This window comes from Lygodium microphyllum, chromosome 15 (genome assembly GCF_053477565.2).
Source record: "Lygodium microphyllum isolate KBCC chromosome 15, Lygodium_microphyllum_v1.1.10, whole genome shotgun sequence".
NCBI classification, from domain to species: Eukaryota; Viridiplantae; Streptophyta; class Polypodiopsida; order Schizaeales; family Lygodiaceae; genus Lygodium; species Lygodium microphyllum.
Window position 1 is genome coordinate 54,885,567 of NC_141149.1, and position 144,179 is coordinate 55,029,745.

Below are 144,179 nucleotides of genomic sequence, written 5' to 3' on the forward strand. Positions count from 1 at the left end.
TGACTAATGCACCTGCTACATTTAGTAGAATGATGAACCATATATTTTTTAAATATCAGTATTGTGTTATTGTCTTCTTTGATGATATTTTGGTGTTTAGTCAAAATGAGAAAGAACATTATGAGCATTTGTCGTTGGTTTTCCAATTATTAAAAGATAATCAACTGTATGCAAATCCGAAAAAGAGTGAATTGTTTAAAACATAAATTGAGTATTTAGGTCATATTGTATCATCTAATGGAATTAAAGTTGATCCTAAGAAAATAGAAGCAATATTAAATTGGCCTGTACCTAAAAATGTGCATGAGTTACGATCTTTCCTAGGTCTTGCTAGTTTCTATAGGAAGTTTGTGCGTAATTTTTCATTACTTGCTTTACCATTGACTAAACTTCTGAAGAAAGGTATTGTTTATCATTGGTCCGATAATCAACAAAAATTCTTTGACTTATTGAAACATGCATTAACTCATGCTCCTATACTACAGTTGCCTAATTTTAATAGACCATTCTTTTTAGTAGTGACTGATGCTAGTGGATCTGGAATAGGAGCTATACTTATGTAGGACAATCATCCTATAGCCTATTCTAGTTGTAAGCTGAAACCTTCCAAACTGAAATATTCCACATATGATAAAGAATTATTAGCTGAGGTACAAGCCTTAAGACATCTCGAGGTGGATATATAAACTTCCTAGCCTTGGGTCCGCCAAAGCATGGTTTACAAGGGATATTTCCACTCCTTCTTGATTTTTTCTCGTCCTTTTTTATTTCAACTTGGCCCCCATGTAACCCAACTTCAGAGAGGACTTGTTTTACCTTCTTGCATGTAACATCAGCTTCTCATACAGGCTCCATCTTGTATGCAAAGAAAATATATTAATATACTAGCTTCTCAATTATTCTAACCAAACAATGCGATGTGCAAAAGTGAACCCTTGTTAGTGGTATTTCCAAAATAGGGCACTGATTTGGATCCACTAGAAGTAGCATTCCTTTTCTCATGACTTTTTGATCATGTGTTGGAGCACTTTGTTGTGTTGCCTTACCAAGCCATTCTTTCTTTCCATCTTTCCCTTTCTTCCTAGTTTGCATGTAGTATATGCATGGAAATTTTGCATTCGCTGCATTTAATAATCCAAACATACACTTGAATGTTTTTAAATCACATGTAAGACGCCATTCAACTCGATAGTCTCCAAACCCCTTGATATGTAAAATTGCTCCATTATTTTGCTATTGAATAACACTGGGTATATTAGTGAGGTTTTAAAAAAACTTTAAGCACTTCATGGTCCTCCTTTGGTACTTCAAATGCTACAAGCCACCATATTTCATCCTCTGATTGTACACTAAAGTATAAAGGATGGTTTTCATCGATGTTGGGATCTAATGCTGTATTCACAAGTGTTATACTCACACATTCCAGTTTTTGCCCCTTAATAATCTCACTCTCATCAAGTTTGAGGACCTCTACATTCTTCCATAAACATATTGTAAAACTTTACCATAGTAATTTGAACCCTACATATATCCAATACAAAGTTGTTGGATGCATTCAATACAAATGCAACTTCTTTGGAACCATACTTCAATATGTGTGTATTTCCCAGATGTGCTAGCTCACCAATTAGTTCTAAAACTTTCTCATTTAGTTCTTTTCAAGCCTTCTTCACATGAAATGGTTTTGGTAGCAGCATTACTCGCTTAGTTTTGAAGCTTTCTTAAAACCTATATCCAATTGTTGATAGAGCATACTATATGACTTAGAATTCATTCCCACCTTGTCACATAATCCCTGAGCATCTGTAGCAGTAAACAGGTTGCTCACATTCCTAAGATGTTCACTTGTGACAACATCTACAATGTCCCTGAATTTACAATTTTCCAATGCATTTTTTACTATATTATTGCTTAGGAATTTGGCAATAGTATCATTCTCTACATGAGGGAACACATTTCTCATTGTAGCAGATTGAGCATATATCACTCTATGATATTTTCCACTTCTTTTGGTTAATTGGTGAATTGATTTAACTAATCGGATGCGCCGACGTGCTTCTTTGGTTTTTAAAGTGGGCCCAATATCCAAAGTTTTTGTGAGCTTCCTCTTTATGTTTCCATTCTCCTTCTCCAAGTCCATAACTTTAGACTATATCTCCATATTCTGCACGTGTGTAGCATGCATAGCATCTTTAATGATAGACATTACTTGTTGTAGGATTTGGTTCTCCCTATCCTTCTCAGCCAATAATCTATCCTCTTCCATCAAAGATTGCATATTCCCTTGCAATCGTTTTGCATATTTGTCAAGGCTTGATGAGCCCCTGCTAATCCTTGTGTGACAAGTCTGCATGTGTATCTATATAATCCTTCATTACCTTCACAAACAAACTTTACAAATGATGTAAGCCCTTGAAATTGTGGTGGCCTTTGAGTGACTGGATCGGGTGGATAAATGCATCCATGAACCCAAAGGTCCACATTTCTTTTCCCTACATTTCTTTCTTGTTACATCCTGTATTTTATTGCATCATCCCTTTCCACAGTTCTTTTGAATATTGGTGCATATTCATCCTCCAATTGAAAGCGAATATCTATCTTTCTCTTGGTACCTTGTCAAAGAGTTTACTGTTCATGATATAAATCATGGGATTCTTATGAACACAGAAGAGTTTCACTGGAAGTTATATGAGATATTTGCATACAAAATTCAGGCATTGTTATCCAATAACCACCTTAGTTATACAAGTTCTTTTGTATTTAGCATATAATTTTTAGTTATACCATGTACATTTATGAAAAATAAGTCTATGGGAACCTACAACTTGGACATCTGGAAGTAATTGACAATCTGCAGGATAAATCACATTAATTCAGGTACAAAAATATGGTCAGAACCCAAGAATGATGCCAAAAATTATCAAAAGTCCACTAGGTCCACATGGGACCAGAAGTAATTGACTTAAATGACCAGCAAGTGACCTAGGCTAGTCAAAAAGTGACCAAGGATTGAGCAGGGAGTAGCCCGTGTTTTTGGGCGCAAAATGCGGCCTGCACTATCTGAGGTAAACTGGAGAGAGATGGAGCTATGGTGCATGAAATGGAGCATGCAAACTGAAGATTAATAGGCCCAACTACTGAAGATGTAAACATGGTGAGAGCTCCACTTCTCTGCCTCTTTGGTCTAACGAAAATGCATGCTAAAACACTCTATAAAAGAGGGAAATCTGAGAAAAGAGTATTCAGCCTGCTCTTATTCACGACTTCTCTCATCTTGTTTACATTATTCTTGGTCCAATGAAGCCCGACTTGTACCCAAGTACTTGAGTGACTTTGGGGAAAGCAAAGGGTGAGGATATTGAAGACTTATGGACAGTTATGGGCTGTAATAACCAGTCATAAATAGGGCAACCCACTGTTATGATCCATTTTTATGAGCAAACATGGGTTTTTTATGGTTGTAATGAAGGGAAATGACCTCTTTCAGGACATTGTTCATAGATGATCAAAAGTGCTTCTTCTTGAGTTTATGCACTCATTTTGAACTTGATTATGGGCTGGAATTTTCTGTTTTAAAATAGGGCTGAAGCTAAAATTATACTTTTTCAATTCATTTCATGTATCTTTGGCCCAAATCTTGGATGCATTTGAATCTATCAATAATATACGTGTTCCAAAGGATTGGAATCCATCTATGTACATGAAGTAAATGCCATTAGAGCTTGCATTTGACATTCATAAATGAATTGGGAATGTGAAAATATCCTTTATGAAATGATGTATGTATCCTGAAGCATTTGATGTAATCAAGTTAGTCTTATTCCTTATGTTCATGTATGCTAAGTACATAGTGAGAAGGCTTGAACTCTTCTTCCGTACCTAAATCATTTCTAAATCCCATATCTTATTAAAACCCAATCCATTTTTCCTTTTTGAATCTTGAATCCTAAATTCTTCTTCTGCAATAAAAGCCCCGGTGGTAGACCTTCAACTCTTAACGTGACGACAGTGGTGAACCCGACGTGAAGGTTCGCTGCGGAGGAAGAAGTCCAATGGGAGAATCATCAATCTCGGGAGGAGATGCTTTGCAACAATTGGTTCATCTAATGCAAGAGAGCCAACAACAACAGTTGCAATTTCAGCAGCTGCTGCAATTGCAACAACAATGGAGACAAGAAGAAGAGCGGATTGATGCTGCTGCCATTAAGGCCTTAGAAGCAGTTGGGCATGAGCTCAAGCAATTTAATGGGAAAAATGTGTCCTGTTTTATCCACCTCTACACTGACAAGATGGTCTTCTTTGGAGTTCCTCAACATGCCTGGAGCCTTACTTTACCCGCCTGGCTGTGCATGGTCTCCAGGACCGAATTCATGGTCTTTCCCAAAAAGATGTTGGATGGACTGTGTTCAAAAAGGCTCTTCGAGAAGAAATTTTCCCTGAAGATTCTGGCCTTATGACAAAGAAAATCTTTACCAAATGGGTCAAAAGGCCCAATAAGGGTCTAACTCTACTGCTCTTCATCGAGAGTTTGAAAGCAAATTTTCCCAACTAGATCCCGATGACCAACAAGGTATGGAAAGTCAAAAGATTGAGTTATTTTTAAAAGTTGCAAATTCTTCTCTTCAGGAGAAATTGACTGACCGACTTGAAGACCCTGAATCTGAGTCGGGATTAAAGACTGCTTGGAGTGATGTCACTGAAGCAGTTAATATGATTTCTCGAAGAGAGCGATTGCGCCTAAGATGGAGATCAACCCCTGTAACAACTGATTCTATGAAGGAGCATGTTTGAGCTTCTCGACCTCCTGTCTCTATGGCCGAGCAATCAAGAAATTCTATTGTTCCTTCTCCAAAGAGGCATGTCATGGACGAGTTAATTAAAAGCATGCGAGATCTCCATCTTAATTTAACATAAATTAATTCTAAAATAGGAAGGCTTGATGTTAAAGTAGAAGAAAGGGGTCGGTCAACCGCCCAAAGACCTGCACGAGAGGGCTTCAAAAGATGCTGCATTTGGTGTGATAGCCTTCAGCATGACAAGAGGGAGTGCGGTGCATTCCATGAAGCTGAAGCACAAAAATTAGTCTTTTGGAAGGATGGTAAAATTCATGCAACCGAAATCGGGCTTCCTCTTGAGCCAAACTTTGGCAATGGTGGCATGAAGAAAATATTGGAGGATTTGGCAACAAGAATGGCCTATGCAGCTATTGATGCTGCAACTTATGGGTTACAAATTGAGCCAACTAATGAAATTGTTAAAACATGTAAAACTAATGCAAAATCTAAAGTGTGGACGCAGGCCTTGGAACGCATGGAGCAAGGCAAGGCAACTAAGGATGATTTAACCACTACCAACCAATGTATTCGAGGAAGAACCGGATGGTCCGAGCCTGTGGATTCATTTTCAGCTTTTGCCCGGTTAGCTGAAATTAATAATCAAGAAGCCATGATAGAAGAAAAGAGAAGAAGATGTTGCCAGTCCTCCTCTTCAGGACTGACTAAACGCATAACAAGAAGCAAACCAGACCAACAGAAGGCTGCTGAAAATCCACCACCACCAGAATTTGACATGGGAGAAGCCCCTCAAGCAAAGAAAACGGAAGGAAAAAGAAAAAGCAAACATCCCAGTTACAAGTTGCAGTCTAACATAGAGACCACAACGGATCTTAAACGGATCCTAGAAGAAAGGATTCTTGGAAGCAGAATTGAATTTACATTAGGTGAAATTCTCGGTATTGCAAAACGAGGATTTCATGATGTAATAATTGATGTAATTAAACGAAAAAGACAATATGTTGGTGAGGAAACTGAAGAATCTGTACATGTTTTTTTGCAAGTACTTCATGTGTATTTGCAGGATGAAGAAAAGCCAAAAACCCAAGGGATTCAACTGGAGGCAATCAAAGCATTGATTACAGCCATAGAAGCCAAAGAAGAAGACATTTATGAAGCAGAAGTTGAAGAAGCCATAATGGTGGAAACTTCTCAATATAAAGTGCAGCCCATGCATAAGAAAGAGACTCTTCTTCACAACATGCAAGAAGAAAGTGAAACTCACTTTATTCCAAGTAATCACTATTCCCGTACCTATTGGGCAAGGGCGACTATTGAAACTGTTGTTAAAATCGGTGAGAAAGAAACTCCATGCATTGCCCTTATAGACCATGGTTCAGAAATTAATGTTATGTCAAGAAGTCTCTATGAGAATGGTGGATGGCCCATTGATGTGGACCCAGGGTAGCGCATGAAGGTAGCCAATAACTCTTCTGGCGATCTTTATGCAGCATGTCCTTATGTACAAGTTACTATTGGTAATGTAAAAGATGAATTTCATTTCTTTGTTCAAGATTCGTGCAGTTATCCAATCATTGTTGGACAACCATTTATTTCCGAGTCTCGTTTAGAGACAAAGGCACTTGATGATGGTTCATCATATGCTCGGATAAGAAGCAAGGATAATGATAAAGCTATTTAATTCCTAACTGTTTGTGTTAATCACCATCGGAATAGGGATCCATTAAGAGATCATCCTGTTCCTCCTAATACCCGAGAATTTAAGGGTTTTCGGGTAGCGCTGCTATAAGTGGAGGCTATGGCAGTGCATCATGTCACAAAAAATTGCCTCCACATATGAAGGAGGCAAGGCCAAAAGCTGATTTGCAGGTTTTTTCAGCCAACGGTATGGGCTGTTATAAACAATCTTCAGTCATGAACAGGGCTGAAAGAAAGTATTTGAGTCATATGGAGCAAGAGCTGAAGCAAATTGATATTTTACCCAAAGATGAAGAAATTTCAGGACTATTTTATGGGCTGAATTATAATGATACAAAGGCTGAAATTTATACAGCCATTCATGCAGAAAATCAAGCTGAAAATCAGAAAATCAAGCTGAAAATCAAGCAGAAAGTCTACAAAAGCTGAAAATTGGTGACAACCAGTTGCTAACATGCTTTCACATGCCAGATATATGGATGAAGAAGAATCAGAGTTTATAAATGAAGTTGTTAATGCATGTACAACAAAAATTACAGCAAGAACAACAGGTTCAGCTGTTAAAACAACTTTTACATCAACAAGGAAGGATGAATCAACCAAAGAAGGACAATGGATAGCTAGTAAACAGCATATTCCATGTTTTGTTATGGTTTGTTCACACTTTAAAGAAGAATATTATGCAGATGATTGGCTAAAAATTGGCCAATTTTTGAGTACTATGACAAAGAAGGAAGAATGGACTAATGAAGAGCTCACGAGAATTAAGAGAAAAGCCTATGGTTTTTTTCTTAAAGATGGCTACCTTTGGAGACATGCAAAAAAGAAAGGAAGGGCGCCTGTTCGTGTCTTAGGTGACAAAAAGACACAAAGACAGGTCATGCAAGAATTCCATGAAAGCCTATTGGCTGGTCATAGAGGTATATGGGGTACTTTTGCCAAAATAAAAGAGAAATTTTGGTGGCAAAACATGTATAAAGACATTGAGCATTTTCTTGAGTCTTGTCATGTTTGTCAAATGTATTCTATGGTAAAGCATAGAGATGGGCTTCAGCCTACCTATCCTTTATCCATTCACTATAGATGGGTTATTGATTTAGTAACCATGCCTACAGGAATTTGGAACATGAGATATCTAGTACTTGCTAGAGACGATCTCACAAATCAAGTGGAAGGAAAGGCCTTGACAACAAAGTCCACTCATGCTGTTTGTAGATTTTTACTTGAAGAAGTATTTTGCAGGTATGGATGTGTTGCCAAAGTAACTGCTGATAGAGGAGAATTGGATGCTGATGAAGCTCGCCATTTCTTTACTCAATTGGGAATTAAGGTATCTCTTACTTCAGCCTACAATCCTAAAGGCAATGGTAAGAGTGAAAGAGGCCATCAACCAATTCTTAAAGCTTTAGCAAAATCATGCAAAGGAAAGTTGAGAGAATGGCCTAAATTGCCACCATTCGCATTATGGGCTGATAGAACAACCCATAGTGCAGTGACAGGATATATGCCAGCTGAACTCATGTATGGACAGTCACCTGTTATGCCTATTGAGGAATCCATTGTCACATGGAGTATCTTGCCTTGGGATGAAGGCATGAATAGGGAAGAATTGCTGTCTTTATGCATAAGGCAACTTGAAAGAAGGCCAGAAGATGTTAAAATAGCCATTGAAAGGCTAAAAACAGCAAGATTAAAGAATAAGGAGAGGTTTGACAAGCACCATCGACTCTGTCCAAGAGCTATTCAAGAGAATGACTGGGTTTTTGTTTATGATAGCAGCATGGACAATCAACATAGTGCTCATAGGAAGTTAGCCAAGCGATGGTTTGGACCATATGTTGTAAAAGTAGTACATCATAATGCTACTTACTCTTTGGTTGAAATGGATGGGACCATGATAAAGACTCCAATAGCTGGGAAACGAATCAAACTCTTCAAACGAAGAGAATATTCAACTTATGAACTTGATGACTTAGATATAAGCCCTCTACTTGAAGACATGCAGGAAGAAAAACACTTAGGGAATGAAGATGAAGAAGAAGACCCTCCTTGACCTGTAATCTTATGAAATGGCACATGCCGGAGGATGTGCAGGTTAGGAGGGGGTGAATGTCAAAGAGTTTACTGTTCATGATATAAATCATGGGATTCTTATGAACACAAAAGAGTTTCACTGGAAGTTATATGAGATATTTGCATACAAAATTCAGGCATTGTTAGCCAATAACCACCTTAGTTATACAAGTTCTTTTGTATTTAGCATATAATTTTCAGTTATACCATGTATATTTATGAAAAATAAGTCTATGGGAATCTACAACTTGGACATCTGGAAGTAATTGACAATCTGCAGGATAAATCACATTAACTCAGGTACAAAAATATGGTCAGAACCCAAGCATGATGCCAAAAACTGTCAAAAGTCCACTAGGTCCACATGAGACCAGAAGTAACTGACTTAAGTGACCAGCAAGTGACCTAGGCTGGTCAAAAAGTGACCAGGGACTGAGCAGGGCGCAACCCGCATTTCTCGACGCAAAATGCGGGCTGCACTGTCTGAGGCAAACTGGAGAGAGCTGGAGCGATGGTGCATGAAATGGAGCATGCAAACTGAAGATTAACAGGCCCAACTACTGAAGATGTAAACATGGTGAGAGCTCCACTTCTCTGCCTCTTTGGTCTGACGAAAATGCATGCTAAAACACTCTATAAAAGAGGGAAATCTGAGAGAAGAGTATTCAGTCTGTTCTTATTCACGACTTCTCTCATCTTGTTTACATTATTCTTGGTCCAATGAAGCCCGACTTGTACCCAAGCACTTGAGTGATTTTGGGGCAAGCAAAGGGTGAGGATATTGAAGACTTATGGACTGTTATGGGCTGTAATAACCAGTCATAAACAGGGCAACCCACTATTATGATCCATTTTTATGAGCAAACATGGGTTTTTTATGGTTGTAATGAAGGGAAATGACCTCTTTTCTTCAGGACATTGTTCATAGATGATCAAAAGTGCTTCTTCTTGAGTTTGTGCACTCATTTTGAACTTGATTATGGGCTGGAATTTTCTGTTTTAAAACAGGGCTGAAGCTAAAATTATACTTTTTCAATTCATTTCATGTATCTTTGGCCCAAATCTTGGATGCATTTGAATCTATCAACAATATACTTGTTCCAAAGGATTGAAATCCATCTATGTACATGAAATAAATGCCATTAGAGCTTGCATTTGACATTCATAAATGAATTGGGAATGTGAAAATATCCTTTATGAAATGATGTATGTATCCTGAAGCATTTGATGTAATCAAGTTAGTCTTATTCCTTATGTTCATGTATGCTAAGTACATAGTGAGAAGGCTTGAACTCTTCTTCCGTACCTAAATCATTTCTAGATCTCGGATCTTATTAAAACCCAATCCATTTTTCCTTTCTGAATCTTGAATCCTAAACTCTTCTTCTGCACTAAAAGCCCCGGTGGTAGACCTTCAACTCTTAACGCAACGACAATGTCTTGCACCTACATCTTGTAAAGAAAAATGTATGCCCATTTTAAATTGGATTAACATTCAAATCACACAATTACACCTCTTTGATTCACTATATCTATGTTATTTTTTATGTAGTTGGATCTTATCTCTTTCTCTTGATTTAAATGCTGTTAGACCCTAATCAGCCCCTAATCTACCTGCAATCTTATCTTTTAATCTACCTCTAATTAGCATCCAATCTTATCTTATTTTCTATTCAAAATATTCTCTCTCTCTCTCTCTCTCTCTCTCTCACACACACACACACACACACACAATTGATCAAAGATATTTAAAGACATTTATACAGAAGCTTGGCTAGTGAAAAACAATAATAGCATCTTATCTTCTATCCTAATTTACTCTCTGTTACTCTATCACTTATTTTCTTAGTTCATCTCACATAGTCCTCTCTCTTTTCCCCCATTCTCCTTCCCTCTCGCTCTCTCTCCCTCTCTCTCTCTATCTCTCTCTATGAATTGACACATAAGGATTAAACAACAACTATGAAGAATATTATCATCATAGAGATTTAAAAAGTAAAGATACTCCATTATCACTTGATTGCTTGTAGCATGGTAGAGAGTGTTGTAGATAGAGATTATTTGATTTCAATAAATGCTATCAAAACCACCCATGAGATTGCTTGTAGCAAGGTAGTTGTAGATAGTACTGATTGTTGCTTCAGAAGAATTTGTATGCAAGAAACCATATTCTGGAGGAAGGGAGAAAAGTACACAAAATTTCGAACAAAATTAAAGCTTTGAGAGGGAATGAAAAAATGCCCAAAAATAGACATATGCTTGTCCAAAATAGAAAAAAATTTTTAAGGAAGCTCTCGAGTCAAAAAGGTGTCTCTAGGTACAAAACAATCTTAAAATATGATGTGTGTGTCATTTTATATCGTTTTTTAACTTTCTCCCTTTTAAGAAGCAAGAATGAGAATGATCCTATCAAATTTTTATGTTGAAAAGTCATGAGGGCATTAAAGAGTCGTATATTAATAATTGGCTCTCTTTTTAGAGAAAATAAAATTGTATTTTTTTAGTTATGAGGATTTTTTAAAAAAGTAACATTATCCCACCATTTGGGAATAAAATAATAGGTGAATTCTATTGAAAATACAAAGATAAGATTTGCTTGATTGTAAAAGATATCTTATTATAATATTATCTTGTAATCTCTTTTTAGAGAGAGAAAGGTGAGAGAAGCCCCTTAAGGGGCAAAAAAGAGAGTCCATATTTCTCCTAATGCCTATTCTAAAATGGGGCTAAAATCAGATTGGGCTAATGTAGCTGAGGTAGTGCATATGTTGGTAAAGAGAGAGCGGATGAAATTAAGATGGGGTATAGGTACCACACTTACTAGTGCTCAGAAGGGGGATTGAAATGTAACCAAGGCACCTGTAGCTATGGGAGAATAACCAAATATACATGTTGGTCCACCTCTTAAAGGTGATACTGTGGATGAATTAATCAAAGGCATAAGTGATTTGAGATTGAATTTGACATAAATCTATACAAAGGTCGAAAAGTTGGATATTAAGGCAGAAGAGAAGGATTGAGCAACAACCCAAAGACTATACAAAGAATGATATAAGAGGAGATGCATTTGGTGTGACAATTTATAGCATGAAAAGCAAGACTATATAGCCTACTGTGAAGCAGAGGCAAAAAGGTTAGTCTTTTGGAAAGATGGCAAAATACATATAACATAAACTGATCTTCCAATAGAGCCAAAATTTTGAAATTGTGGCATGCAGAAGATGTTGGAAGAGATAGCAACAAGGACACCATTTGTTGCCATAGATGCAGCCATATATGGATTGAGAATTGAAAGAATCAAAGAAGCTAAAAAATGAGGCATGGCTGAAGTGAAATCTTGTGTTTAGATGCTGACATTAGATTCCATGGAAAAAGGGAAAACTACAAAGTTTGAATTGGCTAATGTAAGTCAGAGTATATGAGGGAGAATAGGATGGAGTGCACCAGTGGATTCATTTTCAGCCTATGCTTATTTGGCTGAGATTCATAATGTGGGAGAAAAAAGAAGAAGAGATGAGGACAGTGCTGGTCCTTCCTCTTTAGGCAAATCTAAACGCATAACACAAAGTAAAATAGAGTAGCAGAAAGAGGCTTAAAAAGCCATACTTGAGCATGTTATGGAGGATGGATCCCAAGAGAAGAAATAAGAAGAGAAGAAAAGGGGCAAGCAACCCGATTATAGGTTACAATCAGATCTTAAGACTACCACAAACCTTAAAAAGGTCTTGGAAGATTGCATACTTGGCAATAGAGTGGAATTCACACTTGGCAAAGTTCTTGGAATCGTGAAGCGTGAATTTCATAATGCAATCATTGATATGCTAAAACAAAAAAGACAATTTGATGGTGAAGTTTTATAAGCTTTGATATAGGTTGAAAAAGACATAGAGAAACAACTTTAAAGGGAATATGATGATGCATGCAATGCTGATTTGGAGTAGCCTGATGTTGAAAATGGATTGAATGGAAGTGTAGACAATGAGCTTGTGGTTGTTGAATTGGTCTTATGGACAACAGTAAGCATAGAGAGAAGGCTATGTATAATGGGGATGTCCATATACAACTACATAAAGAAAAAGATGCTCATTTCATTCCAAGCAATCATTATTCATGAATGCATTGGGCTCGTACTACAATACAAAAAATTGTTAAAGTGGGGAGATGTTAGGGATGAACATCATTCTTTTGTGTAGGATTCATGTAGTTATCCGATGATTTTAGAGTAGCCCTATATATCATAATCAAGGCTGGAAACAAAATCCTGGGATGATGGTTCTTTATATTCTTAGGTTCGAAGTAAAGACAATACAAAGGTGGTACAGTTTCTCACTATTTGTGTGAATCGTCCCCGCAATTGAGATAGGCTACGGGATAATCACATGCCACCTAATGCACAAGAGTTTAAGGGTTTTTAGAAAACACTACTGTAACTGGAGGCTATGCAGTGCCTCCAGGAAGATAATTATGCCTCCAAGAAAGGGGGAAATTGTGCTCGTGTCTAGATTGTAGGAATGGACAGCATGTAGTCTTGGCAGTTTTAAGAATCTTTCATTCGTGTGTGTAGGACTGAAAAGAAATATGTAGGATGGATTGAAAAAGAGTTGAAGACATGGTTTTATGTGGCTGCAAATGAAGGTATTTCAGGGTTGTTTTTAGGGTTGGTTGATGTTAATACAGTGGTTGAAATTTTTGCAGCAATTAATGCTAAAAACATGGTAGAAAAAGGGGTTATTTAAGTTGACACTTTAGAGATGTATGAAGTCATTCGAGAGTTTGTTGAGCATGAATGTTATGGGCTACAAAACAGGGCTGAAGCAAGGGTGGATACAAAGTACAAAACAATTGCAAAGAAGGTTAAGCATGTGGCTTTTCCTTTACTATGTGAAAGTAATGGGGTGGTGGAAAAAGTGTCTCAATAGTCTAGTTTGCGGGATCCACATGGAGTAGGACATAATTTTACAGCTGAAAATTAGTGATACAAGATTTCATTTGCCTGCAGAAAGAGATTATTTCTTACATATGTTGGTAAGGCATAGGAAAGCCTTTGTGTTTCAGCTAGATCAAATTGGATGTGTTGATCCAACCATAGTTGCACCTATGGTGATCTTTACAGTACCTCATGTGCCATGGAATTTAAAGTCTATTCCCATACCTCAGGCTTATTTGCCTAAGCTGCTAAAGCTTTTGAATGAGAAGATTAGGATGTGGATTTTGGAGCCCGCTTGAGCTCCATATTCAAATGGTTGGTTTAGTGTTCCAAAGTAGAATGGTTCTTTGAGGTTTATACAAGATTTACAACTAGTTAATAAGTTCACCATAAGGAATGTTGTATCAGGCCCGATAGTGGATGAATTTGCAAAAGCATTTGCAGGCAAGGAAATTTACTCTATGGGAGATTTATATTTAGGATATGATCAGTTCTAGCTTGCATTAGAAAGTCAAGATATCACTACCATGAAAACACCACTTGTATTGGTTAGGATGTGTATGCTTCCACAGGGAACAACCAATTCAATGGCGCATCTAATGAATGCTATGCATAAAATCTTGAGGGAGTATATCCCTCAGTTGACCTTATCCTTTCTTGATGATGTGCCAATAAAAGGGTGTGATATCCATGAGAAGAATGAAGAGAGGAATGAGCACGAATGTAGAAGGTTTGTGGCTGATCAAATTGTTGATTGTGACAGGATTTTGAGCCATCTTGAAGAAGTGCATTTGACTCTATCAAGAGAAAAGTCAGTTTTTGGAGTGGAGGAAGTATTAGTTGTTGGCCATATGTGTGGATCATATGGAAGAAAGCCCTCAACAATAAATATTGATGCCATAAGAAGGATGCACGAGACATATTTGTATATACACAAGGTAATAAGATTTTTGGGTGCATGTGTCTTTTACTTGATATGGATTCCACATTTTGCTCAAGTGGCTGAAATTTTATATTATCTCTTGAGAAAAGGGTAAAAGTTTTGGTGGAAAAATAGCATATGAGGCAATTCAAAAGTTAAAGAGCTTATTGATTTTAGCCCCAACAATAAAGAAGCAAATTATAAGAATGGGAAGCCTATTATTCTCACCATGGATACAAGCCCAATTGGCACTTGTTGGGCAGTGGGTCATGATGATGCTGATGGGAATAAGTATGCCATTTGGTTTGGAGCAACGGTCCTCATTGAATGGCAATGGGCGTATTCTTAAGTCAAAAGAGAGCTTTGGGGTGCAGTAGTGAGAGCCGTAAGTGTGATAGGGAGCATTTTATGGGAGCTTATGTAGTGGTAGAGACTAATTGTCTACCTCTATTGGGCATGCTAGTAAATTGCTCAACTCCCGATATTTCCATGTTATGATGGATTGCATATATAAAGTCACAAAACCTTGATTTTTAGCATATTGTAGGTAGAGAAAACCCCATCACTGACATCCTTTCATGAGCAAAATTTGAAGATGAAGAGGAGCTTATGGAAGATGAAGAGGATGATATGATAAGTGCTGAAAATGACTTTATGATAGTAGGAATGAGTATGCAACTATTCTTACTACAACAAGTACAAATGTTGTAACAGGGATTTCAACAGTAAGAAAAGAACTTACATCCATAGAGAAGAAGAGATGGGAAGCAGCAATAAAGCATAATCAGTGTTATGCGCTTCAGTGAGAACACAATTTTTGAAAGAGTTGTATGAGGATGATTGGTTGAAAATAGGCCAATATCTTGGCCTCATGACAAAGAAGGCTGAGTGGTCTGAAGTTGAATTCAAAAGGGTTAAAAGAAAAGCTTATGAATTTTCTTGAAAGACTGATATTTATGGAAGCATGCAAAGAAAAAGAGAGGAGCTCCAGTATGTGTATTGGGAGATAGGGCTTTTCAATAACACGTGATTGAGGACTTTCATAAAAGTTTATGGACTAGACATAGAGGAGTTTGGGGCACATTTGCCAAGATCAAAGAGAAATATTGGTGGTAAAACATGTATAAAGATGTGGAGCATTATGTGGAATCATGCAGTGACTATGAGATGTATTGCATGGTAAAGCATAGAGATGGATTGCAACCGACCTATCCATTGTCTATGCATTACAAATGGGTAGTTGATTTGGTTACCATGCCTACAGGTTTATGGAATATGAGATACCTTGTCCTTGCATGAGAAGACTTGACAAATCAAGTGGAAGTTCGAGCTCTTAATACAAATCAAGTGGAAGGTCAAGCACTTTGCAGGTTCTTTATTAGAAGAACTATTTTGGAGGTATGGTTGTGTTGGTAAAGTGGTTGCATATAAAGGAGAATTAGATGCAGATGAGGTTCATGACTTCTTTTCAGGATTGGGTATCAAGCTAGCTTTAACTTCAGTCTACAATCTTGAAGAAAATGGAAAAAGTGAAAGAGGTCATTAGCTGATCATTAAGGCATTAGCAAAGTCATGCGAGGGGAGGATGAAAGAGTGGCCAAGAATGTTACCCTTTGCTTTATGGGTTGATAGGACCACTCATAATGTAGTTACATGGTATATGCTTGTTTGACTTTATATATGGACAACAACCAATCATGCCTATTGAGGAGACTATTGCTACTTGGAGTGCTCTACCATGGGAAGAGGGTTTGAATAGAGAAGAGTTTTCGGTCCTACACATTAGATAGTTAGAAAGAAGGCCTAAAGACATTGAGACAGCCATGAAAAAGTTGACGACCAAGGAACAATAACAAGAAGAGGTTTCACAAGCGATACAAACTTTGACCACAAGCTATACAAGAAGGGGACTGGGTGCTGCTTTATGATAGTAGATTGGAATATCAGCATAGTGCCAATCGGAAGATGGCAAAGCAATGGTTTGTGGTCCATATGTGGTAAGGCTTTTTTTATGACAATGCTACCTATGCCATAAATGAGATAGATAGGACAGCTCTAAGGATTCTAGTGGTTGGAAAACCTATCAAGCTCTTTAAATGTAGGGAGTCTTAAGCATATGAGTTGAAGGAGTTGGATACAAAGAATGAAAATGAGAATATGGAAGAAGTGTCAAGATTGTCGGAGAGAAGGAAGGAGTCTCACTTGTAGCTTTCTTGCTTGCACAATGGGGGAATACACACGAGGGTGGAGGCTGAAAACTGTTTTCCTCTTCTTAGTTGTGTAAGCCAAAAAGAACTCTAGTACAAGGAAATAGAAGAACCCTATATATGGGTCTCAAACCAAACTCAACTAACTAAGGTGGCATACTAACTGAGCCACGAACTAGAGTAGACAAGGATAGCTATCATGTAGCTATTATTCATGGGCGGTGTACCAACCGCATCTACAACTGACAAGTTAGTGACATAAATGCACAACGGTCACCCTGGCATATCACAAGTGGAGTTCGATATCTCAACACTCCCCCTCGAGCTCAATCCCAATTCCTGCACACCAAGCAGGTCTTTGAACTTGGGCAGCTTCTCTCTGCCCAATGCCTTCGTGAATATGTCAGCTACCCGATCCTCTGTGATGACATAAACTAGATTAATAAGACCTACTAAAACCCTCTCCCGCACATAGTGATAATGCACCTCAATGTGCTTTGTTCTAGCATGATAGACTGGGTTATTTGCCAAGTGTATACTACTCATGTTGTCACAATAAATGACAACTGGTCCATCTGTAGACTGATGCATATCATAAAGTAGCTTATGCAACCAAGCTACCTCACATGCAGCCATTGCTGCACCCCTGTACTCAGCCTCTGTGCTTGACAAGGCAACTATAGGCTGTTTCTTGCTGCTCCAAGTGACTGTAGCACTCCCAAAAGAGAACACATATCCACTGGTAGATCGTCTATCCGAAATGCTACCAGCCCAATCAGCATCAGTGTATCCATGCAACTGTATCTGAACCCCAGTCTCATAAAATAGTCCATACTGCAATGTGGACTTCACATACCTGAGTATACGTCTAGCCGCATCCAAATGCGGTTTCCTTGGAGCGTGCATAAACTGACTTACCAATCCAACAGCATAGCTCAAATCTGGCCTGGTAATAGTCATATAAATCAAGCTTCCTACTATGCGTCTGTACATAGTAGGGTCTTCCAGAAGCTCACTTGCATCTGCGCTCAACTTCACATTCTGCTCCAAAGGAACTGAAATAGGCTTACAGCATGTCATCCCATATTTGGACAGCATGTCCAATCCATACTGCCTCTGCAAGAGCTGTATCCCACTTGGTGATCTAATCACCTCAATGCCCAAGAAATAACGCAGCTCTTCCAAATCCTTCATCTCAAACTTTTGCTTCAATAGCATTTTCACATGAAGGATATCTTCATCAATGTCACCTGTCATAATCAAATCATCAACATAAATGACAAGTAGCATGATACCTTTCTCTGTTTTTCTCACATAAAGTGAGAAATCTGCCTTGGAAATCTGAAAGCCAATAGTGACAAGATACTATCCTATCTTGTCAGACCATGCTCTAGGTGCTTGCTTCAAGCCATACAATGCTTTCTTCAACCTGCAAACAAACTCAGGATGAACAGCATGCACATAACCTGGTAGCTGCTCCATATAGACCTCTTCTTGCAAATCACCATGCAAGAAGGCATTCTTTACATCCATCACATGTAAAGACCATCCCTTTGATGCAGCCATAGCAATGACTGCTCTTACGGTTGCCATCCTTGCAACCGGACTGAATGTTTCTTCATAGTCAATGCCATATGTTTGTGCATACCGCTTGACTACTAATCTTGCCTTGTATCTGTTCACAGAACCATCTACATTGTGCTTCACCTTATAAACCCACTTACAGCCAATTGCATTCTTACCTTTAGGCAAAGGTACCAATTCCCATGTAGCATTTGCTTCCAAGGCATCCATTTCTTCATCCATGGCTTTCTCCCATTTTTCTTTTCCCATGGCTTGCTCAAAAGAAGTCGGTTCTGGTTCCTATATCACTTTGACCATATATGCATAGTGAATGGCTGTAAATCCATCATACTTCAGCCTATCCACAGGATACCTAGCTCTCGTAGACCTGCGCAAAATAGGTTCACTCCCAGGTGCTCTCAAAACATCCCTAGTCTTCCTTACTCCAGGTGTAACAATAGAAGGAATACCCAACTCATCATCAATGCTCTGTTCTGAGCCACTGGATTCACCATCCACATAAGAGTGACCTGCATTCACATCAAACATGGGCTGATCAACCTTCTCTTTTCCTTTTCGTGATACCTGCATACCACTATCTGCATTGCTTTGAGAAGATTCTCTTGATCTCAATCTGCTTGTCCATGGCGAAGAATGTGAACCACTGCTAGAGGATGCTCCAGGTCCACTAATATTTTGTGACTGCTGCTATGAATTCTGTGCAGCATTACCATTTTGTGCATCTACATCATCAATCACATTTACTTGTTTATACCAGCTACTCATCTCATAAAAAACAACATCTCTGCTCACTGTAAACTTACGAGTAGAAGGGTTATAGCATCTATACCCTTTTTGAGAAGATTCTCTTGATCTCAATCTGCTTGTCCATGGCGAAGAATGTGAACCACTGCTAGAGGATGCTCCAGGTCCACTAATATTTTGTGACTGCTGCTATGAATTATGTGCAGCATTACCATTTTGTGCATCTACATCATCAATCACATTTACTTGTTTATACCAGCTACTCATCTCATAAAAAACAACATCTCTGCTCACTGTAAACTTACGAGTAGAAGGGTTATAGCATCTATACCCTTTTTGCTGCAGAGAGTAACCAATAAAGATGCACTTCTCAGCTTTTGGATCCAACTTGGATCTCAACTCATCTGGCACATGTACATAGGCAATGCAACAAAAAATTTTCAAATGAGAAATATCTGGTTTCCTACCAGTATACCTCTCCTCTGGAGTCATTCTATGTATTGCTACAGTGGGAGTCCTGTTCATTATGTAGACTGCTGTAGCAATTGCTTCAGCCCAATAAAAATCTGGCAAGTCTTTTTCATTGAGCATGGCATGAGATACCTCTCCAATATGCCTGTTTTTCCTTTCTGCAATTCCATTTTGTTGTGGGGTATGACTGCATGAATATTGCTGCTTTATGCCATGCTCCTGCAGGAACCTTGCAAACTCATTTGAGAGGTACTCTCCCCCTCCATCTGACCTTAGGCATTTTATTTGCAGGCCTGTTTCTTTTTCAACCATAACTTTAAGAGTTTTAAAATGCCCAAAAACTTCACTTTTCTTTTTCATAAAATACACCCAAACTTTTCTGCTATAGTCATCAATAAAAGTGACAAAATAATGACAGCCTCCAAGAGATGCAGCTTTAGTAGTCCACACATCAGAGTGGATTAATTCCAATGGCTTCTCACTCTCTTGAACATGTCTAGGAAATGGTTTCCTTGCCTGTTTTCCAAACTGACAGGCTTCACATACCTTATGCATTTCTGCAACCTTGAATTTGGGCAATCCTGCAACAATATTTTGGGCCTGCATTGATTTAAGTCGTTGTACATTAACATGACCAATGCGTTTATGCCAGATATCAATATCTGCAACTATACCGGTCCCATGTGCAAACATTGCTGCACTCAATTCAGACATGTCTGCATCCAATGTAAACATTCTGCCCTTCTTCTTTTCTTTTGCTATCAAGCGACCTTTATTTTTCATATCCTCAACAAAGCATCCATGAGGATTAAATCTGACGTGCAAGCCCTGCTCAACCATTTGACCAACAGAAACCAGATTCTTGGTGATATTCGGGACATGAAATACATCGGACATGTATTTCTTTTTCCCATCCTGCATAGACAAAGGAATTTTTCCAATCTGCACAATAGGATGTGCAGTATCATCACCAGTCTCCACAAATCCTGGTTTTTTCATTTTCCTTGCATCCTCCATCCATTCTGCATGACCTGTCATGTGGTTTGATGCACCTGAGTCAACATACCATACATCATTGCTTTCTTCTGCACTTGTCACAGAATTGTTCATGTGCTGCACCATGAACAAATGCTCATTTCTGTCATCACCCTGTCTACTAGAAGATGCATAATTTCCTTGTTGCAGTTTTCCATTCATGATGTCATTCTGCTTTTTATAGCAGTCTTTAGCCATATGACCCATTTTACCACAGTAGTAGCATTCAACATTACTGTTTGCATTTTGGCCTCTTTGCCATCCACCACGACCTCTTTGGCTCCCCCTGCCTCTAGAGTTACCACGTCCTCCTCCATAGGACTGGTTTTCTTGAGTTTGCTGCATATTCTGATTTCTACCACGGTCTCCAGATCGGCCTCCTCTACCTCTGCCTCTACCTCATCCAGCATTTGAGTAGAAGATAGCTTCTTTTGAAGTTCCTCCTGAAGAAGATGCACCGCCATTTCTCTGCTCCTCAGAAATTAGAAGAGCAATCAACTCCTCAAAATCAGGAAATCTTTCACGGACGGAAATGGATGTTCGGAACTGTGCATAATCCTTTCCTAGACCATTCAAGGTCACGGAAACTAAATCATCATCTTCCACTAGCGACCCAATGGAAGCAAGTGCATCTGCAATCTTCTTCACCTTCATGTGGTAGTCATTGATGCTCATATTTTCTCTTTGCACATTGTGCAACTCTTGCTTGAGCTGCATTTTCCTGGCTTGCGTATTTGTGCTATACATTTTTGACAAAGTATCCCATGCCTCCTTTGGCGTACTTGCATCTTGAATATGCACAATCATAGAGTCTAAAATGCTGATAGACAGCTAGTACATAACTTTCCTGGCTCTCTCATGCCATGCTTTAAATGCCTGCATTTGTTGTTGATTGGGAACATCAGGAAGAACTGGTTCTTCTTCATTTCCTGCAACAAATTCCCAATATCCTTTTCCCATAAGGAAATTCGTCATTCTAAACTTCCATGCTTGGAAGTTGTTCTTGTCAAGCTTTCCAGTTACAATCTGTGAAAGAGAATCAGACGCCATTACAGAACACTGCAAAAAATTCTGTCACTGCAAAAAACACAGCTTCACCCTCACAAGGGCAAATCTGCAAAACTGGCGAAAGTGGTATTTGACCACACAGTCACTTCCTAGTGACGATTTTGCATAAACAGGAACCAATAATGATTCTGTAACTCCCAATGTCTCTGCACATAAGCATACGATGCAATTTCTATGGTAACTTTTCACTGACCCGTAGCACAGTGGTCGCACAGCATAAAACTGGGCCTTTTTCTGAGTGCGTGCAGAAAACTTCCGCCTCCAAAACAGGCCCCGAAATGCTTCACCGCGAAGGGCGTCTCAACCTGAGACAATGCACTCCTGCAATTTCCGGTTGTGCTACCTGCAGAGATCTGCTCCCAAAACAGAAAATGAAAGCAACACTGCTCCTCTTACCAAAACACCGCGAGCTTGGCTTGCTTTCTTGAGCTCCTTACCACGAACAAGGCTCTGATACCATGTCAAGATTATGGGAGAGAAGGAAGGAGTCTCACTTATAGCTTTCTTGCTTGCACAATAGGGGAATACACACAAGGGTGGAGGCTGAAAACTGTTTTCCTCTTCTTAGTTGTGTAAGCCAAAAAGAACTCTAGTACAAGGAAATAGAAGAACCCTATATATGGGTCTCAAACCAAACTCAACTAACTAAGGTGGCATACTAACTGAGCCACGAACTAGAGTAGATAAGGATAGCTATCATGTAGCTATTATTCATGGGCGGTGTACCAACCGCATCTACAACTGACAAGTCGGTGACATAAATGCACAACGATCACCCTGGCATATCACGAGTGGAGCTCGATATCTCAACAAGAAGAAGAGGTAGAAGATGAAGACATTGACATGGCAGAGGATACTTCTTTTGACACTAGAGCTCCATAAGACTTTGGCACATGCCGTCGGAGGATGTGCAGATTAAGAGGGAGTGGATGTCATGCCGCTACGTGGACAGTGTTAAAAGCTCTAGATTGCATTGTCATTCGATTGATCTAGAGAGTCAATGCCATATTAGTCATTAATGTTAATGTATGTAGTGTGGATAGTTTAAAAATACTAGATTTAGATTTTTGGATAAGTTTAGCTTATTTTTTATATTATTTATTGTAAATATAAAAAACCTATAGAATAGACAACTTCTAGAATAGGATGACATGTAAAAAAAGCAAGTGGCTTTCAATCATTTTTGGGGGATTCTATGAAAAAAGAAGGATTGGCAAAATTGCACAACGTGCAATCGCTGTTTACAGGTAGTAAACAACACTCCGAACTGGGAGAAGGAGTGATCTGGGAGTATTCTTATCAGGTGTCCTGGTATTTTACTCTCCTTTTTGGAGCCAACGGAAGCATCAAATTGGTGGTTTGAGTAGCAAAGACGAAGATATTGATTTATACATATTTTTGGTCTACAAGAGATTTATCTTCTCAGGATGCAAAAATAAATTGTCATGCTTCACCTCTATGAGTATTCTTCTACATCTTCTTTTTCTTCCAACCCCTTCTCTTTCATCTACTCCTCTCCCTGAATCTCCCTTCACCTTATTATCTCTTATCCCTGTGGTAGACTTTTGATCGCAAACGCTCCGACAACGGATGGATAGGTACATTATGGAAATATTATAATTAGTACTTTTATATTTTTAGTCATATACCATGCCAGAAAAACAAGGATAGTCCATTGAAGCTAGGTAGTTATTATAGCCATTGCCTATCCCTAGAGATAAATGTGTTCATATTACCATGGATTTTATCACTAGATTACTTGTCACTAAGAAAGGGTGGAATAGTGTTTATATGGTGCTGGTTAGACTCACCAAGGCAATCCATTTTATCCCCTACAAAAGTTCAATACATAGTTTCTCAAGTAGCTAATCAATTCATGGAGCATGTCTTCAAGTTACATGGATTACTACAAGTCATAATGCATGACAAGGATACCACATTGATGAGCAAATTTTGGCTAGTAGTATTTAGCTCCATGGCACAAAATTGACGCCTTCTATAGCTTACCATGCTTAAACAGATGGACAAACAGAGGATTAATAAATGATTGGATATTTACTTGACATACTTTTTCCATGATGTACAAAATGCATGGGATTCATGGTTGTGTTTGGTACAGTTTTGTCTATAACAACTCCACTCATTCTAGTATAGGACTTTCATCTTTTGGGACTTTAAATGGCTACAAGGCATCCCTTCCCATTGTAATTTTTTATGATAAGATAAATCCTGAGAGTAAGAAAGATTTGGATCACATGCAAACTCTCCTTCAATAATGTAAAGTAAATTATTAAAGAAGGCCCAAGATCAAATGAAGCTTTATGTTGATGAGAGATAATGGAATCTAGAGTTCCAAGAAGGCAATTTAGTACTCTTGAAAGTGTCAAAGTATTGTTATAATAGTCTCAAAGATGGTTCTAGCACTAAACTAGCTCATAGATTTTATGGTCCTCATCCACTAGGATTCATAATATCTTTCATGTGATTCAAATAAAGCCTTTCATTGGAGGTACTGGATTATATTGAGGAACATCCACCCATGGATGAGGAGAGCATCATTCAATATGTGCTTGAGGAGGTTATTAGCTCGTAGGACGAGAAGCTTAGATCGAGAATGATCAAATAATTTTTAATCAAATGGAGAGAATTACCTTTGGAAGAAGCTTCTTGGAGACCAACATCAACTATGGAGGAGTTCCCTTATCTCAAGGAAGCAATATTGGCTAAAGACTAATCATTTATGGTCCTATTCTAGTATAGTTCAGGTATCTATTTAAACTAGATTTTACTTTGTTTTATGAATAGTAAAACATAACTTATATGGGCTAAAAGCATTTATAGCAGGGTACTAGTAGATAGAATGTTTTTCCATGTCTATAGCCTTCATTTGGCCACATATTTATGATCAAGTGATGGATTTTCTCATTTTCCATTGATGTATATCCAATAAACCTAATCATACCTCATTTATTATTTCCATATTCTTGGCATATTCAATGATTCATCCATTGTAATGACTGAAAGAGAGTAGTACTATGTTTTTCTCTATCCCAAACTCTGATAAGTTCCACTTTATTTTTGGAGAATGCAAGAATTTGGGAATAATGATGTGGGAAAATACTAGGTACACTAGTTTTGGTATAAAAGGTGTAAGAGACTTTTTATATTTTAGCATTCATAATAATACAAAGACTCTTCATTTGCATCTTCTTTCTCTCAACTTCCATGGCTTCCATATCTCTCTCTACTTTCAGTATATTCTCTCTCCTATGCACTCCTCTTCTTTGTCTTCTACAATCATCTCTCTCTTCTTTTTCTCTTTTGGCTCACCTCTTTACATTATTAAGGCATTATTGTGGTTATATAATCATATCATTATGCAGCCTTTATACTACAAAAAAAAGAGGCTAAAACTCCTTGAAGAGCATCCAAATATTTAAAAAAATTAGCTCCAAAACATTTTGTATTATTTTATATTGTACATAAGATCAATGAGAATGCATTCAGATTAGGCATTCCTTCTTATTGGCAAATTCATTATTTATTTCAAATCAATGTATTGAAACCTTTCAAGGCAATACTTCTTATGACTCCATTTGTAGATGATCCTCTACTAGTAGAGAGAGATATTAAAATCTTAATACCCAAATTAATGCTTGACTATGAACAAATATTAATACCCAAATTTATCCTTGACTATGACCAAAATGATCATAGACTAAAATAGGTACTCAATATCATAGGTGCTTAGTTAAACATAAAAAGCATTCCATTAAAGAATCCTAATGGGTTCAAAAGTCATCGCTAACTTTGACTTATGACTCTAAAGTATCTACATAACACTTGCAGTCACATTATGTTTGATAGACGTAAAATTTTCACATCAAGCAATGTTTAAGAGATTCCATGATTGCCTTATTTTTATAGTATATTATAGATTTTCCACTTGACATTAGGCATGAAGTAGAGTTGAATCAAATAGGATTTGGCTACTCATATGAGTTTGGGATAGTACCGGTCTTGAACTTCCATAAGATTTAGTTTATTTTCATCAAGTTTGCCTTCCTTGGAGGTAGTGAATAAATTTGTAGGGCTTACAATGGTGCACACACATTGCTGCTTTCTCCTCTACTATTGCCAACTAGTAGTTGGCATTACTTCTGGCTTTTTCAACCATAAAAGGTGAATCTACTTGCACTATGCTCTTACTTAGAGCACTTGTTACTATGATACAATGTAAACAAACATAACATAGTGGAAGGAAATGGAAAACACAAGTATAAGAGAGATGAAATAAATTTTCTTATTTACCAAATTGATACAACTCATGGCTCAAGGCTTTATCCACCCATGCCTTCCTAGGAGCTTTTGGTGGTAATGTAGACATATGCTTGATGGAGAATAGTGAGTGTAGAAAGTATATTGGCAATGTCCTGAAAAGCTATGCTATATTCATATATACAAGAGCATCATAAACAGATCAATATGATAGGTGATAAAAGGGTGGATCCATAAAGTTAAGCATAAAAAAGGAAGGTGGATAGATAAGGTTGTTAGGGAGTACTATTGACTATACATATAGAATAGTAAATATCTTGCAACATGGTTCCCCTTGACTCACTACTTATGTTGTTCACTCCATGCTTATCACTCACATGGTCCATCCAATCAAGCACAACTTGAAAATTTTCTAGGGGATATTCACACTAGAACCCATTACTCATCACTTGATGTACATCAACTTTGTCAACTCTTTCCCACTTGACCCAACTCAAGTCTACATAAGTCATGACATAGGTCTTTTGTCTTCAAGGTTAGACCCCTATGTCTAAATTGGAAGCCATACCAATGCCCCAAGCCCATTGTGGCTTCTCCTCATTTGGGGGCCTTACAACATTTGACACTTGGAGCATATACATGTGGCTAAGAGATGGACATTTCAATGACTTCCAACAAAATAAGAATGATATAGCAATTTTTATTTAGGTCATGAATGGTAGCCCAATTGTTAGGAGTATTTTGTGTACCATGTGAAGTTGTAGGTTCAAGCTTCAATTGGAGGGTTATTGGGCCATGCTCACTTAAGGGTGAGGTTTACCTTCAAAAGATGTTGGCCTTTGGGCCTTTGGACTACAGCCCAATTCATTGTAGAAATATAACAAGGACTTCAAACAATTTAATTTTACTTTGTCTACCACACTCAGGGAAGTTACTATATGTATATTCTGTACATCACGTGCGTTCAAGGCTTTTTTATAAATATCCTTATTTGTGATTTTTTTCTAAATTAAACATAACCCTTTTCTATTCAATCTATAAATAATCCCTTTATATTACACCCTTTTCTATGTAAAAAATGTATAAAAATGGTATTTTAAATATACTTTATTTTGAATCCATGTGATGCACACATATTTGTAAGTAACTTACCCAAGCTACCACACAAGTGCACTCTAAACCATAAGCCTTAAACCTTAAACCCCACTCCCCCAGCTACCACATAACCACACCTACATTGAATGGGGTTTCCTTATCTCTTAGAATCCCCCTTAAAATTTGAGAAAAAATTGGGGTTTATCCCTCCCAAACCTTTGAAAAAGAGTTGGGTTTTATGAGTGTGCTAGTAGGGGGTAAGCTTTACTACTTATCCACGGCTTTCTTCCAAAAGTCATTTCCTAATCACATAGGAAAAACTCTAACACAACACACACCTTACTTGCTTTGTCATTTCTTCGTAGCTCTACCTTGTAACCATGTTGGTATACCAAATCTCATATTCTCCATTAACCCCATTTCACACTAGGTGCAACCCGTCTCTAAAGCGACATAGGTGAGTGCACAAAAAGAAAGTTTATGTACCCCGCAAAATCGAACATTTGATGCAGGTGAGATGGGTCCATTGGATCCAATCAACGATAAATTAAAGCGATGCGTGTACTAAGTCTACTCTTATGAATGACCACTTGTCACTTGTGAAGAAGGACCAACAAAGCCAGGGAAGAAGAGAAGGGACGGTTTTCATTTTTTGCAAGGTTTGTGTACAAGATTATTAGAGCGAGAACGGCGGAGAAAGAGAGCGGTTCTCATGCTAGTTTCGGTGGGTATCCATCGTCTGCAGGTTTCGAAGAAGGATAGGGGTGAGAAGGTTACGTACAATAATATTGGGCTGTGAGTGGAATTTACAATCCTGTGAGTAGTACACAGAGAGAGAGAGAGAGAGAGAGAGAGATTATATGATACATTTTGCGGGAAAGCTGAGCTGAGAGAGAAGCCCATGTTCTGAGTATCAATGAAGAGATGAGGGAGAGGGGGAAAGAGAGGGAGAGGCCGAGAGAGAAGAAGAGGGAGAGGGAGAAGCCGAGGGGCTAAAGGCGGCTTTAGATGGAGAGAGAGAGAGAGAGAGAGAGAGAGAGAGAGAGAGATTATGATACATTCTGTTGGAAAGTCGAGGTGAGATAGCAGCCCATGTTCTGATCAATTAATTGAGGGAGCGAGAGGCAGAGGGCGAGAGAGGAGGAGGAGCCGAGGGGCCAGAGACGGCTTTAGATGAAGTTCCCAATTGAGCCAGTTTGGAGAGCAAATTGGCTGCGATGGCAGCCTTCACATCACCTCTCTTGGGAGGTGGGCGAGGAGCTTGGTTGAAGCCCATAATCACGTCCATCCTCCTCTCTCTTCTTCTTGTCCCAGATCACAGCAAGCCTGCCTCTTGCTCCTCTCGCTCTCACTATCACAAAAAAGAACCCTACTGCCACCTCTCTCTCACCCCACACTCTCTCTTGCCTTTGCTTACGTTTGTTGTCTCCACGCTTTCATATAATCTTCATGGTTATCCATATCAGCACAATAATGCTAATACAATATGCCGTTGCTCGTGCAACCGCAACACGAACATGAGCCCACCTTCTATCATTTGTTCTTTGGTCTATATGCCCAATTTATCCTCCTTAAATAATTCCACACATTGGCCCCCTTTACACGCATTTGTGGTATATCAATTCGTAAGTGCTATTATCATGACATATGCCCTCTCCAAAAAGTTGATGCATGCTCTTAAAAAATGCATCACAAAAGGGTTTCTTCCATTCACAGTATGTCATTAAAGATAAATCTCAATATTCCCAGTAGAAGTTTATGTTTGTTGAAGGATTCAATCTAAATACATTGTTTTTTGCACTTTTTTTCATTTCATTAACGAACTCTAAGATGTGCATAGCAACATACACATGACTATAACAAATAATTAAACTTCAACACATGTGTAAAAATAATTGTAGGCTTGTCAGACGTTGTGATTGATCATTTTCTTAAAGTATTGCTTTTTGTAGAATAGATTTGACTATTTTGGGATGTGTATCCACGAGCAAATAATTTTATCATGTGATTTTGAAAGAGATATGCTATTCTATGCACTTAGATAATGAAATGACTATGTATTTTTCATATTACCACATGGCATAGTGGTAAACAATCGGTATACTAACAGCATGTTCTCCTCTCAAGCAATACCCATGAAAGGTGCATGAAAGAAATGCGTTATATATATAAATACACAAGAGGTGTGCACACTAGGGATGATTTGAGCAACCAATTTTCTCCCATATATATATATATCATGTAAATTGAAAGGCTTTTGTCTTTTGCAAATGTTAGATTAAGATCATGTTGTGTAATACCTCTTTCTTCTTAGAGATAGCCCATCTCACTTTGTGAATGTCATAATGTGCTTCATTGGAGGGTTTCTTGAATTTGCTTGACCTTTTATTCTTCAAGAGTTTATCATGATAGAGGATCTCCTTTATTAAAATTCTTCTCACGATGCTAGGATTTAGACACAATCTTGATAGTCTCAACTCCATGGGATGGTTTTTTCAACGGAATTCCAACACCCCCATCAAGTATCACTTTGGTTGAGTTCCCAGCACCCAAGTTTACAAAGCTAGTGTTTTACACCATGAAGAACATATGAATCACTAGAAGATAATAGGCAACACAATTAGAGAGAGAGAGTGTGTGTACATGTGCATGCATGATTGTGAAGAGAAATAACAATTTTTAGTTATACCAAATGAAGATAGAATTGATAGTTAATGACTTTACACACCTTTGCATTCCTACAATGGTTAGTGGTGTACCCTAGCCTGCATTGCCCAATCTAAAGATCATGCTAAGTTAAATTTTATCTTTGAAATTGATTGATCTATCATCATGTAATAATGCACAATATTAAGTTTCTCATGCTTATGTAGATGAGAATATGCCACAAATGTGACATCATAATGTGACATAGTTGATAGAAAAAGAGTAAAACTTTCCATGTATGGTGCAACATTGTGAAAACAAGATACATAATACACATCTTTGCCTTAAACCTTTCTCTCTCCATATTAAAATAACCTACATGGTGAAAAGAAGGTACATAATACACATGTTTAGCTTTAACATTTCTCTCTCTCCATATTAAAATAACCTATATGGTGTGTTATCTATTCTTTATATTATTTAGAGCATTGTCTTGAAGATCGCAAACCAATAAGAAGGCTCCCAAGCCTATGTGTCACAAGGAGGGGAAGTTTGGTACTCCAGATATGAATAGGTATTTTTCTTGATGGGTGAGTGGAGGCTATATTTATTCTCTATAATCATACACACACACACACACACACTCTCTCTCTCTCTCTCTCTCTCTCTCTCTCAATTAAATATACGTACACATACATACACACTGTCTTTTAATTGATCACTCATATACACTCTATCATTCTCTTTTTAGTTGAAAGTAGGTTATGATCAAGAAAAGGGGAAAGATGAGTCATTTGAAAAAGTGTGTGTCTCTTTCTTTCTCTCTCTCCTTTTCTTCCTAGAGAGAGAGAGAGAGAGAGAAGAGATTATCTCTTTTAATTAGACATATGAAATGGTTTCTTTTTTTATTAGATATTTGAAATGCTATGATATTTTAATGGTTTAACATGTGCATGTAATGTATACATACTCTAAAAACATCTACAAATATACTTACACTATAAAAAATGAGTTGAATCGATTTTTTATTGAACATATGGGATAAAACAATAATTTTAATTATTGAACATTTTCATGCAATGTATACATATGCTAAAACTACACATGCATATAAATGATAAAAACACATGAATAATACATGCACACATACACATGTATGCATGCACACATATGTGCACTCACATACATACATATTTGTATATATACACACATGTATACATAGATGCAAATATGCTCATGTGCACTTAAACATATATCAGTGAGAGAAATAATGGAGAGCAAAGGAGAGAGAATGGATGCTCATTCATAAATTTATACTTACAAAAATGAATACACCCACATATGCAAATAAAACCACGCATAAATATATACATGCATTGTATACATATATATATATGTGTGTGTGTGTGTGTGTGTACACAATATGCAAACATATAACACCATATTAGAGAATTTGGAAAATTTTTAAGTCCCAATTTCAAATAAGGAATAAGTTATAAATGTTTGATCACTTGACTAAATCTTGATTCATATTTGAAAGTGATTTTGGGAAGAAAGCTTATATAGTATTTAGGGTAGAATCCACCTTTAAGTAAGAGAATAAGATTTAACCATGTGGTCAAATAATAGAAGTATTGGGGGCTCCCAGAGTACATGGAAATTCCCAAGTTTCCTAATATAGTGTTATATGAGATAAAGAGAGATAAACATATATAAGACGAAGAAAGATCCACAACATGCACACATATAAGATGAAGAAAGATGAGAGATAGGAGAAATAAAAAGAAAGGATAAAAAATAAAAATGATAAGAGCAAGAGAGAGGACACACATTTCTGAGACCACACAAACAGATGGTTGTCATGAAGTGAACTAGGAGAGAGAAGGATATGAAAGAAAAAGATTAAACAAAGAGAGAGAAAATAGAGAGAAGTGTAAGAAACACTAGAAGACGAGAGAGAAACATAGAAAAGGAAAGAAGATATTAGCTAAGAATGCTATTAGGAGAGAGATGAAGTAAGAAAGAACTTGTACTTATATCAAAACTAGATATAAAATAGTTAGTACCTTCACCTTGTATAGCTTTCCATATATATCCTATTTCTCATCTCTTGCATTCCATCCCCACTCAAAAGATTTTTTTGTCCTTAGAAACATTATGGACTATTTGCAATGGTTGAATGTGGAAATTAGAGTACTACTATGTTATAAGTGGCTACAACAAATAGAAAAATCACTAGTATGCACTAAGTAATGGATGGAGTCGGAAGTGAAAAATCAAATAGACCATATGGACATCCACTCAAAATTATAAAACTAAGAACTAGACCACCATAACTCCAATAAGATATACTTGCAAACAATAGGTAGCTTGCAGTGTAGTAGACCTTGCGGTAGTAAAAATAAAATATCTTTGGATGAGCATATTCAAACAAGTGTGTTATGAGTTAAAAGAAATCTCATTAGACATACTTTAATCCTATATAGGTGTTTCTCCCTTGTAATCAAATTAGAATTGTAACTGTGCCAAAATAGTAAGTTGTTCACAAACTCTATAAAGTAGAATCAAGAGATTAAATGCCTAGTTTTCAGCCAAATAAATCTCTAAAAGATAAAGATTTTGACCGAATATGAATGCTAGCCTAATGAAGGTGTAAAATCTATCTCATAACTTCCTAGATGGAAAGGTACACCATCATAACAATGATTAAGAGTAAGAAAACTATCATCAAACTCATAATGTTGACCAACCGGGTCAAATAAGAAGGAAGAAAGATCCCCATAATCATATCCACCATCCATTAGATAATAACAATCATGAAACTCAGGTGCATCCTCATTATCAACATAATAGTCATCAAAATCATTACCTAGTTCTTCATGACCATAATCATATATATATTGCTTATCTTCTAGCTAGTATAGACCCTATTGAGTGTGAGTTGATGCATATGCTCAACTAATCCATCATAAATATGATAAAAAACTTCAAAATTTTCATTTTCAACATGCTCATATCCTTCCACAAATGGTCCATAAAGTTGCTCACTTAGTAAGTGATCTTCATATACATTTCCCTCTTCTAGATGATCCTCATATACATTGTCTTCTTCTAGATGATCCTCTTTCTCATCATCTTGATCTTCTTCATATGGTTAGTCTTCATGATCTTCATCTTGATCATTAGCATTTTCTTATTCTTCCTCTTGCTCATCATAAAATCCATTGTCCAGTTCAACATCATCATTACCTTTAAGAAACAAAGAAATCAGCATTGCATTTGGTTGATTACCATTGATTTGTTATCCAAGATCAATGGAATAGTTTGTACAAAATATATGTGTTATCTACATTTTATTCTGTAGATTTAGACATATGATGAGTATCAAAATGCTCCAAAGCAATGATCACATCTTGTAGAGTAGGTTGATAATTACCCTTGAGATGATTGCACCAAGAAGTTTGACCAATGAATTCATAATAACATCTAAAAGTTTCCATGATAGCTATCCTTCTAATGAAGCCCATGATTGTCTCCTAACCAATGGAGATGTACAAATCATAGTAGCCCACTAATTAGCATTAATCTCAACAAAGAGAGTGAAAAGAAATGCCAATATATATTCTAACAATTGTGGAGACGAGTGATTAAGCAATGATACAAACCAATGTATATATGTACGAAAGCCATTTCTAGATTTTAATGAGTTGGTCTCTCTCATGATTACTTAAGTGATAAACATGCAAGGTGAGTCATCTAAAAGAACCAGTGAACGGTCCAAGCATTTTACTCAAGTTCATGAAGGAGGACATGACAGATCCTCTTCAAGAGAACACTATATGGGTTGTGTTGCTAGTAGTAACGGGTAGAACATGTTAAATCAACAGTTTCGTGACATTTAGATTTTGGGATTGAGGCCATGGTATGGGTTGTGCTGCTAGTAACTAGCAAAACATATTAAATCAACAGTTTCATGACATTCAGATTTTGGGAGGCCATGGTAGTTCTACAGAAAAGAGGAATCTATAGAGGAAGAGATGGATAGTAGAATAGAGGTTCAAGAAATTCTCATATTATCCGCCACTATTGTGGAAGGATAGGTCATATTATAGTCCACTATTTTGATAAGTATGATAACATTCACAATGGAGATTTGTAACAAGAAAAATTTTTCTCTTGAAAAATTTTAGTATAACTTATGATGAAAATGTGTGAAGTGTTTGAGCACCTCAAAACTTTCAAGGCTATTATTACAACAAAAATGTACTTGAAAGTTAAGTGCTTGAGGTTAGATGGAGGGGAAGAATGCCTCTCAAATGAGTTTAATGATTTTTTGAGGTCTCATGGAATAAAGTGACAATTTACATAGGTATACCCCATAAGAAAATAAAGTTTTAGACTCATATAAGTTACTATATGTATATCCTCTACATCATGTGTATTCAAGGCCTATTTATAAATATCCCTATCTATGAAATTTTCTTGAATAAAATATAATCATTTTCTATTCATCAATCTGTAAATAAACCCTTTATATTATACCCTTCTGTATATAAAAAATATATAAAAATGGTATTTTAAAAATACCTTATTTTAAGCCCACATGATGCACACATATATTCATGAGTAACTTACCCGAGGTTTTAAAGAGAAAAAATAGAAATATTGTTGAAGTTACATCGTCATTGTGAGTGAAAAGAATATGCCCAAGTATTTTTTGTCTAAGGCTATTCATATTCTTATCCACATTATGAATAGATCCTCCATAACTGCAATTCATTGTATAACTTCTGAAGAATGTTTTATAGGCAAGAAACTTGATATATCATACTTGAAAGTACTTTTTTGTATTGCATATATTTATGTACTTGATAAGTTAAGAAAGAAATTTGATTGAGAGGTTGAAAAATGTATTTTCATTAGATACTCTACTCAGTAAAAATGGTATTGTTGTTATTTAAACCTTGTTAATTGTGAGTATCAAGTAAGCATGGATATGTTTTTTAATGAGATGAGAAGTTGCTATGCATCTAGTGGAGATGCATTGGGTGATATTGATGATCATGATAGTCATGTGTAAACAAAAAAGTAGAAATCATACTCCTAGTGGATGAGACACATCATCTGGTAGCAGATTTACAGTCAATCCTGGGAGACTAGCAAGAAGCCCCACATCTTTAGGTTTATCTACTAGCGTAGACTCTAGTAGCTCAGAGAGCTTCGATGATGAGCTTAGTACGGCTTCAATCATAACATTAGGTGTACAAAGAGTATATGGTAATGCAAAGGATCTATTGAGTGATCCATTAGTACACAAGTCCAGCAAGGTGAGATACCCTATTAGAAGATTTAGTTTTGAGGATTATGTAGCTCATCATTATGGTTACATGGTAAAGGTAGTTGAGGATGTTTAGCCCACTTGTTTTGAGAAAGTTGTTAGTCATGATCATTAGGATAAAGCAATGGATGAGATGATTGTATTAGAGGCCAACATGACTTAGGATCTAGTACCATTGCCCAAGTACAATATTGCTATTGGTTGTAAATGAATCTATAAAATAAAGTGTTATGAAGATGAATCTAGTAGCAAGTATAAGCCCAAGCTAGTTACAAAAGGCTATGCACAAACATATGGCATAGATTATGAACAGATATTCAATCCAATTGCTACAATGGCAACTATCATATTTGTGAGTTCTTTGGTAGTAACCAAAGGGTGGAGTGTACAATAAATGGATGTGAACATGCCTTCTTGCATGGTGATTTTCAAAAAGAGATGTATATAGAGAAGCTAGTAGGTTATGAGGATTTAGAGCATCCCACATATATCAATAGTTTAAAGAAGATGCTCTATGGGCTAAAACAAGCACCTGAAGCATGGTTTGACAAGATTAGAGAGAGTATCTTATCAATATTATTATTTATGTTTCAAATACAAATCACTCAATTTATGTAAGAAAGAGTGATGTAGGTTTGGTTGTCATATAATCATCTATGTAAAAGACTTGACTATTATAGTGATAATGATAGTGGAATTGCTAACATCAAGATCCTTTTGAAACAAAATTTGAGATGAAGAATCTAGGTGAGCTAGGAAACTTTCTTGGTATTGAGTTGATCTAATGTATTGATGGTATATGGCTGTTCCAAAGATAGTATGGGTTAAATATGTTATCCAAGTATGTTATGATGGCATGTAAGCCTCTTTCAGTGCCATTGCAGAAAAATTTACAGTTAAATACTGACGTTGGGGATGAGATAGAATACCCTACTATGTGTAAAAAGATAGTAGGAAGTTTAATCAACATGAATATCATAAGGTCAGACTTGAGCTATGCAGTTCGACTTGTAAGTTAGTTTATATAGATACCTAGGAAGTCTCATTTGGATGTGGTCAAATGCACATTGAGATATAAAAGGTCCATCTTGCATTATGAAATTTTTTATGAGATAAGTAAAAATGTATATGTATTTGGGTACATAGATACAGTTTGGACTGGTAGCAAGTTTCATAGAAGACCTACTTATGGATTCATATTCTCATTGGTAATGTAGCAGTTACTTGGAGTAGCAAAAACTAATCAATCATTCCTTTATCGAAGTATAGATGTTGAGTAAAAAGGTGTTACTATGGCAATATGTGAGGTGGTATGGCTACAAAAATTATTAGGTGATATAGATGTGTAGAGATATGGTCCACTTGTTATTCACTTTGATAACATGACTAATATGTAGTTGGCTAGGAATTGAGTGTTTTATGCCATGACACCTACGTATAGTTGGCATAGTTATAGTGTCAATTGATTAGTGTAATCAGCTATGCTTTGTTTGACTTAGTATGCCACTTTCTTTTATATTATATTTTATCTATAGTTTATGTATATTGCATTATTGAGAGGAAGAAGAAAGAAAAACGAGCAAGAAAATGTTTTGCCTCCATCTCTCTTTTTGTGTTCTTTGAGTGAGCTTTCTCTTGTGTATAGTATGTGTGTTCAACACGTTAGCTTAAACAGTTCCCCCCACTATGCAATTCGTGATGACATGCTCACGTGTCCATATTATCACATGTGTTTTATTAATAGTATATCTTTCTAAATAAGTGCACGACTCTTCCCCAATAAGGTGATAATACCATATATAGTTATACATATGAATGAATATGCTTCCACTACAAGGATTTGGGCTAGTAGCGACGCCGATTAGAAATGGCGGATAGCGGCGTTGCTATTTACGTCGCTAATAGCGTCGCTATTTGCGTCGCAAATAGCGACGGGACGCAGGGAAAAAACGTGGCTGAAACCGAGCGCGGTTTTCATTTCTCGTTTGCTCCATTGAGAGTTTTGAGAGCGAGAGCGAGGGAGAGAGCGACCGTCGTGAGAGAAGGAGAGGAAGAAGACTTGCCGCCGCCGCCGCCGTTGTTCGCGAAGGAGAGGAGGAGCCTTCATCGCAAAGAGGAGCCGCCCCACGCTCACCATATCTCATCGGTGAGTCTCCCTCTCTCTTTCTTTTGCTTGTTCAATGTTTAAATCACTCTCTTTTGCTTGTTTAGGAGAGGAAATTAAAGAGAAAGAGAGGGAGAGGGAGAGGGAGAGAAAGAGAAAGAGAAAGAGAGGGAGAGTGCATTCTCTCTCTCCCTCTCCCTTTTGCTTGTTTAATGTTTAAATCACTTTCTTTTTTTCTTGTTTAGGAGAGGAAACGAGAGAGTAAGAGAGAAAGAGAGGGAGAGAGAGAGGGAGAGGAAGAGAGAGAAAGAGAAAAGAGAAAGAGAAAGAGAGGGAGAGGGAGAGGGAGGGGGAGGAAATGAGAGAGGGAGAGAAAGAGAAAGAGAGGGAGAGGGAGGGAGAGTGCATTCTCTCTCTCCCTCTCCCTTTTGCTTGTTTAATGTTTAAATCACTTTATTTTTTGCTTGTTTAGGAGAGGAAATGAGAGATAAAGAGAGGGAGAGAAAGAGAGGGAGAGGGAGAGGGAGGGGAAGGAAATGAGAGAGGGAGAGAAAGAGAAAGAGAGGGAGAGTGCATTGTCTCTCTCCCTCTCCCTTTTGCTTGTTTAAAGTTTAAATCACTTTATTTTTTGCTTGTTTAGGAAATGAGAGAGAAAGAGAGATAGAGAGGGAGAGAAAGAGAGGGAGAGGGAGAGGGAGAGGGAGGGGAAGGAAATGAGAGAGGGAGAGAAAGAGAAAGAGAGGGAGAGGGAGAGGGTGAGAGAGAGAGAGTGCATTCTCTCTCTCAGTCTCCCTCTTGCTTGTTTAATGTTTGAATCACTTTCTTTTTTGCTTGTTTAGGAGAGGAAATGAGAGAGAAAGAGAGAAAGAAAGGGAGAGGGAGAGAGAGGGAGAGAAAGAGGGAGAGGGAGGGGAAGGAAATTTAAGATAATAGACTTATCGATAATGGTATGCAATGTGCTTTGCCATGGGCCACGTACATTGGTGACTCTTTAAGATGGCTTAAAATTGGTCATGTCCTTTATAATGTCCAAGTAGGGGATCTAATTGTGATATGCATAACTCATTGTTTTTGTATTAACTTTATAGGCATAACAAATTAGAAATCATGCCAACTAGTCAACGGAAGGACTAAAAGAAAATGATACCCTAGCTAATGGTCATTACGGTACTTCATCAAAATGAGCCCAAAAGTATTGTTATAGAAGAAGAATCCCTTAAATTGAGTATAGGATATTTTCTCTCAGGTCTTATGACTATGAGTAGAATTGATTGAAATAAATTTTATTACTATAGTTGATAAATTTCATAGATGGCATTAATTTTAATACGCGATCCTAGGATAAAAAAACCACATTTCTAAGATGTTTTTTGTTGAGACTGATTTATTATTAGACTAAGAGATCCTCAATGATGCTTAAAATGGATTACTTATACTCAAAGCCCTCTAGTGTAGTTTTTTACAATAACGAATAATTATCTACCGGGACAAACAAATCCTTGAGCATGATACAAGGCCGAGATATAACATCGGAAAATCTCTCAACTACTATGTACAATGCAAGATTTATAGTCAACTTGCAACTTGACGTACATCTCCATAAAGCTATCCATTTAAGCCTCGTTTGCTGTAATGTAGATAAGATGGAAAACGAAGAAGGTCTTATTGTTCAAGACCGCGAGACGTATCTTAATCAGCGTGTCCCATGTCCTTGCTCTCAATGCAAGTTGGCAATTAGACGAAAACGCCGATTGTCTATAGAACACGTACGACGATTTGGTGAGTTTCAATCTGAGATCATTGATCAGGCGATTGCGGATTATCAGCAAACGGTAATTTGAAGTTAATATTAATCATGCATTGTACTCGCAAGCTAATTGAAAACCATACACAATAAGATTGGGTCTTGTTGGCAAATTTTCTATCCAAGGGGGTGATGTCTCGATCCAAGGGGGAGTGCACCCTTTGCGGCCAATTAGAAGAGTTCGTGGACGTGCGATGGATGGATTATAGGAGCCAATCCACCACTCGCAAGGGCCATCTATACCGTCAATGCCAGAGGAGACAGACAACCTTCCCGACCTACCTACAATCTTGGAGCCTGAGATGGAGGCAATGATCGATGCATTGATTCCCATGGATGTTGAGACATCTGACCCGCTTAGAGAGGAAGCATCCATACCATTATATGATGGGTGCCGACATCTCGGTTGAAGACATTGCTTGCACTCTTAAGTGTGCAAGCAAAATACGGTTGGAGCGATACGAGTGTGACTGAGTTATTCAGGTACCTTGCACATAGGCTTTATTGATTTTTTTTTTTACAGTATTATTGCAAACATTTGTGCTTTTTCAGGGTGTTTTATGATTTTTTTCAGGTTATTGAAATATCATATATTACCACCTGCAAATACCATGCCTGAGTCTCGTGATGATGCACGACATGTTTTACGGAAGCTTGGCATGGACTACAATAACATCCATGCACGTATCAACGACTGCATATTGTTTCGAGATGAATACGAGACTATGGAGACATGTCCAAAGTGTTGTACTCATAGGTATCGACAGGACTTGCAAGGGCAAACCATCCCTCAAAAAGTTCTCAGACACTTTCTGCTCATCCCTCGCATAAACCACATGTTTTGCACGTCTGGCATGGCAAGCTTGACAACATGGCATGTGCAGAATAGGTCCACGGATGGAGTTCAATGAATATCAGCGGATTCGCGCGCATGGAGCCACATTGACTCTACCTTCCTAGGCTTTGCGCGAGAGCCAAGGAATCTTCGGCTCGGTCTCGCCATGGATGGTGTGAACCCATTTGGTCTGCGCTCGACTTCTTACAGTGTGTGGCCTATAGTGCTTGTCAACTACAACATCACTCCATGGCTTTCTACGAAGAAAGGACATCTCATCCTTAGCTTGCTCGTCCCGGGCCGCTACAAAGTAAAAAATATGGACGTGTATCTTCGTCCATTAGTCGATGAGCTTAAGGTTTTGTGGGAGGAGGGTGTCACTGTGCAAGATATGAGTAGGCACGATGGTCGGCGGTCAGTCAACATTCGAGCCATTCTCATGTGGACGATGCATGACTTTCTGGGATTGGGAGAGTGCTCAGGTGAGTAGACCTCCATTCTCGCTGGTAATATCTATATTTTATTTCATTCAATCAAGTATTCACTAGGTCGTGGCTCGCCTTACAGGTCTGGTTACCTCAGGTTATCATGCATGTCCATTGTGTGGGCCACAATTAGACTCCCAAAGGTCACGAACCATGAAGAAGATGGTATATCAAGGACACGCCACTTTCTTGCCAGAGGATCATGAACTCAGGGAAGGTTTTCTTGAACGACCTCCAGCACATATGAACGCTGCAAGCTGGTATGAGCTGAAAATGGTAAACCCGGAATCACATCCAAATGGAATGCAACGATTCTCAGTTTTCTACGAGTTGCCATATTGGACCCACTTACAGGTCAACCACTTGTTGGATCCCATGCATATTTTCAAGAATGTGGGCAGCTTGCTATGGGACCACATCACAGGAAAGAGAGACACTATAGGGTCACGAATGGATTTGAAGGAGGTAGGTAAGATGGAGGCGCTTTGGCCGCAGTCGAGTGCTGAAGGGGGAGTGTAGCTTCCTCGCGCTCCCTGGGTTTTGTCTACCAAAGAAGAGCACATTGTGAAGCAAGTAATCAAGTCTATCCGCCCTCCGATGGGTATGATGCGTTCTCTCAGGTCCGCATTTTCTAAAGATGACCAATTGTCAGGGCTAAAATCCCATGATTGGCATAAGATATGTCAGGTTTGTGAATAGAATGGATTGTAATTAGCGTGGGCATTTTGCAATTTAAAAAGTGGCCATTATTCATAATGCTTTCTCATTTGTGGCAGTTTGTCCTACTGATCGTGATTGCAGGATACCTTACTCTAGAAATTCGCGGGGCCATTTACAAGTTGTCGACTTTGGTGCAATGGATCTCATAGAAAGAGATTAAGACGTCCTCTATTGAATCTGCAAGGCAGGGAGCAGTTGAGACGGTCTGTCTCTTTGAGAAATACCTACCCACTAGCATGCTCACGATACAAGTTCACCTTCTTGTGCATCTTGTGGACGAAGTGGAGATTGCTGGACCTGTCCATACGCGATGGATGTTCTTCCTGGAGCGCTTCATGGAAACCCTGAAAGGCTTTTTGCGACAATGAGCTCGTCCAGAAGGTAGCATGGGGGAAGGTTGGTTGGTGTCAGAGGCGTTAGTGCATATCTCACAATGGCTACCAACGGTGGAACCAGACAATGAAATGCTATGGATGCTGAAGGACGATGATAGACTGACTGGAGATGTGGTGGTTTTAAATGGGGTAGAAAAAAGAATGGATGCCTCAATGGAAGAGAAGGTGAATCGCTTTTGTATATTGCACCATGCCTCCATGGAGACGTGGCTCACCAAGTACCAGATTGCAAGGCAAGATCGAGAAGAAGCGCGAGCTAAATTCCGACGCAGTACGTGTCACCGACCGATTCGATATCCCGAAGGCATGGAGGAGATGCCGCGGTTTATGTCAACACGATGGTTGCATGGAGCCTTGACCGCAGCATCCAGCGAAGGGACAGAGGTCTCAATGGAGGAGTGGGAGTTCTCGAGGGGATGTAGTCCAAAGGTAATGAGGGGTTTAGAATGTGTCGTATCTAAATTTGCTTATTACATCTTATTTGAGTGTTTCAATGTACAGTACAAAATATATAGTGCAGCGTGGTTGCGCGGACGGCATTTTCGCGTGGAGCGTATTGACAAAATGCACTCAACAATGGACTGTGGTGTCATGGAAAGGTTTGAGCAAGAGAGCCGACGACGAGCAACGAATCCGAACACGGTTGTGGATGAGATGGAGTATTTTGGAAACTTGCAAAGTATTATTACGGTGGATTACCGTAGCTTCTCCATGATACTATTCGATGTGCAATGGTTCAAAGTGGTACTTGAGGAGCTGAAGCAATAGTTCGACGAGGTCCATCTAGATTTCTCGAAATAGATTCCGAAAAAAAATGGACGGATTTGTGTGACACCTTTGTGTTGCCGGCCCATTGTGAACAGGTGCAAAGAGTCATTTGCTTGCTAATTGTAATACGACATGGTTTATGTCACAATGGTTTGAACTCGCTTTGTACGTGTTTGTGAATAGGTAATCTTCTATCCAAACCCCCAACAACCTCGATGGTGGTATGTTATACCTTCAACTCCTCGAAGTGCAAGAGTATATGATCAAAGCGATGTTCCAGGCATAGATGAAGAAAATATGCAAAAAGAAGGGTCGATATTACAAGGGGTGGAGGCCACCGCAAGTTTGGAGCCCGCATCGGCTAACAATGATGGAAATACAGAAGTCCAAGAATTTTTTGAGAACGGGGCAGACTCGTTCTTTTGTGGTGACATGTCTATCGACCTTCTAGTGTATGCAGAGTTGTGTCAGGAGATTAACATGGGACCATAGAATACTTCATTCTTGGAGAATTGTATTACTCAATTAGTTGTTTAGATCTTCCATAAAGGTACATAAGATATGCATTTTAAGAGGGATTTTTTAAAAATGATTTATATTACTGTGCTTTGTATAGTTTAAATTGATTATTCTAATATCATTTTTTATTTGTGTAGGTGACATTTTCAGGATGAGTCAAGGGATGAGCGATGAGGAGTTTCAGGACATGATGGCACGCATGTCTCCAGATCAGCTCGCGAGATTCAGAGAGATGGCAGACCATGAGCTGTCTCGTTCTTCGTCAGGGCGCTCTGCTAGATTTGCTTCAGCGCGATCATATGCTTCAGCTTCGACCAGACGATCTCGATGCTCACGACTTGGGCTAGAGGGAGAGACTGCATCGGGATCAGGGGGTGCTGCTGTGGAGACACGAACGTGGTGTCTCCGTCTCGTCGTTCAGCTGGAGCTGCCTCACCTCCAGGATTTGTCACACCTGTGGGGACGTCTACTCCAGTTACTCCGGCTTTTGCGCAACCGTCAGTAGGTGGCACACCTTTTGATGGCACTCCTTTTGGTGGCACCCCCTTTGGTGGCACCCCTTTGAGTGGCACTCCAAGAGAGGGTACCCCCGTCGGTACACCGGATGTACAGGGGTCTCCTGGATATGCCCAGGAGCATGGATGGAGATGGGAGAGGACCCATCTTAGGCAGACTCCTAGGGGTTATGGATACCTAGTTGATAGTAGGTCAGGAGCCATCATCATGAATGATGAGGGGAGGAGGGTGATGGCTCCCATGAGGGAGTTGTGCCAACAAGTGTTTTGGCACAACGTCCTGGATCATTGCAAGAACATATCAGAGGGGAGCAAGGACTACATAGTAGCATCCTTGCATGAGGAGTTTCCGATGCCAGCCGCAGTAGATAGATTCTCTACGGGCTAGATGATGGATTGCATGCATGCATACATGTCACATACACGATCTGACGCACGCAAGGCAATCAAGAGTGGGGCTGCAAAGCCCGAGTGGTTAGATGCAGACGACTGGCGCCGACTGAGGGAGGAGGCTACAGATTCTCCAGTACGTTGGAGTCAGCAGTGGGAGGCGGCGAGGGCACGACTCGAGGCCGGAGTGGTGCATCATCTTGGGAGTGGCGGCCACAGGACATATTTGGAGGGCTTTGTAAGTTTCTCTTTTGTTTTGCTTTTTTTTTTTGGAAATATTCTTTGTACTGACAATCATGTTTCTAACAATTAGCATTTTGTTTTCATTGCAGCACTCCATTACAAATCGCGATCCGCAAGGCCTTGAGACTCGATATGCAGAGAGGCACGGTCTCAATGCATTGATCGACCGATTGTATAGACGCGGCGGCCCTGTAAGTCACTCATCTTTCTTGTCCGTAGTTACCATGAGATATTTGAATGCATTATTGTATGGTGGATTGATATGTTGTTTCTTTTTCTGCAGAATCCATTCGATGCTCCTTTAGCTGGGACGAGGATTTCTAGCTCGCCCTTGGATCCTTGGAGCTCACATACCTTTAGTTTTTAGTCACCTGATCTATGTAGATAGTTTCTATGTATTAGTGATATCCTTTCATGATTGTACCAATCGCATTTTATGCGATCATGTATTTATTTCATGTATCAATTTTATGATTTCAGTATACATTCTTTTTGTTTGCAAACGCTTTGTATACAGTAGTGCAGAAAACTATTTTGTATGGCCTGCCCTGCCACAAATTTTTTTTTCCTTGTTACCGTCGTTATTTGCATTGCAAATTTACTGCTCGCATCGCTATTGGCCTCGCTATGAGTGTCGCAAATTTACTGGTTGCAACGGATTAATTAAAGAAGCTGATTGTTATATGTCCAAGTAACGTGTTAGATAATTACCTAACTAAAACAAACCGAGGAAAGTGCGGAGGATGGGCCATGGGTCCGTCCTACGGTTGGGTGGTCCCGGTTGGCCGGGAACTTTTCTCAAATCTCGAAGAATAGCGGGATGATCGTCAAAGGACACGAACAACGAAAGTGATGACCTAGAGTTATGTCTTACCCGATTTACACTATTTTAGGGGAACGAAATGGGACTATGCCTTATGGCAGAGAGGTTGAGCTTTGCATCCCTCTCGTTTTCCATTCTCCTTGAACCAAGTGTAGCATGAATCCACTTCGGGCCTGGCGTTTCTGCGTAAAGTAGTTCACTTGGGTCCGACACTAGTTGCTGTTAGGTAATGACCAATCAGGAAAACCCTAATTTCGGTCGATTCTAAGTGGGAACGGCCACGATACTTCCGCTACGTGGCAAACGCGGGAAGACCTAGATTGCAAGTCCCGTATCATTCCATGGGAGTGCCGGGCGGAGCTTTCTAGACATCCTTTCGGATGGACTGCTAAGACGTGTCTTGGATGATACTAGTGGACACGTTACAGGCTCCAAATCCATTTCATGTCTTTTCTTTTCACATTACACATTTTCCTTCACCTTCCTCCATTGATCTTTACTCTTCACCCCGGTCCGTGAAATATTTCCATCTAGTGATCTCTTGGATTTTCCAAGAGGTTGCTCCCACCCTCTTCTTTATTTCAAACCTCCAAATGTTCAAAAAATCAACAAAGCGTCAGACAAATTTTTTTTTTTAATTTTCTCGGATCATATAGCCCTCCCTAACCTGGCTAGAGGTATTGATGTCTCTAGACACTCTTTGGTATCTTTTGCTGACCCCACCCTAATGTGATAGGGATCTAATCGCCATCCATTTACCCTAGTCTTTTGCTTTTTTGCCTCAATGTCTTGAAGTTTGTAGGAGCCATTGTTGAATTTTTTTGTGTGTACCCAAAATGGTCCCTCCCATCGGTAGAGAAACTTGCCATCCTTTCTTTTATCAAAGCGATTGTCATATAGAAGCACTAAAGATCCCTCCTTGATGTTTTTATCTGTTAGCTTCTTGTTGAATTTTTCCCTACGCTTCTTAGCTTCCTGGGAGTAGTGGTTGATGGCTTATTCATGATCCAATTGTAGCCTCTCTAGGTCCAGTAATCTTTCATGTAACTTCTCATTTTGAGAGTATACTGTGCCACCTAATACCTGAACGCTAGCTAATTTCACCTTAATTAAGGTGTGAACCCTAACATGGTTTTGAAGGAGGTTCTGTAAGCCCATAGAGCTCCACTAAGGTGCTTGTCCCAATCCCTGCGCCTTGAATGTACCTATTTGCTCATGATTTTACAAATCATTCCATTTACCTTTTCCAACAATCCATTGCATAGAGGGTAGTAAGGGGTAGAGTGTCATCATTGAATATTTAGCTTTTGCATGAGTTCACCCACCACATTAGCTCTAAACCCTGGTCCTCTATTTGATAGTATTTCAAGAGGCGTACCAAACCTACAACAAATGTGGTCAAAGATGAATTTACTCACTTCCTTAGTAGTGATTCTTTTAGTTGGCATAGCCTCGGCCCATCTAGTATGTAATCTACCCCCATGATAATATACTCTTTTCCTGATGGAGTGCGTGGTAGAGGCCCTATGGCATCAATTCCCGACTTCTCAAAGGGTCCATAGACCTTGATTGAAGTTTGGGGTTCTGCTATAAGCCGTTGTGGTCCTGATTTCTAGCATTCTTCACATGCTTGACACCAATATTTGACATCTCGATGTAGACTAGGCCAAGTAAAGCCCGCTTGTAGAACCTTTCTACTTGTTATGTCGTGCGCAAAGTGGCCTCCACACACATCATCATGGCAAGCTTTTAAGATTTCTTCAATTTCCCATTTTGAGGGCACTTTCCTAAGCACACCATCCTTACCAAGACAATATAAACTATCATTTACCATGCGATATCTTGTAGCCTTCCGAGCTAGCCACTGTCTTTCTCCCTTAATCAGATGTTTGGGAGCTTCTCCTTGCTCTAAGAGGTGTAGAATATCTTCTAAGTCTTCCTTGCCTTGCTGAAGTGGGGGTTTGATAGCCACTGCTTCCACCATTGACTTATTCAGCTTTGATGATACTAGATGGTTGGCATCCTTGTTCTGGTCTCTTGGCACATGATGTACTTCTGCCTCCCTTAATCTTCTAATAAGAGATTTGGCCTCTCTCATTTTAGTAGAGAGGTTTGTATTTTTGCATGCCCATGTACCTTGCATCTGCCTTAGCAATAGCATGGAGTCTCCAAAAGCATTGAACCTCTCGATTGAATTACTAAGACACCAACAAAGACCATGAATTAAAGCTTGATATTCTACCTCATTGTTAGAATGGACACCTTTCAAGATGATTCCTTCACCATAGATTTTCTCTCATAAAGGAGAGAAAACAACAATGCCTACAACTCCCTTATTCTTAGTTCTCTTGTATGCACCATCAAAGTAGAGACTATAAGCATCTACAAGAGTCTTTATGGATGGGGGTGGTGGAAGGTCCTTTCTTTTCACCCTGAGATTTTTCTCATAGCACCTGTTTGTCAAAATATTAGCCGGGCATGCTCGAGTTGTTTTTTCAATCTACACTGTATAATCAAACTCTTGAAGTCAGACCACCCACTTTGCTATTTTGTCAGAGATTTCCATATGTTGTAGTGCATAGGGAAATATATCCTCCACAGTGATGATCACAAACCTCTTTGGAAGCAAATATGGTCGAAATTTGGTTACTGCAAATATGAGAGTCAACATTAGTTGTTCCATGGAGGTGTAAGCCTTCTCTGAGGCTTTCATGAGGCAGCTGGAAAAATACACAAGCCTCATGAAGGATGTTTTTGGATCTTTTTGTAGGAGAGCAGCACCAATGACCTCTTCTTCCACACTAGGGTTTACAAAGAATGTTTCTTCTCAACAAGGCTGGAGGATTATAGGAAGTGACCCCAACATTTTCTTTATCTCCTTAAAAGATCCTTCACTTTGTTCACTCCATACAAGTGTTTCTTGGCGTGTCAGTTGTAGGGGATATATGGCCTGAGAGAGTAGGTGTATAAATCTATCCAAATATCTTAGCTTTTGTAAAAAGGAGACTAATTGTTTGATGGAGGTTGGGGAAGGTAGAGCTAGCAATGTTTCTACATTTTTTGGATCTACCTCAATTCCTTCAATTAACACTGCATGCCCTAGTAATGTAAGCTTGCTTTCCCCAATGTGACATTTATCCTTATTTAGTTGTCCACCCAACCTGGCTAAGTGAGTAAATCCTTCATCAACCTTGCGTAGATGTATGTTCCTTGAGCTGTAAATACAAAAGTCATCTATGAAAACCCTTATGGACTTACCAAAGTAAGGTTGGAAGACCATATTCATGAATCATTGAAAGGTTGCTGGGGCATTTGTGAGACCAAAGGGCATGACCTGAAAGGCAAAACAGCCCCATGGTGTGATAAAAGTGGTCTTCTTTTGATCCTCCTCTAAAATGTGAATTTGGAAGTAGCCAAAGTAGCCATCACACATTGTATACTGCTCATGTCCCGCTACTTCATTCAAGATTTCATCCTAAAATGGGAGAGAGAAGTGGTCCCTCTTTGTTGCAGCATTTAGTGGCTTGTAATCTATGCATACTCGCCACTTACCATTTTTCTTTGGCCTCACTACTACTAGGGAGACCCATTCTAAATCTCCCACTAGGTATATGAATCCTGCATTCAAGAGTCTCTTCACCTCCGTCAACAGTGCATCTTGTTGCACAACTCCCAGTCTTTTCAATCTTTGTACTACAGGTTTGCTTCCTTCTTTGAGTTGGATGTGATGCTTCACTGTATGACACCTGTAATGTGAGTATAATCAGAAATAAACAATGATGCATGCTTCTTGAGAACATTCACATAACCCTCCCTTTCTTCATCCTTTATATCCTTGGATATCATCTTCTCTAGGCTAGCATTCCACACATCTTTCCCCTCGGGGGGAGGGGGGGGTCACTCATGAATATTTGTATATATAATGTGAGTTCAAAATAAGGGGTTTTTAAAATACCATTTCTATAAATTTTTTACATACAGAAGTGTGTCATATAAAGGGGTTACTTACAGATTGAATAGAAAGGGTTGTTTTTAATTCAAGAAAAATTCACAGATTAGGATATTTATAAATATGCCATGAACGCACATTATATAGAGAATATATATATAGTGAACCCCCCGAGTCTTCCCCTTGGATTATTGGGTTGTCTTCTGATGAGGTAGGTTCCTTTAAGGTGACTCCCATAACTTCGAGAGTGCTATCACTCTCTCCACTTGAACTCTCTTTCTCTTCTACCAATGAGGAACATCCACTTGAGCTCCACTCATCGGCGGGCAGACATTTCTATTTCAAGATTGTCTTGATGCCCACTCTTGAAGTTGTAAATCACCTTTTGATCGTGGCCACCCACCTTACGTGGCCTCAACTCTAGATCCCCTATTGCCTAATCTTGCCTAGCTTTGATGCCCATAAGCCAAGGTCTCCCTAGGATGAGGGGATATCCTTCTCCCTTTACTGGTATCACATAAACATCCACTGCTGCAATGATTCCAAAAACAGAAACTCTCAAAGCTTTCAATACACCCACACATGTGACCACATCATTGTTGGCCATTTTTGCCCTAAAGGTTGAGGATTCCATTACTTCTAAGCCTAATTGATGCATAAGCTTTTTTGTCATGACACAAATCTCTACTACACTATCGATGTATATTTTTTGAATCCATTGACCTTTGATTTGAGCCTCCACTAAAGGCACTATATCTTTGAGGCCATATGCCTTGATTGCACTAACCATTTTACCTTGCATTTCCCTTGTGGTTACTGTTTTTTACCATTTTCATCGTAGCTTTGAAGAGGCATGAAGTAGTTGTGGCCAAGTAATTTTTAGTCCTTGAGAGCTCACATTTGCTATCAGATCATAAGGTTGTGTCTGAGAATCCAAAGGGAAGTCAGAGATATCAATTTTAGACCTAGTTCAAGTCTTTCTCTTCTTCGCTTCATCTCTAGGTGCCCATAATTGTAATATTCCGATTCACTAATAGAAGCACGTGCGTGAACTGCCTCAAATGAATAGGAAAATTGGATAAATGAAAATTTTTTTTATTCCCCCCTTATCCCTCCAGTCGACTGACGAGCTAGAGGGGGAGGGGAATAGAAGGATTGAGTAAGCTCCTTGGTGGAGCCTGGAGCGAGGGTGGGGGAACATGCGTGATGACACGCAGGGGAGGGAAGATCCCCCTCCCCTCCACTATTTAAATGAGGAGGGCCAAAATGACGCCGGGACGAGGGAAAGGAGAGAGTCATGTATTGCTGTGAGAAAGGAAAGAGTGGTGTATGGCTGTGAGGAGGGAGGAGGTGTTGTATAAAGCTGCTGTTTCCAGGCAGAGTGCCGCCTCTCTCTCCCTTTGATCATTGACTACGCCAGGCCATGGAGGTGAGGATCCGAAGGGCTTTGATCTACTACGCAAGCTACCAACATTTGAAGCCGTCGTGACTCTGTTGAAGAGTGTCGTGAAGGGAGAGGGATAAAAATTACCCGCCATCAAGCATCGTCAAATCGTCTTCTTCCTCCACGTGGTGGATTCCGTGGGCCAGAGAAGCTTCCAAGAAGCTTCTTAGGAAGCTTCAAAGGGCCTTAGGAAGGCCCCCTTCCTGTGGGCTTCCATAAGCCCTTCCAAGTGGGTTTTAATCCCCCCCAAGCCCCTTTTTCCCCCCCCGGGTTTTAATCCCTCTAAACCCCCTTTTCCCCCCGGGTTTTAATCCCTCTAAACCCCCTTTTTCCCCCGGGTTTTAATCCCTCTAAACCCCCTTTTTTCCCCCGGTTTTAATCCCCCCTAAGCCCCCTTTTTCCCCCCGGTTTTAATCCCCCCTAAGCCCCCTTTTTCCAACCCCCTTTTTTCCCCTTGGGTTTTAAAAACCTTTAAGCCCATCACACCCTCGTACTAAAAACCCCTTACCTTCACTTTGAAGTCACTCCCTCTAAAAGCACGAAGACCTTAAGGGTCTTATTACTTTTTCCTCCGTGTCTTATCACCCCTCTTATCCCTTAAGCCTACAACACCTCCGTGTTAGATCCTTCCCTAGCCCTTCTCTTATGGCGTATTGAAACCCCTTCCCTCCAAGTTAACCCAAGGTCTTTCGACCTCACTTGTAATCCTTGCGGTTACTAGATTTCCTTGGAGTTTGCTTCCACACCTTGTCTCTTATCCACACATTTTTATTCCCGTTCGTGCAAGCTTATAAAGGCCATTAAGTCTTCCCCATGGCTTCAATGGGTCTTAGTTATAAAAGATTCTAAAACACCCTTTCGAATTCTCGAATTCAAGGGGGGAGCCTTCCAAAAACTACTTTGACGAACGGTGCAAGGGAGCGACGGTGGAATTCTAAGGAGAAGTTGTAAAGCTTCTTCTACGTCTGAAGGACTACAATTGCGATGCCTCCTAAGAAAGTCCAAGGCGTAGCCGCGGGAGGGTCATCTCCCGGTATCCATGTGGATATCTCACCCCAAAACTAGGTTTTTCTTCTTGTCTTTAATTCGGTTTTTAAGTCGATCTTGCAAAGAGAAATTGTTAGGGATAGGATATATTGTCTAAGTTATTTGTAATGAAGGAGTTTAGCTTATTTGAATGAATGATAATGAATAGAACTTAGTTTCCTTCGAGTTGCATCAAGCATTATAAACTACGAGCAAGATTATATTTTAGTTAAATCCTAAGGTGTAGAAATTATATCTTGCACCATTAGTCTTATTCCTTTCGCAATAAATCATTGTAAATGGTTAAATTCATGAAAGATTTCTTTCGATGCTCAAATTACTAGGAAGCTATCTTTGCTAATTGCACATCTTAGCAAGGCAAATGTTGTTATTTGGCCTGAGTTTATCTTTAAGGAAAACGGAAGTTAAATTAAATTGTATTGACTGGAAAGTAAATTGTCACAAGGATAGTAAAACCGTGACAAGACGATCAATATTACCTTCCAAAAGATAATTGAACCAATCTAAACATAGAAACATTCATACCCTAAACACTTGACCACTTTCCTTACTGTAGGGACAATAAATTCGTAAAGATAAGGAACTAGGGTTGTCCCTAAGGTTCTTAAAAGAAGAAACCCTAGGCCTGACATACGTCAGCTTAAAGGATCTAAACAGATTATTCCATCGCAGAACTTGCACAACAAGTACGAAATCATTTAGTCTTGTGATTGATTCACAAGGAGAAAGGCTAAAAACCCTCATCAAGGATGGCAGATCCCTATGCAAGTTATCTTGTAAAAAGACGTATTTTTGGATATCCTTCTAAATAAGGAAAGTTGTAAACCAGAAACTAGCATATCTAAGGAACTTTACGGTTAACCAAGTTGGGTTAATAAGGTACGCTCTACACCGGAATGTAAAGGATCTTGCCAATTTACAAGACACCTTGGGAACGAATGCTGATACACTCAAAAGGAAAGAACACTTCCTTAGCAGTTTGCCAAACAACTGGGTTGTTTAATGGAAATGTTTGAGCTTGCTAGAGATTTTAGGGCTCTGTTTGAATTATGAATTACAAATTAAATGAGTACCTATACTTCAGGTTAAAGGCCTGAAGGGAGAGGCAGCTTCAGTTACGCCCGACTGCCTGCCTGACCCTACCCAAGGGGGTTGTTAACCGCGCCGGGAACGTGGACCGAACCCGCCGCGAGAGGTCTCTCCGTTGAGCTGTACTTGGAGTAGGAGGACGCTTGGGTGCCAGGGGGGCTCTGGCCGTAAATCCCTCACCTTCCGGGTCCTGCACAAGAGGCTAACGTGACTCGGGATTGGATCTCGAGGCCCGCATACTAGTTTACGGGCGGAAGCTTGGTATAGTGATCCCTAGGAATCACTGGATAGCCTTCGGGCAGATTATGGACAAGCCTACGGGCGAAACTCCTTGTATTTCAAAGATAAAATGATGAAATGTTAAAAGAACTTGCTTGATATTGTTTTTCTATGTCACGTGATAAGATTACGTGAAGGAACCAGTGCTTAACAGGGTTAATTAATGAAGCTAATTATTATATGTCAAATTAATATGTTAGATAATTACATAACTAAAACAAACCGAGGAAAGTGCGGAGGATGGGCCATGGGTCCGTCCTACGGTTGGGTGGTCCCAGTTAGCCGGGAACTTTTCTCAAAAATCTCGAAGAACAGCAGAATGATCATCATCATCAAAACGAATAATGAGAATGATGACCTAGAGTTACGTCTTACCCGATTTACGCTGTTTTAGGGGAACGGAATGGGACTATGCCTTATGGCAGAGAGGTTGAGCTTTGCATCCCTCTCGTTTCCCATTCTCCTTGAACCAAGTGCAGCGTGAATCCGCTTCGGACCTGGAGTTTCTGCCTAAAGTAGTTCGCTCGAGTCTGACGCTAGTTGCTATTAGCTAATGACCAAACAGGAAAACCCTAATTTCGGTCGATCCTAAGTGGGAAATGGCTAGGATACTTCCGCTACGTGGCAGACGCGGGAAGACCTAGATCGCAAAACCCATAACATTCCATGGGAGTGCCGGGCGGAGTTTTCTAGACATCCTTTCTGACAGACTGCTAAGACGTGTCCTGGATGATACTAGGGGACACGTTACAATAATGTACTTGCCTCATTGATTTCTTCCTTGCTTGCCTCAGTTTGAACACGTACCCGCTTGATAGGCATGGTCTCTACTACATCTACATTAATCTTATCTCTCGCTATTTCTTCTTGGAGCCTTCTATCCATGACCACCTCCTCTATTTTTATGACATTAACATTTGGTTGAACAGCAGGGGTTTCAACTTGAATATAAGGTGGTTGTAAAATTTCAGGTCGTGACTGCTCTTACTCTTGAGTCCTAGCATGAGGAGGGCTTACTTCTCGTCGAGGACCTCTGGCATGGTGATCATATCTTCTAGGGTGAGGACAATTGTACATTGCATGTCCCTTTTCTCCACAGTTATAACACAACATCTCCCTTGCTTGTCATTGCATTTGTGGTTGATTCCCACCATTCCCCTCGATAGGTCTTCTTGCACCTTGCACAAGATTCACTCTTAAACCCTCTAGTTGATTAGTAAGATTGTTTATTTGTTGGATCATGTCTTCTTGACCTATAACAAGGCCTGGTGCATTAGAGACATTTGGGGGAACTTGAGAGGCCTCCATAGTTGTGATGTTGTTTCAAAACTGCTTGGCTAGGTTGGGCTTGGTAGAGAATCTTTCGATTCTTTTCCCTAGTGATTCTCAAAGTATCTTCAAAAGTGTTTGGAATTTTCACCTTTACCTTCTCCCTGAGAAAGGGGTACAAAGCTAAAATAAATCGATCCTTTTGAAGTCAGTTTGGGGCTCTCTCACCAGGATTTAGTGAGTCTGACCACTGCCCCCAAAGCTTCAAAAACGCTTTCTCATAAGTTGCATAACTATAAGGATCACTTTGATGGAGGGCCAAAAGCCATTGCCATAACTCTTCAGCTCAATTAGTTTGTTGAAATATCTGCAAGAAAACTACCTTCAATCCCTCCCATTCAGCTCTTTGGGCCGAATTTAGAGTTTGAAACCAGATTCTAGCTTCTTCCTTGAGCACCAAAGGAAAAGCCCTCAACTTTAATGCTTCATTATCCCTCCCAGAGACAAGGAAGGCCATCTCAAGGTTGTCCAAAAAATCCCCTGCATTTTTCCCATTGCACCCAAAGAAGCTTGGAAATGTCATGTTTCCTTAATAGAGTACAAAGATAAACACATCTAGACTTAAGTTGTATTTTATGAGGGGAAGGATGAATGGGTTCAAAGATGCGTCGATTTTAACAAGACATCTAGGCCCCAGTATGCTTCTAATAATGCCTTGGAATCTAAGCTTTGTGCTGGCTACAATATGCACAGTTTGTTTAACAAGAGGTTTGATTGGTCCATACAACTCGTGGTGATTCATGAGAAACTATTATAATAAAATAAAGACATGTACATTGAAGGATGCATTGTAGTCTAGCATTGGGAAGATTATAGGTTCTGGTGATACAAGAACCTCCCTTAATCTTTTAGACCCCAAAGTATATGGCAAGATGTTGCTGGAAGAAAATCTTCCTACTGATACATACATTAACTCGGATGTTTTGTACAGAGTGGAAAGTGTAGAAATTTGGATCATTATTATTATTCATAAGTGGAGACTACTTAAGGGAGTAGAGGGAATGCACTTTCTTGAATTATAAAGGATATTTCCCAGAGTGTTTCTTTCTGGAACCCACTGACTTCGCTATACAAAGAATTTGCTCACTAATGGTTGTTCTTGCCTTAGTGTATCCATCCTCAGCGACATATATTTCATAAGGTATGATGGCCACCTTTTCAACCACACCCAACCTTTGAGCTAGCAATAATTGAAGGTAGTCTCCATACTTTGCACCTCTACAAAACTCCACACCGTTCATGCATAGTTGTCCTCCTTCGATGTGGATTAGGCCAAAGAGAGAGATGGATTTGATGATTTGGAGACGAGGATCTCCCAAAAGGGCCTTCACTTTTTTTGCAAAACACTCACCACAATTATGAGAACCTAGCAATTGATGGCAACATGATTTCTTCCAATGTGAGAGAATGGAATTTCTAAGGTCCTTTTCTTCACCTGGAACAAACTCGTAGAGGCCTTTTCCAATAAGGAAGTTCGTGACACGGAACTTCCATGAAGGGTAATTGTTCTTGTCAAGCTTCTCAATGATGGGGCTTCCACTGTTCTCTGCCATTATCACAAAACTAATACCAAACAGCAAGCAAATCTTCTGCAACCCTCGACCTGTAGTGCACATCAATACACCAGACAATCTTTTTCACTGTCTGCTCAACAATACATGCAATCTGCAATCAGTTTGCAAATAAACCTTGTGTTTACTTGCTGATAAACACATTTGAACTTACACATTTGAAATCTGTAACCTGGGCACCCACTTTTGGTTAATACAATCAAAGTCATAGTGTAGTCTGAAACTGTTGTCCACAACCTTGTGGCTCTACAACGGGGCCTGAAACCATGGCTTATGACAGAAGCTGAAGATGTCACAGTAAGACTGAGCCCATCGCCTCCCCTTCACAGAAGAGGAAAAATCACATATTGCAGTGAGATTTGGTGTGCGTGAAGAGCTGCTCTTCATGCACACCAAATCTCATTGCAATCTGAGATTTTTGCTCTGCCCTGCTTCCGGTGCCTCCACAGGCACTATCCAAGAGAAAGAGTGGAGGGATGGGAGAGCTTCTTACCCGTGGCTTACTTGCTCGAACCTTGCTTCTTCTCCTTCACTTTAGCCTTTGAAATCAGCCTCTCTCAGTGGCGCGGCTCTGATACCATGTCAAGAATCGCGTGGTGGGGGGACTTGCTCAAGGTGCTGCGCCGAACACACACAGAATGCACAGGGAGAAGCTCACTCAAGAGACAAGAAGAGAGATGGAGGACAAAACATTTTCTTGCTGATTTCTTCTTCTTCTTTTACACACTTTACAATGTACACAAAGTATAGATAAGATACAACATAAAGGAAAGTGGCCTCCTAAGTCAAACAATGCATAACCGACTACACTAGTCGATTGGCGCTCTAACTATGCCAGCTCTGTAAATAGGTGTAACAACTTGAATATAATAAGTAATGAGTCAGTGACCATGTGAGAGTCATAATGACCACCGACGTGCTAAGTGTAGACGTGTGGACCTATCTAACCAGGCGGTCCATCATCAATGTCCACATGTGCTGAGCTTGTCATCTCAACAGTAAGGGCACCACCTAGTCCTGGAAGAGCGGATTAGGACGCTATGAAAGAGGGAGAGGAGATTGTGAGGGAGAAGAGAGGAAAACTAAGAGAGAGAGAGAAAAATACAAAAAATAGATGAATCAATAAAACTTAAGAGGGCACAAGAGATGGAGAACCCTCAAGATATGAATACCAATAGCATGGGCTTATTACACTGTAGAGCATGAATAAGATATAGTAAGGGAATGAGCTACATAAGCTCATGAGAGAGAATGGGGAAGGCTCAATAGGGCTGATGAAGGTCTCTTGGCTCTCTCTTGCAAATTACAAAGGAGAAGGCCTCTTTATATAGGCCTTGAGGGTGTTTACGAAGGAGGTTAAGATAGAATAGGAATTAACACCACCAAAGCCGCATTAAGGCGGTTCCACCAATGTGAAAGCTCCATCTAGATGTTTTGTTGACCAATTTTGTACTTAATTAAGTTCCATCATAGGTGAGTTGTCTCCATTCTCCCCCCCATAGCTTGAGTCCAAGAGCTCTCCTATAAAAGAATATAGGGAATCTTCATAAAATAAGATCATATCTAGCAATAATGGAGAGAGAGTAGTGAGAATTCATACATTACTACTACAATTAAGGATGATTTGAGGGTGATTTAGGAGGGGAATTCTAATGGTTTATTAGCTTGAGAGAGAGGAAAAGAGAGGAAAAAGAGTTGGAAGTCTAATGAATGATGTTTTATGGAAGTGTTAAGTGAGGGAAAGAAAGTATGGGTGTGTATAAAATTGGGAGGTGGTCTCCACCGAAGTTGGAAAAAGTTGGCGTCCACCATTTTGGCCATATCTCTTAACTCGTAGCTCCAAAAAAATTATGAAAAAATACCAGCCAAAACTTTAGCTCACACGCTATAACTTTCATGTTGAAAAGTTTTTTGGATCAGAGTGAAAGTATTTTTAAAAAATCTTACAAAATCATGTGCTTGATTTTTCTTCCACTAATGCTTCCAAGAAGGGTTTCATTTGTTTGAATTATCATAAGGCTCCAAAGCCATGACATTATGACCTTTTAGAGGCCAATTACCCTATCTATGAAAACTCTACTTTGTTAGAAGAATAAATTGAAAACCTTGCACCTGAAACTATTCTAGATACTGACTTTATGACCACTAGAACTGGCTATAGATACTCTAGATATTTGGTTAAGTTTAAAAGTCATCATGTTGAAGAGGCCCAATGGATGTATACCTATGACCTAAGTGCTTACCCCTCACTACTTACTCCACATTGAGCTAATAGCAATTGAGGAAAATTACTATTCCACCCTAGGGATATGATGCTAGGAGGGATATTCCATGGTGGATTCCATGAGACCACGGTGGAATCCATGAGTTTTTTATTCCACGGTGGATTTCGTGAGGTTTTGCAGTGGATTTTGTAATATTATATTTATTTTCAAGGGCTCGCACACAAGGTGGATTCCTTGTGTAAGAAGTTGACGAGGATGCCTGTCCTTTTTTAGGCATCATGTTAATTTGATGTGCATGTGGGTGATTCCGTAAAATACATATATAAAATAATGGACGTTATGAGTTTAGTGTGCACTCGTATTAAATTAAGATTAGGACAGAGTTCGAATTTATTTATTTATTTTGTAGTTGAAGACTGCTACGTTTTCTTTTTTGTCGATTCAATTTTATTATTTTTTAAAAATTATAAATGCTTCAGGTGATGTGTAGAGCAGGCAGTGGTGGCGATGGGAAGCACTAGGTGATAGCGTGTATTCAAATTACTTAGAAGAAATTATCATTTTTGATGGGCGTGCATCTTATCATTAAAGGCGTGGCTCTAATATTTATTTAGACACACTTATTTATTAAAGAACTTGATAAATATTTATTATTTTGTATGTGCATGGACGCACAATTTAAATATTTTATTATTGGACATTGTATTTGGGCATAGCCTCACTTTTGGGCTGCCCAATCGCTTTATTCTTATTTGGACAAAAGCAAACACAAAAACTAAAGCATGCTAATTGTAAAATTGGGCTATTTTTGAGCTTTGAGATGAATAAATTTATAAATACATGCCTTGTGAAGCATTTACACAAGACGTGGGAGGAGATTGTACCCAATTTGTCTCTTTTCTTCATGTCATGCAAATCTATATTCTTTCTTTTTGAGCTTAAGTAGAGTTCTTTTGTTCTTGGGGACCTTCCCGCATTCGCTACGTATGCATCCAGCATTTGATTGGCACACCAATTAGTAATGATAAGCAACCCATATTTCCACCCATACACTCATTACTTAGATGTGCTTGTCGCATGTTAGTAGAAAGATGCATGTGGTACTATCGAAATAGAGGATTGTGAAGTTGTCTTTGGGTAGCTAGGTGGTGGCTTGAGGAGGTTTGTTTTCGAACTCTTTCTTCACCTATTATGATGCAGAATCAACAAATGTAGTTATCTATGCAGCAGTAGTAGTAGCAGTTACATTAGAAACAATTGGATCAATGATGAATGCTGCATCAAGAACAAGAGCATACGCATGGTGCAACCAAAGCGATCAAGGTTGCGGTTAGTGAGCATAAATTATTTGATGGTCAAAATGTATTAGCCTATCTCAAAGCCATTGAAAGCCAGATGCACTTTTTCGAAGTTCCATCCAATTGGAGCAACTATTTCTTGTGGCTTGTTACACTTGCTTTGTGGGTCAGAGTGATAGATTTATTTGTGCAAGACTCAAACTGGAATGTTTTCAAGAAAGCACTCAAAGATGAATATTTTCTAGAGGATTATAAAATTGCTACATGGAAAACATTCAGAGAATGGGTCTATCAGCACAACAAAGGACTTGTTGCTTCTCATTTGTTGCTGGAGTTTCAAGAGTGATACAACCAATTGGATGCACTAGAGAAAAGAGCTCTAAAACAGGAGAAAGTGGAGTTATTCTTGTAGGCAGCTGATCCTGCACTTCAGGACGAGTTGGGAGAGCTTCTTGAAGACCATATGTAGGCTACGGGATTGAAGATGGATTGGAAACATTCTATTTATGTAGTTTCCACATCGACAAAGAGGCGGAGATGTAAGGCTCGCTTGTAGAACGACATGCAAACACCTCTAGCAATGTCTTATCCTACCCCAACTTCACCTACTTCTCGTATTGCTCCTTCCACTTCTTCTCCTTTTTCTCATCATGTGACTCTTGTTAACCCCAAGTCGAGATGGCAGAAAAAGGAAGGAAAAAGCAAAAAAAAACACGAAAAAAGAGCAAAGACACGCAGGCAACCTCCAAAGCTAAGCCGGGGCAAAAAGCACAATTTTAAATGAAAGGCACCTTAAAAAACTTGGAAAACTCTTGTAAAATAGCACAGGTTCCCTCCTGTGCTAATTGTAAAATATTAGACAGGTGTAGGCTAGAGGCATAAGGCTAGAAGAGGGAAATAGAAAAAGGACCTTGCCACAATGGCCGGTCATGTAAAAAAGGGATGGTGCCCATGGGCTTTTAGGGCTTGTATATAAAGTTCAAAAAATGAATGGAAGCTCATTCTTTGGTGTGTGGCTAACAAGAGCTCTCTTCTTCTTCTCTTCTCCTCATCTTCTTGCTTGTGTATGCTCTTGAGAGAGGGAGTGTGAGAGGGAGTGTGAGAGTGTGAGGGAGTGAGTGTGTGAGAGTGAGGAATCAAGAGGGTGAAGCTCTTTACCATCTCCTCTTCTCTTCTTCTCTTCTCTTCTCTTTTCTCGCACACGCGGCTATGGAGGATGGAGCTTGGAGATGGAGGAGGCTTGAGGATGCTTGAGCTCGCATCTAGGATCGTGGAGCTACCACGGTGTGCAAGAGAGGAGGCAACTCGTATCAGCATCAAGGTAAGATCACTACACTCATAGGATCAACGACGTGTTGGCTAGGTGGGAGATAGCCATCACAGCTCGCTTGAAATGCTTGAAGCAATAAGTGGTCCGTGGGTCTTGGCGGTTGAGAGTGAGCTCCCACTATATTTTGGTTTCGTCACCGGGACAACAGATTCAAGCTTGAGCACGTGTGCGCTTGATATTGAGCATCGAAGTAAGGGATTCATCCCCCAAACGAAGCTTGAGATAGGTAGGAATTTTGGGTATTTTTTATCTTCAAAAAAAGTAAGTATTTTGGGATGTTTTTTTTTTCTATGACTGGGAAACATGGAGAAATTATTTCAGTTTTTTGCTTTCGATTCTTGTTGCATTTAGCGTAGGTTAGGATTAGGAAATCGCACCGCAGAAGGGTAGGGTTTCCTATTGCAAAATAGGGCAAAAATTGTGCAAAAATTTATAAAAAGTTCGCTTGTGATGCCTAAGATTGGCAAGTGAGTGATTTGGGGCATCAACACCATACCTGGGAAGGGGTATAAGAGCCAAGAGGCCAAGGGAGAGCTCATTTGTGACCGTTTCAGTGAGAGAGAGAGAGAGAGAGAGCCATCGCACGATTCGATCCGATCGCGCCATCGACGAGCCTACCACTCTATTCAGGTATATGAATCTCTTCCCCTATCCCCCTAGATAGGATCTGGAGGTTTGTGCTTCCTATGATTGATTAAATCACAAGAATCGACCGAAATTGACCTCTCACTGTCATCGTCGCGCCACGTTCGGCCCATCCGAGCGGTCGCTTCTATCCCAGAATCGGCCCTTGGCCCTCTTTCATTTGGCCCACTCAGCCTGAAACCCTAATCAACCCTCGGCCCAGACCTACTCAGCCCATCCGAGTCGACCATTTGGACCATCGACTAATTAAGCCCTCGGCCCGTTGTCAAAGGGGTTTCGAAAGCAAAGTCGCAACCACAAAGGTTTTTGAAAAATTCCAAGATAGAAGATCAATCAAGCAAGATCACCATTCAATTTGAAAGCTCAATTTCAGATAATGGCCCTATAATCAACTTGTTCAAGACTTTGGTCTCTTGAATGTGGCAAACAGACCTGAAAATATCAAATGTTTGTACCAATGCAAGTGCGAGATGACCCAATATCAGAGATTGGTCTCATCATCAACTGGTTCAGGCCTCCAGCTTCTTGAAATGCAGCATTTAAACTTGAATGTGTGCAATACTAGTTGCACTTCACCAGAGTCAATCTAGTAGCAAGGGAGGTTAGACTAGTCCTTATCAAAGACAAACTCTGAATCACATAATTTTGGCAGCCACAAGGCAATCTCAGAACACAGTCAATAATGTCTGCCTCTCTCTTTCTCTCTCTCTCACGAAGGGATGCAGCGGTCTTCTCCCTCTCTCTCCATGTGGTTCTTCCTTATTAATAATAGCCTCTCTCACGCTCTGTTTTTCATTCCTCTTCTGTCCATACGTGTTTCTATGGATTTATCAAACACTTTCATAAAAGTGTCCATATCTTTATACTGCTCTCCATCAGGTAAGATGACATGCTCAACCATAAAAATGGGCACCTCCATGTTTAATAGCAGTAGTAACCTTGTCCAAGTATAAAGGTGCAACAGTTGAATTTTTCACAATAAGAAGTTTTTTCTTTTCTTTTGATGTGCCTTGCTAGCAATGCTTTCATGTTTTTCTCCTGCCATTCAAAGAATGGAGCATCTCTGATCAGCCCATATTTGATAATTTCTGCAATCCCTGAAGCAAGTTCTCGGTTAGGAAGAGTGCCTAGTGTATCTATTAGCGGTACTGTAACAGATCCGATCACCAGTGCACCTGACAACTCTTCTACCCCCACAGAATTGAAAATGTCTTCTTTAACTGTAGAAGAAGAGCATTGTTCGTCGTCTAAATGCCGAACCTCCGCATCATTGACCTTGATGTTTTCAAGCACTTGGCCAACTGAATGAGATCTTTGAGATGATTTTCTTGTCCAAAAAGAATGGCTTCCTATGCTAGAAGCAGCCTTCGTGATCACAGAAGCACGTCTCCTGATCTACGTACTAGCAGGAGACATAGAAGTCGTTCACTCTTGTCCACGAAACATCAGAGTATTCGGTATACCACTCCAAAACGTCACAGGCATAGAAGTAGATCTTCTTCACCAAAGAGGTACAGGAGTCGGTCCCCATCTTCAAGGTGCTATAACAGGGGTCACTCGCCTACAACTAGGAGACGGCACCAAACCTAGTCGCCTCATGATCAAAAAAGAAACCAAACTTTTCTCCCCTCCAACATTCGATCTTCTAGTTTAACTCACAAGCAGCACATCAATTTGACCCATTTCCACGTCTGATTGCAGTGCTCCTGTGACATATCTACTAGAGGTTACTTAAACCAACAAGCTGTGCTACAGAATGCTCATTTTGCCCTCTGAAAATGGAAAATCCAAAAACAAAGAAAGAGATGACTTGTGGTCTCAGCGGTAAGCAAACTAAAAAGATTTGCCGTCTCTATTTGAAGATGATGCCATATCCTCGAAGGGGAAGATGCTGGAGTCTATACTTGGAGATGACGCCATGTCCACGGGGAGGAGGATGCTCGACCTTTAAATCTTTGAATAGAAACCTTCAACAAGACACCATTTAAGATTTTTAAGAAAGCATCCCTTGTGAGCAGGCGACTTTACAGTAAAATGTTCCTTCTCCACGGTTACGTTTGCTTTCCCTTACTCTCGGATATGCCTCACATTCTGATTGTGTCACATAGTCTTTCTTCTGCAAGATACCAGGTTTTGTGCTGCCCAGCCAAACATTGCAGAAAAAAAACAGTCATCGATGCTAGAGCTCCCCAAAAGCATCTCCTCCTTGACCGCTCTCCCCCACCCGAATCCCAAAAAGCAGGTCGAAAGCAACATCATCCGCTAAAAAGAGCCTCTCTGGTCTCGCAAGCTTTTATGGCATATACATACGTGATAGTATCTCCAGAAATTCCTTCCAGTTGCATTAATTTGAAGCAGTGCAGTTCACTAGTAAGTCCATATTCAGTGTACCCTGCAATCAACACACTCCACACAACCACATCTCAAACTGGCAGCTTGTTAAGCACCTTATGTGCTGCTGCTAGTAAGCCACATTTTCACAACATATCTATTGCAGCACCTCCAATACAAGGGCTGCTCTCTAAACCATGTATAATGAAACAATTGAATAATTGCTGGCCTCTTTCTATTGCTCTTACCATACCACAGGCTTTCAAGCTGCTGATACATGTGACAGAATTGGGAGAAATACCTCTGAGCTGCATCTGTTCAAAACAAGCTAATGCTTCATTGCCATAGCCATTATCAATGTAGCAAGTTATCATGGCATTCCATGGCACTATATCTTTACCTTGTAGTTGTTCAAGTTTTCGTGTGCTTCTGAAACTGAGCCAAGCTTCCCAAACATATCCACCACTATGCTTCCCACAAATATATTCACTTCCAAACCTCTCTTCACAACCTCCATATATAATTGTTTGCATGCATTCATGGATCCTATGCTAATACAGGCTTTTAAGCTACAAACAAGTGTAACAGCATTTGGAGACATGCCTTCAAGCTACATCTGTACAAAACATATCACTGCTTGCTCATCATATCCATGTTGAACATAACCTGTAATCAACGCACTCCATGATATGACATCTCGAGCTGAAATATTGTCAAATACTTCTTGGGCTTTTCCAAGCATGCCAGATTTTGCATACATGTCAACCAGAGCATTACAGATAAGTTCCTCTTGCTCCAAACCCCTCTCCACTATACTGCCCACACAGCACAAAAATGCAAACACAACGACTAAGTATGTACAAAGTAACAAATGTCACACACACAACTTTTTGGTGGATTCCACACTTGAGATGCGTAGCAGTACGACATCCACCCCCTCTGATCCTGCACATCCTCCAGATGGGTCAACTACCCATGATCATTGTCATCAAGTTCCACGAACAGATCAATCTCTTCATTAACTATTTTCGGTATATTAGCAAGGTTATCTGTCATATCATCTATCTCTTCTACTGGAGTTTCTTCTCGTTGCTCTTCTCTTGCAAATTCTTCCAATGCATAATCCTCATCATCTCTTTTCTTGAAAATCTTGATTCTTTTTCGTGCAATGGGCACTCTACTCTAAGCACTGTCCCATCCAATTCTATCAGCTCATATGTTACATTATCAAAGACATGTCTGACTATGTACGGCCCAAACCTTCTTTTCACCATCTTCCGAAGAATCTGCAATAACTTCTTCAATTTTCACATGGCTCTAGTATGGCTCTCATCCCAATAAAATTTCTGCCCCTTTCGAAGCAGCTGATATAAACAATTTGCTATGTGTGCAAAATGGGGTATCCAAATCATGTAAAATACATAGGCTCCAATGAATCTCCGTACCTCTGAAGTGGTAGAACAATACTCCGTAATCTTTCCTATAGCATCCAAATTCTTAGGTGAAGGTTTCCTGCCATAATACCCACACATATGTCTAACAATGACAACCTCATTTACTCCAAAAATAGATTTTTGCCCTAATAGTGTCAAGTTCACTTCTTCTAACCTGGCCAAAATCTTTTCACAAGCTGAAATATGATCAACCACAAAGTATCTGCATCCCTACTCATTTAGACTCTCATTCTTCTCTTCTTCTGCACACCCTAATGGGCACATCATCCAAGAAAGGCATGGTAAGTTGAGGTATGTACTCACGACGGACCTTATGCATGGCATTCATCATATGTGCAACAGAATTAGTGGCACCTTGAGGCAAGGTACACATCCTAACAAGCCCAATAGGAGTTTTCATAGTGGTTATATCCCTGCTTTCCAAAGCCAGTTGAAATTGATCATATCCTGAATACAAATCACCTAAAGAATAGATGGCACGCCCAAGAAATGCTTCTGCAAACTCATCCACAACTGGACCTATACCAACATTCCTGATAGTAACTCTGTTTACTGGCTGCATGTCCTGTATAAATCGGAGAGTACCATTCTTCTTTGGAACCGTAAACCACCTACTTGAGTATGGTGCAGATGATGGCTCTAAGATTCCCATCTTGATTTTCTCATTCAACAAGTCAAGTAGCTTTGGCAAGTGTGCCCTAGGCACTAGAATAGGTCAGAGATTCCATGGAATATGAGGAATAGTAAAGATTACCATAGGGGCTACAACATCTGGATTCACACATCCAATCTCATGCGAGAAAAAAGCAAACCCCCTTCCATGTCGCTCAAGCATATCCTGAAAGCACTGCTTCTCTGAGAGTAGCAAGAAATCACCATTTCCAATTTTTAATTCAGTAAGAGTTTCTGTTGAAAATTTATGGCCTATATGCTTTGGATTCCTCAAAAGCAGCCCTGTCTATTTACTGATCACTGTCAGGTGGAAGCAGTCCAGCTACCGGCTTCACCTTCTTATCCACAGTCTTGTATTTTGTGTCAACCCTGGCTTCATTATGATCCTCTGCATTACTCAAATATTGTTGTAAATCAGCAACTCTGCACTCTGGTGGCTGAATATCCTCAGCCCTCTACTCTATGGACTACATAGGAACAGCCCTAAACTTTGAATGTTGAAATATTTCAGCAGTAACTCTGTTGGCTGAAAGTTTTCAGCCCTCTGTGTCTCTGTAGGCTGATCATAATCAGTCGAAAACTCCGTTTGCTGAATTTCTTCAGCACTCAACACTTTTTGCTGAGTCACCTCAACCTCTGACTCTATCTGTGACACAAAATCTGAAATTTCATGAAACATGTCTAGGGACTGCACTGATACATTGCTCTGATAACTCTGCATATCACTTTTCAGCATATTTTCCATCTCTGTCATCGTATCTGCACAAACCATACTATCATACATCCCATCTATATGCTCATCATCCTCTAAAATACCTGTGTTTTTCAAATTTTTCTCCTTCCTGCATATGTACTACTTGGCAGCTCTAGGCAACTTAGAAATCTTCTGATAACTCATCGAACTATTTGCTGAAATTCCAACAAAATTGGAGGAGAAAACACTACTGCCAGGAGGCGAGAACTCCAATCTCCTCTGCTCTGTACCACCGTCATCTCGTGGAACATTGGTACCTAATGAAAATCCGAATCCCTCACAGTGGAGGGTAAAGGTGCATCTCGAAGAGTATCCCTGTTTCTAGCATGATTTACACACATAGTCATAAGCTGGACTGCTCTCATACCATCTTTACTACGAATCCGTGCATAAGCAGATCCATCATCCATTACTTTCGTCTCCATGTACATCTCTGTGATGAATGGCTGTCCAAGGATTATGGGGTATGAGCGTGAATCCTGCACAAAGACATGGAAATCCTCCTCTACATCTCCAATAGAAATCCTGACACTGGGACAGGCAGCATATAAATCACTTGCAGTGTTGTTGGCGGCTCTCATACGCCACCCATGCTCTGCATCCATAGGCCATCTATTATTTTCATAAACTCCACGAACTATGAGATTAATCTCTGAACGATGATCCACCAAAGCAACATAAGGCACTTGTTTCTCTCCAATTTTTACCATTGTTTCTGTAGTTGCCCTAGCCTAATTACTCTGCGAAAAATGACTACGTGGTACCAAGATAGGCTCATCAGTTTCAACATAATGCATAGGCTAAACCCTCTTCTCTGCATGTGGAAAAACAGAAGGATTCTCAACCATGTGGGAGCCTTCGCTCAACTGTCAAGACCCACGGACCACTTATTGTTTCAAGTGTTCCAAGCGAGCTCTAATGGCTATCTCTCACCTAGCCGATGCGCCATCGAGCCTACAAGTGTAGTGAGCTTACCTTAGTGCCGATATGAGTTGCCTCCTCTCCCACACACATCGGTAGCTCCACGATCCTCGATACTAGCTCAAGCATCCTCAAGCCTCCTCAACCTCCAAGCTCCATCCTCCATAGCCGTGCGCATAAGAAGAGAGAAGAGAAGAGAAGAAGAGAAGAGGAGATGGTGAAGAGCTTCACCCTCTTGATCCCTCACTCTCCCACACTCATTCCCTCACATTCTCACACTCCCTCTCTCAAGAGCACACACAAGCAAGAAGATGAGAAGGAGAGAGGAAGAAAAAGACTCTTTTTGCCACACACCAAAGAATGATCTCTTATTCACTTTTTGAACTTTATATATACAAATCCTAAAATCCCATGGGCACCCATCCCTTTTTTACATGATCGTCCATTGTGGCAAGGTCCTTTTTCCATTTCCCTCTTCTGACTTTGTGCCTCTAGCCTACACCCATCTAATATTGTACAATTGGCACACGAGGGAGCCTGGCACTCTTTTAAAAGAGTTTTTCGAGTTTTTTGAGGGGCTTTTTCATTTAAGGTTTCGATTTTTGCCCCGGTTCATCTTTAGAGGCCGCCTACGCATCTTTGCTCTTTTTCCATCTTCCTTTTAGTTTTTCCTCCATTTTTCCACCATCTCGATTTGGGGTTAACATTACCCCCCTCCTAGACGCATGCCAGTCCCATGGCACTTCAGTGTTGGTGTAAGGGTAGGGGCCACATGTAGACTCAAGTGCTTGTGAAAGCTCAAGAATGATGTTCATCGGAGTAGCTCATTGGATGTCATGGGTGGACGAGGGCCTCCGAAGTTGGTGATTTGGCGCTTTTGGTGTGCCTGAAGAAGAAGGTACGGTGCTCTACCTAAGGAGAGTGCTTTCCTCAGCGTGTTGGTGCAGTGTGCTCGTGCTAGTGGAATGGGGAGGTGGGTCTAACCGCAGGCGAGCCCGGGTGATGTCCCACACTTGAGGACCCCATTTGTGCCACGGGGGTGCGGTGCTAGTGGCTTAGGGTGACAGGTCTAGCCATAGGTGAGTGTTACCTCCCTAGGTATGTCCTGCCCTTGATGTGCCCTAAGCGTGATGTGGGGGAGCAAAAAGGACTAAGGGGTTAGGAGCGGAGCCAGTCGACCAAAGCCACCGGACACTCCTAACTTAAGGACCCCTAGGTGCAGTGATCGTGCTTTTCTTTGCTGTTGTTCTACTCTTTTTTTTTTTGATACATTTAGGGGTAGTATTACATCAAGAGTATGACAGCCAAGTCTAATTCTCATCATTGGAATGAGGGGGGGAGGGAGGGCGGATGGATTTGCATAAAAATTGGTGGCTTTGCATGTACCCTTTCATGTTCATGCGGACGTGGAGAGAGGTGGTGGATAGAAAGGGATGATTACATTTATTGAATTGGCTGTCGCTCATATCCTCTAGGAGAGCTAGGCAAAAGGAAGGTAGTAGGCTAGCTCTCATCATTAAGTGGGTCATAGCGCAGCTATCAATAGCATTAGGATCAAAAAAGAGGGAAGGAAAGCCGTTTTCTTGCGGTGCCGGATCTTGCTTAATTAGGATCTTAAGGAGCCTAAGGTAAATACACGTGGTTATGAAGCGGGATTTGGAAAAGATGAGAATTTAGTGAGGAAGCAGGTCATGGAGGCTGTTAGGCTTCCTAAATAAAAAAGTAGAGCGTCCTCGAAGGAGGTGGCATTGGAATTGTAGATGACGGGGAAGTCATGCCTCCCATGGAGGGTGGCGACAAAATCCATGCCTACCCTACGAGGATATGCCATGAATGTGGGGTCGTTCTGCTCGTAGGGTAGGGTGTTACAAAATGCCATCCAGGCGAGCATGTTGGTATTGCATATTCGCCTTCTCCAGAGGGGTTGGTAGTCGTAGCCCCTTACTGTGTGTGGCACTTCGTACACTTTGTCTTGATAAAATTTGGCTTCCTCCGTGCCCCACAGAGTGCGGGTCCTTTCCCTATCATCCAGCCATTTTTGGCCTAGTCGGCTTCTGCCAGCCGTGATCACCTCCTCCATTGCTTTGATTAGCAGGACCCTTCTCAAGCTGTCACACATAAGGAAGCTGAAAGAGAAAGGGTCCTTTTCGATTTCCTATTGTTCCTAGACCACTAGCTCTGCGTGAAATTGCGTTGGGCGGTCTTCGGGGCATGGTGGGAGGAATGCAGATGGCCGCACGACTGGCTTGGCCTGTAGCTTTTTTCTGGCTTCTTCCACCAAATTTTTCCATCGCTCCTTGAGGGTGGCTTGTCAGTCCAGGGGCGGGTTGAGTTGTTGTTGTTCCTGATTGTGCGGTGAGGGGGGTTGCAGGATTATATCTTCTTTGAATTTGTTCATGTCAACTTTGAGTTCGGCTTCCTCCCCCTGTCGGTTTTCTTGTGGTGCTCTTTCTTCAAATCCCAGGGTATCCACTTCCTGGGGGGTTAGGCTGGCTAATAGCAGGTACTTTCGCTGTTCTTCTAGCCCCAGCCTAACCTTCACAGGTTGGGGTGGCATCTGTAGCCCCGCACACAGGGCTCTACGTGCGATGCTCAGTTTCTTCTCCAACACCTCTAACGGCTCCTTTCCCTCTAATTGAGTTGTGTCCAATAGTGTGTTGAGGAAGGCCTGTTGTTGGGCAGTGAAGGCTATCTAGGCGGCATTCGCTTTGCTTTCTATCAAGATTTTTTCTTTCTCCACCAAGGCGAGGTGGCGTGCCAGTGCCTTCACCCGTTTCTCATTCTGCGTGGCCCATTCCTTGGCCCTTTTGCTCATTCCTTCCATGCTCTCCCCCTGCTTTTGAGCTAGGGTTACGAGCTTTTGCTCCTGGGCCCTGAGCTCTTTGCTCATGCTGTCTTGCTCTTTCTTCCCGAGGCATAATTGATCGATCGTGGACTCGATCTCCTTTCATTGTTGCTCCCTTTCTTGTCTTCTCACCTCTTCTTTGGCATTTAGTTCCTGCATCATGTGCTCAATGGTGGCGGTCTTTAACTCCAGTTCCTTATATTGCATTAGGAGGAGCTTGTATTTCCGCTACATCTACACAAGTTCTTGATTCTTGTTCTCCGACCGCTATTTGTAGCTTCCTTCCATGTCCTTTTTTGCTTTCAATTCCTGCTTGAGTTCAAATATTTGGCGTTGCTGCATGGCGATGATGCGGGTTTTCTCCAGTTGGAAGGTTGCCACTGACTCTTTTTCTGTCACCAACTCAACCACCACCATTCTTTTTTTCTCATTCACTCTCTCCACTTGGGAGAGCAGCTCAGCGAGGTATTCATCGTAACTGGCTGGTGGCATCATTGTTACGTAGGTGGGGGTGGTCGAGGCCTCCATACGCGGATGCTTCTGGTCCTACCTCAATTCTGCATCTACACAGCTGGCCTTTTAAGTCCCGTGGTCATGGTTTTCGTGCTCTTTCCCTGGGCCATTTCCTTACTGATGAAGTATTGCATCCAGGCCACCATGTTGGACACTTCAAAGCTGGTGGGGATGCTAGGGGTGAACGTAGTGGGTTCAGCGGGGGGTGCCATGAGAGTGGGGATAGGATGGAGGGGTGCTTTGTCTTTTCCTTCCGGAACTGTGGGGGGCACGGGTTCTGGTGCCTGCATGATCGAGCTAGGCCCTTCTTCCCTTGGCTGATTCTAGGCTTCTGGGTCATCCGCCCTGCATTGCTGCTCAATGGACCGGCGTGTAGCCTCAGCCAGGCCCTCCTTCTCCTTTCTTCTTAACTCCTCTTCCTCCTCCATGACTCTTCTTTTCCTTTCCTCTTCCGCCTTTTTGTATTCTTCCTCTAGTTTCTCTTTTTCCTCCTGCTCTTCTCTTCTTCTCCTTTCAGCCTCTTGCTTTGATGCCTTTTTAGCCTGCCTGACTTGTTTTGTTGTTTCTTCTTCTTTCTGCTTCCTCGGGGTATTTATGCACTATATGAGCCGGTTACTGGCAGAGTCAGATGTCCGGGAGGTATATCAGATCCCCTTGTGAGCACCATTGGTGTGAAGCAAGGATGCCCACTCTCACCGACTCTATTTGGGCTATACATCGATGAGACAACAGAGTTTATTCAACAGTGAGCCGGTGGAGGTATAGATCTCAGTGGAGCCACAGTTCATATCTTACTATATGCAGATGACATTGTGTTGGTCTCAGACTCAGCTCAAGGATTACAGCAGCATTTATTAGCATTGGATGATTTTTGCATACAGAGAGGCATGATAGTGAACCTTGGTAAAACCAAGATTCTTATATTCCATACATCAGCTCAGATACGGAGATAGAGTATTTTCATGGCAGCAGGAGGGAGTATTGAGGTCACTGGATCATATGTATATTTGGGAGTCACCTTTACAGCAGCTTCAGAGACTTTTTCGATGACACAGGCAGCTCGTGACCGCCTCACTAGAGGATACTCAGCATTGGCTCTTATGGAGCGACAGTGTCATCAGGCACATTTCCAGGAGCCCTGCACCAAGGGGTGGCTCTTTGATACTCTAGTCACTCTAGCACTGATGTATGGAGCAGCTATATGGGGGCCAAGCCTTGCCGATTATGTATGGACATTGATGGAGAGACCTCAGGTGATCATGATATCTAGATTGATTCGCAGCAAGGCCTCAGTCCCACATGACATTGTGCGAGCAGAGCTTGCCACACCGCCCATGCTAGTCGAGGCATTATTTAAGACAGTCTGCTTCCTACACAGATTTCAGGATATGGACAAAGATCGCATTGCATATAGAGCATATATGGCATCTCAGGAGATGGCTCGAGCGGGGGATACCACATCATGGTATGCACAGACTAGAGCTTGGTTTGATAGACATGGGCTGGACATTGATAGACTCCCACCTCTTCTATATGATACTCAGGCTCCCACTTACACCCTCTCTCTCTCTGAGAGGAACAGAGTCATCAGACAGGAGATATGGCATATTTATATACAGAGGACATGGGTCAGCCTTGCACAGCCACTGCCATCGAAGATGGCACATTATTATACACAGTTCTTGAGGATATCAGAGCAGGGATTCATAGAGATTCTGAGATATATGCAGATCTATATGCCACATCGATTGAGAGTTCTTATTGGACAGCTCAGGGTATCATCACATCAGCTTATGATTGAGAGTGGCAGAGCCAGTGGCATCCCGCGGGAGGAGAGGATATGCCCCCTTTGCAGATCAGAGATGGAGAGTGAGGAGCATTTTGTTCTCAGATGCCCGGCACACTCAGAGTTGAGATCTAGATACACGTTGAGCAGCTCACTTCAGGGATGTATGACAGATATGGATCAGAGATCATTTGGCCGTTTTCTGGGAGAGGCATGGCACATCAGAGAGCAGAGCACACAGCGGGTCCCAATCAGAGAGGGGCCCACCCAGACAACTATTACACAGTTCTTTCAAACAAACAGAGTGAGAGCTACTGTACCAGCCTCCAGCCAGACCTCCGGGCTCACACTACAGCAGGCTGAGGACCAGCGTACCTGACGCCGCATGAGGATCCGTGGGTTTCGGACCCCACAGCCATACCGACAGGAGATCCAAAGGATTCTTGATCTACATCGACAGCAGACTGAGATCCGATGACAGTCGACACATTGGATCTTAGATCTCCAGTTTGCTCTTTCTCCACCGCCGATGTACCACATCCTACATCCAGGAGGAATCACGTGCTATTAGCGACTTCGATGACTGCTACTACATCCCAGGATAGTATATCTCCCTGCATCTGTTACATATACACATCGCACCACTTTATCACAGCCGATAGTTGTTCCCCTATCACAGCTGACATTTGTTCCCCTTTTGTAGCCATTATCTGGAGTACCAGAGCTACATACGCACATACACATACACGACACTTATCACACTCATAGCACCATATTTTCAGTTTCCAGTTTTTAGCTTTTCATTCAACACTTTTATTTTGGATAGCTGGACCTCATCAGTTGTATCACAGTTTGTCTCATAGGCCAGTTTTGGTCTCTAGAAGATGTTAATATAACTTTCTTTCTTTCTCCTCGGCCTCCTTGAGGGATTGTCTTTTCGCTTTCTCCAAGTCTTCCTTCTCCTTCCTACAGCCTTCATCCTATTTGTTTTTCTTTTGCACTGCTTTTTTCTTGGTCTCCTTAACCTGATTTTTGCTTTTCTGTTCTTCCCCTTCTTCCTCGGTCTCCCTCCTATCACTGGACCTCTCCTGGTGTTGATGAGGAGGTGATCTGTCAGGTGTTTTCCCCTCCCCCTCTTCTGCTTCCTTCATGGCCTCCTAGCTAAGCGCCATTAAGATGCCCCCGTAGGTGATGAAAGAGACTTTGGAAGAGGCCCTCTTTCTTTCTACGGCCTTTGACACTGGGATTCTCCTCCTGCTAGCATGCTTCCTAAGGCTAGCGCTTGAGCTGCCTGGTCCATGGTCTTGCCCATGTAGTCGTTCCAGTCAACTTCGTGCAGGGTATGGGCCGCAACATTTTCCAATATTGGTACGTTGATCCGGTGCATCAACGCGTTGTAGTGCTGGCTAGAAAAGAGTGCATGTATGAATTTTGCATGTAACTTGGTCTCTACATTGGGAATGTCCTAGATACTGATGCCATCATTTGTCAGTACATCCTCCTTTCTCATCCCTAACATGGCGTATACATCCCTCTTCTGTTTCTTTTCCACCTTTGGTTTCTGTCCCAATGCCTTCTCCACCAAGGCCGGGGTTAGACGAGAACCAATACTTGCTTAGCATTCTGTACTCTTCCCATTGTGACAGTGCCGCATTCGCTGTTGGGGTTGTAGGACCAGAGAAATTCCACACAGCTTGTGTGGTCGGGTTCTTGTGCAAAACTTTTCAAGTACTTCTTGAAGTTGCAGCTTTCCATGACTCTCCTAGCCGCCTCTTCCTTGGCCACTAATTCTTCTAAATTTTGAATAGTTCAAAATTTCAATTGATTGTAGGCACAGCTCTCCAGGTTGATGTTGTACCGTGTTTTCTCCTCTTCCATGAAGGGGAGTCGGTGGGCTCGGTCTTGCTGCGACATTTTTTGTTCCTGTCATAAACCACAATTTTCATTAGTGCTTGCGACATAATGATTTTTTGAAAAAGAAAAACTCTATGCTTTTGAATGAATTCATTAAGATCTAATGCAAATTCCCCTTTTTAGACTTTGACTTTTTGCCTTTTACTTCAAAGTTTTCATGCCCTTTTCCTACCCCATCCGTTTTCCACAATGTATGTCTACATGCATATCTACGTGCTTCACTGACTTTGATTTGATTTACTAATTGACTTTGATTTGATTTATTGATTCTGATTTGATTCACCTTACCCCCTCCCCTTCCAGTTTGAGAAGAATCCTTCCTAGGATTTAGGGTTAAAAGGTGAAGGGCTTTCGGCATGGAGGTTTAGGGGTTACTTGTGAAGAAGCCAAGTATAGAAATTGGGATTGTATTCCAAATGAGCTTCACCGTCCAGGTCAGAGGGTTTAATCCCCACTTGGGTGATGTAGGTGAGAACATCGATTAGGAAGTCACCCGAGTTGACGCAGCTAGCAATGTGTAACTCCTCCTCAGTCAATAAGCGGTCGAGGTAGGGGTGTCCTTTGATGTGTTCTTCTATAGGACGGCCCCGCAGAGTGGTTAACACTCGATATGAGGTTGGTACGACATATGTGGGGTCGTACTCTCTTGTTTTGATAGCGCCGCGCTGCTCAGCGTTGGTCATTATTCGGCATCCTTCAACTTCCGATTGCAACCTAAGAGCGTACCAATGCCTTAGGAACTCGGATTTTGTCTCAGCAAGTCTTGATAGCTCTGCCACTTCTTGGTCAGTGATGGAAAAAGTGGTTCGCTGGTCATACGACGTGATGAGGCGTTGTTTGATTGCTTGCTCTTTTGAGATCTCACTGCTGAGCAACTTAGCAGCAGAGGTAGCGGCTTTTGTAAATGCGAATTCAAACATTTCCCAAGAACAAGGCATCGTTTGAACTTCGGTTGCGAAGGAGTCATCCAATAGGCCTAAGTCGAGGCAATCGTAGCTTAGAGCTAGCGACACAAAAGTGGCGTCTAGTTGCTTAATGCAATCCACCACATCATCCCCTGTTCCTCTAGTGAGAGAAAGGATTTCCTCTCATAAGAGGGTCTAAGGCCTGCGGGTGGTTGGGGTTTGGTAGGACTTGAGCCTTTGGCGATGAAAAGTTGCAGGGATGAGTGTTCTTGAGCTTGCGATTGGGTTGCTAGGATGAAGGTTGGGTTAGCAGTAGCCTAGAGTGACACCCTGTTGCTTTCAGGATGGATTTGGAAAGTCGAATCGATGCTGGCAGGTGACGAATTTTGTGACGGCGGTTGTTGCTTGGGTCGATAGGCGTGGGCGACTCTGTTGGGTTCGCACGTGGATGAGCTTGATGACTGCGGGCCAGGGAGACTTTGCGTCTTGTGGTTTTGAGGTTCTACGATTTTTGGGATGATTAAGCTTGAGGCTTGCATACGAGTGGTGCTCTTGGCCATGTGGGCCTCAGGTATCCATAGCCAAGCATTGCCCTCATAGTAGCCTTGTGCATGCAAGAGGGCCTTGGGGATCCATCTTTGACTAATTATATGTCTATTCCTGTAACTGCGTTTGGGCCTCCTAGGTTTAGAGTTTCTAGTCTTATGAGGGTAGGAGCATCGACTCCTAGGCGGCTATTGCGGCTGCTTAGGCATCCACTAAAGGTGAGGCTGTGGGGCCTTAGCTTTGGCTACTATGGGTTGCGGTTTATGAAACTCGGGGAGTGGTGGCCGCGCACTACCCCCCTCCTTAGACTTGCCTACAGATGTTTTGATCGGTGGCTTTGTGGCCCGTGATGAGGTCGCGCAACCCTTGCTGAAAGCTGTAACAATGCGAATGTTGCCTATTGCGAGATGGATGCGCTGTGACGCGTAGTCAACATTGCAGTGGATCTGCTTTTTGAAGGTTTGCCCCAACAGTGACTTTATGCCTATGTTTTTAGCATTTGGCAACACCTAAAAAATCATTGGAACAGTCTCAGACTCGATAGAAATGGCTGCTTTGCACTTGCCGAGTAGTGCGTAGGAATGGGCCCCATATGGGCTTAATTTGGTAGTGGTGGGTTGAAGTTGTGGTTTGCCAAGTTGACTCCAATGATCATGGATTAAGACATTGAAGTCTGCTCCCTCGTTGATCAAGGCATTGAAAGTACATGTTTGTTTTTCCATGACCGTGATACGGAGATATGCGAGTTTTACGGCCTCCTCATCCTTGTCATCGATTTCAATGATTGTGGCTACGGATGAGGCAGTTCTAACATCGGTGGCTCATGTAAAAAAGGATGCGTATGAGGGTAGTACTTCTTGACATGACTGCCATTGAAGAAGCCTATCCCTTCACCGTTTAGGGTCTCAAGTTCGACATTGCCTATCCCTTCACCGTTTAGGGTCTCAAGTTCGACTTTGACAGGCAGTTGTAACATCGGTGGCTCATGCAAAAAAGGATGCGTATGAGGGTAGTACTTCTTGACATGACTGCCATTGAAGAAGCCTATCCCTTCACCGTTTAGGGTCTCAAGTTCGACATTGCCTATTTGGCTGATCGCACAAACTTTGAAGGATCCAAGACCTCTAAATTTCATTTTTTGCTTATGCCCCCTAATTGAGTAGAGGAGCACTAAGTCACCCTGTTTGAACTCGTGTTGCTTCACGTGCTGGTCAAACCAGCTCTTGCGTTCATCGGGCTTTCTCACAGATTAGTGCATGGGTGGCTAGAGGATGAGTCTCCGAAAGGCATTCGAGCTCAACTAGGCATTGCGTCCATGCCTTCTTCCCTTCCCATCATTCTTGAAGCACTATTCTCAAGCTAGGAACGAAGAATTCTAATGGTAGAATCGCTTTTGTTCCATATGTCAGCCTAAAGGGGGTTTGACTGACAGCCATTCTATAAGCTATTCGATAAGCCCACATAGCTGCCATCAGCTTGTTGTCCTAGTCGTCGTTGCGTGAAGCAGAGACAACCTTGGTTAGGACATTGACAAGAATCTTATTCGTTGATTCGGCTTGGCCGTTTGCCTGAGGGTAGTTTGGCAAGGATTTGCGATGGATGATGAGGAAGGTGGACAGGAGATGCACGATCACTTCATTGATGAAGTGCGTGCCTTAGTCACTGACCAGTTTGATGGGGTAGCCGAATCGTGAAATCACTTGCTTCCATAAGAACTTAGCCGTCGTTCTAGCATTGTTTTTTCGTGTCGCTCGCGTCTGCCCATTTCGTGAGGTAATCCGTGGCCACAATGATGTACTTGGCCTACGAATACTATGCTGCAGGACTGATGGGTCCAATGAAATCCATTCTCCATTTTTCGAAGGGTTGTTGAGCAATAACTAGGGTTAATTCCATTTGATCCTTGCGAATTGGGACCTTCGTCCGCTGGCACTCGTCACAGTGCTTGACGAATTGTGCTGCATTGCGGAAAATCGTGGGCCGCCACTATTGAGATTGCAACACTTTCGTGCTGTCATATTTTCGCTAAAGTGCCCTCCAGCAATGCCGCCATGTGCTTCTGAGAGCACATCGTGCATCTCATATTCGCACACACATCTGCGCAACAATCCGTCTTGCCCTAGCCTATAGAGTTAGCCTGCAATGAGCTGATAGGGCTGGATCTTAAGGATTAATTGCCTAAGTCGGGGCTTTTTCTATCAGTCGGTCAGGCAGTCCATGGTCAAGCACTTGGACTATGTCATCTGCCCAATACAGCGTTAGATCAGCCTTAAATAGATCTCTCTCGCTGGAAAGGTTAAACAGATGGACATCGAGCAGTTCATCAATAATACCTTGTCTAGCGGCTTCTCCGGTGGAAATACATGACATGTGATCAGCCATGTAATGCTATTTTCCCTTTCGTACCACCACGGAGAAGTCGAAATCTAAAAGCAGAAGGAGCCATCGAGCTATGAGTCTTGTAGCGCAAGGTTTGTTTACTAGATAGAGCAAGGCTTGATGGTCCACAAAGAAGGTAAAGGCGTGGCCAAAAGATAATGCCATAATTTCTTCACAGTGAACACCATAGCTAATCCTTCTCTTTCCGTCGTCGCGTAGTTCATTTCCGTCTCAGTGAGTTGTCTGCTAACAAAGTTACTGGATAGTCTAAATTGTGTTTGCCAGGTTGACACAACACTGCCCCCACAACAAACTTAGAAGCATCAATATGTATGTGGAAGGTGATGGTCCAATCTGGGGCTCGTAGGATTTGTGTTGTGGTTAGAGCCTTCTTCAACTGTTCATATGCCCGTTGGCATGCTTCAGTCCATTCAAAGACAATAAGCAGCTTGTAAAATGGTCTGGCGATCAACGCATAATTCAGTACAAACCGCCAATAGTACCCAGTATGGCCTAGAAAGCATTGAACTCCCTTGTAGTTGTTTGGGGGTGGAAGGTCAACAATGACCCTAACCTTCGAGAAGTCAGTGGCAATGCTGTTCTTCGACACCACATGCCCTAGGATGCATCCATGCTTCACCAAAAACTGGTAGTTTAAGGGGTTCAAGGAGAGACGATATAAGTGACACCACTCAAAGACTGCTCGGAGTTTATCTAAGCATAGAGGTCATCGACAAAGACTTCTAACTCCTTGCGAAGCATGTCCTTAAAGATGGTGCACATGAGTCGTTGGAAAGTGGCACGGGCATTAGTTAACCCGAAGGGCATGACTATGTAAGCAAAGACGCCCCACTCAGTGGCAAAGGCAGTCTTATGCCTGTCCACAGGATGCACTTGCACCTGGTTGTACCCTGAGAAGCCGTCTAGAAAACTGTAGGCTTCCTTGCCTGCCACTCTCTCAAGCATGTGCTCCGTGTACAGCAACGGATAGTTGTCCCTCTTGGTAGTAGCATTTACCTTCTTGTAATTGACGCACACTTAGATTTTTTCATTCTTCTTCATCACAATGACTATGGGCGATACCCAATCTGTGTGCTCAATTTCGTAATTGAATCCTGCTCTCATCAGCTTATCAATCTCTTCCTTGACAGCATGAGCATGTTTTAGATTCATAGGGTACGGTCGCTTCTTGACTGGCGTTACGTCTGGCGTCATGGGTATATTGTGAGTCACGACACTCGGATCTACCCCCTTAAGCTCTTCTAAGGACCAGGCGAACACATTTATGTACTCTCGCAAGAGAGCAACAAGACTCGTTTCTTCTTCATTGGTCAAGTCATCGGCAATGAAGATTGGTCGGGGTGTTTCCCCTTCTTGGGCTAGGTCCACCTCCTTAACCTTGGCTGGTCCCTCGATTGGTTCTCTTGTCTATGCTTGGAATTTGGCACCTAACAGAACTACCACCCTATCCCCTTTTTTGAATTTCATAAATCGTTTAGGGAGGTCCTGGGGTTTTCGCTGTTCTTCCATTCGAGCATCCCTAGGTTGTTTTGCCTTTTCTTGTCTCAATCGTCTGTGCGTCATGTGGATATGTAGGTCCCCCTTGGTGCGTCTGGTTGTGGGTGGCCTAGGTATTTCTAGATCACTATCCAAACTAACCTCTGATTCAGAGTCAAACCCTCCATCTTCGCTAGAAGAGGTGGTCTCCCCTTGTGGGCGCAGTTCAGATGGTGATTCAGTCCTAAACACTGGTGTCATTCCTGGCTGGGCTAGTCCTGCTTGCTCAAGGTCTATGGCTCCTATGTGTTCCAACCAAGCGCGATCACATTCCACGCGCATGACTCCTCACTCCATCCTGAAGATACTCTTTTTCTGCGGCTTGGGGTCTGCTCGTATTTGCTCTATTTCTTGTCCTTCAGTGTCGTATTCCACGGTATCTACCTCACCCTCACTTTCATCACTGAAGGATTGGCAGTCTTCATATTCGTCATTAGAATTCTCTTCATTAGACTGCTCGTCGTCTCCTAGGGCTTGGTCTATCTTTGGTCGTTGGTCAGGAACCAGGGCTCATGAGGGTCAAGTCATGCACTCTGGTCCATTGCCACTTGGATTCATTTAAGAGATCTTGGAGTGGTTTGAAATTTGTAGCTGGATTGCCAGCTAGCTTGTTCGTTAGGTATTCCAGTATCTCCTGGAGTTCCCTTTTGTTGGTTGGGACCTGGGAGTTGATGGGCTTCAGTTTTCCCCGAAGGCTTCCTGTCATCATGTAGACTGGTATAAAGGGTGTATCGTTAGCCTTGCCGATTGTTTTGATGACTTGCTCATATGCCTCATGATCAGAGAATGGCAGGTCGATTGTAGCAAGGACATGCATCCAATCCCGCTCATCCTCTGGGCATGGGATATACTTGGTCAAGGGCCTATAGGACTCCTTGACCTGAGCATTACCCTTAAGCATAGCAGAGATGGCATCTAAGTCGACTACTTAGGTCTTCTAGGTGTCCATCTCTATTCTCACAGTGTCTGTCCTATTGCCAAGGAAGATCAAGCCGTTACCCCAATCTTTGATGACTCTAGCATTGTGCATCCAGGGGCAGCCTAATAGGATGTCATAGTCCACTCCCTTCATGACTATAAAGTCAACAGATAATTGGACACATGCAATCTTCACTGGCCAATTCTTAAGCACCCCAAATGGCTTGACTCTCATAGCATTTGCTAGTGTGACATTAAACCTAGTAGTCTCAACAGGTGGGTTTTCCCAAGTTTGAAGCACTGCATGGCTAAGCACACTAAACCCAGCCCCCGTATCCACGATTCCCTTCTTCGTTGTATCGCCTAGGGCTAAAACCGGCAAGATCGCATGCATCTCGGAACCTTTCCAGAAGGCATTGACGTGCAAGGATTTAGGCATAGAGTGCAGCGTCAAACTCGGTATTTGCATCTCTGCATCGTGGTCATGAGGGTCTGCCATGCCCTGCTCTTGTGACCCTTCAACCCACTGCTCAAGATCTTGCCATAGGGTGGGATGCTGCCTAATCAGATCTCCCAGGCTAAGTGTTACAGGGGTAGTCACCAACGTGGTTAGGAGGTCGTTGGGTGTTCATCTCTCCCATAACCTGGATTGTCCTGACTAGTGGCCGTGACTGGATTGTGGCCTTGTAGTAGCGTCGAGGCTTGGCCTTAGCGGCACCGCTTGATCCCGTCCTCTATGATGGGCTCAACGTCTTTTAAATGCTCTTGGGCTTCCTTCACCCATTTCTTCACCTTTTCTATGGCCTCTAATTGTCGCTTCGGATGCGGGTACTCCCCTACCTTAGCGCTTCCCTTTTCGGCTATCTTAGGGACTGACGTCTCTGCCTCTACATCAGAGACCTTCTTTCCAGCAAGCAGAGTTGTAGTACTCTCCGTTTTTAGTGTGATTTTAGCTTTTGACTTCTTCCTCCGCCGTCTATGGCTCTTCTTCCCTATTGAGGCTGCATCGAGATTGCTAGGTCCTGGCAGAGAGATGCCGGCCTGCTTCGTTTGGGCACAGATCATGACTCGCAATGGGATAGGCGTGGCCTCCCCATCCTGGTTCTCGATACCAAACAACTCCAATGGGACAGATGGCTCGTTGGCTGAGCTAGACGATGGCTTTCGCCTTGGACAATCGACAAAGAGATGGGTGATTCCGCATTCAGTACACCTTTGGTCAGTCTTGTCTCTGTTTTGCTACTCCCTTTCAGGGCAGCGTGATGAGACACGACCTGGGTGGCCACAAGTCCAACAGGTAATTGGATCCTCTATCTACCCTCCTAGGCCTTTACCTCGTCCTCTTCCTAACGCCATCACCGGTATGGGGCGATAATCCATGAGGACAGTGTTGCCCTCATCATCATGCGAGATGTAAGGCCATATGTAAGCTTCTTCCTCATTTGGTTCTTCCACATAGTGGACAGGAGCATCACTTGGTCGATGGGTTATGTAAGGACTAGGCGGTCTAGGAATGCCCGTAGGATTTATTTCCATCCTAGGAATAGCTGGCTTTATTTCGTTAGGCGTAGGGAGGGTTAACGAGGTTCCCCTTCTGAGAAATGGCTACGTCTTGTTCGCTAGGTACGGTTGGCCATATCGTTGTGAGTATGGAAGTCTCCTTGGCAATCTACAATGCATGACGTCATGACCGAACCTACCGCAGTTAGTGCAAGGTCTTGACCTAGGGTGTTGACACTCGGCTCACAAGTGGTTTCCGCCATAGTACACATGTTGGATGTGTGGGCGCGTTGGTCGTCTCAACATATCTTGCAACTTGGCTAGTTCCATCTTAACGTCATCCAAGTCATGGTTCGTTTCGGTGGTTTTTCCCTTATCCTGAAATGGTGGGGCTGATCGCTCACTCAAGATTGATGCTCTCTCTGAGCTTCGCGAGTTGGTCTCTTCTAGGTTTGCGCTTCTGGAGCTCCGCTCCTTCAGCTGATCATCAACTTGGATGGCTTCCTCAAAGACCTTGGCTAGCGCGTCTCACTGCAAGCTCGAGTTGCCTGCCAAAGCCTTGTATAGTTCCTCGTTCTGAATCCCGCTGATGAATACAATTGATACTGCCCTTTGAGTCAGTCGCTTTCTAGTGGGGATTCTCTTGAAGAGACTGCGCACATGGGTCACGTAATCGCGAATGCCCTCCTTCTCTTTCTGCTTGACGTTCATCAAGCGTACTAGTAGATTATCAGAGTATCCGGGCTCGGCAAATCTCTTAATGAGAGATCCTTGAGGCCATCGAAGTTGGCTCGCTCTGCGTTATCTAAGCTCGTATACCACATCCTACCCTTGTCGCCCAAGCAAAGCCCAAACACTTGGGAGCATTGAGTCAGGTCCTTGAGGCCGTTGGCTTCACAGACTTGCTCAAACTACTCAACAAAGCTATATGGATCATCATGGGATTGGTACTTATCGAGTTTCTTGGCAACAATAGGGATTTTAGACTGGCTCTTTGAGCCCTTTTTTGCTCCTAATACTGCGCGCAACGATGTCGCTAGAGCCGTGGCACTTTGCTCTATCACTATGTTATCGAGCAACTGCTTCATAAGAAGCTCACTCAGCGTTAAGCCTCCTTCTAGTGCTCTCTCATGGTCCATTCGATTTCTACCAGCCAAGTTCAGCACCCGCTGCACCTCTCGCAACTCCATGCTTTGCCTTTGGCTCCTAGCTTGCTAATCTCTATTGTGTTCAACCATGTTTTGCAATGCTTTGCGGGCCAGCTTTCTCTCCTCTTCTAGATTTGTGATGATAGCATCTGATATCCTACCGCGGTGCTCATAAACTGAGCATAAGCGTCGTCTGCTAACCAACTGCTGAATAGCGTCTGGAAAGGCTTCTAAGTCGAATTCCTCATTAGATCTACGGTCTGAACTTTCTTCTGCCATTATCAAGTTATCGCGCTCCATCAAGCTATCGATCAGGTTTAGTAGACTTGTCTATGTATTGGGCTCTCTCCTACTGGTGGGTTCCTTAAGTGGTTTATCTAGGTGAGTTCCTTCAGTTATTTAATACAGTCCTCAATTTATGGCCACTCAATGTGTCTTTCCCAGTGCACTTGTGCTCAATCAGGCTTTCAGCTTCCTTAAGTGTACTTCAAGTGTGGAAATTCAGGGAGAGTGCAGCAACCAATTTCTAGGCGTCTTACGCATTCTAGTGTCATTTTGGGCCTAATAGGCTTGTTGGTTAATTTCCTAGCCATCTTGGTAGGGTTCAGGGTTTCTCTAATATGTTGCCTTGTTTGTTTTTAATCCAATTAGGCTTTACAACTCAGCGGTTTGCATCTAAGCCTCTGGGTCTTGCAACTTCCCACTTCTAGCTGCTAAGTGGCAGCGCCCTACGATTTTGCCCATTCCGTGTGCCAAAATCCAGTTTTGGCAATTCCTAAGGGCTTTCGATAGTTTGCGCTGCTCAGTTCTAGCCGGGTCAGGTCAAATTTTTGAAAATTTGGTAAAAATCTACACTCGGCCCAACTGGTCCAATTGCAAGGTCCGAGTGGGTTAGTTGAACGGGCGTCACATGAGCCGAGGGCCGAATTTGGGACTTGAACAGGGTGGACTCGAACGGGCCGAGGAGCGGACTCGGACGGATTGGCTCGGACGGGGCAAGTGGTTGATTCGGACAAGGTTGCTCAGACAGGCCGAGGCAATTGGGCCGAGTGGGCCGATTAGGGTTTTGGTCGGGTGGGCCGAATGGCAAGGGGCCGAGGGCTGATTCTGGGACTCGGCCCAGAAATGATCATTCGGACAGGCCAAGTGCGGCACACGTAAACAACGCGAGTTTGATTTCGATCGTTTCTTGTGATTCACTCAATCGTACTAGGCACAAACCTCCACATCCTACCTAAGGGGGTAAGAGAAGGGATTCATATACCTGGATAGAGTGGTAGGCTCGTCGTTGGTGCGATCGAATCAAATCGGGCGGTAGCTCTCTCTCTCTCTCTCTCTCTCTCTCTCTCTTTCACACTGAAATGGTTGCAAATGAGTCCTCCTTGGCCTCTTGGCTCTTATACCCCTTCTTAGGTATGGTGTTGATGCCCCCAATCACTCACTTGCCAATCTTAGGCATCACAAGCGAGCTTTTTTCCATTTTTGCACGATTTTTTGCCCTGTTTTGCCGTGTTTTGCAATAGTAAACCCTATCCTTCTCCGGTGCGATTTCCTAATCCTATCCTACTCTAAGTGCAACAATAATCGAAAGCAAAATACTGAAATGATTTCTCCATGCTTCCTAATCATTAAACAAACAAAATAACCCGAAATACTTACTTGTTTTGAAGATAAAAAACACCCAAACTTCCTACCTATCTCAAGCTTCGTTGCGGGGGTGAATCCCTTACTTCGATGCTCGATATGAGGCGCGCAAGTGCTCAAGCTTGAATCTATTGGTCCTAGCAATGGAACCAAAATGTGGGAGCCTTTGCTCAATTGCCAACACCCACGGACCACTAAATGTTTCAAGCATTCCAAGCGAGATCTAATGGCTATCTCTCACCTAGCCGACATGGCGTCGATCCTACATGTGTAGTGAGCTTACCTTACTGCCGATATGAGTTGTCTCCTCTCCCACATACACCGATAGCTCCATGATCCTTGATGCTAGCTCAAGCATCCTCAAGCCTCCTCCACCTCCAAGCTCCATCCTTCATAGCTGTGCGCGCAAGAAGAGAGAAGAGAAGAGAAGAAGAGAAGAGGAGATGGTAAAGAGCTTCACCCTCTTGATCCCTCACTCTCACACACTCACTCGCTCACACTCTCACACTCCCTCTCTCAAGATCACACTCAAGCAAGAAGATGAGAAGGAGAGAGGAAGAAGAAGAGTCTTTTTGCCACACACCAAAGAATGATCTCTTATTCACTTTTTGAACTTTATTTATACAAACCCTAAAATCCCATGGGCACCCATCCCTTTTTTACATGACCGGCCATTGCGGCAATGTTCTTTTTCCATTTCCCTCTTCTGGCTTTGTGCCTCTAGTCTACACCCATCTAATATTTTACAATTGGCACAGGAGGGAGCCTGGTGCTCTTTTAGAAGAGTTTTCCGAGTTTTTTGAGGCGCTTTTTCATTTAAGGTTTTGATTTTTGCCTCGGTTCATCTTTAGAGGCCACCTGCATGTCTTTGCTCTTTTGCCATCTTCCTTTTTCTTTTTCCTCCATTTTTCTGCCATCTCAACTTGGGGTTAACAAACCATAACCTCATCCTCATCCTCATCCAACTCCCCAATCAAAACTCCCTGTCTATCAGTAGTAGGCCATGTATGTCTTTTCCTCTTGAGGACTTCTTGGAATAGATCTTGAAACTCTCTTTTCGAGATGCCCAAAACCTCAGAAATAGTAAAAGTCACCTCACTGCCAAGTACTTTGTCATTAAAGATCTTTTTCATGTCTGTAGATGTCTCAATATCGGACATTAATCTAAATCCTGGCTGATTTCTCTGTCTAGGCTCTTGCCTCTTTTCTTTTTTTTTAGCATCTTCCATTTGTCGTTCTGGCCCTAGTCTCAAAGACAGCCTTGCAGTAGGTGGAGTAACAAACTCACCCCCTCTAGTCTTTTTAGCTGCATTTGGATTCTCTTTATCTCTCTTACACTTCTCCTCAACAAGTACATCTGCTCCCTGAGACTTAGCCAAGTAGGCATAAATAGTGTACCTATCAATAGGCAAATCCCACCAACCTGTCTCAGATCTGATGCTAGAACCTGCACTAGTCAAAATAGTCTGTTGAATTTTCCCCTTATTTGCCATCTCCAAAGCATATGTCCATAATGCTGACTGACTCTCTTAACCTTTCTCAATCTAGATTCCATATGCAGAAGCATCTCCTCTAGCTGCCACATAAGAAGTACGCGCAGCCATATCATCTACTAATTTTTTATTCCGCCTTTCCCAAAATTGGTAGCAAGCGGAGCTCTTGTTTCAGTCAACCAGATCTTGCCATCTTATTCCCAAAATACCAAATTCTTCCTCCTTGCATCTTGAAAAGATTCACAATCCCTGCAATGCTGATGATCCGTACTATCACACCAAATACATCTTCGATCTCTCCTAGGTGCACTAGGAGCACTCCTAGGTGCACTAGGAGAACTCCTAGGTGCACTAGGAGCATTAGAAGAAATAGTAGGCGTAGTCGAAGTAAACTGCTCTTTCAATTTTCCCACTAATTTTGCTTTAACTGACTCCAGTGTCAAATCCGTTATGCCTTTGATTATGTCATCAAGAGAGGAAGGAACCGACGGAGCAGATGGTTTTCGAGTAGAAGGAGCTGGGATCGGTCTTGGAACAGGAGGATTAGAAACAATAGGCACTGGCATAGGCCAAGAAATTGGCTGAGGAAGAGAAGAAATGACAAGGGTAGAAGCAGACATAGGAGCAGAAGACGACGTCGGTGTCATAGATCCATTCTGTAGGCGGGTCTTGCATATCCTCCTCTTGGTCAAAGTCGAGACCGCATCTTGGGCATCTTGCTAATTTGTTTTAAGACCCATAGGCTTCATGCAATCCTCAAGAAGCTCTCCTAATTCTTCGTGAAGAGCAAGATCTGCAGCTTGCAGGAAAAGCTCAACTTTCTCAACATCCAATGCTCTTTGTTCAATAACATCAAGCTGACTATACCTCTCTTCAAATTCTTATATCAATTCTGAAACAGCTAGGCATGTAGACCCACTCTCGGAATGACCGCCGTGTAGCCATCCCAAAGTCCTCAAGAAAATACTCCTCTTTCAGGGCCTTCTTAAAATCTTGCCAATGCGAATTTTGAAGGAAAAGATCAGTCACTTTTACCCTCAAGGCAGGTGTGACAAGGCGAAGAAAATATTTACTCACAAGTCCTATTGGTACTCCAAACAATCCCAATCTTGATCTCATACGTCTTCAAACAAGCCGATACATTACAGCCATCAAATAGCTTCTTTTCATTCTCAACTGCTTCAATTGCCTTAGTCGTGCTGATTGCATTCTCTTGCTCTGAATATAGTTGCCTTTGCTGAGACAACTGTTGTTGATGTAATTGTTGGTGCTGCTATGTATACAATTGTGTCTGCTGATTTTGAAGCTACATATACATAGACATATTCTCCAAAATCTGCTTTAAATCATTCGTTGAAGTACTTGAAGCAGCAGTCAATGATGGAGTCGAAGTAGAGGACAAAGCAGGAATCGTAGAAGAGGCTGAAACTAATGTTGAAGTATCTCCCATCCTGAACTTTAAATGCGACGCTTTAACGTCAGGCTCACCAAAGATGTCGAAGGGATTTCGAAAGCAAAGTCGCAACCACAGAGGTTCTTGAAAAATTCCAAGATAGAAGATCAATCAAGCAAGATCACGATTCAATTTGAAAGCTCAATTTCAGATAATGGCCCTATAATCAACTTGCTCAAGCCTTTGGTCTCTTGAATGTGGTAAACAAACCTGAAAATATCAAATGTTTGTACCAATGCAAGTGTGAGATGACCCAATGTCAGAGATTGGTCTCATCATCAACTGGTTCAGGCCTCCAGCTTCTTGAAATGCGGCATTCAAACTTGAATGTATGCAATACTAGCTGCACTTCACCAGAGTCAATCTAGTAGCAAGGGAGGTTATAGAAGTCCTCATCAAAGACAAACTCTGAATCACATAATTTTGGCAGCCACAAGGCAATCTCAGAACATAGTCAATAAAGTCTGCCTCTCTCTTTCTCTCTCTCTCATGAAGGGATGCAGCGGTCTTCTCCCTCTCCCTCCATGTGGTTCTTCCTTATCAATAACAGCCTCTATTACGCTCTGTTTTTCATTCCTCTTCTGTCCATACATGTTTCTATGGCTTTATCAAACACTTTCATCAAAGTGTCCATATCTTTATACTGCTCTCCATCACGTAAGATGACATGCTCAACCATAAAAATGGGCACCTCCATGTTTAACACAGCAGCAGTAACCTTATCCAAGTATAAAGGTGCAACAGTTGAATTTGTCACAATAAGAAGTTTTTTCTTTTCTTTCGATGTGCCTTGCTAGCAATGCTTTCATGTTTTTCTCTTGCCATTCAAAGAATGGAGCATCTCTGATTAGCTCATATTTGATCATTTTTGCAATCCCTGAAGCAATTTCTCGTTCAGGAAGAGTGCCCAATGTATCTGTTAGCGGTACTGTAATAGATCCGATCAACAGTGCACCTGACAACTCTTCTGCCAAAGAAATGAAAATGACTTCTTTAACTGCAAAAGAAGAGCACTGTTCATCATCTAAATGCCGAACCTCCGCATCATTGACCTTGATGTTTCCAAGCACTTGGCCGACTGAATGAGATCTTTGAGATGATTTTCTTGTCCAAAAAGAATGGCTTCTTACGCTAGAAGCAGTCTTCATGATCGCAGAAGCAGGTCTCCTGATCTATGTACTAGAAGCAGGCATAGAAGTTGTTCACCGTCATCCAAGAAACATCGGAGGAGTCAGTCTACCACTCCAAAACATCACAGGCATAGAAGTTGATCTTCTTCACCAGAGAGGTACATGAGTCAGTCCCCATCTTCAAGGTGCTATAACAGGGGTCACTCACCTACAACCAAGAGACGGCGTTGAACCCAATCGCCTCATGATTAGAAAAGAAACCAAAATTTTCTCCCCTCCAGCATTCAATCTTCTAGTTCGACTCACAAGCAACACATCAATTTGACCCATTTCAACGTCTGATTGCACTACTCCTGTGACATATCTACCAGAGGTTACTCAAACCAACAAGCTATGCTGCAGAATGCTCATTTTGCCCTTTGAAAATGGCAAATCCAAAAAGAAGGAAAGAGATGACTTGCGGTCTTAGCGATAAGCAAACTAAAAAGATTTGCCGTCTCTATTTGAAGATGATGCCATATCCTCAAAGGGGAAGATGCTGGAGTCTATACTTGGAGATGAAACAATGTCCATGGGGAGGAGGATGCTCGACCTTAAATCTTTGAATAGAAACCTTCGACAAGCCACCATTTAAGATTTTTCAAAAAGCATCCCTCGTGAGTAGGCGGCTTTATAGTAAAATGTTCCTCCTCCACGGTTACGTTTGCTTTCCCTTACTCTTAGATATGCCTCACATTCCGATTGTGTCACATAGTCTTTCTTCTGCGAGATACCATGTTTTGTGCTGCCCAGCCAAACATTGCAGAAAAAAAAACAGTCATCAGTGCCAGAGCTCCCGAAAAGCATCTCCTCCTTGATCGCTCTCCCCCACCAAATCCCAAAAAGCAGGTCGAAAGCAACATCATCCGCTAAAAAGAGCCTCTCTGCTCCTGCAAGCTTTTATGGCATACACATTCGTGACATCATCTCCAGAAACTCCTTCCAGTCGCATTAATTTTAAGTAGTGCAGTGCTTCACTAGTAAGTCCATATTCAGCATACCCTGCAATCAACACACTCCACACAACCACATCTCGAACTGGTAGCTTGTTAAGCACCTCATGTGCTTCTGCTAGTAAGCCACATTTTTAGAACATATCTATTGTAGCACCTCCAATACAGGGGCTGCTCTCTAAACCATGTATAATGAAACAATTGAATAATTGTTGGCCTCTTTCTATTGCTCTTACCATACCAAGGCTTTCAAGCTGCAGATACATGTGATAGAATTGGGAGAAATACCTCTTAGCTGCATCTGTTCAAAACAAGCTAATGTTTCATTGCCATAGCCATTATCAATGTAGCAAGTTATCATGGCATTCCATGGCACTATATCTCTACCTGTAGTTGTTTAAGTTTTCGTGTGCTTCTGAAACTAAGCCAAACTTCCCAAACATATCCACCACTATGCTTCCCACAAATATATTCACTTCCAAACCTCTCTTCACAACCTCCATATATAATTGTTTGCTTGCACTCATGGATCTTATGCTAATAGAGGCTTTCAAGCTACAAACAAATGTAACAGCATTTGGAGACATGCCTTCAAGCTGCATCTGTACAAAACACATCACTGCTTGCTCATCATATCCATGTTGAACATAACCTGTAATCAATGCACTCCATGATATGACATCTCGAGCTAAAATATTGTCAAATACTTCTTGGGCTTTTCCAAGCATGCCAGATTTTGCATACATGTCAACCAGAGCATTACAGATAAGTTTCTCTTACTCCAAACCCCTCTCCAATATACTGTCCACGCAGAACAAAAATGCAAACACAATGACTAAGTATGTACAAAGTAACAAATGTCACACACACAACTTTTTGGTGGATTCCACACCTCGGATACGCAGTAGTATGACACGGTCTGAGCCATAGGATTCAACCCTCGTTTACGTGTCATATTCGGCCCTCGGCCCGTCTGAGTGACCTTGTTCGAATTGACCATTCAGCCCGTCCAAGCCATAGGATTCGGCCCTCGGCCCATGTACCTTGGCCCGTCAGAGTGACCCACTTGGACCCTGCAATTCGGACCAGCTAGGCCGAGTGTAAATTTTTATCAAATTCTCAGAAATTTGACCTGACCCGGCTAGAGCTCAGCAGCGCAAACTGTCAAAAGTCGTGACGCTCAAAACTTGATTCTAGCACACAGAATAGACGAAGTTGTAGGGAGTAGCCACTTAGCAGCTTGAAGTAGGCAACTGTGAGACCCAGAGACCTAGACACAAAGCGCTGAGCAGTTAAAAACTGATTGGCAAAAAAAAACGAGGCAATATATTAGAAAAACCATGAACCCTGTCAAGGCAGCCAGAAAATTGACCAACAAGCCTATCAGGCCCAAAACAAAGCGAGAGTGCGTAAGATGAGATTATTTGCTGCACTCAGCTTGAATTTCTACACTTGAATGAACTTAAGGAAATTGAAAGCTTGATTGAGCACAAGTGCACGAGAAGTGACATGCACACTGAGTGACCATAAATTGAGGATTGTATTTAATAACTAAAGGAAATCACTCAGATAAACCACTCAAGGAACCCGCCAGTAGGAGAGGACCCAAGATGTAGACAAACCATCAACGCGTGAAGTAGGATCAAGCAGGTGGCATCAATGACGTGGATTTTACAAATCTACTCATCCTGATCTACAGCTTGGTGGAGCATGACAACACGACTATGGCCGAAGGAGGCTCAGACCATAGGTCTAATGAGGAACTCAACTTGAACGTCTTCCCAGAGGCTATTTACCAGAGCTGGTCAGCAGCTACGATGCATACGCTCGGTACGAGCACTGTGGCAGGACGGTAGACACTATCATCGCAGAGCTAGAGGAAGAGAGAAAACTAGCCCACAAGGCTTTGCAAAGCATAATCGAATACAATAGGGACTAGCAGGCTAGGAGCCAAAGGCAAAGCATGGAGTTGTGTGAGGTACAGCGAGTGCTGAACTTAGCAGGTAGAAACTGAACAGATCACGAGAGAGTCCTAGAAGAGACTTGACGTTGTGAGCGAGCTTCTCATGAAGTGACTGCTAGATAACACGGCAGTAGAGCAAAGTGTTGCGACACTAGCGACATCGCTGCTCGTAGGATTAGGAGCAAACCAAGGCTTAAAGAGCCAATCTAAAATCCCTATTCTTGCCAAGAAACTCGACAAATACCAATCCCACGACGATCCATACAGCTTTGTAGAGCAGTTCGAGCAAGTCTGCAAAGCCAACGGCCTCAACGACCTGACTCAACGCTCTCAAGCGTTTGGGCTCTGCTTAGGTGATAAGGGAAGGACTTGGTATACAAGCCTAGATACCGCAGAACGAGCCAACTTCAGTGGCCTCAAGGATCTCTTCATTAAGAGATTTGTCGAGCTTGGATACTTCGATAATCTGCTAGTACTCTTGATGAATGTCAAGCAGAAAGAGAAGGAGGACATTCGCGACTATGTAACCCACGTGAGGAGTCTCTTCAAGAGAATCCCTATGGGCGAGCGACTGACTGAAAGAGCAGTCTCGACTATATTCATCAGCAGAATTCGAGACGAGGAGTTATATAAGGCTTTGGCAGGAAATTTGAGCTTGCAGCGAGACATGCTAGCTAGAGTGTTTGAGGAAGCCATCAGAGTCAATGATCAGCTGAAAGAGTGGAGCTCCAGGAGCTCCAACCTAGAAGAGACCAACTCGCGAAGTTCAGATAGAGCATCAGCCTCTAGTGAGCGATCAGTCCCATCATCCAAAGATAAGGGGAAGGCAACCGAGACGAACCAAGTCTTGTTGGCTGATGTAAAGATGGAGTTAGCCAAGTTGCAAGACATGTTGAGACGACCAACGTTCCCACACATCCAATGCGTGTACTGTGGCGGAAACCACTTGCCAGCCAAGTGTCAAGACCCTAGATCAAGGCCTTGTGCTAACTGCGGTAGGTTTGGTCATGACATCGTGCATTGTAGATTACCAAGAAGACTTTCTACTCGCAACCCTATGGCCAGTCTTACCTAGCGAACAGGCCACAGCCATTCTTAGCAAGTGGAGCCCCACTGGCCCTTCCTACGCCTAATGACATTAAGCCAGTTGTTCCTAGGATGGACATAAACCCTACTGGCATACCCAGACCGCCTGGTCCTTACGTGACCCATCCACCGAGCGATGCTCTAGTCCACTACGTGGAAGAACCAAATGAGGAAGAAACTTACATATGCCCTTACGTCTCGCATATGACGATGAGGGCAACGCTGTCCTCATGGATTATCACCTCGTGCTGGCGATGGTGTTAGGAAGAGGATGAGGTAGAGGCCTAGGAGGGCAGACGCAGGATCCAATCACCTGTTGGACTTGTGGTCACCCAGGTCATGTCTCATTATGCTGCCCTGAAAGGGAGTAGCAAAACAGAGACAAGGCTGGCCAAAAGTGTGCTGAGTGCAAAATCACTTATCTCTTCATCGATTGCCCAAAGCGAAAACCGTCTTCTAGCTCAGCCAACATACCATCTATCCCATTGGGGCTATTTGGTGTCGAGAATCTCGATGGGGAGGCTACACCTATCCCATTGCGGGTCATGACCCGTGCCCAGACAAAGCAGGCTGGCATATCACTGCCAAGACCTAGCAACCTTGATGCAGCTTCGATAGGGAAGAAAAGTCGCAGGCAGAAGAAGAAGAGGTCGGAAGCTAAAATTGCATTAAAAACGGAGAGTGCTACAACTCTGTCTACTGGAAAGGTCTCTAACGCAGAGGCAGAGACTTTAGCCCCTAAGACGGTCGAAAAGGAAAGTGCTAAGGTAGGGGAATACCCGCATCCGAAGCGACAGTTAGAGGCCATAGAAAAAGTGAAGGAATGGGTGAAGGAGACTTAAGATCATTTAAAAGATGCTGAGCCCATCTTAGAGGATGAGATCGATGATCTCTCCAACATAAGCACGCCAATCTCACCTCCTCAACCAAAGTCGGGAGAAGCAACTACACCACAAGCAGTGCTGCTAAGGCCAAGCCTTGATGCTAGAGGGCCACAGATCAGTCACGGCCATTGGCCATGACAATCCAGGTTAGGAGAAAGACGAGTACCCAATGATCTCCTGACCACATTGGTGACTACCCCTGTAACACTTAGCCTGGAAGATCTGCCTAGGCTGCATCCCACCCTATGGCAAGATCTTAAGCAATGGGTTGAGGGTCATGAGAGGAGGTCACGGGAGACCCTCATGACCATGATGTAGAGACGCAAATACCGAGTTTGACGCTGCACTCTATGCCTAAATCCTTACACGTCAATGCCTTTTGGGAAGGTTTCGAGATGTATGCAGTCTTACCAGTTCTATCCTTAGGCGATACAACGAGAAAGGGAATCGTGGTCACGGGAGCTGGGGTTAGTGTGCTTAGCCAGGCGGTGCTTCAGACTTGGGGAAACCCGCCTATCAAAACTGTTAGGTTTAATGTCACATTAGCAAATGGTATGAGAGTCAAGCCATTCGGGGGCTTAAGAATTGGCCAGTGAAGATCACAGGTGTCCAATTCTCTGTGGACTTTATAGTCATGAAGGGAGTGGACTATGATATCCTATTAGTCCGACCCTGGATGCGCAACACTAGAGTCATCGATGATTGGGGTAACGGCTTGATCTTCCTTGGCAATAGAACGGATGCTGTGAGAATAGAGATGGACACTTGGAAGACCTCACGAGACGACTTAGATTCCATCTCTACTATGCTCAAGGGTAACACCTAGGTCAAGAAGTCCTATGGGCCCTTGACCAAGTATATCCCATGCCCAGAGGACGAGCGAGATTGGATGCACGTTCTTGCTACAATTGACCTGCCATTCTCAGATCATGAGGCGTATGAGCAAGCCATCAAAACAATCTGCAAGTCTAACGACACACCCTCCATACTAGTCTGCATGATGGCAGGAACCCTTCGTGGGAAACCTAAGCATGTCAACTTCCAAGTCCCAACCAACAAAAGGGAACTCTAGGAGATACTGGAATACTTAACGGAAAAGCTAGCTGGCAATCCAGCTTGCAAACCTCAAATCACTCCAGGATCTCTTAGATGAATCCAAGTGGCAATGGACCAAAGTGCGTGACTTAAATCTCATGTATAATCGGGTCCTTGTTCCTGACCAATGACAAGAGATATACCAAGCCCTAGGAGACAATGAGCAGTTTGATGAAGAGGATTCTAATGACGAATACGAAGACTGCCAATCCTTCAGTGACAAAAGTGAGGGTGAGGTAGATACTGTGGAATACGACACTGAAGGAAAAGAAATAGAGCAAACACGATCAGACTCCAAGCTATAGAAAAAGAGTATCTTCAAGATATAGCGAGGAGTCATGTACATGGAATGTGATCGTGCCTGGTTGGAACACGTAGGAGCCATAGACCTTGAGCAAGCAGGCCTAGCCCAGCCAGGAATGACATCACTGCTTAGGACAGAGTCGCCATCCGAACTGTGCCCACTAGGGGAGACCACCTCTTCTAGCGAGGACAGGGAGTTTGACTCTGAGTCGGAGGTTAGTTCGGATAGTGATCCAGAAATTCCTAGGCCGCCCACAGCTAGATGCACCAAGGAAGACCTACTCATCCACCTGAGGCGCAGACGATTAAGGCAGAAAAAGGCAAAACAACCTAGGGATACACGAATGGAAGAACAACGAAAAATGTAGGACCTCCCTAACGATTTACGAAATTCAAAAAAGGGGATAGGATAGTAGTTCTGTTAGGTGCCAAGCGTCAAGGGCAAACAAGCGAACCGATCAAGGCACTAGCCAAGGTCAAGGAGGTGAACCTAGCCCAAGAAGGGGAAACACCCCGACCAGTCTTCATTGCCGATGACCTGACTGAGGAAGAAGAAATGAGTCTTATCACTCTCTTGCGAGAGTACATAGACATGCTCGCCTGGTCCTTAGAAGAGCTTAAGGGGGTAGATCTGAGTGTCGTGACTCACAACATACCCATGACGCCAGACGCAACGCTGGTCAAGTAGCGATCGTACCCTATGAATCCAAAATATGCTCATGCTGTCAAAGAGGAGATTGATAAGCTGATGAGAGTGGGATTCATTTACGAAATTGAACACATAGACTAGGTATCGCCCATAGTCATCGTGATGAAGAAGAATGGAAAAATCCGAGTGTGCATCAATTACAAGAAGGTGAACACTGCTACTAAGAGAGACAACTATACATTGCCATACACCGAGCACATGCTTGAGAGAGTGGCAGGCAAGGAAGCCTACCATTTTTTGGATGGCTTCTTAGGGTACAACCAGGTGCAAGTGCATCCTGCGGACAGGCACAAGACTGCCTTCGCCACTGAGTGGGGCGTCTTTGCTTACATAGTCAAGCCCTTCGGGTTTACTAATGCCCCTGCCACCTTCCAACGCCTCATGTGCACCATATTTAAAGACATGCTTCGCAAGGAGTTGAAAGTCTTTGTCGATGACTCCTGTGTCCACTCGACTTGGATCGAACACTTAGACAAAATCTGCATAGTCCTTGAGCGGTGTCGCTTATATCATCTCTCCTTGAACCCCTTAAAGTGCCAGTTTTGGGTAAAGCATGGATGTATCCTAGGGCACATGGTGTCAAAGAACGGCATTGCCACTGACTTCTCGAAAGTCAGGGTTATTGTTGACCTTCTACCCCCAATCAACTACAAGGGAGTTCAATGCTTTCTAGGCCATATGGGGTACTATCGGCGGTTTGTATTGAACTATGCATTGATCGCCAGACCTTTGTACAAGCTGTTGATCGTCTTTGAATGGACCGAGGCATGCCAACGAGCATATGAAGAGTTGAAAAAGGCTCTAACCACAACTCCAATTCTACAAGCCCCAAATTGGACCATTACTTTCCACGTGCATATCAATGCTTCTAAGTTTTCTGTGGGGGCAGTGTTATGCCAACCTGGCAAACACAACTTAGACTAGCTAGTGAGCTTTGCTAGCAGACAACTCATTGAGATGAAAATGAAGTACTTGATGACAGAAAGAGAAAGATTAGCCATGGTGTTTGCTGTGAAGAAATTCTGGCACTATCTGTTGGCCACACCTTTTACCTTTTTTGTGGACCATCAAGCCCTGCTCTATCTAGTAAACAAACCTTGCGCTATAGGATGCATAGCTCGGTGGCTCCTTCTGCTCTTAGAATTCGACTTCTCTGTGGTTGTACAAAAAGGAAAACAGCACTACATGGCTGACCATATGTCAAGCATTCCCACGGGAGAAGCCGCTGCACAAGGCATTGTTGACGAATTACCCGACGCCCATCTATTTAACCTGTCCAGTGAGAGAGATTTATTCAAGGCTGATCTAACGCCATATTGGGCGGATGACATAGTCCAAGTGCTTGAACGCGAATTGTCTGATCGAGCGATAGAAAAAACCCGACTTAGGCGATTAATCCTTAAGATCCAGCCCTATCAGTTGATCGCAGGCCATCTCTATTGGTTGGGGCATCTGTGCAGATGCGTATGCGAACATGAGATACACGATGTACTCTCAAAGGCACACAACAACATTTCTGGAGGGCACTTTAGCGGAGATACGACAGCACGAAAGGTATTACAATCTCAACTGTGGTGGCCCATGCTTTTTCGCAATGCAGCATGATTCGTCAAGCATTGTGACGAGTGCCAACGGACAAAAGTCCTGATTTGCAAGGATTAGATAGAGTTGACCCCAGTTGCACGACAACCCTTCAAAAAATGGGAAATTGACTTCATAGGACCCATCAGTCCTGTGGCACAGTATTCATAGGCCAAGTACATCATTGTGGCCACAGACTACCTCACGAAATGGGTAGAGGCAAGAGCGACATAAAAAAATGACGCTAGGACGACTGCCAAGTTCTTATGGGAGCAAGTGATCTCACGATTCGACTACCCCATCGAATTGGTTAGTGACCAAGGCACGCACCTTATCAATGAAGTGATAGTGCATCTCATGTCCACCTTTCTCATCATCCATCGCAAATCCTGGCCATACTACCCTCAGGAAAATGGTCAGGTAGAATCCACGAATAAGATTCTTGTCAATGTCTTGACCAAGGTGGTCTCAGCCTCACGCAGTGACTGGGACAACAAGCTGATGGCAGCTTTGTGAGCTTACCGCACAGCTTATAAAACGGTTGTCGGTCAAACCCCCTTCATACTAACCTATGGAACTGAAGTAATTCTACCATTAGAATTCTTCGTTCCTAGCCTGAGAATAGCACTTCAAGAACGATGGGAAGGGAAGGAGGCATGGATGCAATGCCTAGTCGAACTCGAACTCCTCTCAAAGACTCGCCTTCTAGCCACCCATGCGCTTATTATATGTGAGAAGGCCCAATGCAAGAGTTGGTTTGACAAGCATGTCAAGCAGCGCAACTTTGAACAGGGTGACTTAGTGCTTCTCTACTCAGTTGAGGGGCATAAGCAGAAAATGAAATTTAGATGTCTTGGACCTTTCAAAGTTCATGTGATCAGCCGCACAGGCAATGTCGAGCTCGAGACCTTAGACGGTGAGAACATAGGCTTCTTCAATGGTAGTCGTGTCAAGAGGTACTACCCTCCCACCCATCCTTTGCACGAGCCCCGATGTTAGAACTGCCTGTCAAGATACGAGTGGCCACAATCACTGAGATTAATGATGAGGATGAGGAAGCCGTAGAGCTCGCATACCTCCATATCACGGTCACTGCAAAACAAACATGCACTTTCAATGCTTTGATCGACGAGGGAGCAGACTTCAATGTCTTAACTTACGATCATTGGACTCAACTTGGTAGACCACCACTTCAACCCACTAATGCGAAATTAAGACCATATGGGGCCCATTCCTACGCACTTCTTGGCAAGTGCAGAGCCGCCATTTCTATTGAGTCTGAGACTATCGCAATGATTTTTTACGTGTTGCCAAATGCTAAAAACGTAGGCACGGAGTTGCTATTGAGGAAAACTTTCAAAAAGCAAACTCACTACAATGTTGATTATGAGTCGCAGCGCATCCACTTCGCAATAGGCAATGTTTGCATTGTCACAGCTTTCAGTAAGGGCTGCGCGACCTCATCACTGTCCGCAATGCCACTAGTAGAAATATCCATAACCAAGTCCAAGGAGGGGGGTAGTGCGCAGCCAACACCTTCCAAATTTCATGAATCGCAACCCACAACAACAAAACCTAAGGCCCAACATCCTAGATTTCAATGGCAGCCTAAGCAACCGCAATCACCGCCTCAGAGTCGATGCTCCTATCCTAATAAAACCAAAAACTCTAAACCTAGGAGGCCAAGACGCAGTCACAGAAAGTGCCACATGATCAAGCAAAGATGGGTCCCTAAAGCCCTATTGCATACGCAAGGCTACTACATGGGCAACACCTGGCTGCAGATCCCTAAGGCCTACACGATGAAAGGCACTACTCATACGCCACCCTCAAGCTTGATCAACCCAAGTCCCATAAACCCTCCAAACCATAAGCTGCAGTACTCTCCCAAACCACAGCCATCCGACTCATCCACGCCTAAACCCAAGAGAGTCACACAAGCCTATCGGCCCAAACAATAGATTTTGTCACAAGAGTCATCACCCAACCAAGTCAATCCAACTCTCCAAATCCAACCTGAATGCAGTAGTCCGTCTGTCATGGCTGCTCCTAATCCACCCATAATCCAAGCAGCCCAACCGCAGACTCAAGAACATTCCCAACCACAACTCTTTGTTGTCACAGGCTCTAGTTCTAGCAAACCTCAACCACCCATCGTCCTTACGCCCTCCTATGAATGCAAATCCTTTTTAGCGCTGGTCGCCGACCTCACTGAGGACACCAGGGATGACGTGTGGAATACATTAAATGACTAGACACCACCTTCATGTCTCTAGCACTAAGCTACGATTGCTTAGACTTAGGACTATTGGAGAAACCCTTTGCAACTGAAGTTAAAACGATGCCATGCTCTTGGTAGACCTTTGAATTCGCATTCGCAAAAGCTTCTCGCTCCATTGCTGAATTGCTCAACAGTGAGATCTCTAAGGAGCAAGCCATCAAACATTTCCTCATCACGTCATACGATCAGCAAACCACTTCTGCTATCACTGATCAAGAAATCACAGCGTTATCAAAGCTCGTTGATACTGACTCCCCGTTCTTGAGACATTGGTGCACTCTTAGGCTGCAATGGGAAGTTGAAGGGTGCCGCATAATGACCAACGCTGAGCAGCACTGCACTATTAAAATAGCAGAATATGACCCCACGTATGTCGCCCCAACCTCGTATAGAGTGTTAACCATTCTTCGGAGCCGACCCATGGAAGAACACATCAAAGGACACCCCTACCTCGATCACTTGTTGACTGAAGAAGAGTTACACATTGCTAGCCGTGCCAACTCTGGTGACTTCCTAGCAGATGTTCTCACATACATCACGCAAGTGGGGATTCGACCCTTTGATCTGGACCGCGAAGCTCACTTAGAATAAAACCCCCGATTCTATGATTGGCTCCTTCACAAGTAACTCCTACACCACCATGCCGAATGCCCTTGCCCTTCTGACCCTAAATCCTAGGAAGGATTCTTCTCAAGTTGGAAGACGAAGGGGTAAGGTGAATCAAATCAGGCCAATCAAATCAAAATTAGTGAAACACATAAACATATATTATGAAAAACTGATGGGTTAGGACAAAGGCCATGGAAACTTTGAAGTAAAGGGCAAAAAGTCAAAGTCTGAAAAGAAAAATCTACATTGGTTCTTAATGAATTCATTCAAAAGGCACAGAGTTTATCTTTTTCAAAAATCATCAAATTACTATGTGGAAAGCACTAATGAAAATTACGGTTTATGATAGGAACATAAAATGTCGCAACAAGACAGTGGCCACCGACTCTCGTTCACAGAGGAGGAAAGAGCACAGCATGGCATATCCCTAGAAAACCGCACCTATAATCAACTGAAGTTTCGGACCATCCGAAACATCGAAGAAGTAGTGTCGAAGGAGGAAGCAGCCAAGAGAGTCGTCGAGCAGTGCAACCTCACCAAGTACCTAGAGAAATTTGCGCAAGAGCTTGACCACACAAAGTGTGTAGAGTTTCTCAGGACATACGACCCCAACCAGGAGTGCAGCACCGTGATGGTGGGAAGGGGAGAAAATGCTAAACAAGTACAGGTGTACTTGAACTTAGCCTTGGTGGAGAAGGCGTTGGGATTGGAACTAAAGATAGAGAAAAAACAAAAAAGGGATGTCTACACCATGCTGAAAATGAGAAGAGAAGAGGTGCTAACCAATGATGGTATCAGCATCCATGACATCCATGATGCTGAATCTAGGCTACAGGCAAAGCTAGTGCACACGCTCTTCTCCAGGCAGCGCTACAATGCCTTAATGTATCGAATCAGCGTGCCTGTGCTGGAGAATGTAGTGGCCCACACCTTGGATGAAGTCGATTGGAATGGGTATATCCGCAAAACCATTGACCAGGTGGCTAAAGCACTAGCTTTGGGAAGTACACTAGCAGGTGGAGAGTCTCCAGCTTCCAAGGCCATAGAAAGGAAGAAGGCCTCGTCTAAGGCCTCATTTATCGGCTACAGAAGCATTTTGACTGCGCTCATCCAGGAGGCAGTAAAGGAGACACAGAATGTAGAAGAAGGAGAAGGAGAAGCGCTGGATAGGTCGCCCCCTCACCAGGACAAAGAAGGGTCCACCGACAGAATCGAGACCGAGGAAGAAGAGGAAGAATAGAAAAGCAAGAAGACGACCAAGAAACCCAAGAAGAAAACAGCCCAAAGGAAGAAAAAGGATGACAAAGGCCGCAAGAAGGAGAAAGAGGACTTGGAAAGGGCAAAAAAAGAATCCCTTAAGGAGGCCAAGGAGAGGGAGAAGAAGAAGAAACAGGAAGAGGAAAATGAGAAATTACAGAAGGCAAAGAAGGTGTCAAAAACAACAGACTGAGGAGAGAAAAAAGAAGAAAAAGGAAGAAAAAGACAAAAAGGAGGAAGAACGCCGAAAAACAAAAGCGAAAAGGCAAAGAAAAGCCACTGAGGAAGAAGAGGAACTAAGAACAAAGGAGGAAGAAGACCTGGCTGAGGCTACACGTCGCTCTATCAAACAACAAAGCAAGGCAGATGAATTGGGGAATCTGAGCCCGCAAAGAGAAGAAGGGCTTGGTTCTATCACACAGGTGCCGGAAATCGTGCCGCCTACTGTCATTGAGGGAAAGGGCAAATCCCAATTCACCCAATTCCTCCCCTCATGGTGCCTCCCACTGAACCAACCACCATCACCCCCAGCATCCCGACCAATGCTGATGTTTCAAATTTCGTGGCATGGATGCAATACTTCATCAACAAAGAAATGGCCTAGGGACAAAGCACCGAGACTACGGCCACAGGGAAAAAGAGGCCAGTCACTGATGCAAAATCAAGGCAAGACCCTAAACAGCAAAAGGTGGAAGCCTCGACATCACCAATCCACACAACGATGATGCCATCAGCTAACTAGAACGAGTACATCACCGAGCTACTCTCCCAATTGGAGAAAGCTAAGGAGGAATGAAAGATAGATGTGGTTGAGTTGGCGGCTAAAAAGGAGTCAGTAGCTGCCTTCCAACTCGACAAAACTAGAATGATAGCCATGCAGCAAAGGGAGATCTCGGATCTCAAGCAAGAAGTGAAGGCTAAGGACGATAGGGAAGAGCACTGGAGGTAGCTACTAGACAATGAAACACAGGAACTTGTGAAAATGTAGAGAGAATACAAGCTCCTGATCATGCAGTATGAGGAGCTCATTGCAAAAACCGCCAAAATCGAAGCGCTTATGGCTGAGCTCGATGCCAGGGACGAGGAAAGAAAACAGAACATGGAGCAGTAGCAGAACGAGATCAAGTCCCTGACTGATCAGTTGAACTCCAAAAAAGAAGAACAGGAGAAACTGGCGGGAAGACCAAGAACAAAGGCTCACGACCCTAGCTCTAAGGCAAGGAGAGAGCCTAGAAGAGATGAACAAGAGAGCAGAGGAGTGGGCCATGGAGAATGAAAGAAGGGTGAAGACACTGGCATGGCGCCTTACTCTGGTGAAAAAAGAGAAGATCATTGTAGAGAACAAGGCAGAAGGCGCCCAAGTGGCCTTCGGTGCCCAACAAAAGGCCTTCCTCAACACAATCATGGACACCACGTGCCCAGAGAAGGGAGAAAGTGGCCCTCACCTTTACACCACTTGGCCAATTGCCTGCCAACCTACAACAACACAAAAGGGCCATGGGATTGGCACCCATCTAGGAGGGGGGTAATGTTGACCCCAAGTCGAGATGGCAGAAAAAGGAAGGAAAAAGCAGAAAAAAACACGAAAAAAGAGCAAAGACACGTAGGAGACCTCCAAAGCTAAGCCGAGGCAAAAAGCACAATTTTAAATGAAAGGCGCCTCAAAAAATTGGAAAACTCTTGTAAAAGAGCGCCAGGCTCCCTCCTGTGCCAATTGTAAAATATTAGACGAGTGTAGGCTAGAGGCATAAGGCTAGAAGAGGGAAATGGAAAAAGGACCTTGCCACAATGGCCAGTCATGTAAAAAAGGGATGGGTGCCCATGGGATTTTAGGGCTTGTATATAAAGTTCAAAAAAAATGGAGGCCCATTCTTTGGTGTGTGGCTGACAAGAGCTCTCTTCTTCTTCTCTTCTCCTCATCTTCTTACTTGTGTGTGCTCTTGAGAGAGGGAGTGTGAGAGTGTGAGGGAGTGAGTGTGAGAGTGTGAGGGAGTGAGTGTGTGAGAGTGAGGGATCAAGAGGGTGAAGCTCTTCACCATCTCCTCTTCTATTCTTCTCTTCTCTTCTCTTTTCTCACGTGTGCGGCTATGGAGGATGAAGCTTGGAGATGGAGGAGGCTTGAGGATGCTTGAGCTCGCATCTATGATAGTGGAGCTACCGAGGTGTGCGAGAGAGGAGGCAACTTGTATCGGCATCAAGGTAAGCTCACTACACTCATAGGATCAACAGCGTGTCGGCTAGGTGAGAGATAGCCATTAGAGCTCGCTTGAAACACTTAAAGCAATAAGCGGTCCGTGGGTCTTGGCGGTTGAGCATGAGCTCCCACTACACCTATGCCTACTTCTATGCCTAAGCCTATTCCTATTCCTGCTATGGTTATCAGACCATGTGTCAAACCGACTATCCAAGACATGGTGGAGGAAATTTCAAAGAACTTGAAAGATCTTCAAATTAAGATGGCCAGAAGAGAGGAGCAACCACTTAACCTAGCTCCAATTTCTATCCCAAACTCTTCTACTCCTATAAATCATTCCAGAAATTATCGTGTTCGCCATTGCATGCGGTGTGATAGTCCAGACCATTGTGTGAGGTTTATATGATACTGGTAGATGGCCAGTTGATGTGGATCATGGTTGGTGCATGCATGCAACCAACAACACTGCATGAGATTTGTATGTTGCTTGTCCGAAAGTTGAAGATTTCTATTGGAGATATGCGTGAGTCTTATCATTTCTTTGTGCGAAACTCTTGTTCCTATCCTATCATTTTGGGGAAGCCATTTGTTGCTGGGCATCGGATGGAGACTAAGGTTTTGGATGATGAGTTTGTATGTGCATAGATCAGAAGCAAGGATGGAAAGAGAGCTATCAAGTTCATGACCGTTTGTATCAACCATCAGTAGAATAAATATTCTTTGAGGGATTCCCCTCTTCCAGCAAGAGAGCTAGATTTTTGTTAGATATCACTATCTGGCGAGATAATAGAGGTACGAATTAGGGAAAGCTCTTGCCTCCTAGAAATAGCAATTTTTCCTCATGTGTTTATGGTGTATCCACCACTGAAAGTACTTTGTATTTTTAGCATATATTTCTGATATGCTTAGAGCTGCCAGGCAATATGTAAAAAGAAAAGAAAAGGAATTGATGCTTGCAAGTGTTTTGCAGAGAAGAAGACCTGATGGATGGTCTCTATGATGGCCTTTCATACTCAGATACAATGGAAAATCTTTCTGTTTTGCTAAAAACTGAAAATCAAGAGTTGTCATATGTCTTATATGTCCATTCTCTGGCAATGTATTGCGAAATCACTAATTTCATGCTTTAAGAGAGTTTGGGTGATGAGGATTCTCAACAAAAAGTATTCTTTGTTGTCATATTTAAGCAAAAAGAGTTTGATGTTACTATTTATATATAGCAAAATTTGTGTTTACCAGGGTATTTTCAACAATGACTAAAATTTGCAAATTGTAGCAATGAAGCCAAAGTTTAGACAAAATAGAAGACAATTGACAAGAAGGTTCGACCACTTGCAAGACCACTACCTTTGGATAGTGATGAGATGGTTAGGAGAGCTGCTTTGCAACCTCCTTTACGAGATCGAGTAGGTGTTAGACATAGGTTTTTAGTTGAGACATTGAAAGAGATGAAGATTAGAGCGAAGATTTTGTGCTTCCTAAAGAGGTAAGATGTTTTGAAGAGATGTTTATGTAGACATGAAAAATATTTTGCTTTCTTCCCACATGAGATTGGATGTGTTGATCCTAGGGTTGTGATGCCTATGGTTATTTTTACCAGTCCCTTGGAATCTACGGCATATTCCTATGTCCAGGGCTCACTTTCCCAAATTGGTGGAGCTTTTGAATAACCGAATCAAGATGGGGATTCTAGAGACATCTTTAGCTCCATATTCGAATAGATGGTTCACAGCCTAAGAAGAATGGGACACTCAGATTCATATAGGACCTGCAGCTAGTAAACAAGGTCATTATTCAAAATGTTGGTGTAGTGCCTATTGTGAATGATTTTTTCAAAGCTTTTGTTGGACGTGCTATCTATTCAATCAGTGATCTTTATTTTGGATATGATTAGTTCAAGCTTGCCCTTGAGAGCAGAGATTTGACTAGAATGAAGACACCTTTAGGCCTTGTCGGAATGTGTACGCTTCCGCAAGATGAATGGGATGAACAAGGTTCTACGAGATTTTATTCCTCAGATTACTATGCCTTTCATTAATGATTTACCTATCAAGGGTTTCTTGGAGAAAGTGAAGGATGATTCTTTAGACGATTATGGATGCAGGTTCTTTGTGGCTTCACATTTTAGAGATATTGAAAAGATTCTTTGCAACCTGGAGGAGTTGAATTTGACCTTGTCAGGGTTGAAATCTATTTTTAGAGCTAGAGAAGTTTTGATTGTTGGACATATGTGTGGATATTATGGTAGGAAGCCTTCTCCTACAAAGGTTGATGCCATAGAAAAGATTGCAGAGACTTGCTCTTCTACTTCGGAGGTTCGTAGGTCTCTTGGAGCTTGTGTGTTTTATCCTTATTGGATTCCTCATTTTTCTCATATTGCAGATGATCTCTACTAGCTCTTAAGGAAAGGAAAACATTTTTCTTGGGAGATAAAACATACTAAACCTATGAAGAACCTGAAGAAATTATTAAGAGTTGCTCCGACTCTTCGAAAAGTAGATTATGAGTATGGGAGACCTATTGTTATTAATGTTGATACTAGTCCTATCGGCATTGGATGGGCTCTTGGCCAAGATGATACAGAGATGGAAATAGGTATGCTATTTAGTTTGGGGTGAAAGCCCTAAATGAGCGGCAACGTAGGTATTCACAGGTTAAGAGAGAGCTCTTAGGAGTTTTCACGACTCTCAAGAATGACAAAGAGTAATTCATTGGTGATGTTGTGGTGGTGAGACTGATTATTGGCCTCTTCTAGGTATGATCGCAAGTTGTTCTAATTCAGATTTTTCCATGCTTAGCTGGATTGGAACATAAAATCCATGAATCCTTAGTTCATGCACATACTAGGTAAAGACAAACCAATAGCGGATATGCTTTCACGAGTGAGGTATGATGGTATGGATTTTTCTTGCATTGATGATGTTGATGATGAGACTGATCTTTCAGCCGTGTATGCTGATCATATTTGTCATGTGTCTGCTTTGGAAAGCTTTGTTGAGTCTTTGTATACAGGAGAGTATTTATAGATTAGTCATTATTTGAGTACCATGTCTAGACAGGATGGATGGACTAATGCAGACTTGAAGAAGATCAAAAGAAAATCTTATGGTTTCTTCTTGCAAAGTGGGCTACTTTGGAAGCATTCACAGAAGTGAGGAGGACAACCATTGAGAGTTGTTTGTGATAGAGCTTCAGAGGTACAGATCATAAAAGAATTTCATGAAAGTCTTTGGGCTAGACATCAAGCTGTTTGGGCAACCTATGAGAAGATCAAAGAGCACTATTGGTGGAGAGGTATGTATAGAGATATCTCACAGTTTGTTGAGACATGCCTTGATTATTAGTTGTTCTCTTTAGTGAGGCATAGAGATGAGCTTCATCCTACCTACTTGCTATGTATTCATTATACGTGGGTTCTTGATTTGATTACTATGCCTCTTGGTTTATGGTAGATGCACTATTGTTTAGGCACAAGAAGATCTCACAAATCAAGTGGAAGGAAGAGCATTACGGACGAAGTCTACTTTAGTGGTTTGTAAGTTTTTGTTGGAAGATGTTATTTGTAGGTATGGATGTATTGGAAAAGTTACTGCAGATAGAGGTGAGTTGGATGTTGATGAGGCTAGGGAGTTTCTCTCTTGCCTTGGCATTAAACTTGCTTTGACCTCAACATATAATCCAAAAGGAAACGAGAAGAGCGAAAGAGGCCATCTGCCGATCATGAAAGCTTTGGCCAAAGCATACAGTTGCCAGGTCAGGGAGTGGCATAGGTTATTTCCTTTTCCCTTATGGGATGATCGCACTACTCATAATGTGACTACAGGTTATATGCCAGCTGAGTTGATGTATGGGCAGAAGCTAGTCATGCCTACAAATACTTACACACTTACTTGGAGTGCTTTACTGTGGCAGTAATTAAGAAGAGATGACTAGAGAAGATCTTTTAGCTCTTTGTATTCCTCAATTGGAGAGAAGACCTGAAGATATTGAGAGAGCAATTCAAAAGCTTAAAGAGGTTAGGATTTGCAACAAAGATCACTTTGATAGCAGACATAGATTGAGACCCAAAGAGATTAAGGAGGGAGATTGGGTGTTGGTCTATAATAGTAGTTTAGACAACCAATAAAGTGCTATTTGTAAGGTTTCTAGACGATGGTTTTGACCCTATTTAGTGCAACATGTTCATGAGAATGATACATATTCCTTGGCAGAGCTTAATGGTACGGCCTTGCGGATTCCCATTGCAGGAAGAGAATCAAACTATTCAAGAGAAGAGATGATGCAGCCTATGCAGTTGAGGAGTTGGATGAAGAGATTTATGATGGACTTGAGCCAAGAGATGATGAAGATGAAGATGTGGACATTGCAGATGCTTTTACAGAAGATGAAGAGATTACATTCACCGTCGAGCTTGGTGGTGATGAGGATGGATAGCTGTGGCCCATCCTGAGGATGTGCAGGTTTGGAGGAGCAGATGTCACGATGCTGCCCGTCCACCACTACAAATCTCAAGACAAAGTTTTTCGCTAAGAAATTGATCACATCAATCAGTGTCATTAGAAGTTTTTTTTCTATTGTGTGTGTCTTTTTTTTCTATTGTGTGATATCCAACATACAATGAAGATAGTTCAAATATTGAAGGATTTTCTTGGGACTACTATTTAGAAGCTAGTCATGATATGTTGTAGCAGAAGGCACGTGACATTCAAACCAAAAGGCCCATGGATAGCAAGTCTGCCAGAATTCAATTTAAAAAACAAAATCAGATGCTTCAGTTGCCCAAGTCATTCCGAGTGATGTCAGAAAAGGAACATCATCTTCTAGAGTATGTCAATAACTACAAAAAAAGATTTATGTAGCTTAACCCACATAGGAGGCCTTTTATGTTCATGGCATACAATGAAGCAATGTAAAAAAATGCATCTGCATAACAATCCATCCTTTACACTCAGACTATATTGAGTTTTTTTTACACAGGAATCATGTGCCTCATATCTGGCAAATTTTCTTGCTTATGAACCACTAGAAAATCTTGTGATGATTCCTCTTTATTTGCCATGGCCTTTTTCTATTCTTGAAGTGTCCAAGTGGAGTAAAAAGAATGCACTATAATCGGTGCACACATGAAATATACTCTTTCTATGGTGATTTTTTAAGATGCGATGGCTTGGTATAAAGAATGATACTTTATGAAGATGATGAAAGATTCAGTATTTTAGAAATACATGATTACTTTTTGCGTTGCAAGGATGGACTTCACAAGCGTAATTTTAACCCTGAGCTGAACAAGATCAATCCATCTAGCCCAGAACCAATAGCTTTTGTAATCTCCGATGTCAATAGAGGATACTTTCTTTTGACGCCTCAAACAGAGGAAGCAATTAATGTCGCCATATTTGATGATACAAATAATTCTTTTTTAAAAGCTTTTTCGAGGTGATGAACATTTATTAAAGGTGACAAGATCATTAGCAATGAGAGGCAGAAAGAAGAAGAACAAGACGACGCAATAGAACAAGAACGAGGTGATGGTTGAAGGTGATGATGAGGCCATGACAACTACCCACATACGTTTTAGACCATGCAAGTGTGAGCATTGATGATCAATATCCCACTAATCCAATCCACACTCAAGCATAAAAGCCTCAGATTCTACCACAGAATAAGAGTGTGAAAGCCTTTGTGATTGCATTGTCCTTGGTCCTAGCACTGAAACTAAAATGTTGCACTAAATGCACAATAGTTGAGATATTGGATAGACTTGTATTCTTTCTGAAGCTACAACTCACTTAGGCAACAATATCTCAACTTGTCTTATTGACATTCCACTCTAGCTAACCCGACATCCTTCTCTCTACAGACAAAGAAGGAGCCAAAGTTGAAGGTGACCTACATACAAAGTTGAAAGGAATTGAAGACAAAGTGGCAATGAACCAAGAACACCACAACACAAACGCGGCATAGATGCACATGTTAGATGCGCAAAATCGGGTGCGTCTATCATTGCGTCTATATGTGCATGTAAATAGATGCAATTTTGCATCTATATATCCGCACAAATATACACAAATATAGACACGTTTTCAGACGCGTAATTATTTAACCACCTGAATGGCAGTTCCTCTAGTTGACAAGCCTGATATAAGTAATTAGCGGCAAGTGACACAAACCTTATTATACAATTAGTAGCAAGCATTGCATGTATCTCGTAATTTCTCTACTTGAAGATGATAGAAAATACTTCCTTTTTATTATGGAAAATTCAATTTAGCTTTAAACTTGACTATTGATTCTTGAGTATGCATATGTGTGCATGATATTTTCCATAGAATTAAGAATACACATTGAATCATTAAGCGAATTAAGTATGTTACAGTGAATGACCCATCTCATCTTCAATGAGATCAGCCCTTGCTAAACTATCTACTTCTAGGTCTATGTTACCAAGAGGTAATGAAAAAAATATGTCTATCCCACTATCAAATGTGTTGCTGTATTGCTCAATAACTTCATCATCATCAACCACATTATTGCCCTCTTCTGCGTTTCCTTGAACATCCTCGTGAGATTCATCTTGTACTGTATCACGCATATCATCCATTGTGGTGTCATCATGTACATCATCATTAATTGTTGGATTGTCATTTGCTATCTCTATGTCGATAATATTACCATATATTGGTTTTGAACGATTAGATATAGGGATGACATACCACCATCGGTTATTGTTTACCATTGGATGATACACAACCTGTATTTGAAAAACAAAAGCAAGAAATTGAAATACTTATTATATTGTGTATATGTATCACATGTATACATATAAAAAAATTAGCTTTTACATATATACTTGCTTGCATTGTTGAGGTAGTACTAATGTGTCATTCTTGTTTTGGTGAAATTTTGTAGAGTCAATGATTACAAAACCACTTGGATGACGTCTGATTGTGCAATGCTCACCATTTTTTACCACTTCTTTAAACCACTTCATATCCAGTACATATATAAAGAATCATCTGAAGTCAAGCTTCAAAATATCTTGGATCAAGCCACAATAACCTTCCATGGTATTGGCATCCTCGAAGTGAGCAAGGACACTACAATCTTGGGTATTTCTCTTTTCATCTATACGTTGAGTTCGAAGATATCTACCCTCACACCAAATAGCCTTGAATAATGTGCACTAGTAGTAAAAGATTAAGATCAAACATGTCAATTTATTATATAAAATATAACTAGAAACAAACTAATTGATAGTATGTCTCACCTTTGATAAACAACCTCGTGCGTATTCCCACTCTTCTTGAGATATATTAATTTCCTCCTCTTTTTCCATTCTCTCCATTTTCTCATGTAACCAATCTATATCAATATGATGTGGGAGTATATTTAGATGATCTGAAAATGAGACATTACGTCCATATCTGGTGCAAAATGCTTGTTGTTTGCCTTTTCTTCTTGCCCTTGCTTCATTATATAGTATCACCCATTTACTCATTATATCACTATTGAGCACACAAAAACTATTTAACTTATGAAGTTCTTCTTTTGTTAGCACTTTACTCATTCCTTTTCCTTGAGATATTATAGAGGTCATCCTCAAGTCTTCATCTTCTTTCCATAGTCGTGGTTGAGAGGAGTCCACTTCAGCAAGATATTCAGAGATATAAACAAGGGATGATTGCACTAACCAACCCTCAACCATGCTTCCCTCAGGCCGTGCTTTTTGCCTCACAAAATCTTTCAAGGTTTTCATGAAGCGCTCAAGAAAAAACATCCACCTTGCATGAACTGCCCCACAAAGTGCGATCTCATCAATCAAATGTACGAGTAAATGTAATTGAGTAGTCAAAATGGACAGAGGAAAAATTTCCTCCACCAAACAAACCACCTCAATAAATAATACTCAAGCATCTTGCAATATGTTTGGATCAATTTCCTTCGAGTTCATGTATCTGTCAGGATGTATTTGACAATTGTTTATTTTGTGTAGAAATTCAAAGAGGTTCACTACATGATGTATGCAATATATAATGAAAAAATACAATGTATACACACCTCACAAGCTCTCCCATCTTGTAAATGATATCACATACATCTTTGGATACACAATGGGATATGCTAGTAGGAAGTATGAACTGAATGTAAACAATATTCATAGATCAAATGATTAGTTGAGGAAAAAGTCATCATACCCCAAAGTTTACGCATAGTTACTCCACTAATTACTATATTCATGGTTAGAGATACCCTTACTTGAATCATTTTGTGCCAATTGTGGGACTACAAACCAGATAGTTGCTCCACACCTCTTTTCTTTTTCTTTATGAAGGTTCCCTTGAGACATCTCATACATCCTGTGGGTGTTCGAAAGCTACATATTTGTTTCTTCACTATTTCTTCCTTGTTCTTTGACAACATCCAAGTTGCATGGGGTAGCTCAATCTTTCCTCTGGGTCCAATGCGTGGCCAGGCTCGTCTCATGCGACCAATGTTACGTAAATCCTCTTACATTGACTGAATCAGGAGCCCCTATCAAGCGATCCCATAATGTAGATACAACATTTTTGAATATGTGCATGGCGTCCAACAAGTGATTGATCTTGAGTTCACTCCAATACGAAAGACAAAAAAATATAGAGAACCTAACAAAAAAATAATATATTATGCAAACAATTCATCATGCTAAATACTTTAAAGTCAATCAAGAGAAATATACTTCTTATCAACTCATGCCGAGTGCAGGGTGACTGTCGGCATTAATCCATCTCTCCTTCCAATCTCGAATGGTTAGAGATTGTGAAGTCATTCCATTAGTAGGGAGAACATATTTGGGATGGTCAATAGGAAGAAATCGATGATGATTGTCATAGATAACATTCTTTAAATGTGCCGGCCTAGAGGAAACTAGAGAGGGACCGCAAATAGGACATGCATGATATCCTGATGTGGTTAAACCTGAACAAACAAGTGAATTAATAACATGCAATTGATTCAAGTATTGAATTTCAAATATAGAGTTATATACATGTACCTAAACACTCTCCATATCTTGGAAAGTCATGCATGGTCCACAACAACATGGCCTTCAACGTGAAATCTCTAGAGGATGCAGATGCGCTTGTATCTTGCACCTCAATACCTTCCCATAACATTTCTAACTCTTCAATCAAAGGCTCTAAGTAAATGTCCATGTTTTTTACCTTGTGCTTTCCAGGAATCAGAAGGGACAACATTACATGTCCCTTTTTAATTGCCATGGATGGAAGAATATTATAGTTTACCAATACCAGTGGCCATACAATGTATGATGTACTTTTGATGCCAAATGGATTGATTCCATCCATACCTAAAGAAAATCTCAAATTTCTTGGCTCTTCTTTGAAAATGGGCCACAAATTGTCTATATGTTGCCATGCCAATGTGTCTGCAGGGATCTTCCATTTTCCATCACTTGAACGATGACTAACATGCCATGACATGAGCTTTTCAATAGACTTACACTTGAACATAAGTTGAATACGTGGAACAATCGAAAAATATCGCAAAACCTTACAAGGCACATCCATTGACTTTATCTCCACTTCGTATCTTGATTTTCCACAAACAGGACACTCTCGTGCGAACTCATGAATCCCACGAAATAAGACACAATCATTGACACATGCATGGATCTTGACATAATCGAGGCCTCCCAGAGATGTCAAGTAATGTCTTGCTTGCTCTCTCTTAGTTGGCAATTTATTTCCTTTTGGAAGCATTTGTGATAATAATCTACATATATTTTTAAAAGTGAGTTAAAAAATCACCAACATATATTTGTATCTAATTTCAAAATAGAACAATCAATATTATGATTCATAAGCCAAATTGAATTGATGCCTACTTCAATAATGCATTCAAATTGACATTACTCCATCCATAAATTGTTTGCAAGTTAAGTATCTCGAGGGACACACGAAGAATGGAGTACGTGCAACCTTCATACCACGGAGTAGATGACGCTACGTATAGTGGGTTATTTGGCTTCGTAGAGTGACCTTCTCCCCAAACCGGTTGCAAAAATAGATTTTGTACCATGTTGTCCAAAATCTCATCCTCTACAACTTGATGGGGCATTTCATGAGGGCTACTATCATGGTCGTCAGTCTCTACTCTTCTTGAAGACTCTGCCTCCTCGCGTCGACGTTTTGCAGCCTCTCGACGCCCAAGAGGGAGCATCTGAGGATGTGGCACCGCATCCTGCTCAACCACAAAAGGGAGTTACATGTACGTTGATATATATTGAGTAACATAGACTAGCAATGTTAGTGTTAAAAACAATGAATACTAGTGATTTTTCTCGGTCCCATTCTCTATACATGCTGAGGTGTGACATTGCAACTCGACGTACTCGAAAAATACACCCTCAACAATGATCACACATGCATTGAAATTTTTGTCGTAGCCATGCATCTCGATTATGAAGACATAATGTTTCATCCTCACTTGAGGATGTGCTCATTGACTCATCAGCATGCACCGCACTAGGTGATAACGACCACATGATTAAACCTAATTCATGACAATATCAAATTTATTATTCATATGTTTACATTATAAAAACTTCAAGGCATATTACTTATTCTAAGATCTCAATTTTAAATACACAAAAGTTATCATAAATACATAAAAACTTATGATAAGAACTTACTATCAAAACTTATCTTAAAAATAAAAACTCATGATAAAAGCTAAATGTGCGTCTATACTTGTGTTTAACTACGTGTCTAAACCTGCGTCTATCTGCGCGTCTAAATTCGAGTCTATAAGTTTGTTTACATAAACGTAGACGCGCATATACACATAAAAATAAACACAAAAGTCAAAGTTCAAAAGATACTTGAATCATTTCTTTTCAAACTGCACCTTTCCTTTCCCGCGTTTTTGACGCGTTTTAAAGCTCGAGTTCAGCTGACATGCAGTCTACCTCCAATAGTCTCTTCATGCCTCATCTCCTCATGACTCACCTCTTCTTTCACTTCAAAGAGACAAGAGGGGAAAGAAGAAAGTCAAGGAGAGGAAGAAAGAGAGAACAAAAGAGAGGAGAACAAGAGGAAGAAGAAGCAAAGAGAGGAGACAACAAGCAGCAAGCATCAAGGGAGAGTAACTCACCAAGGAGAGGAAGAAGGGGAAGGAAGTAGCGCCACCACCCGTCCACACCAAAGACCCAAGTGAGTCCTCTTTCTCTGTGTGTGAGTGTGTGTGTATGTGTGTGTGTGTGTGTATGTGTATTAGGATCTATGATTGAACTTCTTATATCACAAATAAATCATGGATGGTAGTTGTCGGATTGAAAGCAACCGACTAAGCGCGTTTGACAGCGTATGTAGATTTCAGTGCAGATGCAGACATTGACACACATCTATATTTGTTGTCATCGCATCTGTAGTAATGTCTCTAAGCGCATGTATTCTGCATCTCAGACGCGAGAATACACGCACTCTGCCTAGAAGCTTTGACTTCAGAGTCGCATCTCCAGGCGCGTGTATTCTGCATCTTAGACACAAGAATATGCGCTCTGCCCAGAAGCTTTGACTTCAGAGTCGCGTCTCCAGGCGCGTGTATTTTGCATTCCAAACTTGAGAATACACGCGCTCTGCCCAGAAGCTTTGATTTCAGAGACGCATCTAAGATCGCATCTATGCTGCATCTCAGACGCGAATATACACGCACTCTGACCAGAGGGTTTGACCTTAGGGAAGCGTCTGAGAGTGCGTCTATTCTGCATCTAAGACGCGATTATACACGCGCCAGCTCTGATAAAAAATAAATTTTTATTTCTAGAATTGTAGGAATATGTTACACAATATTACAATCTAGCAAATTTGTCTTATTCCTGTGTTTTGTTTGCAGATGTCGCATCCTGGTTCATCTAGCAATGATCCAGATTTGGATCGCATGAATGATACATTGGGCTTGTTTGGCAGAGGGGTCAATGCTTTTTTTGGAGGTTTTCCTAGTAGGGAAGACTTCATGGGAGAGATGATTAGACACCTTGGCCGCTCTCCCACAACAGACGAGGTGTTCAGTGTCATGTCTGGAACGCCTCTAACGTCTTTGCTTGGCACTGCTTCCTAAATACCAAATGTCCAAACTCCAATTGTAGGTACTCCACGTGCAGCGCTTGTACATGCATCTACTGAAGCACAAGCGTCAGCCGACGCACGTGCATTTGCAGAAGCACGTGCATCCAGCGAGACAGAAGATAGTCGACAGAGAGGGAGGAGGGAGAGTTGAGGGGGAGGATGAGACTTGTGTAGGGGTTGCCTAGGAGGTGGCGAGCGATCACCCTCACCAGAAGATCACGTAGAGGAGCCAGTACGCCAGTACTATAGAGTTCCAGATACTGGTGGCATCTTCCAAGCGGCTTGTGGGCAGGAGGTGTTGAGGGCAGTCCATAGGAGGTACCCAAATCCTGAGAGTCAGCGATTCTCAGATGATTGGGGATGCACAAAAGTGAGGGATTTGCTTTACAAAAAAAGATCCCACCTCATGACACATGCCAGGGAGTCACTGCGGAGACAGGAGGAGGGGCGTGGAGCCTATAGCCAACCACCTATGTGCCACCACATAGAGTGGAAGAAAGCCAAGAAGAAAGCAGCAGAGAAAGTGAAGAGTCCCCAGCACGCAGAGGCGCGATGCATCCAAATGGAAACCATGGGATCGTCGCATTATGGATCAGGCGGTAGAGAGTCGTGGAAGGTAGAGTTTGCAAGTATATTTTGATTTCTAGTTTTTTAAAATTTATATTTCTTTCAATTCTTTATATAATTTTTTCTAATACATTGTGTCTCATAATTGTTTGTATATATCATAATTCTTTCGCAGACTACTATTGTTGGTAGGATACCTACTCCTAGAGAGGTAAGTTACCATCAAGGCCATAACCGTGCAGCCATATGGCTTCACTTCTATGAGGAGGGTCTCATCACCGAGAAGCAATACAACCAGCCGGCTATGAGGATTTGACAGCCAGAGGAGGTATGTTTTTCTTACTTTCCTGTTAAAAGTATAGCTAATTATAACTTTTTCTTTGCAATTGTATGTAAGCAACCTTGATCTTTTGTGTACTATTTGAGATCAAGATGTTTATCATTTGGACTAAGATGCTCTAATCATACTAACCTAAAAACGACAATTGTTTACATCCTTTTGCTATAACAAGGAGTGATGCCATGTTATTCCTTTAACATAGGAATGAAGATGCCAGAGACTACTTAAAATTGTGAAAGACATGGAGTTGTCTTGCCATGTTTAAGTATTCTTATCATATCAACATTGACATCCAAACAACGGATCATATTTCTCTTCATGTTTGATGTGTGATCACCTAGTTTGGTATGTATTCCTTATAACTCTCATGATAGAGTTTTAGATTTTGTAATTTTGCTTGGATTTGTGCTTGAATTCCCATCTTGTGTTGTGTCCCTACGGCGAGTGACTTCCACGAACCCTCACACAAATTATATCATGCGACAACTTCTCCACAACATCCTCGAGAACCACTCCCTCTGTTGGGCCCAAGTCTATAGCATCGACCTTGTCTAGTGGAAATCGAAGCATCAGAGAGTGACCTGATGGTGTCCGAGACAACTATTGGTCTGCATATCTCTCAATCGAGCCATTTGATCTGGAGACGTTGTCGTCGCGTTAAGAGTTGAAGGTCTACCACCGGGGCTTTTAGTGCAGAAGAAGAGTTTAGGATTCAAGATTCGAGAAGGAATAATAGATTAGGGTTTAATAAGATCCGGGATTTAGAAATGATTTAGGTACGGAAGAAGAGTTCAAGCCTTTTCACTATGTACTTAGCATACATGAACAGAAGGAATAAGTCTATCTTGATTACATCAAATGCCTCTGGATGCATACATCATATCATAAAGGATATTTTCAGATTCTCAATTCATTTATGAATGTCAAATGCAAGTTCTAATGGCATTTATTTCAAGTACATAGATGGATTTCAACCCTTTGGATCAAGTATATTGTTGATAGATTCAAACGCATCCAAGATGTGGGCCAAAGATACATGAAATGAATTGAAAAAGTATAATTTTAGCTTCAGCCCTATTTTAAAACAGAAAATTCCAGGCCATAATCAAGTTCAAAATGAGTGCATAAACTCAAGAAGAAGCACTTCTGATCATTCATGAACAATGTCCTGAAGAAAAGAGGTCATTTCCTTCCATTACAACCATAAAAAACCCATGTTTGCTCATAAAAATGGACCATAATAGTGGGCTGCCCTGTTTATGACTGGTTATTTCAGCCCATAATAGCTTGTATGTCTTCAATATCCTCACCCTTTACTTGCCCCAAAGTCACTCAAGTACTTGGGTACAAGTCGGGCTTCATTGGACCAAGAATATGGTAGACAAAATGAGAGAAGTTGTGTATAAGAGCAGGCTGAATACTCTTCTCTTAGATTTCCCTTTTTTATAGACTGTTTCAGCATGCATTTTCATCAGACCAAAGAGGCAGAGAAGTGGAGCTCTCACCATGTTTACATCTTCAGTAGTTGGGCATGTTGATCTTCAGTTTGCATGCTCCATTTCATGCACCATAGCTCTAGCTCTCTCTAGTTTGCCTCGGACTGTGCAGCCTGCATTTTGTGCCCAAAAATGCGGGCTGCTCCTTGCTCAGTCCCTGGTCACTTTTTGACCTACCCAGGTCACTTGCTGGTCACTTAAGTCTCCTACTCCAAGTCCCATGTGGACCTAGTGGACTTTTGGCAACTTTTGACATCTTTCTTGGGTTCTGACCATATTTTTGTACCTGAATTAATGTGATTTATCCTGTAGACTGTCAATTACTTCTAGATGACCAAGTTGTAGGTTCCCATAGACTTATTTTTCATAAGTATACATGGTATAACTGAAAATTATATTCTAAATACAAAAGAACTTGTGTAACTAAGGTGGTTATTGGATAACAATGTCTGAATTTTGTATGCAAATTTCTTATTTAACTTCCAGTGAAGCCCTTCTGTGTTCATAAGAATCCCATGATTTATATTATGAACAGTAAACTCTTTGACATTCACCCCCTCCTAACCTGCACATCCTCTGGCATGTGCCATTTCATAAGATTACAGGTCAAGGAGGGTCTTCTTCTTCATCTTCATTCTCTAAGTCTTTTTCTTCTTGCATGTCTTCAAGTAGAGGGCTTATTTCCAAGTCATCAAGTTCATGAGTTTAAGATTCTCTTCGTTTGAAGAGTTTGATTCGTTTCCCAGCTATTGGAATCTTTATCATGGTCCCATCCATTTCAGCCAAAGAGTAAGTAGCATTATTATGTACTACTTTTACAACATATGGTCCAAAATATCACTTTGCTAAGCTTCTATGAGCACTATATTGATTGTCTAGACTGCTATCATAGACAAGAACCCAGTCATTCTCTTGAATAGCTCTTGGACGGATTCGATGATGCTTGTCAAACCTCTTCTTATTCTTTAATCTTGCTGTTTTTAGCCTTTCAATGGTTGTTTTGACATCTTCTGGCCTTCTTTCAAGTTGCCTTATGCGTAAAGACATCAATTCTTCTCTATTCATTCCTTCATCCCAAGGCAAGATACTCCATGTGACAATGGATTCCTCAATAGGCATAACAGGTGGCTGTCCATACATGAATTCAGCTGGCATACATCCTGTCACTGCACTATGGGTGGTTCTATCAGCCCATAATGCGAATGGTAGCATTTTAGGCCATTCCCTCAACTTTCCTTTGCATGTTTTTGCTAAAGCTTTAAGAATTGGTTGATGGGCTCTTTCACTCTTACCATTGCCTTCAGGATTGTAGGCTGAAGTAAGAGATAGCTTAATTCCCAATTGAGCAAAGAAATGGCGAGCCTCATCGGCATCCAATTCTCCTCTATCAGCAGTTACTTTAGCAACACATCCATACCTGCAAAATACTTCTTCAAGTAAAAATCTATAAACAGCATGAGTAGACTTTGTTGTCAAGACCTTTCCTTCCACTTGATTTGTGAGATCTTCTCTAGCAAGTACTAGATATCTCATGTTCCAAATTCCTGTAGGCATGGTTACTAAATCAATAACCCATCTATAGTGAATGGATAAAGGATAGGTAGGCTGAAGCCCATCTCTATGCTTTACCATAGAATACATTTGACAAACATGACAAGACTCAACAAAATGCTCAATGTCTTTATACATGTTTTGCCACCAAAAATTCTCTTTTATTTTGGCAAAAGTGCCCCATATGCCTCTATGACCAGCCAATAGGCTTTCATGGAATTCTTGCACGACCTGTCTTTCTGTCTTTTTATCTCCTAAGACATGAACAGGCACCCTTCCTTTCTTTTTTGCGTGCCTCCAGAGGTATCCATCTTTAAGAAAAAAACCATAGGCTTTTCTCTTAATTCTCTTGAACTCTTCATTAGTCCATTCTTCCTTCTTTGTCATAGTGCTCAAAAATTGGCCAATTTTTAGCCAATCATCTGCATAATATTCTTCTTTAAAGTGTGAAAAAACCATAACAAAACATTGAATATGCTGTTTACTAGCTGTCCATTGTCTTTCTTTGGTTGATTCATCCTTCCTTACTACTGTAACATTTGTTTTAGCAGCTGAACGTGTTGTATTTGCTATAATTTTTGTTGTACCAGCCTTTTTGACTGCTGAATCAATATTAGATTCAGCTATACTTGCTATTTTCAGATTTGTACCTGCATTAACAACATCATTTATAAACTCTGATTCTTCTTCATCCATCATTTCTTCTTTATCCATACATCTGGCACATGAAAGCATGTTAAGAACTAGATTATCTCTACCTGCAATATGTTTCAAATCAGGATTTAAGGACTTAATAGAGGCTATCCATCTTAGCATGGCTATTTCAGGAGTGGAACAGTTGGCGATCATGCCCAAGAGTGGAAGGCAATCTGTCTCAACTATAACATGTGCGCCCATGAAGTACTCCCTGTCAAATTTTAATGCAGTTACTACTCCCCAAAGCTCTCTTTTAATTTGAGCATACCTTCTTTGTCATTCATTAAGAACCTTTGCTCCAAAGTGGATTACATATATGTTGCCTTCAAGGTCGTCTTGACCAACTACCCATCCTATTCCGATAGGACTTGTGTCCATTGTGAGTATAATGGGATGTCCATTAGAGTAGTTAGCCCTCTTTAAAGTGGGGGCTGAAATCAGCATTTTCTTGATTTTTTGAATAGCCTGAGTGTGTTCTTTTGTCCATAGAAACCTTTGGCCCTTTCTTAGAAGCTGATAAAGACTTTCAGCAACATGGGCAAAATGTGGAATCCAAATAAGGTAGAAGACACATGCACCAAGAAATCTTCTCAGCTCTGAAACATTTGTACATTCTTCTTGCATTTTGCCGATTGCATCTACTTTGGATGGAGAAGGCTTTCGGCCATATGGACCACACATATGTCTGACCACAAGGACTTCTTCGACTCCAAAAATAGATTAAGCTCCTGAAAGAGTAAGATGGACTTCTTCTAATTTAGACAAGATTTGAGCACAATCATTAATATGATCAGAGACAAACTTTCGACATCCAAGTTCATTGAGTTCTTCATTTTTCTAATGAATTTCACATCCTTTGATTGGAACATCGTCAAGAAAAGGTAGAGTCAATTAAGGAATATAATCCCTCAATACTTTATGCATAGCATTCATCATGTGAGCTACTGATTTCGTAGCCCCTTGAGGTAGAGTACACATGTGGACTAGGCCAAGAGGCGTTTTCATTGTGGTAATGTCACGGCTTTCCAAAGCAAGCTGAAATTGGTCGTAGCCTGAATATAAGTCTCCCATGGAATAGATTGCCCTACCTGCAAAAGCTTCGGCAAACTCATCCACAATTGGTCCTGATCCAACATTTCTAATAGTGACTTTATTGACGGGTTGTAAATCTTGAATGAATCATAAAGATCCATTCTTCTTAGGTACAATAAACCATCGGTTGGAATATGGAGCTGAGGATGGCTCCAATATTCGCATTTTTATCTTTTCATTTAAAAGTTCCAATAACTTAGGCAAATGAGCCCTTAGAACCGGAATTGGTTTAGGATTCCAAGGAACATGTGGGACCGTAAAAATTACCATTGGTGCCACAATGCTTGGATCCACACAGCCAATTTCATATGGCTAAAATGAAAAGGCTTTACCATGGTTCTTTAACATCTGCATGAAGATTTGCTTTTTAGCCGGCAAGAGAAAAGAGTCTTCACCAATTTTCAGCTTTTGTAGACTTTTTATTGTAAATTGGTGACCAATATCTTTAGGATCACGAAGGCTTGGTTGTTTGGAAACCCTTTCTGCCAGTCTTTCGCTTTTAGGTGGTAGAGGAGTAGCTACCGGCTTGACCTTCTTATCAACTGTTTTATACTTTGTTTCTACTCTTGCTTCATCCTTGTTTGACTGTCCAAAAGATTCATAATTTGCAAATTCTTGAATTATGTCTTACATATCCAATGTACATACCTGTATGGACTGATTTTCAGCTTGATTTTCTGCATGAACAGCTGTATAAATTTCAGTCATTGTATCATTATAATTCAGCCCATAAAATAGTACTGAAATTTCTTTATCTTTAGGTAAAACATCAATTTGCCTCAGCTCTTGCTCCATATGACTCAAATACTTTCTTTCAGCCCTGTTCATGGCTGAAAACTGTTTATAACAGCCCACACCATTGGTTGAAAAAACCTGCAAATCAGCTTTTGACCTTGCCTCCTTCATATGTGGAGGCAATTTTTTGTGACATGATGCACTGCCATAGCCTCCACTTATAGCAGCGCTACCCGAAAACCCTTAAATTCTCGGGCATTAGGAGGAACAGGATGATCTCTCAATCGATCCCTATTCCGATGGTGATTAATACAGAGAGTTAGGAATTGAACAGCTTTATCATTATCCTTGCTTCTTATCCGAGCATATGATGAACCATCATCAAGAGCCTTTGTCTCTAAACGAGACTCGGAAATAAATGGTTGTCCAAGAATGATAGGATAACTGCAGGAATCTTGAACAAAGAAATGAAATTCATCTTTTACATTACCAATAGTAACTTGTACATAAGGACATGCTACATAAAGATTGCCAGAAGAGTTATTGGCTGCCTTCATGCGCCATCCTGGGCCCACATCAATGGGCCATCCACCATTCTCATAGAGACTTCTTGACATAACATTAATTTCCGAACCATGGTCTATAAGGGCAATGCATGGAGTTTCTTTTTCACCGATTTTAACAACAGTTTCAGTAGTCGCCCTTGCCCAATGGGTACGGGAATAGTAACTACTAGGAATAAAGTGAGTTTCACTTTCTTCCTGCATGTTGTGAAGAAGAGTCTCTTTCTTATGCATGGGCTGCACTTTAGATTGAGAAGTTCCCACCATTATGGCTTCTTCAGCTTCTACTTCATAAATGTCTTCATCTTTGGCCTCAATGGCTGCAATCAATTCTTTGATTGCCTCCAATCGAATCCCTTGAGTTTTCAGCTTCTCTTCATCCTGCAAATACACATGAAGTACTTGCAAAAAAGCATGTACAGATTCTTCAGTTTCTTCACCAACATACTGTCTTTTTCGTTTAGTTATATCAATTATTACATCATGAAATCCTCGTTTTGTAATACCGAGAATTTCACCTAATGTAAATTCAATTCTACTTCCAAGAATCCTTTCTTCTAGGATCCGTTTAAGATCTGTTACGGTCTCTATGTCAGACTGCAACTTGTAACTAGGATGTTTGTTTTTTCTTTTTCCTTCTGTCTTCTTTGCTTGAGGGGCATCTCCCATGTCAAATTCTGGTGGCGGCGGATTTTCAGCAGCCTTATGTTGGTCTAGTTTACTTCTTGTTATGCGTTTAGTCGGTCGTGAAGAAGAAGAACCAAAAACATATTCTTCTCTTCTTCTCTTTTCTTCTATCATGGCTTCTTGATTATTAATTTCAGCTAACCGGGCAAAAGCTGAAAATGAATCCACAGGCTCCGACCATCCGGTTCTCCCTCGAATACATTGATTGGCAGTGGTTAAATCATCCTTAGTTGCCTTGCCTTGCTCCATGTGTTTGAAGGCCTGCGTCCACACTTTAGGATTTGCATTAATTTTACATGTTTTAGCAATTTCATTAGTTGGCTCAATTTGCAACCCTTAAGTTGCAGCATCAACAGCTGCATAGGCCGTTCTTGTTGCTAAATCCTCCAGTCTTTTCTTCATGCCACCGTTGCCAAAGTTTGGCTCAAGAGGAAGCCCGGTTTCAGTTGCATGAATTTTACCATCCTTCCAAAAGACTAATTTTTGTGCTTCAGCTTCATGGAATGCACCGCGCTCCCTCTTGTCATGTTGAAGGCTGTCACACCAAATGCAGCGTCTTTTGAAGCCTTCTCGTGCAGGTCTTTGGGCAATTGACCGACCCCTTTCTTCTACTTTTACATCAAGCCTTTCTACTTTAGAATTAATTTCTGCTAAATTAAGATGGAGATCCTGCATGCTTTTAATTAGCTCATCCATGACATCCTTCTTTGGAGAAGGAACAACAGAATTTCTTGATTGCTTGGTCATAGAGACAGGATGACGAGAAACTGGAACAGGCTCCTTCATAGATTCAGTTGTTGGGGGGGTTGATCCCCATCTTAGACGCAATCGCTCTCTTCGAGCAATCATATTAATTGCTTCAGTGACATCACTCCAAGCAGTCTTCAATCCTGACTCAGACTCAGGGTCTTCAAGTCGGTCAGTCAATTTCTCCTGAAGAGAAGAATCTGCAGCCTTTAAAAATAATTCAATCTTTTGACTTTCCATACCTTGTTGGTCACAAGATCTAGTTAGGCAAATTTTCTTTCAATTTCTCGATGAAGAGCAGTAGCGGTTAGACCCTTATCGGGCCTTTCGACCCATTCGGTGAAGACTTTCTTTGTCATAAGGCCAGAGTCTTCAAGGAAAAATTCTTCTCGAAGAGCCTTCTTGAACACAGTCCATCCAGCATCTTTTTGGAAAAGATCATGAATTCGGTCCTGGAGACCATGCACAACCAGGCGGGCAAAGTAACGGCTCCAGGCATGTTGAGGAACTCCAAAGAAGACCATCTTGTCAGTGTAGAGGCGGATAAAAGAGAACACATTTTGTCCATTAAATTGCTTGAGCTCATGCCCAACTGCTTCTAAGGCCTTAATGGCAGCAACATCAATCCACTCTTCTTCTTGTCTCTGTTGATGTTGCAATTGCAACTGCTACTGAATTTGCAGTTGTTGTTGTTGGCTCTCTTGCATTAGACGCACCAACTGTTGCAAAGCATCTCCTCCCGAACTTGATGATTCTCCCATTGGACTTCTTCTTCCGCAGCGGACCTTCACATCGGGTTCACCACTGTCATCGCGTTAAGAGTTGAAGGTCTACCACCTGGGCTTTTAGTGCAAAAGCAGAGTTTAGGATTCAAGATTCGGGAAGGGAAAATAGATTGGGGTTTAATAAGATCGGGGATTTAGAAATGATTTAGGTACGGAAGAAGAGTTCAAGCCTTTTCACTATGTACTTAGCATACATGAACAGAAGGAATAAGTCTATCTTGATTACATCAAATGCCTCTAGATACATACATCATATCATAAAGGATATTTTCAGATTCTCAATTCATTTATGAATGTCAAATGCAAGTTCTAATGGCATTTATTTCAAGTACATAGATGGATTTCAACCCTTTGGATCAAGTATATTGTTGATAGATTCAAATGCATCCAAGATTTGGGCCAAAGATACATGAAATGAATTGAAAAAGTATAATTTTAGCTTCAGCCCTATTTTAAAACAGAAAATTCCAGGCCATAATCAAGTTCAAAATGAGTGCATAAACTCAAGAAGAAGCACTTCTGATCATTCATGAACAATGTCCTGAAGAAAAGAGGTCATTTCCTTCCATTACAACCATAAAAAACCCATGTTTGCTCATAAAAAGGGACCATGACAGTGGGTTGCCCTATTTATGACTGGTTATTTCAGCCCATAACAGCCCGTATGTCTTCAATATCCTCACCCTTTACTTGCCCCAAAGTCACTCAAGTACTTGGGTACAAGTCGGGCTTCATTGGACCAAGAATATGGTAGACAAAATGAGAGAAGTCGTGCATAAGAGCAGGCTGAATACTCTTGTCTCAGATTTCCCTTTTTTATAAACTGTTTCATCATGCATTTTTGTCAGACCAAAGAGGCAGAGAAGTGGAGCTCTCACCATGTTTACATCTTCAGTAGTTGGGCCTGTTGATCTTCAGTTTGCATGCTCAATTTCATGCACCATAGCTCCAGCTCTCTCCAGTTTGCCTCAGACTGTGCAGCCCGCATTTTGCACCGAAAAATGCGGGCTGCTCCTTGCTCAGTCCCTGGTCACTTTTTGACCTACCCAGGTCACTTGCTGGTTACTTAAGTCTGCTACTCCAGGTCCCATGTGGACCTAGTGGACTTTTGGCAACTTTTGGCATCTTTCTTGGGTTCTGACCATATTTATGTACCTGAATTAATGTGATTTATCCTGCAGACTGTCAATTACTTCTAGATGACCAAGTTGTAGGTTTCCATAGACTTATTTTTCATAAGTATACATGGTATAACTAAAAATGATATGCTAAATACAAAAAACTTGTGTAACTAAGGTGGTTATTGGATAACAATATCTGAATTTTGTATGCAAATTTCTTATTTAACTTCCAGTGAAGCTCTTCTGTGTTCATAAGAATCCCATGATTTATATTATGAACAGTAAACTCTTTGACAACGTACATGTGAAGTTCTCTTGTAGCTCCTTGTCGCTCATCCCTCGACTCATCGTGGTGTCCAAATATCCACAAAGATCAACTACACAGATAAAAATTGATGTTAGAATAATCAATATAAGACTCAAGCAAAGCATGGTAATATAACTCTTTAAAAAAATATCTTACTTAAAATACATATTCTAGAGTACCCTTATAACAGATTCATCAACAAATTGAGTAGGTGGATGCTCCAAGTATAATGTAGCCTATGGTCCCATATCAATCTCCTAATACAACTGTGCATATACTGGAAGGTTAATAGAAAGGTCATCACAAAAGGACGAGTTCATCTTATTCTCAAAGAATTATTGGCCTCCTGTCGTTCCACCATTTTAACCCGATTTTGCCTCTTCTACATGCTCCAAGCTTTGAGCAGCCTCTACCCCTTGCAATATCAGCCCCTCTATCTACATATTGTTCTCATCTACGCTGGAAACATTGCTTTCATCATATACTCTCACATTTTGGGGAGCTCAAGGTACAACATACAACCATTGAGGTTGTCGGGGGTTTGGATAGAAATTTACCTATTCAAAATCATATAAAAGAGAGATTTAACATTTGTGACATATATCATGTCATAATAAAATTTTAAAAAACATAAGTTCATGCATGTATTCACAATGGCTAGCAATACAAACTTGTCGTGCAAATCTGTCCATATTTTTTCGAAATCTATTTCAAGAAGTCCAAATGGATCTCATCGAATTGTTTTTCTAGCTATTTCTAGTACCACTTTGAACCACTGCACATTGAATAGGATCATGGAGAAGCTATGGTAATCCACGGTGATAATACTTTGCAAGTTTTCAAAATACTCCATCTCATCTATAACAGTGTTTATATCAATGGCTTACCGTTGGCTCTCTTGCTCGAACTTCTCCATGATACCACAATCCGTTGTGGAGCACATTTTGTCGATATGCTCCATGCGAAAATGTCGTCCGCACGACCACACCGCAATATATATTTTGTACGGTACATTGAAATGACTAATTAGTTGTCACATTGAATCTAGATATGATAACTTATAAAACATGTGGTCACCTTTGGACTATATCTCCTTGAGAATTCCCACTCCTCACTTTAGACATCCACCCCTTCATGAGAGGCTATGATCAAAGTTCCATGTAACCATCACATTGACATAAACCGCGACATCTCCTCCATGCCCTCAGGATATCGAATTAGTTGATGGCATGTACTATATCGAAATTTGGATCACACTTCTTCCCGATCTTTCCTAGCTTGCTCGTACCTAGTGAGCCACGTTTCCATGGAGGAATGGTGCAAGATAAAAAAACGATTCACTTTATCCTTCATTGCAGTATCCATCCATTTTTCTATCCCATTTGCAACCACCACAATACTGGTCAGTCTATCATTGTCCTTTAGCGACCATAGCATACTTGTGTCTGAATCTACCATTGGTAGCCATTGGAAAATATACACTAACGCCTCAACGTTTAGCCATGCTACCTTCTGGCCGAGCTCGTTATCGCACAAAGCCTTTGAGGGCTTTCATGAAGCACTCCAAGAAGAACATCCATCGCGTATGGACATGTCCAACAACCTCCACTTTGTCTATAAGATACACCAAGAGGTGGATTTGTATCGTGAGCATCTTGGTGGGTAGGTACTTATCAAAGAGATAGACCCATCTCCATTGCTCCCCGCCTTGCGGATTCCATAGACGATGTCTTGATGTCCTTCTGTGAGATCTATTATTGTACTAGATTTGACAACCTGTAAATTGACCCACGTATTTCTAGAGTAAGGCATCCTACGATCGTGATTGGTAGTACAAACTACCACAAATGAAGAAGCATTATGAACAACAACTACACTCCAAATATCAAAATACACAAGCCACTTACAACCCATTCGTAGTATAAACCTGACATATCTTATGCCAATCATGGGATTTTAGCCCTAATAATTGGTCATATTTAGAAAACACGGATCTAAGAGAATGCATCATACTCGTGGGAGTGCGGATAGACTTGATAATTTACTTCACAAAGCGCTCTTCTTTAATGGAAAAAACCCCAAGGAGCTTGAGGTAGTTGCAAGAGAGCATCAGCACTTGACTGCGGTGAAGCGCCTCTATCTCATCTACCTCCTTCAAATCCATTAGTGCCCCTATAGTGTCTCTCTTTCCAGTGATGTGGTCCCATAGTAAGCTACCCACATTCTTGAAAACATGCATGGGATCCAACATGGTCTGTAAGTGGGTCCAATATGGCAACTCATAGAAAACTAAGAACCATCGCATTCCATTTGGATGTGACTTTGTGTGGACCATTTTCAGCTCATACCAGCTTTGGGGGTTCATTTGTGTTGGAGATCATCCAAGAAAATCTTTCCTCGGTTCATGACCCTCCATCAAGAAAGCGGTGTGTCCTTGATATACCATCTTCATCATGGTTTGTGACCTTTGGAAGTCTAACTGTGGCCCACACAATGGACATGCATGATAACGTGAGGTAACTAGACTTGTCCCAACACCTCTATCCTATGAATACAAACTTGAACCAGATATGATAGATATTACTAACGAGAACGAAATTCTGATCACCTGAGCACTCCCCAAATCCTGGTAAGTCATGGATGGTCCACATGAAAATGGCTCGTATATTGGCAGGCCGTCAATCATCGCTCTTACTCATATCTTCCATGGTGACCCCCTCCTCCCATAAAATCTTAAGCTTATTGACTAATGGACAAAGATAGATGTCCATATTCTTGACTTTGTAGTGGCTACAAACGAGCAAGCTAAGGATTAGGTATCCTTTCTTCGTAAAAAGACATGGTGGGATGTTGTAGTTAACAAGGACTACATGCCACACACTATAAGAAGTTGAGCAAAGACTGAATGGGTTCACGCCATCCATAGCAAGACCAAGCCAAAGATTCCTTGGCTCTCGTGCAAAGCCTGGAAAGGTAGATTCAATGTGACTCCATGCATATGAATCCACGGATATTCATTGGACTCCATCTGTGGATCTATTCTGTGTATTCCATGTTGTTAAGCTCGCCATGTCTAACGTAGGAAACTTGTGATGCATATGGGGGATAGGTGGAAAGTGTCTAAGAACTTTTTGAGGGATGGTTTGCCCTTGCAAGTCCTATCAATACATCTATGAGAAGCACACTTTGGGCATGTCTCCATAGTCTTGTATTCTCCTCAAAATAGCACGCAATCGTTGACACATGCATGACTGATGGTGTAGTCCATTCCAAGCTTTCATAAAGCATATCACGTATCATCACAAGTGTTGCCGTGTGGCACCTATGCAAAGGGATGAGTGCCTTAAATGGTTCTTCGTCAATGCAGGGCATGTTTCTAAGAAATATCTTAGGTGGAAGGTCGATGGGGATGCCTATCCTTTCTGAGCATCGATGCAAGTGTAAACATAGGTGGTACCATTTTATCCACACGAGTATTAACGTCTTCATGAATTAATTATTGTATGGACTTCCAAATTAATTGATTTATGTAGCTAGCTGCAATTATTTAGTAGATTATTATTCTAACATGATTTTGTGAATTTTTGGCAGCATAGAGCAAGGAGAATTGGAAAGGCGCACCACGTGCAAGCATTTTAAAGATTATTTCCTCAAGAACTTATTTGGCAATTATTGGATTATTGTATTAGATGCACCACTATTTCTTATAAAGCATGTGTTGAGAGCGGAGTTTTGAGCCTGGGATGTGCCTAAAATTTGCCAAAAAATCCAAAATTTAGGGGAAAAATATTCAACATCGAAGGCGGCGACTCCAACTAGAACCATTTTAAGCACTAAGTGAAAGACAGCTTTTAAAAGGCGCCCGAGCAACACTTGTGGATTTTTTATAATTTTTTCGACTGGGCCGTGTTGCCTTTCAGGAGTTTCCAATCAATGCAGGATGTCAAGCCGGACGCCCAGGATTTTTCAGAGCTCGATTTGGATGCTGGACGAGGAAGGAGCCAACAAACGGTCAAGATATGAAGAGGTGGACTAGTTTTTGGCCAAATTGGGTAGTGACCTTTGGGAGCTTGACCCCCCCCCCCCCCCGGCCCCCCCCGAAAAAAAAATATTTAACAAACATGAAGGAAAAAATGTGAGAAAGCGTGGAGATGAAGACGTCTGCAGCCGCGTGAAAAATGCACCCTCTCATGATGGAGATAGAGATGTGGGGCTGTGAAGACCCTATGCAATCGATGTTACCCCCGATCTTCTTCCTCTTTGCCGGTCTTATCACCTGTCTCCATTTGTGAAATGGCTGTGGGAATGAAGAGATGGAAATCCAGTCTTTCTCTCTCCTCCCTCTCACTCTCCTTTAAAGGGTTGTTCCTAGCGTGCAAGAGGAAATGAAGAACGGTGAAGGAAAGATTGTCCGGTTGGGACTGGATTGCTTCCGGGTCGATGTAGACATGACGATTGCTGATTTTGAAGATGTTGGACATTGAATGAGGGGTAACCCGTAGTCCCACACAAAAACCGAAATCCCAAAACACGAAACCTAAGCGGTAATTCAATTTATTATGAAGAAAAATGAGTTTTTATGCTATTTGATTAATGAAACATTGTTCCCATGGGCTCAATACTCATTATGATGTTGTTTTCTATGAGTTTCAATAGTTTATAATCTGAAAATAAAAAAATCATAAGTGATATGGCTGAAATTAATGTTATAAAACCCGAAAAACACGCGTTTAAGGGGGAAAAATGGGGTTTTTTGCAAAATAAATGGGAGATATGAGACATAATGCCTACAAAACCTGAAATGTTACTATCAAGGAACCTAAGGGCCAAAGGCCACAATCAATCTTAATTTTTAGTCATTTTTTTTGAAGAAAATAGAGGAAAAATACCAAAAAATGGTGAAAATGGGTTTTAAATGGGAGAAAATTAGGAAACGATAAAAGAAAAATTACAAAAAATTACATGTGTGTTTTTGCAGTGTTTAATGAAGGTAAAGTATGAGGTTGGCCTTGGTTTATCCTCGTTTCTATGTTTGTGTTCATGTTTATCACTTTCTTTGTAAGGAAACACACATAAAACGATCCTTTCACCTATCAACGAATGTAAAACATTAAACGACAGGGTGAGAGGGGAGGTTGAGTGTCAAAGTACAATCTTGAATCAGATTTATGCATTGCGTCATACCTATAGGACGTTGTTTTAAAATAAAGAGAAAGGCAGCATGAGCATAAGGCTCAATGTCTCTCCTCACCACATAAACGTTAGCATGGAAATCATGAAAAGATTGGTTTCGCACGATGCACAATGCTGATTTTCTTTTGTTTGTGCACTAAACCATTCACATTATGCACTATGAATAGTTCATGGTATCAACGAAAAAGCTCCTGGACTGCATAGCAATTGTTTTCTAACGACTTTGACCCATGATTGGGAGTGTAAGGTTATCCCTTGCCGTAGGATAGAGGGTCGGTTTCCTAAGGGACTGTTAAGTAAGGACACATGGTATATCTCCTAGATTCGAAATGAAGAGTGGAGTTTGTTCATTTATTTTATATGTTGACCAACGCATCAAGGGGCTAATCCCTGTAATGTAGGAGAGCTGCAGTGGGGCCGCGGGGTTTCTACTGAGAGGTTGCCTCCTATGTATGTGATGCCAATGTGTATGGGTTCTCCCTCTGTGGCGTTCATAGAAAGGGAAACGTTGGACTAAAAACTATAAATGCATAAATTAGGCTTTAGGGCAGTTTGTCCTTTAGCAGTAGATAGACACTCCTGGTCCGCGAGGCCGTGAGGGTGTTTGTGTGTCATCAGCATGAGGTCCGGCTAGTGCCATAGCCAGTGCCGGCCCATTTCAAGTCCCATCATGTGCATAGTCTCTATGTAAATATTTATTAGAAAAATAGATTTTTAGAAGATATGTCCAATACAATATTAATGGTTCTAAAGAGTTGTGGGATGCACAACTGCTAGCATCCATTGATTCGGATTCCTCTATCTCTTTTTTAGTTCACTCAAACTCTTTATGCAAATAGTGATTGTAAAGGGTCTAAATCTTGGGCAAAGAAGATTTCATAATATTATTATAAATACGGCATGAAGGAAGCTACCCACTTCATGTCGAGGGGAGATTAAACCCAATCTTGAGTCGTTTCATCTTACTTTACCTTCTCTTTTAGTTTATTTTTAATTTCTCATGAGTCGTATGCAATTTTATGAGTAAAAGAGAGAAAGAGGGAGCTTCTTCCACTCGCTACACGCAAACCGTGCATCTGTTGCTTGCAACAATGGTATCAGAGACGAGCCTATCTCTTGGGATTCCAATCACCTACCCTTTGGTTTGAAGGCGAGGCCTCTGCTGCAAATGAACTCTACGGTTCATCTCATCGCGAATCGACTACACAACTGGATTCCCAGGCCTTCAAAACCCCAAACACCTCTATCACAGTCAAGAAATTCTATTATTTTCCCAGACATTGAAGAAGACCCACTCCTACACCATGGCGCCATATTTCCTGAAGAGTTGGAGCTTATAGATGGTTAGTAAGCTGAATTAAAGCTTAGATAAAAATCCTAGCTTAAGCTTAAGCAAGAGGTTAAGCTCTAATTTGATTTCGTGGGGGGGGCGTTTTTTGACGCCACAGCAACATCACGACACATTCTTGTCCAAAAACGTCAAGTTTTTTTTAACTTGATCAACTTATCAAGCAAGTTACATTACTAACTTACTTGATCAACTTCAACCTCTCTTACTCCGTGTCATACACAGACTCTACCGATCTTTACAAGTCATAGTCGACTATCTCTCCCATAGAGGCAATTCTCGTGCAGTTCTTTCCAGCTTCATAAATTTCACAAAATTTCTATTGAAAATTTGCACCTTTCTTGCCTACTTCCATCCATAGTTTCTTGTCCAAAGACTGTTTAACATTTTGGTCTTACACACCAAAATTCTTCAACGACAAGCAAGGAGTTTTCTCATTTGCAAGGCATCCTAAATCTTTGGATTTCTCCATCAAGCAATCATGCCAATTTAGACTCTACATCGCCGCTTCCTAAGCCAACCTTGGAGCAGTGTATGAATTTAATATCCATGCAACTTGAAGAAGAGCGTCAACACTGCATACAACTAGAGCAAGAACTGAAGTCCCTCAAGCGTCCTGCCACTAACATTTCTACAAATGAGGACAACCTAGTCCATGCCATCAACGCTACTCTGGATGTCCATGCTATTCAAAAGGAGTCCAAGATAAGCAAGCATACATTCAAATTTAATTCTTTTGAAGGTCTTAAAGATGGTCGCAAAATTCTATCATGGTTAAGTCACTTCGAAGCTTATTTTGACAATGAGAAATACACAGAAAGTAATAAAATTAAATGTGCATCTCATTATTTTATTGAGAGAGTTGCATTATGGTGGGATTTCATGCGTAAAAGCATTGATCGTCCTCTCACATGGAATGACTTTCACAAGAAGGTTCTTGCAAATTTTCTCCTTGCATAATTCGAGCTCCGCATGCAACAACAATAGGATCTATTCATGCAATGGGAACGTGAGTCTATCCCTCAATACACAGAAAGATTTTGGAGCCTCTCTTGCAGCTCCAAATGGTGGAGCCAGTGGCCGAATCTACCTTCAAGAGAAAGTATATGTCTGGCTTAATTCCATCCATCCAAGCCAAAGTCAACATGTTCAAGCCCAATAACCTAGACGAAGCCATATCCCTAGCTCACAATGCTGAAAAGAAGCATTTTAAAGACTGAAGGAAATTTTTGGCATCCAACGGTAACAACATGGGTAAGTTTCGTTTTAATTCTTTCCGTAACTTCAATTCTCAATATGGAAAGAATCGTTTTAACCGACGGCCATGGATGCAAAATGTTCTTAGTAATCATGGTCAATGAGTTTCCAATTCTAAACCTCCCAATCTACCTTCAAATTTGCCTAAATCTAGTGAACCTAAAAATGTTAATCCAAGTGTTTCCAATGCCATCTCCAAAAATGTAATTTGTTATAATTGTAAGCATCCTGGTCATATTTCGAGTCGTTGTCCCATGGGCAACACTCGTGATTGGAAGAAACCCATGGCGCATCTAAATTTTCTTGGAGCTGAAGAATCCAAGACATTGAAGCAATGCCCAACTTCGATGAGGCTACACTTATCACTGAAAATTCTAATGAACCTAAAGACCTTGCTAGTAAAATTTCTATGCATACTTTATTAAAGATGGGATGTAAAATCAATAATAATGATATGATTGTCTTGCATGACGATGGTAGCACTCATGATTTTGTTTCAGAAAAAGTCGTTAGAAACTTACAACTTAAAACTATTCCATTTGCCTATAAAATTAAGGCTACATTTCTAGGACAACGATATAATGGTACTAAAGAAGTTCATAATTTAGAAATTTATATTGGATCTTATAAGAAAAAGTGAAATTTTTTAGTAGCACCTTTGCAATATGCTGACGTAATTCTAGGCGAGCCATGGCATCACCAATCCAACCCCAATACAGATTACAATACACACTCAATGCACATTGGGCAGCATAAAGGTAAAAAAATTTTACTCGAAGGGTTAACAAAAACCGAATTATTTTTAATTATTAGTCATACACAGGCAAAGCAAGCTTTGCGTAAACAATCAAAAGCTTTCTTAGTATGGATTAATGATGTTGATGTTACAAAAACTGAACTAACTCCAAAGCAATAGTATTTTATTGCTAAATTTTTCGATTTCTTTTCTAATGATTTACCTTTACAACTTCCTCCATCACGACCCGAAGACCACCAAATTGATTTACTTCGTGGTAGTCAACTACCTTGTAAAGCTCCCTATTGCCATAACCAATTAGAACAGAAAGAGATTCAGAAGCAAATTGAAGAACTTCTAGTTAGAAAATTAATTCGTCCAAGTTGTTCGCCTTTTGGAGCTCCTGTGTTATTAGTTAAAAAGAAAAATCAAGCTTATCGCATGTGTATAGATTATAGAGCACTTAATAAATTAACTATTAAAAAAATGTATCCAATACCTAGAATAGATGACCTTCTAGATAAATTACAAGGAGCAATAATGTTTAGTAAAATTGATTTAAAATGAGGATATCACCACATTCGTATGTCTACTACTGACATTTTTAAGACAGATTTTCGTACACAATTTGAACATTATGAATTCTTGGTAATTCCCTTTGGACTTACCAATGCACTAGCTACATTTAGTAGAATGATGAATATAATAGTTTTGCATTTTCAGCATTGTGTAATAGTATTTTTTAATGGCATTCTTGTTTTCAGCAAAATCAAAAAAGCACACGAAGCACATTTATCTTTAGTGTTTAGTTTATTAAAACAAAACCATCTATATGCTAACCCTGACAAAAATTCTTTCTTTCAATCTCAAATAGAATATTTAGGTCATATCGTGTCTGCCAAAGGCATACATGTAGATCCAGGTAAAATTGAAGCAATTAAGTATTGGCTAACACCTAAAAATGTCCATGAAGTTCGTTCATTTCTAGGACTAGCTAGCTTTTATCGAAAATTTGTTAGAAACTTTTCATTGCTTGCTTTATCGTTAACTCTTTTGTTAAAGAAAGGTCTTGTTTATTGTTGGAGCGACAACCAACACCGATCGTTTGAAATACTTAAGCATGTACTCACACACACACCAGTTTTGGAGTTACCTAATTTCAATAGACCATTCTTTCTCGTGGTTATAGTGATGCAAGTGGTTTCGGCATCGGTGCAGTATTAATGCAAGACAATTACCCTATAGTATACTCTAACTGTAAACTGAAACCGTCTAAAGTTAAATATAGTACCTATGACAAAGAATTACTAGCCGTAGTTCATGCATTGCGCATATGGAAGCATTATTCAATGGGTTCGGAGTTTATGATTAAAACCGATTAGCAGAGTATTGAACATTTATTGTCACAACCACAAATATCTGATAGACACATACAGCGGGCATCACTTATTCAATCCTTTCATCCACTCCTTCAATATCAACGAGGTAAGGAAAATGTAGTAGCCAATGCACTTAGCCGTAGGCCATCATTAAACAATATTTCTATCATTTCTACTTCTTCATTAGACACAGTGAAAAATACTTATCTTCAAGATCCCGATTTTCATGATGTTTGGGTAAATTTATCTAACAATCAATGGATCCCTACTAATAACTTTTTTGTTACCGATGGTTTTCTATTTTATGAAACACGGTTATGTATTACTAATCCTTTTCGTCATTTCATTATGCAAGAAGTACAACCTCCTTATATGGGACATCGTGGTATTATCTCCACACTTAGAAATTTACATAAAGATTTTTTCTAGCCAAATATGCAACGTGATGTCTCTAATTTTGTTTCTGACTGCATTGTATGTCAATGCATAAAAAGACATAATGGTAAATCATATGGTTTATTACTTCCATTACCTATCCCTAATTCACCTTGGGAGCAGATTTCTATGGACTTCATTACAGGTTTACCACAAACTTCCTCGCAGAGTGATATGATATGGACCATAGTTGATAGATTTAGTAAACAAGCTTACTTCATTGCTTGTAAAAAGACCTTAAGTTCTGCACAAGCCGCTAACTTATTTCTCACATATTTTTGTACACCATGGATTGCCGAAAATTATTGTGTCTGACTGAGATCCTCAATTCTGTAATACTTTTTGGATTACCTTGTTTACTAACTTAGGAACTAAGATTGATTTCAGTTCTCCATTTCAATATCCAAAGACTAACGGTGAAGCAGAGGCCACAGACAACACAATTTTGGGTTTAATCCATGCTTACACATTTTCTTCTCCTGCCACATGGGCTAATTGTTGCCAGGTGGCACCTATGCAAAGGGATGAGGGCCTTAAATGGTTCTCCTTTGTGTGTATGTTATTGGGATGAGTGCCTTAAATGGTTCTCCGTCAATGCGCCGCATGTTCCTAAAAAATGTCTTAGGCGGAAGGCCGATGGGGACGCCTATCCTTTTCGGGTGTCGATGCAAGTGTGAACGTGGGTGGTACCATTTTATCCACATGAGTATTAACATTTTTGTCACTTAATTATTGTATGGAATTCCAAATTAATTGATTTATGTGGCTAGCTACAATTATTCAGTAGGTTATTATTCTAACATGATTTTCTGAATTGGAAAGGCGCGTCACGCGCAAGCATTCTAAAGATTATTTCCTCAAGAATTTATTTGGAAATTATTGGATTATTGTATTAGACGAACCGCTATTTCTTATAAAGCGTGCACATAGCTTCTATGTAAATATTTATTAGCAAAATAGATTTTTAGAAGATATATCCAATAAAATATTAATGGTTCTAGAGAGTTGTGGGATGCACAACTGCTAGCATCCATTAATTCGGATAACTCTATCACTTTTTCAGTTCACTCAAACTCTTTATGCAAAGAGTGATTGTAAAGGGCCTAAATCTTGGGCAAAGAAGATTTCATAATATTATTATAAATACAGCATGAAGGGAGCTGCCCACTTCATGTCGAGGGGAGATTGAACCCAATCTTGAGTCATTTCATCTTACTTTACCTTCTATTTTAGTCTATTTTTAATTTCTCATGAGTCATATGTAATTTTATGAGTAAAAGAAAGAAAGAGGGAGCTTCTTCCATTCGCTACGCGCAAACCACACATCTGTTGCTCTCAACAACAAGACTCAAGCATGGTATTTGCAAGTGATAATATATGATACTTTAGCAACCTGAAAAGAAATCATAAAAAACCCTGAAAAAGCACAATTGTTTTTTATAATGGTGCCAAAAATAAATCAACGAAGCATATGTAGAAGGTACCTAAACAACTCGGTCACACTAGCATGGCTTCACCCGTATTTTGCTTGCACTTAGAAGTGCAAACAATGTCTTCAGGTGAGATACTTGGCACCCATCATATAATGATATGGATGCTTTCTCTCTAAGTGGATCAGATGTCTCAGCATCCATGGGCATCAATGCATCCATCATTGCCTCCATCTTAGGCTTCAAGATTGTAGGAAAGTCTGAAAGACTGCATGTCTCCTCTGGTATTGACGGTATAGACTGGGTAATTGGAGCCCTAAGAGAGATACCAAGGAAAAGGGGTTTCTACTGCAAGAAAATCTATCTTGTAACATTAACAATCTTTTGTTTCATTCTTCAGAGAACCACAACAAGGAAAAGAACAACATCGGCAAGAAATCTTCATGTAGCATCATAGAAACCATTCTCCCACGGTTTTATCTTCAACAAAATTCATCATTCTCTTCATTTTCTTCATAGAATTCATTAACCAACAAAAAGAAAACAAGAGAAACACCACTTTCAATGGAAATAAGATCACATAGTATTTATCTTCATTGTCTTCATAGTTTCTCTCTCAGTCTCTAATAGAAAGATACATTGTTCTGCATAGAAATGGCTAGCTTTAACTCTCTTTTTCTCTCTCAATCAATAATACATCATCTCCTCACTACAATACTTAATAGTCACTCATAATAATCCTTCTTTGGTCATGGATGCCCCTTCCAAAAGGTGTGTCTGATGTGAAAGGTCACTAGAGCCACCACACTGGCTTTTCATAACTCATCACTGTCACTTCACTCTAGTATTCTCTTGAGTCTTCAGCAGTTGCTTCTTCCACTTCCTTGAACTCTTTTAAACTTATATTCACCTCTTTCCAAGGCTAGGAAACTTTTCCAAAGTCACATATACTTTCCACAGAACACTTACAAAAGATTTACAAAATATAATAGAAACATAGCAGGAACAAAGGCTCTACAAAAGCTCAACAGAAGGTTTACAGAAGATTTCATAGAAGGTTAACAGAAAGCATCAGAACCTTATAACTCATACCAAAACCATTCCAAAATATCAAAAACCATTCAATGAACTTTCAAACATTCTCAAATTCCATCAATCATCAATCCATGCTTCATACAACAGAGGAAAAACAAAACAAAACATAATCTAGACAGAACCAATCAAAACCTGTCAGAACATCACAGAGCCTCATATTTCTACTGAAAATCATCATGAGCTTTCAAAACATAATTAATCTCATTCAAAAACCTTTCAAAAACTTTCAAAATAACTAGTAATCACTTGAAATTCATCAAAAATCAACCATTCAAGCCTCAAAAACAACAAAAATCAACCAAAAAATCTAGTCAATTCAGCATTCAATAGTAGTGCCTTCCAAGTGGTGGATTGGCTCAGGCACTCTATCCATCAGATTCCCATGAACTCTTCTAACAAGGTGCAATAGGTGCACTCCTTGGGAAAAGATGTCACCTCTCTGTAATAAATTTTACGGCCACATCCAATGCTTTTGTATATAATATTCAATTAGTTTGTGAATACAATGAATGATTAATATACACTTTTCTTACTATTTTCTCAAAGTATGAGATCGCTTGATCAATGATATCCAATTGAACCTTGCCGAAACATCTTATGTGTTCTATACAATCAATATTTTTTTCTAATTGCAAGCTTGCATTGAGAGCAAGGACACGGGAGGACATGTTGATTAAGATTTGCCTCACAGTCTTGAATATCATGACCTTCATTGTTTTCCATATGACTAGAAGGGAGCAATAACTACTTAGTCCAACTCCAGTTTCAGCCCCAATTTCATCTACCCCTACAAAATTTTCCATGATGGTGAGATCTTACAGAGTCAAAGAGCTTGTTGAGGAGAAGTGAAAAAGAGATGATGATTCAGTTTCCTAGCCGTCTTCTTCAGAACTAGAGTAGAGAATGGCTAATGTTCAGAAGATGAAAGTACAAGAAGCTCAAAAAGCCCAGAAGACAAAGGATCCGAAGAAGCAAGAAAAGTAACTTGGATTCAAGCTGCTTCCCGACATTAAAATGACTATGGACTTGAATATTGGGGAGAAAAAATCCGATGAGAAGATTAGTGATGCTCTTTATGGGCTATCATGCTAGGATAGTATGGAGGATCTTTCAGCATTACTAAAAATTGAAAATCAAGAGTTGTCATATGTCTTACAGGTCAAGTCTCTGGCGATGAAATGTGAAATTATTGATCTCATGTTGCAAAAAAAATTGGGTGCTAAGAATTCTTAGCAAAAAGTGTTGTTTGTTGAAATATTTCAGCAAAAAGATTTATAGAGTGCGGATTTACAACAGCAAATAAGATTTACACGTGCACTAAGCAGTGAGACTCACTTTTGGGTTGTTTATATGCAATGTGCAAAAGATATGGCTAAGTTTGTCACTCAAAAGAGTTGGGTGATGTTTATACGCAGCAAAAATTTGTGTTTAACACGGTATTTACAACAAGGACCGAAATTTGCAAGTTGTAGCAAAGAAGCTAGAGTATAGACAAAATATAAGATAGTTGACAAGAAGGTGAGATTACCTTTGGACAGTGATGAGGATTTTCCAATATTTATATTATTTACAGAGATGGATATGAATAAAAACGTCAACGAGGACAAGGCACAAACAAGACTTGCTCCATTGAAGGAGGAAAGATAGTTTGGAGTCATGAAATTGTCTAAATTTCAACCAATCAAAGAAGATTTGGATGCTTTACAGAATATTTTTGCACGAAAGAAGACCAAGCCACTAGATATTGTGATGATCTATGAAAACATATCTACTTTGATTCTTCCATATGATCCAGGATGATGTTGAGATAACCTATGTCAACTTACCTACTTGTCATATTATTCAAAGGATTACCCATATGATCCTGGTGGAACAAATGGTAAACAAGTTAGCACATACCCTCGGGGAAGTTACTATATGTATATTCTCTACATTGTGTGCGTTCAAGGCCTATTTGTAAATATCCTTATCTGTGAATTTTTGCTAAATAAAACATAACCCTTTTCTATTCAATCTATAAATAACACCTTTATATTACACCATTCTGTATATAAAAAATGTATAAAATTGATATTTTAAAAATACATTTTTTTGAACTCACGTGATGCACACATATATTCATGAGTAACTTACCCGTGAACATACCAGAGGATGTGGAAGTTTGGAGGGGGTGGATGTCATGGTGTTGCACGTCCACACATGGAAAATTTGCAGAATCTCTACAAGATTTACAGGAAGTAGGACTAGTTTACTAGAATAGTTTGAAACCTCTAGTATCATGTTTAGATGGCTTAATTCTCACTTTAGATAGATCCAAATATATATTATGAGTTATTTTGAAGGGAATAAGTCATCCAAGATAAAAAATGGAGAAAAATAATGTGATTTACGAAAATGATTATTTTTTCCTATTTTTATGGATGTTTGCAATTCTGTCCATGTAGGCTTGTTCACCATATGCGTTCCAATCATTTTGAGTATTTGGATGACTATATTGGAAGTCCATATGACGAACTTATGATCCAAACAAGTTGCAGACAGGCACAGGGAAAGAAAAAAAGAAAATAGTAAAAAGTAAAAGTTTGTGTTTTGTGTTTACTTTAGCAAAAGCATCCCATAGGTAGAATAGGTCTAAGTAAAGGATTGTAATCTCTATAAAAGGGAGTGAGATCCAGTGGATGAGTACGGGCAAATTTAGAGTGATTGTAATCTTGTGTCTTGGCAACAAGAACACGAGAGAAGTTACTAAACGAGGAGTCTTAGCCTAGAACATGTAAAGTGATTTTGTAACACATTTCTTGCATGTTGGAGAATGCCTTGAGCTACTTATTGCGAGTGCTTGAGGAGTTTTGTGTTGTTGTTCTACAGAAATTTTATTGTTCTTAGGTTTCCTCTTTCATTATTGGAAATTTCATTGTTTGTCTCTTGTCTTGCGCTTCTGGAACTCTGTGTTCCGTGACAATGGAATCATGAAGTCCTCGACAACGTGATAGTGCATAGTTGGGATGAACCACCCTTTGGGATTTCCCCATGCATCCCATAAGGTCTTGATACATGTTCATATAAATACCAACTTTTGGACCCGAGAGATAGCCCAATAAGTACAAGAGGAAGTTGCATTAGCAAGATTATCACAAACTCTACTTCTACCATCCTTCGAAGCTTTCAGCATCACTCCTTGCTTTGTTCAATGGCACCATGAAGACACATTAAATTAGGGGGACCCTCCTTTACTAATAGATGTAGGACAGAAGTCACCAACAATGTTGAGCCTCGTGATCACTAGTCTAGTTCTACCTTCACCAACACATTAATATAATTATCAAATGAAATTTATTTTAGTATTCATGTTAGTTGATTTCCCTTGGTATAAGGATAAACTCATAAATGCTAAATTTAAATATAATATCATAAAATAAATGGCCTCAATAAAATTTATTTATATTCACTTGGTTCAATTTACATTTATGTAATGTTGAGATAGCAAATACACATTTTAACAATAGTATTAATGTTAACTAATTGATCATATAAGAGTGGGACCTTAATTTTAATATTAACTACATAAAACTAAATAACCCTATCACTAAGTATATTGCTAAAATAATGTTTATAACTATGTAGCAAAATAGTCTATTATAATACAATAAAGAATGTTTTCCATATGCAAATATCCAAAGCATAATTAATATACTTAATCAAAAAAGTAATAAGAGGGATCAATTCATCTTTTTAAAAATAGTAAATGACAAGTACTTAAAGGTTTGATGATATACCAATTAAATATAGCATACAATCCAAGTCATATAACCATCTCTACTTTTGTGCGTGTGCGTGTGCGTGTGCGTGTGCGTGCGCGTGCATGCATGCGCGCGTGTGTGTGTGTGTATGTGTGTGTGTGTGTGTGTGTGTGTAGTTTATTTTATATAGCTTGCTAATTAAGTCTTTATAACTACTATTTATATAACTATATATTTGTGATATTAAGGATTAGCTCAATCAATCAATCCAAGAATTTAAGGAACCTTACCTCAGATTAATTACTTGAAATTTCAAGGAATAAAAAAGAAATATAGATCTCACTGTCTAAAATAATTTTTCTTCCACTTAAATAACTTTAATTTTACAATAATTTCACTTTGTAAAATTCATATAGTTTTTTTAGGACAATGTTAAGAATTTTATATGTGCATGTGTGTATGTATGTGTTAAAGACTATCAATTTCACACCCCTCTCCCCTCAATAGTTAGTGTATCTTTTCTATAAAAATATTTTTCATAACTCAAATAAAAATAATACATTACATCAGCCATGTAAACAGTTTTTTTTTTGAAGAAAAGACAAATTAAGAATTAATGAGGATTGGATCTTCACTCAAATTATCAAAGTTTAGAGGAAAAGAGTTTATATTATTATCAAGTGCATATTAATTTTAAAATTTGCATTCCCTATTATAGAAATAAAAGTCGATGTATTGGAAATGACTATCTGGCAATTTAACTTTTCCAATGGTTGTGATTCTGATATTTCATGAAAGAATTTATGATGACCATCCGTGCATACAAAAGTTGGACAAGCAAAATGTTAAAACACTATCCCCAAGGTTTCATCAACATTCTCACCAAAGTCAATAATTAACTACCCAATCACTCAACCAATGATTAGATAACAGATCTTTTGCATAGTCAATTTTCCCTTATGGCAATATGAGGACTAGGGGGTTTTGGTGAGGTGTATAATAATCTGAGTCCTAGGATAGAGGTGCAGACTTATGCAAGCCTGATGTGGTGTAGCATCAAAAGGGCTTGGATATATAGGGTAGCATGGAAACTTGATTTTGGGTTGATTGTTTCTCTTTGGAGCAAAGACAATGTATATATTGTAAGTTTTCTTATTTGTAAAATAATGCGCTAATATCCATATCTAAATAGATGTGTAAATGATCCTTGTGTAAAGACTAATTAAGGAAGTTAATTTTACATGAAGC